The 144179-nt window shown below is 38.2% G+C and overlaps 1 protein-coding gene and 1 long non-coding RNA gene across 2 annotated transcripts; both read left to right on the forward strand.

The window, feature by feature from the left end:
* Positions 1-15082: 15082 nt before the first annotated feature.
* LOC145999471 (uncharacterized) lies at positions 15083-19121 on the forward strand. The gene is made up of 2 exons (XR_014443393.1): positions 15083-15174; positions 18726-19121. It is a non-coding gene; the product is annotated as an uncharacterized LOC145999471 (long non-coding RNA).
* A 22380-nt stretch (positions 19122-41501) lies between these two features.
* LOC145999472 (chymotrypsin-C-like) lies at positions 41502-119047 on the forward strand. Its single transcript, XM_083136440.1, has 6 exons — positions 41502-41629; positions 95420-95577; positions 98519-98625; positions 106903-107048; positions 107936-108234; positions 118754-119047. Exons 1-6 carry the CDS (start codon positions 41539-41541, stop codon positions 118916-118918), a joined length of 966 nt encoding a protein of 321 aa, XP_082992566.1. The 5' UTR covers positions 41502-41538; the 3' UTR covers positions 118919-119047.
* Positions 119048-144179: the final 25132 nt, after the last annotated feature.

A 144179-nucleotide genomic window follows, 5' to 3' on the forward strand; every position in this document is an offset into this window, starting at 1 on the left:
GCTCTCTCGACATATGGGAGCCTCGAAAACTAATTCTGGGGCATTTTTATCACCGACTCTGATGGGTTATCATCAGGGATGGACGATATCGCAATATATCGTTTTAATGATACGATATTTTTCCGTATCGTAATATCGGCGATATATATTCTCCACGATATATATCGCCAAATATCGTGACGATATATCGCCGACACTATATATATATATATATATATATATATATATATATATATATATATATATTGCCAAAATATCGCCGACACGATATATATCACCAAAATATCGTGACGATCTCCTGGACGCTACTTTTTCAATATCGGGATATATCGTCTGAACGACGTATCGCACAACACTAGTTAACATCTCAAATACTCAGCTCCCATTATGGGGGGATTCAAGAGCTTTGTCTTCCTTCTCAAATTAACTTAGAGATTGATTGACTGATTGATTTATTTGCTTTATTTTACTTCGCTTTTTGTGCCACTTACGACTAATTCGTATCAATCCATAGGATTATTCTTTATTTTTTATTTTGACTTTTTCTAAGCTTCATTTTACCTAAGTTCATTCACTTGTTTACACCAGCTGTCCATAACTCTCGGTATTTGAATTATGCACAGTCGAGTGTTAAGCAGACTTCCACTTCGTGATATATTGAGGCTGCAAGGTTTACAACAGGTAAACAAGGAGTAAGCAGCTTACAATAATAGGTAGGAAAAAAACTCACTGATCAGCGTATAGGAAGTCTTGAGTAAGAGATGTTGAGAGGAGGAAACAGACTGGCAGGGAACTCACTTTGCGATTAGATTGAAAACCGAGACAAGCACCTTTGGGGAGAGATTGGAAGGAGGAGTTATCCTGACCTAGGTCAAGAAGCGACGAAGCCTAGAGAGGGCTCAGTTTTATTTTACTCTAAGTTACTAAATTCATCATCATTCTTCTAAGTCTAGTAACTTTAGATAAGAGGATTTTAAAAGTTCAAAGTGTTACCGACATACCCCAAAAAATTAACTCATTCATTCATTTACTCAACATCCTTCAATGTTAATCTTCTCTTTGACTGTACTGAGTTGCAAAAGAGAGGACAGACAAAGTTTTACCTTGGTTAAAATATTGAAGTAATATTGGTTGATAGCTTAGCCTTGAAAACTGTATTGTTATTAGTTTTCTGTTTTTGCAACGTAGTGTTCAGCTGTAAAATAAAAATGGTTGTTATTTCTTATGATAATCTAAACATTAATTATAATAATATGCTTGATACATGCCTGGTTATAGATGTTGTAGAATGTATTTAGACACACTTACTGTAGTTTCTGAAACTCTCTCCCCAAGTGAAGTACTGAATCAATCTTTCATGTAACTTGGAATATAGTATTGAAATTTGACAATAAGTTAAGTAACACAACTATGTTTAAGCACTTCTATTATAAGATTCAAGTCTGCAGATATGTTATGATTAGGTCTTGGAAGTTGAGGAAATATCCTTTTCTTTCCTAGTGTCCGAAGAGGAGGCCCAACATAATATATGTTCATTTTGGGTCATTGTAGGCCAGAAAAAGGTGGGTTTTATTTGTCCTTTTTTGCCTTTTTCGGCATTTTTTGGCTTATTGGTCCTTTTTTAGCCTTTTTTAGGTCTTAATGGCTTTTTTTGCAACTTCACCTCCTTTCGACTGCGTTTTTACTGCTCATTCTCAATTCGAATCATCATCAGATCATCACCATCATCTCTTAAACATCCTTTCTGTAGTAAAGAAATATATATATATATATATATATATATATATATATATATATATATATATATATATATATATATATATATATATATATATATATTTGAACCATCCCTGAAACGAGAGAAAAACATTTTTGGACGACTGAAGTAGGTACGGTACAAGGTCCTTTAACCGTAACTTGTCTGGAAGGTTGCGCTGTAAGTGGCAACTTTCTCTTGTTTTGAAGCTTTCAGCACGGTGTATACGACCATATACATTAAATATGTAATTAAAACTGGTTATTAATTAATTTGGATCACATTTATACGTCCTTTTTTCCGTTTTTATTTCCTTTTTTATATTTGTAGGTCTTTTTATAGGTGTTTATTTCGTAATTTATAAGTTTTCAACTTCCGAGCCCTAGTTATGATAAAGAACGTATACTCCTGCAAGCTACAATGTAAGTGTGCTTCCGAAAAAAAACTTTCTTTGAAATAAAAACACCTTGCTTGAAAATCAGATAAAAATTGCCTCTTGTAAAATCTGCAATGGCGCAAGGAAAATGTACTTAGGTCGACGATTGTTAGCTTTTCCTTAACAGGTTGAGAGCAACAGGTGTTGAAGACAGGCAAGCATACAATATGTTGCTGATTATAATGACATGCTAGCTTTTCATCTTCTTTGTATCAAGGTTCGGTAATGAGCAGATGGATTTGTAAAGTTTGGTTGACGTGAAAGCTCAAATAAACTTACATGTCAACACTCGAGTGGAGAATCTCAGAATAATAGATTCAAAATAACTGACGATGATTACTAGCCAGAAATTTCTTTTTGAGGCAACTAGGATAAGTGTAATGCAAATATGCAGATTTGTAAACATTGTATTTATTTATTACCGAGTTTACAGCTACTGCTGCTTTCTCCCATAACAATTGATTTGATGTAACAAGTTTCATATTAATAATTATAACATGCACAATAACAAAGTCAAGCAAAATTATAAAATTAACTACTGGTTAATATATCAAATATCTTTGATGTGTGGATGTAATAATGTAAACAACATTTAAAAATTTAAATCTGTGATTCATTGAATTCCTTAAAAAGATAGTAAAATATATTATACTTTTATACTTGGTGCATGCAAGTTTAATCGCAACTGTATGTGACTATAGTTCAAATCACAAACCCTGACACCTTCTGTAAACAAAACCACCTGCATGCAGAAAGCATTGCAAACTCATAGAAGTAAAATAATCCACACGAAAATCCAGCGTTGTTACAGGATTCATTACGTAAGGTAAAACAATGGCAAATTTGTAGTATGGGATACGCTGCCGCAAATGACGTCTCACTTTAAACCCAATGCTCTTTCTTTTTTTTTACTTATTGCTTCACCTTTATGGATAACTCTTTGCACCAGTAATCATTTCCGATAAATTTGGCTTCTTTCTTTGAATATATTTTACTTGCATTTTTTAGACAAAATTATATAACATGGTAATGTATATTTCTAAGGTTTGATATAGATAGGAGTGTATTTGAAATTTGTTTGTACATTTTATGTAAATTGTATCTTATGTAAATAAAATATATAATGGGCATAAACAGCCATATGCATTGCTGTAAGTCCAATAAATATATTGATGATGATCAAAACAAGACAAAAAGTTCGTAAATTTATTGCGGTTGGAAACTTTGACAAGCATCCTAATAACGATTTTTGTTCCGCCAAATATAGTGCACTTCGTAAAATAACTTGGTGACATGGCAAGGCAAGATAAGTGTGAACATTTTGTAGTAATATAACTTTCAATGAGCTTAGAGATTTGTGTACATAATGATATTTTATAACATTTGTTATTTTCTAAAAATAATCATGTGAACAGCAAGGAAGTAGTGCAATTTAGTAATATTGCCTGACTTAGCCTTAGAAAAATAACATGCCGAGTTCTATGCGTGAGGGAAAGTCTCCGTTTATTCCGAGCTTGTTTTCAAAACACCAGCAAGGACAGCCTTTGAAAAGGGGTGAGAAACAGATTCTACTCAATATTTTTGTAACGTTCTGTCAGTAGTATCCTGAGAAACCAGTAAATGAAGTGGTTAAGTTGGTATCCCAGTGCAGTGGTGTGTCAGTGTCTGCAGTTTTAAGGGTTATGAAAGAGAGAATGGCCGGGAGAGTAACAATGTATGCGGCTGCATATTCGTCTGATGTTTTGAGAACGGGTTCTCACATTCAGAGGCTCTTATATAAAACGAATAAGTGCGGCGAACTATGAGTGTAACAGCAGATGATTGCGGTCATGGATCAGCTGACGCGGAGTGATACATCGAATCGGTGAGACCGTTTGTTTACAGAAGGTCTCAGGAATGGTGATTTAGACCTTAGTGCCTTTCCAAGTTTTCTTTTTCATAGAGTAGAGAATATCTAGAACATGAAGAAAATTTGTTTTGAACCTTTTTCAGTTTGTCCATCTCAACAAGTATGAAATTTTTTTGAGTGTGTACTTACAACTTGTCTAATTAACCTCCCCGTGGCGATGGCGCACTGGTAACGTCGATGTCTTGTAATCAACAGCTCTGGGTTCGAAATTCCATGTATAATCAAAGTGCCTCGTGCTCAATGGCCGGTGGAGACACGTAGTGGTTCGCCGGCCCCTGTGGCGGAGTGGTTAGTACATCGCGCTACGACGCCAGGGGTCCCGGGTTCGAATCCTGGCCTTGGCATGGATATTTGTGAGTGTCCATTCATCAATTTCATCATATCATCACTCATCCCCATCTTCGTAAATTAGCCAAAAGTGGCACAAAAGGAGAAGTAAAATAAAGAAAATCATATCACATGTAGTGGTTCGGATCCCACTTTAAATTGAAGGCCCAGTCATGATTAACCGACTGTCAACATGTCCAGTTCTATCACGCGATAGTAAACGTAGTGCATTTCTTGATCCATCTGAATGTAATTAATAAATTTACAAGAGGTTGTATATGAGTTCACCCGAACGTATTGCGTTTTGCATTGCCTTGTTTTGAAATTTGTGGTTTGATGAAAAGATTTCCATTGCTCTTGATCAGTCTGGGATGGTTGCCGAATCTTTCATTGCCGAGTATGAATTACACCAACAAGGGGATAGTAAAATAGCGTAATGATCTGCTAAGTACTTGTATTCTTTCTGATATATTGGTTCATAAAAAATTGCATCTACTGTTTATTTTGTTCGAGCATTCGGTTAGTTTCTATATAAGGATTTTATAGTTGGAAAGGCAGTGCTGTATCTAAATTAAATAGCAAGGTTAAACTAAATCTATCAGTATTTATTTAACATAGAAGAAGATACTTTTCTGATCATTTTCAATTTCGGATGGATTTAAATATGTGTATTTACCAGTGAATAGTATAAATCAGTAACCTACATATTTTAAATTAAATTGTAAAAGTAACTCTTCCATCTGTTCCACTGTTTCAGATGTCTGGATTCAACAAAAATATTTTGAGCGTAAATATGAAATATATTACAATTTTTCATTGGCTTTTGTTTTGCGCAAATCACTGTAAAGAGTAGTTTTATACAATCTGTGATATAAATGCAGACTGTAACGGCCGTGTCAGTGATGACGCATTTATGTTGAACTGGTGGTTGACGACCAACTTGTGTGTGAAACTCTTGGCATGATAGAACAAAATGAAATTATCTAGAATGTAGGCGGGTATTTTATATTTTTTTATATTTTTATTTACGTACTTATAGTTTCAGATACAGTACTGAAAGATGATTTTATACTGTAGCAACAAGAAAAAATTAAAATAACAACAGCAAAACAAGACAATTCAAGATGGCAGAAAAAAAATGTTACATGTATATTCTTACTGATTGTCGGAAACTGTGTTCTGACAAGAAAATATCAACATTTACAGGCAAGTTATTATACAGTGGGGGAGCTCTCTCGAGAGAGACCCTTGTAGCGGGAATGTGAAAGAGCTTTACGTTGCGGGTTAGCCGTGCGGGTACTCGTAGATGAAATTGGTTGACAAGGAATTCAGTTTTAATTTTGCCATTAATGATTTTAAGCAAAAATGTCATGTCTGCTAGTTCGTGACAAGTGTGTGGTGAGTGGATGTTCAAAGTAGACATAATATCTGTTTGATGGAGGTGTCTGAGAGAAGGAATTCTATGGCGAGCAATTGCGAGGAAAAAGCTGAGGACAGAATCAAACCTGGGAAGATTAGTTTTAGAAGCCATAGTCCAGATGGGGGAGCAGTGTTCAAGAATGGGAGAGATAAAGGATTTGAAAAATATGCTAATGGCTGATTGGTTTTGCATTTCAGGGAACCTATACAGAATGCCAAAGAGACGCATAGCCCGTTTAACAGTATATGTAATATGACCATTGATGTTTAGCTTTTCGTCGATGATAACACCAAGATCTTTTTGAGAGGAAGCCTTTTTGATGGGACGGTTTTCGAGAGTATAAAAAGAGAGCACTTTGTTCCTTTTTAAGGAAATGGTGAAGCAGGAGCATTTTAGAGGATTCAATTCAAGTTTCGACTGGCGACATCACAAAAGTAGTTCTGTAACAGCTTGTTGTAGGATTAGTGAATCGCGTTCAGATGAAATTTCTTTGAAGAGTTTACACAGTCGTCGGCACAGAGAAGTACATTTATGGGAAGAGAAGACAGTCTGTCGGGCAGATCATCCATGTAAAGAAGAAATAAAAGTGAGCCTAAGACACTCCCCTGGGGGACACTAGACAAGACGGGTAGAAAGCTGGAAGAGGAGCCAAAGAGTATAACACGCTGCTCTCGTGCATGCAGATAGGCTTTTAGCAAAGATAGAAGTTTGCCATGGATGCGAAATCTGGATTGTAATTTATAAAGAAGGAGATTATGGTTGATTTTATCGAAGGCTTTTGAAATGTCCAAATATATAACATCAAGCTGGGAATTGTTTCAGATATAATGATTTAAAGGAGAGAAAAAAAACAGTTATGGACCCCTCGGTAAAGGGATTTCAGTCCTCATAGACACATAATTATTTTAGTTACAGTAAAAGTTTGGCCTTATATAATATCTCAAATAGTCGAAATGTTAAACATTTCGTGTACTTTATCCAGTAAGCCTTAGTCAAAAATACAATACCAGTGTTACATACATAAAAAATAAGCAAGTTTTGATATTCTAGTGGCACATAATAAGTATAAAATATCCTTTAAAATATTCTGACAGATAGTTGTGGGTTATCTGAGATCGAAATTTTCAGGCCCTCTCTCCTACAGAAATAGGCTCTAGAATTCACTAAGCCTCAAAATAATATTGGGTACATAAGATAAAAAGCAGATGGAGAGTGGTGCTGATCGCATCATCTCCAAAACAGCAAAAACAAAAGTATATGGAGCTCTACCTGATATATTTAGGAAACTTTACCTAGTATAACAGTAACAAAATACTCAGAAAACTCTAAAATAAACAAACTTTCCTACGTAGAAGGCGTAACCTGCCCTAAATTAATATAGAAATACAAAACCGAAAATGGCATAGTGGAAATCAATAAACCATAATAATAATATTAAAGTAAAGTAAAGTAAAGTGCTCCCCTGTGCATAGCACTACGCCATGAAGGCGTATAGGGGGTGTGGGGGTAATAATAATAATAATAATAATATATTCTGTGGCTTAAATTGTAGCTGAAAGTACTTTTTCTTTATTGTTTTTGAAAATATTTAAATAAATACTAAACTCTAAGTTAAAAATTTGTAAATGTATATGTGATACAAAACAAAATAAATAAAAATTAATACAAACCCTGCAAAAGAATCAGTAAAAAAGTTGAAAACATCTCTTTGTGCATCCAAAATATAATAAAAAATCCTTCCTGACTGGATTAAATTGTGTTATTTGAGTAATAATAAGCCTAAACTTGTAAAATAAACAGACAAAACTCGACAAAACATACCTTGTGTATCGAAAATGTAACTAAAGGTCTCTCCTGAACAGATTGAATTGTGTTATTTGAGTAAAAATAAACCTAAACCTGTAAAATAAACAGACAAAACTCGACAAAACATACTTTGTATGTCGAAAATGTAACTAAAAGTCTTACCTGAACGGATTGAATTGTGTTATTTGAGTAAAAATAAGCCTAAACTTGTAAAATAAACACACAAAACTCGACAAAACATACTTTGTGTATCGAAAATATAACTAAAATTCTTTCCTGAATAGAATGAATTGTGTTATTTGAGTACAAATAGGTATAAACTTGTAAAATAATAAGTTAAAAGTTTAAAAATATCTTTGCGAGTCTAAAATATAATAAAAAATGTTGCCTAAATAAATGAAATTGTGTTATTTGAGTAAAAATAATAAGTTGAAATTTCAAAAAAAATATCTCTGTGCGTCTAAAACAAACTAAAAATGTTTCCTGAATAGATGAAATTGCGTTATTTTGGTAAAAATAAACATAAACTTGTAAAATAATAAGTTAAAATTTGAAAAATATCTCTGCGAGTATAAAATTTACTAAAAAATGTTGCCTGAACAGATGAAATTGTGTTATTTGAGTAAAAAAAACATAAATTTGTAAAATAATAAGTTAAAAGTTTAAAAAATTCTTTGTAAGTCTAAAATATAATAAAAAATGTTTCCTGAATAGATGAAATTGCGTTATTTTGGTAAAAATAAGCATAAACTTGTAAAATAATAAGTTAAAATTTTAGAAAATACCTCTGTGAGTCTAAAACATCATAAAAATGTTTCCTGAAAGATGAAATTGCGTTACTTTGGTAATAATAAGCATAAACTTGTAAAATAATAAGTTAAAACTTTAAAAAAATACCTCTGTGAGTCTAAAAGATCATAAAAATGTTTCCTAAATAGATCAAATTGCGTTATTTTGGTAAAAATAAGCATAATCTTGTAAAATATTTGACAAAGTCAAAGTTTGGTAAAAAATAAACTCAATATTATGTTAAAAACACGCAGTAACTTAAATTTACTAACTAAATCTATAATCAAAAGGTCCTAGGTTCGTTACCCCGTGATAAAAGCAAATAGTGAAAACTTTAGGCCCCGTCCCAGATAGCTCTCCCTTCTTCCCCTTGACTGCGCATTCCCAGACATCCTTTGTTGTCTGGTTCAATCCCTCCCCTGCCCTACGGCGTTGCATACCTTTCTCCTATTCTTGAGTTCTAGTTGACTTTGGAAAAACAGGTTCTGATTTGTCAATGGGGTTCTTTCTTTGTTCTGGCGTTCTGACTTCATTTGACCTTGACCGCACATCCCCCAAATTCCTTTCTCCTCTATCGGAGTTCATCGTCTACTGTCTAGCGTGTCGAACCACCTTCTTTCATAACATAATAACATTATTACATAGTACACTGTAATTATTACAGTTACATATCGGGGGTTCGAGTACCGGGACCGTCCTAAATCATAATTGGACCTGTACCTACACCCATTAACACAATTCATAGCGATTCATAAACCGTAAAAACTTATTTTCAATATTATAAACATTAATTATTATCGTTTTATACATTACATACTTTCCAGTAATGAATATAAAATCATATGCATAACGTTTAGTGACACTAATTACCTTCTATATACATACTTTTCATAAAATATATAATTATATATTCACAAAAGTTAAAAATATGCAAATACATAAATGTAAATTATTCTAATGATATGCAAATGTATTCTAAATTATGCAAATTAGTTCTTAATTATATGCAAATAAATTCTAAGTACATGCAAACAAATAAACACCCGTGCACTAATTGCCACTGGCGGGGTCAACCACTACTTACACACACACACACACACACACACACACACACATATATATATATATATATAAGTAGTGGTGTATATATACACACACCCACACTGTACATATACTTATGTAGGCCTATATGGCATATTAATAGTTTGTTAGCTTTTAATGGTTTGATAGAAAAAAATCGTAAGTTTTGGGCCCCGCCGAACTGATCAACCTAGCTACGTCCCTGCCTAAACCAAAACTTCAGCAAAGAAACTGATGATATTTGTAAGTGAGTTTATTTATTTAATGTTTATAGCATGATGAAAGAACTCATTTGTAATATGCATACTCAGTAGTCGTCATGTCCAGGGACGTCGGAACTTATTTCGGAGTGAGGGGGGGCAAGTTCTTAAATCCACCAACCAAATTTTTACAATCTATTTTCCTACTTTACCTAGTATACATATTATATATATATATATATATATATATATATATATATATATATATACACATACATACATACATACATACATACATACATATTAAAAAAGGTAAAGTGTTCCCCTGTGCTTAGCACAACGCCATGAAGGCATATAGAGGGTATGGGGGTAACGCCCAACACTTTCTTGATCCGGTTGTGAGTGGGGGTGATGTGATCAGCATCACGCCCCTGACCGCCTTTACCCCCCAGGGTTTCACCCTAGGTACCCATGTCATTCGACGCTGGGTGGACGCCGGGACCGCTGTGTGTGTCTGTATTTGTTCCGGCATAGCTCTCGAACGCCTGGAGCAATATCAACCAAACTTGGTACACGTATCACTTTCAATCTCGAAAAAATACTATAGGGGTAAGACACCCCTGGCACCCCTAGGGGAGGGAGTGGGAAGGGGGACACATGAAAAAATAATCGAAGACGACAGATATTAATGTGGAATCCATAGTTTTCGGGGTCGATAAGATGAATAGTGACTCTCCGAATGCCCTTCAACTCCAAGTTCATTTTACACTATTGTTAGAATTCATTATTTTCCTGTCTAATAGAAGATTGGGATAAATAAATACCCAGGAAACGCCGGGCAATCAGCTAGTTATTAAATAAATGGAGAGACGTTGCTACTCGATCCACCGTATCAGTGAATATCTAACACAATTCAGTGGCGACTCTTGGCATTTTTGGAGTGTAGGAAGTTATGGTAAACAGATAGAGGAAAGTTTTCGAAAATGCGTTCAATTACACAGTGACATGTATCGCCTGTACCTTGGATTAGCCATTGGATTTGTAATGTTAGCTGCAGGTCCTCTCTGGCTGCCATATGTGGATTAAGAACAGCTTTGCCAATACCAACCTCCTGATAAGAAAAGGTGCTGTTTCAACTCATAAATTACGCTAAATGTGATAAAATTTTGCTAGAGTTTATTACTATTATACAATTATTATTAATTTCTTATTATCATTTTCTGATGACTGTAGTAGTTTTAAGTTCAATTTTATTTTGCTATTTTGGAGTTGTGAACTGCGTTATTGATTATTTATTGTAGTTAAGTAACATTAGGAATTTCGACCATTCAAACAAAAATGGGTTTAGCATAGTGCTTGAAAAAAGTTGAAGAAAATTCCATGACTGGTAACGGCGTCTGTTTGTTTTATTTGTGACCTCCAACTTTCTACTGATTTCCTTTTATGAAATGTTCCTCCCTTGTTATATCGGAGAGGATAAAGAAAAGATGAAAACAAGAGAATGGATCAGGGCCTGTAAAAGCTTTTCCCTTTGTCGGCATACTTCCTTTTGTTTGAAACGAGTCCGCTAGAAAAGTACAAACAAGATCTGGAGATTTTCTTAAAAATACATATTTCCTCAAAATATCTTCATTAGAATTCAATTTCTCTGTTTCCCAAGGACGCCCGTCTTTGAGGTGATGCTGGATTTTCCATTATGCCAAACACAGAGTGCTAGGTGCCAACGAAGTTTAAATTTTGCTACTTTTAGAACCACTATGCTAGAGTTGGCATCACTGTTGAGGAACCCACGGACCCTTCTTCGCGGACCGTTTAACTGGGCAACACCCCGCGTACCCCGGCCCTCCCTTGCACTACCCTGCACACATCTGCCTGTAGGATGACGAGAAAGGTTCCTCAGCGGCAGGCAAAGATCTGGAACGAGCGGGTGATAGCTAGCACATTGACTCTTGACAGTCGAGTAGTGAACCTTGATTGCGCTCACAATTTTATAACGCTCATTAAACTCTTAAAAAGTAGAAAAATGGAAATAAGTATAAATGAAACTGTAGGAAGTTCCTCCCTTCCTACATGTAGGAATCGCCACTGACACAATTGTCGTTCATTATTTTTCTTATATTTTGTACATTTACTGTACTGAAAATCATAGTTATTGTATTTTGTTCTTAATTTTTAAGCAATCGTTCAAGAAAAGACTTTACCAGCAAGTGCTAAATTTTACTCATAAAGATTATATTCTGTGACCACAAATAAAACTATAAATTTTGGAAGCTGTGGATCCATTTATTCTTTGGATTAAATGGTAGAATATAAAAATATAATCTGGTTTCTTTATTATACACTATTTTTTTCAATGTAATGCAGATTTTACTGTGGTTATTACTTTATTTCTGTTATTAACAATGAGAATAACATTTAATTAGATATTTGTAAGATTTCGGGGGGCTTCAGCTCCCATTGCCCTCCTCTGGCTAAGTGCCTGGACACCCATGGTCACTTACTGAAAGGGCTGGACTCTCCAATGTACCTTGCATGTATCCTTGTTTACGTCTTCGGCATATTCTTATTGAATGCGACGATTTTACTTTCGTGAGACAAACTTTAAATCTTCCCAATTCGCGATTAAAATTACCACCTGAGCGCTAGTGTCGCTTCCGATATGGCCGCTCTATGTAGGCTAAATCTTTGTTGTTTACATTCAGTTAGTAGTAAGTATAGCGTGTGGTCATGGCCCATGGAAGAAACGTTGAAGTTACGCGATATTTTCAAACATTGCGAAAACGTTGTGAACACCAGGAATTATAACGATGGCGAAGCTGTGCTGATAACCAAAATTAACACAGAAAACGCAGACGAAACTAATGTATACACACTTCACAGCAGTGCACCTCATGTTGTAACTGTGGTTCTCGGAAATTATTGAAAATAGAGCAGTTGAAATTGACCTGTACTTGTAAAGCTGGGGCAGGAGAAAATTGCGAACATATCCTTGCAGTTCTTTCTCGAAAGAGGAAGACTGGTTTAATAATAATCAAGATTTCATGAGCAAGCTATCCTCACTGAAAAAGGACATCATACTGAATGAAACAGCAGCATTAGCATGTACATTTTCCTTTTCTGGTTGCATTTGACATTAATTCATTCTCAAACTATTTTCAACTTCTAACTTATTCGACTTGCACCTGTTCCAAATTTCACACATACATAATACATAGATGCATTGTGTTAGACGCTTCATGACTTTTTTGGAAAGAAAGTGTTATTTATAAACTGCAATTTAAAACTTTACTCTCATGGTAATATCACAGACTAAGAAGTCTGTGGTAATATGTATTTATTTCTCGAAAAATAAAGTGAGCAGACTCGTGCATTCTTCGTAATTTCCTTGCCGAATTTCAATGATATCCCCCCTGCCAGTCTTCTGTCAATCATTTATGTTTTCCATGATTTATTTAAAAATTATATTTTGTTGATTCCACGGGGTTGAAACACATGAAAACTTTTCATTTGTTCTGACCCATAAAACGATTTAGAGCAAAACAAAATTGAACAGTAGACCTTACTCTTTCGCATATTCCCCATGCTTTAAACGACTTCAACATAACGTATCCTACATAGAGTAGTTCCTGAAAATCCCACCAAGTGGCATATCGGATAATTTAAATTGCGAATTGTTTATGGTCCATGTTGGGAGATGACGACAGTCCTTTAACAAATGATTTTAGTTTTTAAGAAGAGTGAGCCTATTACACTGTTTCTGAGGAAGATTTCAATCTCTCTTTACCTTTCTAATGATTGATTGATTGATTTGGTGTTTTAAGTCCACTTTATGCACAGTAAGGCTAATCGGGACTGGGCCTACAGTTTATAGTGGAATCCGAACCACTATGAGCCTCCACCGGGAATCGAACCCCGGACAAGGCGACGACGCTACCACTGCGCCATCGGAGAGGCTCCTTATGGACTTTAAACTTTTCTCAAGGAACTCTTCACACCATGGGCGCCCGCAAGGGTGAGCCAGGGGAGCAGTTACCCCTCTCCTCCATAAGATTTCTGGAAAGAGTTAACGTAATTCGAATGGTGAAATTGAAGATATATTTTATAACAAAATGTATTGTTTTTTGTGACTTACAGGCCGTAAGTTATAGCAATTATTATTATTATTATTATTATTAGTAGTAGTAGTAGTACTTGAAGGGCTCAGGTGTAAAACATGCTAAGTGACATCTTGGTCATTTCTGACTTCACTAAGAAAAAAGGTTATTAGAAGCTTTACTGTAGATAAATTGTTTTCGTTTTGTGTTTACCAATTTCAGAAGGCTTCACTGAGTCCAATGCAAATCGTATGACATGGCAATTTCACTAGAGAATTGAAGGATGACACATTTTACTTTGTAAATCAAAAATAATCAAAATTTCACTTACCATGTTTTACACCCGTGCCCTTCATTTGAAATAGGGTCACATTTAAGCTTACAGTCTATTTTAAACAGCTTTTTGTCCTACTTGAATTAATGTTAAGTAAACAGTTATGCAAATTGTATGTAGATGTACAGAATATGGAAATTACAAAATTACAAATGTATGTAAGCGGCCCCGGCCCCACCCAGCGTCGAATAACATGGGTACCTGGGGGAAACCCTGGGGATTAAAGGCGGTCAGGGGCGTGATGCTGATCACATCACCCGCACTCACGACCGGATCAAGAAAGTGTGGAGCGTTACCCCCACACCCCCTATACGCCTTCGTGGCGGGGTGCTATGCACAGAGTAGCACTTTACCTTTACCTTTTTTAACGAATGTATGTAATTTTAAAAAAAAACATAAGTAGCAGTAGTAGTTAATAGCAATGTAATAATAATAGCAATAATAATAATAAAAGTAATAATAACAACAACTATAATAATAATAGTAATAATAATTAAAGTTTCTGTGACTCCCCACCTGCGGGCGCTCTTGCTTCACACCCCTTTTTTTACTTTAATTTGGTAATTCGTGCTTTTTTCTTAAGTCTCCTTTATGCACAGTAAGGCTAATCGGGACTGGACCTACAGTTTAAAGTTTGACCCGTTGATTACAAGGCAATGGCGCTACCACGTCTCCATCGTGAGTCCCTTTTCTTAACTTTAAATAAAATGTCCTTTAGATAAGAGGATATTACGCATACACTTTGAAGAGTGTAAAATGTCCATACGTGCCGACGCACTCAAAAATTTTAACTCATTCATTCATACCGGGCAACAATTAGGATAATGAGAAATAATGTTCGTAACATCAACAATGATATTATCTCTGACATAAGCTGCGTGGTAACAAAAATGACAGCGTGAATAATAGTAAATTCAAATTTATAGTGTACAAGATGATTGTAACTATTATGTTTTTGGCAATATTGTTCTTGCACTTCACAGGAATCCAAACAGTTCCCTATGGAGGAGGTGAAGAAGAAGAGTGCGTAAATATACTAACATATAATAGAGTATGGCTTCTAATGTTACAGCTTTTATGTAAATAACACACATTTTGTTCCACTTCGATGGCCTGGCGCTTTCGACTCACAATCTATACTCTGTCTCGGGAATCTCTGGAGCGAGAGAATAGCCCCGTTTAGTTCGCTGCACTTTTTGGCACTAGGTGTAAATGTATTTTATTATAAAACATAAACTAAACGTAACGTTTCAACCTTCTAGCAAGGTCTTCTTCAGACTCTGCACCAAGTACAAATGTAACAAGGTACAAAACAGGACGATATATATACACAAACATTACTCCCCTTCAGACTATTAGAAAGTAGTTCTGGAACAATCTAGCAGGTGGCTTTCCCTTGTCAACTGTACTTTCACTTGAAAGAGAATGTCGCTGGACTCTTTATCTCACGCTCTATTTCCTTCATTCTCCTTCCTTCTTCTCTCCTCTTTCTCTCTTGTCATTTCCACTCTTTCTAACACCTTCTTCCATTCTTTGTTTATCTTCAGTCCCCCATTCCAGTTCATTGTGTCTTCTTCACCTTCCTTCTCTATTTCCTTATAATAAAATAAATTTCTGCCTTGGTCAGCATATTGAGTTTTTCATATCATGGAAACAAGGCTTACTGCTGTTATAACTAGGTGTAGTGCAGGTGTATCCCTGCGTCAGGCTTGTGCAAGAAAATAACGTTCAACCAAGTAGACGGATAGCGGTGTTCAAGTTCAGAAGATTCAAAAAACGCCTCCCAGCGAATGCACAATATAGAGAATATCTCCAATTTCGTTAATATTTGGTATAGCTACTAACTAAATTTGGCCTCCTAATCACGAATCTGTTGTTAAAATGCAGGGGTCACGTCTGGAAATCGTGAAAAAAGGTGATGTAAGTTGATTTTTTTTTAAAGCTGTATCGCATTGTTTTACGAACAAAATTTTAACTAAGCTTGCCTAACCTAACCTAACCTTACCGGAAATGGTTCGTCGGGGCTATCCGTCAATGGTTCGTGGGGCAACCCGTGCATAATGTACTGATCAGGCCAAAATTAGTTAATATTCCAAATATTAACGAAGTTCTTACCCTAACCTTACCGGAAAAAGTTTCGTGGGATATCAGTTAAATCTTTTCCCAATCAGCAAATATTGTAACAAAATATAAGTTTTGTAGCACTAGCTTCCTCACTGCGCAAGACGCCATTTGTCTAGAAGAACGCTCGAACACCGTTGCCAAACCTACCTCTAATCAAAGTCACTCCTTTGTTCCGCCATGCTTCAACGATTAATGATCTTCAAGTAACGAAGCAACAACTAATGCTCTACAAGTAACGAAGGAACAGAATGGCAACGCCGTAGACAGCGCAACGAATGCCGATCATCACTTGTTCATATCATCAAACATGGTTGTTATGTTTATGTATGGAGAATGACTGCGGTAATGAAGAACGTAATTTTGCAGCATATATAGACGTAAGTGTACAATTTTTACACGTGACCCCCAAATCTTAACTCCAGATACGTTACCAGGACTGCATATTTCGTGAGTATAAGAAGTAGGGAAGGAATTGGAGACATTCTCTATATTGTACATTCTTACCAACGCCTGTCTGCTGCTTTAAACGTTCATTTGATTAGCTAGCATGCACCACGTGACCATACACCACAGAATACACCACCCCAGAGCGTGTGCAAACGGTGCAGACTCTAAATACATTACTTGACACCAAACCAATGAAGTAGACCAGTTGGTGTTGCACTTTGTAACGAACTAGACGCTTCAGTGCAAAGAGAGTCAAAATCAGTGACGACGCCAGAGATGGGCAGGGGGGGCAAGCGCCCCCAGTCAGACACTTCGCCCCCCCTCGTCCGCCCCCCCAACTTAAGTTAATTAAATATCGAATGGTAAGAGTTCATTTATAAGAGTATTCCGATTTTCACCGCGTCTAAGTAATGCATTCTGCATGACATCACTTTTCCTGCTTATAATACCAACTTGACTAACAAACATTAATTTGTTTTAGTATATACGAGATGTGTGTGTGACTTTCAATCAAGATTCGAGCGCCGACCTGGCCATAGGCGATTTCTCATTCATTTATGTCCTGTAATCGTTACGATTAACCTAAGTTTTAACCAGTTTTATGACCTAGAAAATGCGTTGTATTTGGATGATTTTAAAACATGAACATTCTGAGGACCACAAAACATCATCTGTAGTACGGGCAAGTTATTCTAATCGTGGATCGTTAGTGACAACGCTAATTAGTAAAATACATTCAAAGGTGATTCAAGATTTGGTTGGTTGGTTGATTTGGTGTTTTAAATTCACATTATGCACAGTAAGGTTAATTGGGACTGGACCTACAGTTTGAAGTGCCTCCATCGGGTATCGAACCCGGGACCAAAGGTGATCCAAGAATACCGACACTACATGTCAGTTGTTGTGAATGCATCGCGGATTCTCACTATTCAGGGTTTTGCTTTTCGAGATGATGAGTCTGATGCAGACCTTAACAAAGGTAATTTCTTCGATACTCTTGAAGTTAATTTCAAAATGAGGGTATATTATTCGGAAATGTATTGAACTTGAATATTAAAATGAAAATGGCACTCAAAACAAATTAATCTGCGTTATGTCCACACTTATTCTCAGCAAATAAACCAGGAAGTGGAAGAAGCGAAAGTATTCACACTGATGTCAGATGAAACAAAAGACATTGCGAGAAAGGAACAGGACAGATATTTGTATCGCGGGAAAGTAAAGGAACGCTTTTTAGGATTTGCCACTCTTCAATCATTAGATGCAGGTTCGCTCTTTCTCGTACATATCAAAATCCAAGAACTTCTTCCCAAGAACTCCATAGGTGCCTGTAATTGTGCAGCACAAACATACGTTGGAGTGGTGGAGTGAGAGAGAGGTGAACCAGGGTCAGAATATTTCTTGAATTATCAGATAACTGTAATCTTTTTCAAATTTTTATTCCTGTGATAACATTTCCCTGAAAGATGAAACGCAGATTTTGCCCAAAACTCTTCCGCGATACGAAGATGGAACAAAAGTACTCCACTTAATGGATTTCTTCGAAATCCTAGGAAAGTATAAATTGGAATTTTACAACGTTCACACTCTGGTTGCATTCTCTGTAACAATTCCAGTTTCCAATGTAGCATGTGAAAGAACCGTTTCGTGTTTGAAACTTTTGAAAAGCTTTGCTCGAAACAGGAAGCTGAATGTCAGCTGCCTCATTTGGCTGTCCTTGCTATTGAGAAGGAATGTCAAGTTCTGGACGTACCGAAGGTGGCCAATGTGTGACGATATATCTCCGACATGATATATATCGTCAAAATACCGTGACGATATATCGTCGACACAATATATCGCCTGGATCATATTTTTTCAATATTGCGATATATCGTCTGGACGATATGTCGTCCAAAACTAGTCTCGAGGCCTGAGTTGCCCCTTGCATGTGAAGCCTGTTATTCTGTGAGAATATAAGCTTGATTCATGAATGCTAAAGTTTTTCCTGTGTTTTTTTCCAGTGCCGAAGAGGAAGCTGTTGAATAGTTCAACAGAGGCCGCGAGATTCTAGGAACAGAGATCAACCGGGATGGCCTGGCGTGTGTGGAGAAGCAGCGGTGTAGGGTGTGAAAGGACAATCTGTGGCGGTGTAATTCACCAACAAGAAATCTTATGGACATGGCTTTAGTTAATCCCACCGCAAATAATAAGTAGTCAACATTACCGTCCAGTAAGAAGTATGGTGCATCACAAAATATGCTGTGATTTATATAAACGCACACAAGATACAGTGCTGGTCAAATGTAAAACAGAATTTATTTTCATTTATTAACTTAATTTCCACGCTGACTTATATAAATTATTCAGTGTGTCTGTACACCTTTACAGTTTATTGATTATTAAAATATTCTATTGAATTCTCAGTGGATACTAATTTGGACTGTATGATTTTTTCGAGAAAGAAAGAGAAAGAAAGGGGCTTGGAAATTTGGGAGAATAGGCAGTGGACTTAATTAACGAAGACAGTCCTTATCTGTACTGATTCGATCAGTGTGCTCCAGAGTCTGGAATCGCTGATTTACAGACATCCTGTAGTGCACCGCATCCTTTGACGGCTCATGTTACTTCAGTTATTTACTGTGCATTGGCCTGTATTGAAATAGAGTACAGCAACTTGGAATTTTGCATGTGATAATAATATGAAAATCATGATTGAAATTGTACAGAAAAAAATTTTATTTCATTTTCGTAATTTAAATTCAGACTTCTTAGACTGAATTACGAATATTATAATTTATTAGAAAAACTTAATATTTCTTACCTCTTGGAAAGAAGACATGCTAACGATTACAATTTTATTTGCAAATTAATAGATCGAAAACTTGATATTCCCTGCTTATTATCTAAAATTATTACTCGTCACTACGCACTCAGAAATAACTGCTCTGCAATTTCTGTCAATTACCATTTTAGAAATAATATATATTCTAATTATCTTATATCACAATATGATAATAATCTGCTGGAGTCTAATGATTTTTTATTATTAAAATAGCTTGTGTATTTTTATTATTAACGTGTGTTTTAGTTTAAGTGGTTGTATTGTAATTTTTAATTTTAAAAATTTGTTTATCATGTAGTATACTTATTTAATTTTTGTTGTGTATATTGTCTATCTATTGTAAGAAACTGCTGAAAAGGCTTGCATGCTGTTTTTCAGCAGTTGAATCGAATACTTAAATAAATAAACAAACATCCTTATCTGCTAGTGTTCAAGTCTTCTGGGACTTATTCAGGGTTGCTCAGACCCGTAGCGATTGGCAGGCTAATCCTATCAAAGCCTATCTTTTTTTTAAAGGAAAAAGACGACAAAATCAGAATGTGCGACGGAGAAATTTACTTGCAGAGCTAAGGGGGAAAGGAAAACATACGTGTTCCATTGAAAATTTCCAAGTGATGAAGTGACCTGAAGATAGATACTTTGGAGGTCACCACGTGAAAATAGATGTCGCCATTCAACTCTGTACATTTCGTTCCCTGTTCAAGCTAATAATAGTAAAAGGCTATTCGAGATCGTCATTGCACCAGCAGACGTTAAATAATTTCTCAATGTTGTCAAAGATATTGCAAAATTGGTCAATTTTCATAGGATAATTGGCCATTTTTCCTTCTTCGAAAGCAAGAAAAGTTAAATTCTATTTTTTTTTCCTTCTGAGATATCAGTCGAGTTTAAAAAAATTGTAAATTTCACTTCGAATATTGTGTAAAACATAGCTTATAACGATGTTATTTTTTTCATGCAGAGTTGAATAATTTCAAAATACAAGTTTTTCTACTGAGAACCCACTATTATTTATTTTAATTTGTTTTTTTTACTGTTTTATTTTTTTACATCTAGGCTTGTATTATTATATTAAAATCAGGAGTGAAAACTACGAATTTTTAAATAAAGGTAAGTAATTGCTGCCACAACAATTTTAAGCAATCCCATTGGCTGACGTTACGTGACGTCATTAGTGTGAGGTTAGGTTAGGTTAGGCTAGATAGAAGAAGAAGAAGAAGTATTGTGGTACTAATTGCAACCTTAAATACAGTGCGTTCGTTTAGGCTCTGGGCCGAGATAGCGCGTGAACAGGGCGCAGATGCCGACATTTTCGTCCCGTAACGTCTCGCTTATTTACGCATATATCTTTAGCATGTAGACATTTATATTTAGATCGCATAAAGAGCACTAACCTGTGTTATATAAGAGTTGCTCAAAGTTGTTCACGCTCTATCTCGGCACAGAGACAAAACAAACGCACTGTATAACCTACATTTTTTAAATAAGTTTATATTTGTTTGCTCATTTCAAAAATTGTAGGACGTAAATATCAAAATATGGAAGGGGGAAGGGGAATGGTGCCAAACCACAATCTTGCCTAGGGCGTAAAAATATATAACAACGGGGCTGGGGTCCCCAGAGGAACGAAGCAGCCGATGCCACCACCAACTACATTCACAGATCAACAATTGGCAAAACTATAGTGAATATTATAGACTAAATACCTTTAGTATAATTATTTTCCAGTCGCAAATATTATTTAAACAACACTTCTGTAGGATTTTTTTTCTAGAGGGGCTGGAATTGTAAAGGTGGATAGTACATACCTGATTTCTTAGGGGATGGTATTACCAATAAGATATTTAGAACTTTCTACTCTCAAAAATGGCATAGGGGGACATTTTAAGGGGCTTTGCACTTACCACTCTGGTTTCTCCCTAGTTCTTCATTGCCTTTATTTGAAAATATTTATTTACTTAAAATTTCGGAGGGGAACGAGACAAGAACCATTCGAAACTTGTCGAGAGGATAGCGAAAACGAGAATGACTTTTTATAAATCGAGACGAGACGGAACTTGGTGTCCGAGACTATAATGTATACGAATACAGAAAAAAAAACTTACCATACGACTTATTCAGATTATTTCTAATACCATATATATTGTAATTGTAAAAGTTAATCCGTTAGTGACAACTGTAATAATGTACAGACGGGATCAAATGAAATGTACTTCCCTTTTCCTACCAACTCGGAAGCGAGTTGGAAACTCTTCATTGCTCCTGTATAGATAAGAAAGTGGGGGAGGGCAGTAGCAGACAAGGCCAGCACGCAAACTTGTTTCCAGCAAGCTTTCTGTTGGAGTCTTGGCAGTTTATGGAAGGATTTTGTGTTCCTACCCCCCCCCCGCCCCTCTCTCTCCTTGTGTTTGTGTGTGTATGCGTGTGTGTGTGTGTGTGCGCGCCAACACCTGTTTCATTTTAAGTTTGACGTATTTTATTGCATTGTGACTGGGTATGAACCAGGTTAGCAATGCATACATAATGAAGGATCAAAAATACAAAAATTCATGGCATGAGTAGTTAGTAGTAGTAAAGGTAAGGCAAAGTTCGTCGTCCGTATAGAACCGTACCATGAAGGCACATTTAGGGGATGTGGCAGTAGGGCGCCGCATATTCTCGAGTTCGGCCATTTTGGAGGTCAATGATCAGCATCACGCTCCAGCCGTTTTTACTCCCCAGGGATGTAGTTGAAACGAGAAAATAAAAATGTTGTTCATTTCGCGTATGTGACAGTATTCTTTGGATATTGTCTTGAAAGTGTCTGTTAACATCCTAACCCGCAATTTTGTTTAAGGATAAAACTGGCTGAAGGCCGCGAGTGTTCCTGAGAAGTAATGAGCATATCACATAATGCGCAATAGTTTGGCTCGCGTTTTTCGAAAATAATAATAATAATAATAAAAACAAAATATACAAATCAATTCTACGAATGCTTACGTCATTGTGACCATGGAGTGCATTTTGCACACTAACGAGGATCTGGCGTCTAGACATAAGGTCAGTATAATGGTCTGTGGGGTTTGGACTGTGTCCTATCCATCTACGTTTGTAGTTGTCCTTTCACAACTTTCATCTTAACACACCTTTCATTATCCAAAAGTGGAAGAAAAGCGAAATAAAATAAATAAATCGGTTATTGTGTCCCTGCGTTTTTTCAATTTATCACCATGACCGAAAATTAATGTTTCGCTGATGTAATGCATCACTATAATCATGTGAATTATTTTCCGTCATCATCGTGTGCTTAATCATTCCTTAAAGCATAGACTCTAACGCTGTTGTCCTTAGTGTAATTGATCTTATTGTGTGGAAGTTTTGATGTAGGCAAAATAATGGTTAAGAATAAATCACAGTTGATTGTTCGAAATTTAAAAAATAATAATTCCGAGGTGACGCATATTAACTGTTCTTAGTTCGATGTCAAAGAACGATGTTTCCTATACATTAAAAAGGATTCCGGCCTCCGTGGTAGAGTGGTTAGCACAGGTTGCTTAATGACCGGCCTTGGCATTGTGTTCATTCGGTGTCTCATTGTGAGTGTCGCTTCATTAATTTCATCATTTCATCTACCATCCTCATCGTCGCGTTTAGCCAAAAGTGGCACCAGAAGCGAATTAAAATAAAACAAATCAATCAATCAATAGAACATAGGGTCTCCGGTTTCATAGAGCAGTATACAAAGCACTCGGTCATGGAGGCCCTCAAAATTGAAATAATATTTGCAACAGAAAACCTGATATTAGAGTATTTTAAGAGTTTAGGCATATTAAAAATTCACGTCAACCAACAACAATTTCACCTGTATTGTGTGATATATGGTTCTGCCCTAACAATTGATTGATTGATTTGCTTTAATTTCACTTCGCTTTTTGTGCCACTTTTGGCTAATTTGCAAAGATGGGGAAGTCATGATATAATGAAATTGATGAATGGACACTCAGAAACATCCATGCTCAGGCCGGGATTCAAACCCGGGACACCTGGTCTTGTGTATTGGACCGGTGGCCATCCACCATCGTGAGGAAATTGGGGAGCTACAAATGAGTAGCGTGACACGGTCACGGAAACCTACAACGACTGAAGGCTTGTCTTGCTGACCACACGTCACCCCATAATTCCCACCTCGGCAGGTGGAAGTGAGGTCGGCAGTCGGTAGGTAAGACCTGGTCCTCACGGACTGTTGCGCCACGGGTTGTTTTTATTATTACAATTTTCAAATAAAGCTTTATCGTTATATATTACCGTATTTCATCGCATAATCGTCGCACCCTGTTTTTCAATTCAAAGAGAGAGAGAGGCGAGGGGGGGGGGGGTGGTAGGAACACAAAATCCTTCCACAAACTGCCAAGACTCCAACAGAAAGCTTGCTGGAAACAAGTTTGCGTGCTGGCCTTGTCTGCTACTGCCCTCCCCCACTTTCTTATCTATACAGGAGCAATGAAGAGTTTCCAACTCGCTTCCGAGTTGGTAGGAAAAGGGAAGTACATTTCATTTGATCCCGTCTGTACACCGTGATTACGTAATGTTTAGGATGAAATCCATGTTTCGAAAATAATTTGAACTCCCTTGGAAAATTTTCTCATGTTTTCCCATGTAGGAACTACTCAAAACACTAATGTACGCAGGGGGAGTTAATGGGGCTGCAGCCCCTACCGAAATCACAAGTCTAAAATTAAACCAGGAACGAAATCAAGAAGAACCGAAATTGTCAATGCAAATTCCTCTAAAATGGACCCCCGGTTACCATTTTTGTCTTTCAAAACCTTTTACATCGAAGGTTAAGAATAATAATTACGAAATATTGTATGTTGTATCACACTTGCCCAGAATGCAGTTATCTCGTGACATCCACCTATACAATCCCAAATAATAATAATAATCCGTACAACAGTGACTGAAAATAATCTAGTATGTCCATAAATGATCGTGTGTCCATGTCGTTACACACACACTCATTTTATTAAATGAAATTTTATTAGCAGTGGCGTAGCAACATATCGCGAGGCCCTGGGCGAGATTAGAATGCGAGGCCCCCATCCGTTCTTCAAATTTGAAATCTCAATATGAATCGATACAAAATCTTCTGGGATACGTCAGCAAATTATCATATTCAAATAATAATAAATTGCTGAAGAAAATAATTTTTAATAATTTCACTCACCCTAAAAATATATTTTTTGTTTTCCGGGAGCTGGAATATGAAGCTGTAGGAAGGAATGAAGAACTGCTTATGTTATCCATTGCCTTCTTGAGTTGCAAGCAACCCAAGCATTTAAATGCCTCGCACTTGCTTCATGGTAATAATAATCCTTTGCGCAACAGCCCTGAAGGGCCTTGGCTTACCTACAGACTGCCGGTCTCCCTCCCACGCTTTCCTTCATCACCTCTAAGCGTGGAGATCTGCAACCAGTATTGGAATGGTCGGGGGGTCAGCCCGACGTATCCCCAGCCGTTATAGTAGGTTTCCGGGACCGGATTACGCTTACTCATTCGTTAGTTGGTGATTAAAATCGGGAGTTCAAAGTCGAGAGAAAGAAGAAAAGATAAGAGAAATTGCTTTTAATTCTAGAAAAGAAGAAATGGGTAAAAATGTTCAAGCAAGTTATCGTGAATATTTGCGTAAATGTTTCACATGAGAAATATGACAATAATTTTTATTTTTTCCAAGCCACCTTAGGCTTAGAGCCCTTAGGACCTGTATGTTACGCCTCTGATTGGCGTATTGTAACGTTTAACTAGAATTTAAAGCCAGATAAAAACAAAATGTTTAAATTTTATTGCCTACAAAAATTAGTATTTTCCATCTTTTATCCCCTCACTTGGATTTAATATATTATTTGTATCAACTCCATGACACCTGAGGCCCGGGGCGGTCGCCCACTTCCCCCACCCCTTGCTACGCCACTGTTTATTAGTAAGGCGTACCGTTGTGTACCGCCACATGCACACAGTACAGAAAAAGCACTTTGTGTGTATGTGTGGGTGTATGTATACGTGCATGTCCCCCGCGAAAAAAAATACATACGCCTGTAATAAGACCACCACATCTGCAGAAAGTCTGTCAGTCGAACACATCACAGTAAAAGTTGCGTGTAAACCGCATATTACGACCGCATGTCATGTAAAGACCGCCACTCTTCTTCACTTCCAATTAGTTAACACAACGTCGTATAGATGGCAGAGTTGTGATCCAGACTGAGAAAGTACCATTTGGAAAGTATATTGGTAGTGCCTGTGGCCAATTCTGGAACTAAAACTCTGGAATGAGAAATTGTTGAGACAATGATACTGCTAATATGACCCCAGCCGGGGTCCCACACCTGATTTAAATTATACTTGATTACTAGTTCATAAGACAGCTTGTGGCCTCTCCGATGGCGCAGTGGTAGCTAGCTTCGTCGCCTTGTAATCAAGGGGTCCCGGGTTCGATTCCCGGTGGAGGCACATAGTGGTTCGGATCGCACTTTAAACTGTAGGTCCAGTCCCGATTAGCCTTACTGTCCATAAAGTGGACTTAAAACTCCAACTCGATCAAACTCGATAAGACAGCTATGCCTCTGTTGAAAAATAACTAATTATACTAATTAGTCGCGCACACAAAAGTGGGTTCCATTATGCTGGTTGAATCTACAGAAAAATTGAGAATGGAAATTTGATTGAATATATGATCTAGTATTATAATTAATATGTTGATGAGATTCATATGTATATTATTTAGATGGAGCAATTACTATTATTAGTAGTAGTAATAGTAGTAGTAATAGTAGTAGTAACAGGTAAAAGGATGATGTTAGAATGGAGACATCCATTATCTAGCTTATTTCTAGTGAAGCTCATTAAAAATTGTATAAAACAGCTGTCCTACCAAAGAAATCAATATCGAGAACAATTTTAAGTTGATTGATTGGTTGCTTCAAGTCCACGTTATGCACAGAATGGCTAATCGAGACTGGACCCACAGTTTAAAGTGTAATCCGAACCACTATGTGCCTCCACCGGGTATCGAACCCGGGATCTCTTGATTACAAGTCAATGACGCTACCACTGCGCCATCGGGGAGACCCTTAACAATTTTAAGTGTATTATTTATTGAATATAGGGGGGCAGGAGGACAGGGGGCATTCCCCCCAGCCTTGGATTTATATCAATTCTAGGGGAGCAAGGGGGGGGGGGGCAAACATTGACGGCCAAGGGCACCTGCAGTGGGTACAGATGTTAAATTGCCTCCCTCGATTTCATATTTTATGTAAATAAAAATACAATTCCTACAATTTTCTTGCTAGCTTCGCTCGCAATGTATGCTCCTCTTAGTCTTAACAAGTTCAAAGGCCATAGCTAGGGGCGGCGGGTGTCGAGCCTGGGCGCCGAACGATCATAATAAAAAAGCTGTAAATGAGATAATGCCATAGCAGCCAGTGAAATTTTTTACGCCCTATGAAATCAATAATGTTTTCAGTTTGCAAAAGAAAAAATCTTATTTTCTACGCTCGCAACTTATGGTTGTTTTCTGTAATGCATTGTAAATTACCAGATAGTTAAATATTAAGACTTCTCTTAATAGATTTTGTCTTAAATGCATGAACAAATGTTCTGATGACAAGGAGCTTGCACATTTGAGAGACAATTTATTAGGAGTATAAATTTTGCTGTCGGTTTATTATGAGGTGGATGAATTGATTATGTAATGTATTTAAATAATATATGTTGTTTACATATGTATTAAAGAAGCTTTGAATACATATACAATTTAGTGTTAGCATGTTGCATCATATATTTTCTAATTTCCACGTTGCATATGTGTTAAACTTATAGGTGTACATGGAAATTATATGTTATATGTAAAAAGGAGAATTATATCGTTTGAAAACAAATGACTTCTACCCCTTTCTTGCGTAACTTACGAGGATAATAGCGTATTTGATACTACTACTACTACTACTACTACTAATAATAATAATAATATGACATTATTATCGTCCTTATTGTTAATATTATTATATGACATTATCATTGTTGTTATTATTATTAACTATTATTATTATTATTATTATTGGTACGTTTAACCTGGTACTTGCCCCCCCTGACGAAACAGTTGTTGTTGTTGATTTGGTGTTTTAAGTCCACTTTATGCAAAGTAAGGCTAATCGGGACTGGACCTACAGTTTAAAGTGGGATCCGAACCACTTGTGCCTCCACCGGGTATCGAACCCGGGATCTCTTGATTGCAAGGCGACGACGCTACCACTGCGCCATCGAGGAGGCCCTCCCCTGACAAAAAATCGTGGTTGTGCAACAGATGAACTTTCACTCACACTGTCAACGCAAATCTGTATATTTGGCCTCCCGGTGGAGTAGTGGTAACATCATGGCATTGTAATCAAGGTATCACCCCCACCTTCGGGCGTGATCAAGAAAGTGTGGGGCTCTAACTCTAACTCCACACCCCCTGTACGCCTTAATGGCGTGGTGCAAAAGCACAGGGGAGCACTTTACTCTTTTTTACTTTACGTCCGCCTGTCTGCCTGTCACGTAGCTCCAACAATAAAATATCAACACTTGCTATATTTTTTAATGCTTTTATATCTCAAAAACTATCCTAACTATAAATACGAAATTTGGTGCATTGGAATAACTGTGAATTTTGTACGTACAAGACGTGATCTTCACCTTTCCGATCGGCCCGTCCATTTGCCTGTTCTAGGCAACAAACAAGACCAATGGATATCTATCGACTTTTCGAAAACTACTGAAGATAGAAACATAAATCTGGATGTTTGTTAGTGTCCATTCATCAATTTCATCATATCATCACTCATCCCCATTGGCACAAAAAGCGAAGTAAAATAAAGCAAATCACTACTACTTTGTCTAATACTAATCTGATAGTGTGTCTATCTGTGACAAACAATCAAAAGTCGACTATAGTTATAAATCGATATTAAATAATATCTTAGCTAGTATCGATTATGTCTATTCAAGAAACTTTAAATTTTCCAAACATGAAATTTTATATAATGATTTCGGATTCAAATGCTATTTAACTTCGATACAGATTATCCTCATATGAATTCGTTAGAAATATATAACAAATAAACAAGGGGATGTGCCAATGAGAATATCACAGTCACGTAATAAGAGCAGTTTCTTCTTTGACATAAGTTTCTGTGACTCAATTCTCTATTTCCTTAAGGAATTCACGTATGTGACATTTGAAGTGTAGAACATCTGCTGGTATGATTTCCACCTTTGCTCTGATTAATGGCTCCTGTCACGAAACTTGGTTGAAGATAGATTCGCAAAATATGATTCAAAATATGGTCGAAAAAAATTTATACTTTCCTGTTTTGGTAGAAGAGGAGAAGACTAAATCGAAAGCTTTCGAGTCACGAGAATTGACCATTATGAAGCATAGCAAATTAGTTTGAGAGCAAAACCACATAAACATTAATTTGTTATTACTTAATGTTAAACCCGGAGACAATAATGTACATCTATTATGTTTCTTAAGTCGTGCAGACTGCATTGCAATGACCGTGACCGTATGATTTGTGAATGAATGATACAATCTTATACAATATATAACGGTGTGCATTACGTAAAATAAATGAAGATCTTAATAGAAACATTAAAAAGAACTTATGTTTCTTTATATGTAGATAAGCCTTCTGTGTTTACAATTAAGACTCTTCAAATATGAAGATTGTCATAATAAAAATAAAAATTGTCCATTAAGAAAACAATAGATATCTTAATTGCATCATCAAAACATACATACGTCCTGTTTATTTATTTTTTCACTCTTTAATTCCATTTCGCGTTTCTTCGTGCGTGAAGGTCGAAACTTTGTCAGAAAGCAAACATTATTCGTGCAATTGCATGAACTAACTACTAATCATGATTGGATATTCTCTTAAGAAGTTATCAGTATTAGCACGATTGGCTGCTAAAGTCTGTCCCATTCTTGTACTAACGTTACAGGAACGTTTATTCTAGTTTTTTGGACTTTTAACCACTGTTATTTTTTAAAAGAGATTTACCTACGTTTCGGAGGCTGAATCTGCCTCCGTCTGCAGGGTAGCGTGTAGTCTGTTAGGTCACATAAATGGTTGCCTAGGAGGATTATTCTTGGTGGCCTAGGCTCCACCGCGTCTGTCGGTCACAAGGACCTCTATATACAAAATAATTGCCAGGTAAGATTATGAGTGGCCCAGGCTCCACTTGTCAGATGACCACGTCAAGGTCGCGATCAAGGCTTCGTGTGGCACCGTTAGGTTTCCACCTTGATCTCCGGAAACTGGACCGCCCCGGATTGCATGTTGACGTAAAGCGGGGTTGGTGTGCAATGTGTATGAATAGTCTATAGAGACTATGCGTGAGATCTTATGTGTGTGGAGGGATAGTGTCCGAATTTTGTACTCTGGCCCCGTTGTTGTTAGTGATTATTGTAGTTTGTATTTTGTACAATTAGTTCACCAACCCCGCTTTACGTCAACATGCAATCCGGGGCGGTCCAGTTTCCGGAGATCAAGGTGGAAACCTAACGGTGACACACGAAGCCTTGATCGCGACCTTGACGTGGTCATCTGACAAGTGGAGCCTGGGCCACTCATAATCTTACCAGGCAATATTTTGTATATAGAGGTCCTTGTGACCGACAGACGCGGTGGAGCCTAGGCCACCAAGAATAATCCTCCTAGGTAACCATTTATGTGACCTAACGACTACACGCTACCCTGCAGACGGAAGCAGATTCAGCCTCCGAAACGTAGGTAAATCTCTTTTAAAAAATAACAGTGGTTAAAAGTCCAAAAAACTAGAATGAATAAATCACCACTGATTAGCTACAAAGAAGAAAGGAACTTTTACTGTTCACGCCATCTTTAACAGGTGTAGTTGCAAGACATGCTACTTTTGATCAACTGCTCTGCTCTCGACTCTCGATATATTAGCCCTGTTTATACTCTGTCCGGGAATCTTTGGAGCAAGCGAATGAAAACAAGCCCTCTGCACATGTAGGACTCAAGAGGGCTCGACCAATAAACGCTTGGAGGGAAAACGCGGCTGCACCTACCAGATTTTTGGAGCAGTGCACACTGCTTTGCTCCTTCCACTACCTTCTTCCCCTTCTGTACCGTTATGCGCGGCCTTGCTCCACAAATTACCGAAACATGGTGTAGTTCGCGCAACACACAGTTTCTATTGAGTTTTGTTCTAAGTATACTTTTATGCACAGAGAGGCTAATTGGGACTGGACCTACAGTTTACAGTAGGAATTTTTGAGGGGGTCAGGCCATTGATAATAGTTGAACAATAGAAATAATAAAGCATTAATATTATTGCTACGGTTACAAATGTTATCATACAATAATAAATATTATAAACTAATAAAAATAAGCAAACTTTATTCGAAATTATTATTATTATAAATGGGGAGATTTTAATACTCCATCTACCAGGCGAGCAGCACTTTCTATTATTTTTAATACATTTCAAACTGTTAATGCACTGAAATTCACACTTATTGTATTTTGTTAATAACATTTACGCGTCTCGGTCAAGAAAGGCTTTAAAAGTTAAGAAAAAATACTCATAAAAATTATGTTGTGTGACCTCTCTCCTAAAACTATATTTTTTGGAATTTTGAAAATTGAGGAACTATCTGTTCTTTGGATTAAATGGTAGAATATGAAAATATAACGTTGTTCCCGCATTTTTCAATATTTTCCATCTTATGCATTTTTAACTTTGGTTATTCTGTTTATATACTAACAAAATGAACTTTCTTTTAGTAACTATAAAAATAACAAACTTTCTGCTTTTTTGTAACTTGAAATGAACGAACCCGTCGCCCATGCTGATTGCAATACATCTCCAAATAAAGATAAACTGTTATTTTTTTAAAGATGTATTCAGTTCAAATTGAATTGAAATAAAATTGTAACTATATCGTGTAACTTATATTGATAGTTGTCGCCGGGTTTGTGGTGAGAATGTGTTAGCACACCCCTCGTGTTAACATCCACTTCGGCGCCTTCCAAGACACCTAAATGTCAATCTCACATGCATGTAGGACACCCTGGACTTCATTTAGCACACTAACGAGGCTCTGGTGCTTGGACATGCATCCAGGATAATCTTGTGTGGGCCTTAATCCATTTCATTTATCATTTATCATTTTCAAAGGTAAAGTAAAACATCCCTTCCTTCCGCACCCTCTACTTTCATGCTAATGATTAGAGAAAATAATGGAATGTATGATAGTATGTACGATTATTTTAATCAGTGGCCGAATTGGAAATGAATTACTGCCGGTGTGCTTGTATGCACAGGCCTGTATTTTGTTACATTCCCGCCCCCCTCTATTTTTGATGTGATTTCTTAAATAATATATCGATTCTCCTTCTCTCTCTCTTTTATCACCACTGAGATAGAAATGAGCGAGTACATTGTTGGTCATTTCCGTAGTTACTTGTGTGATCAGCTTCAATAAATAAGTTCGAATATTAAAAATGTACTCGGTATGCTTTTTGGCATCTTAATTTACTACCGGTATGCCATACCGGCTCAATTCGATCACTGGTTTTTTTAATACATATTGCAGTAAAGCGATCTCCTACATTTTCGTGGCTGTAGATATCCAAAGTGCAATTCAGTCTCGATTGCTTCTGTATAGTAACACAAATATTTTAAAATTTTGTCAAAAATAATCTTATTTTAATGTATTAATTTTACATTTTTATTTTTCATATATTAGTTTCTCATATACAGGGTGCATCGGCGTTCATAGCTTATTTTGGCTTGCGTAGTACAATGACGTAATGTATGAATGCTTGCCATCTCGTGCAGCATTCGTGTACTAATGAGGTGCCATTTCGATTGTTAGAGTGAGATGGATCGGTGGAGTGTACAGCATCGTGCCTTTGTTGTGGAAAGTTATTTCAAGAATAATGACTCTGTAATTGCTACCCAGCGTCTATTTAGGCAACATTTCAACGTGGGACGTCACGGGAAAGTTCCAGATAGACGGACCATTCTGAGGTGGGTTAGTGCATTTCGATTAACGGCCGCTGCGTGTAATCGTAAACCAGGAAGAAGTGGAAGAACTGTGCGGACACCAGAAGCCGTGGAAAATGTTCGTGCTGCAATATTGCGTAGCCCAAAAAAATCTGCTCGCCGACATTCGCAAAATTTGCAAATGTCAGATCGCTCATTCAGGAGAATATTGCATGAAGATCTCCATTTTCACCCATATAAGCTGCAGATTGTGCAGGAAATTAAGCCTCGCGATTGGGTTTCACGAGAAACATTCTGCTTAACGATGCGTGATCTCCTTCGCCAAAATCCCGAAATGTTGGACACCATCATGATGTCAGATGAAGCTCATTTCGAGTTATGTGGTTCAGTGAATAAACAGAATTTGCGTTATTGGAGTGATGTAAACCCGCATGAACTGCACATCAAGCCATTGCATAGTTCTCGTGTCACAGTGTGGTGTTTAATTGCTTCGTTTGGGATTATTGGCCCTTATTTTTTCGAGAATGACATCGGTCAGGCTGTAACTGTCACGAGTGACCGCTACCTAATTATGCTGCAAGACTTCGTTCTTCCTCAACTAGGGATGTTGAATGTGGATATGGAACAATTATGGTTTCAACAAGACGGTGCAACCTCGCATACAGCCAGAATTTGCATGGCTTTTTTGCGACAGACATTCCCAGGAAGAGTAATTTCCCGTTTCGGTGACATCTCCTGGCCGCCACGGTCACCCGATCTGTCATGTGCCGACTTTTACCTTTGGGGGTACCTGAAGCAAGAAGTTTTCCAAACACGTTGTGCCACCATTCCTGAGTTGAAGGACCGCATAAGAACTGCCGTCGGCAATATCCCAGGGAATATGTTACGACGAGTTATGGAAAGCTTCCAACGTCGCCCGGATGAATGTATTGTGCAGAGGGGGCATCATTTGAGAGGGGTTATATTCAAACATTAATCCACCCAATTGGACAATGACTTACACTTTATCAAATGGCATACCTTTAACTATTAATTGACATAATAACTAATAAATAAAATGCATTTACTTCCTCATGGTGTGCTATTAATATCCTACTATGAACGCTGCCGCACCCTGTATATTAGTAACGTAACGAAATTACTTATATAATTGTTTTTGGACCTCCCCGATGGCGCAGTGGTAGCGTCGTCGCCTTGTAATCAAGGGATTCCGGGTTCGATACCCGGAGGAGGCACATAGTGGTTCGGATCCCACTTTAAACTGTAGGTCCAGTCCCGATTAGCCTTACTGTGCATAAAGTGGACTTAAAACACCAAATCAAAATTATATAATTGTTTCTTCTACATATAATATGTCAAGTAAGTCAACTTTTGTCAAAGTTTGTTTTAAGTCAACTTTATGCCAATATAGACAAATCGCGACTGGACATACAGGCAGTGCTGTAGTTCCAAAATGTTCACAGGATATACGCTAAGTCTCGTGTTACAATAAGTAGGGACCATCTTTCCATTAACTTTGGATTATGTTTCCATTAAAATGGATAAAATCAATTAACTTTATAAACAGAAAAAGGAAAAATTTTATTTTGTTCCGTTCCACCCGTCTTTTAAAACTGAAATACAAAAGATCTCAATTGTAGGGTTTAAGGAAAAGAGCCTTTACAAGTTCGCCATCAATTGTTGCAGGAAAGAGAGACATTAACATTGTTGAGACTCAAAATCTCGTATAATGTTAAGTTAAACTTCTATACTGGTTTTGATAAAAAGGTTTTATTTAGTCAAGAGCTGCACAAAGATATCAACCAAGCTAGCGAAAGTTCCGTTAAAATTAACTGTACAGCTTTTAACAATTTTCTTATGTCATTCAATTGATGGTGATAGAATGCTGATATGCATCTTTATTCACACCCTCTCCCCTTCTCAATATTATGTTACCGATCACGTGAAACCAAAAGTATATTTGACCATAATAAGCTACTGGAGTTATGATCAATTTACATAAATATACGAAAGTAGAAGGTAGTTGCACTGTAGCAGGGCCCGGATTTTGATGAGCTGATAATATCTAAAAAATGATCTATAAAATGACCTAAAAATATCAATAAAATAACCTCAAAATATTAATAAAATGACCTAAAAGTGTCTTAAAACTTTTGTATTTATTTCAGGTTATAATAGTACTGCATTCTGTAACGTTAGAAGTGAAATTTCAAGGTGTGTGTGAATTTTAACTATAATAATCTGTAAAAATCTTGACTTATTCAAAATTATTGCAGGCTCCTCCCCGATAGCGTAGTGGTAGCGTCGTTGCCTTCTAATCAAGAGGTCTCGGGTTCGATACCCGAGGCACATAGTGATTCGGATTCCACTTTAAACAGTAGGTCCAGTCCCGATTAGCCTTACTGTGCATAAAGTGGACTTAAAACAGCAAATCAATCGATCAAATCAAAATTATTGCAGTAGGTAAGGTCGAGCGGCATGTTGCTTTGTTCCTACAATCACGTGCGATAGATTTTTGTTTTCGCTGTTACAGACATCAAAGTCAAACATTTCAATTTCTGGCTAAAAATGATTGAGTGAAACTTAATGCATTTACATTACTTTTTTTGCAAATACGCAAGAAAAAGACCAAAAAATAAGAACAATGCGAAAAATAACGTAAAACTTGAAAAAATGACAAATAATGACGTAAAACTTGAAAAAAAATTACAAATAATGACGTAAAACTTGAAAAAAAATTACAAATAATGACGTAAAACTCGAAAAAAATTACAAATAATGACGTAAAACTTGAAAAAAAATTACAAATAATGACGTAAAACTTGAAAAAAAATTTACAAATAATGACGTAAAACTTGAAAAAATTACAAAAATTACGTAAAACTTGAAAAAATGACCTAAAACTTAAAACAGAAAATATGACGAAAAATGCACAATAAAATTAACATTTTTATAATCAGAGGTTCATTTTCAGGATTTTAATACTTATGAGCAATGCATACTGTATAAGGAAAAAAAGATGACGTCATCAAAATTCGGGACCTGCTAATAACTAATGTTAACAAGACGGTACATGACGTATACCGCCGTATGCCTTCGACAACAGCCTTGCTTACAGGTGAAAGGGGGATCTGAACCAGAGTGCAATTTGCTTCTGGGTTCGAACCCGGGACCCATTGGATACAAGGTGACAGCAATATCACTATACCTTGTAGGGGGGCTATAACTTTGAGAAACACTGACATTTCATCTTTAATGCGTATAAGGCAAAAAGAAATGCCTCATGATAGTTATAAAATATTAAAAATAAATCATTCAAGCATAAGTATAATCTTAATTGCACTTTTTTATAATTTTGTTACTTTACGTCTTGCTTGCTATTGCTTTTGGACAATCTTGACATTGATGATGAATGGTGGTTAGATTTAATTGAGGAATTGGCTTTTTATTTTAATTGTAAAGGTCGATATTATATAGTTGTGTTGTAGGGAATAGGATACACGATAAAATACAGTATTTAGTAATTGCCATTTTACGCTTCGGTTTAAATGTTGTTAAAAGTCGAATAAGGTTATATACAGGGTCATTTTAAGGGGCGTTTCATTTATCACTTTGGTTTTCCATAGTTCTTTACCAGGCACATATCTAGAAATACATTTAGGGGGAGAGGGGGGTCCGACTTAATAATAATAATAATAATTAGAATATTTATATTTAATTATATTAAAATAATATCAATTAGATATGTAAATTTAATATTGTATTGTTATTTTTACACGAATAGGTAAACAGATTGTGAAGGAATAGAGATATTACAGCACATATTTATTTTCTAGCTTACATGCACATAGTTAAGATCGCTTCAATTTGTATAAAAGGACCTGCTTTGGCAAGGATATTAATATCAAATAGATAAAGAATTGAATATTTATTGATTAATAAAAAATTAGTTACATCCAATTGACGAAAAGAAAAGTTCCTGTTTAATATTTTATTGATATTATAGTAAGTAGTAGTGTGCATAAATCTTTGGATTTGTCCTTCAAAGCCATACAATCCCAATTCCTTGCCTGCAAAACTAAGTAAATAACCATAAATTATAGCAAATGCTAAGCAAGTATATTTTGATTATTTATTTTTAGTACTTGGTAAGTCTTTTAGGGAGGGGGGCCGGACCTCTTGGACCCCCTGCAAATACTTCCTTGTTCTTTACTGTTTTCACTTAACATTTTAAATTACTGAAAATTTCAGAGGGGGTTGTAGCCATATTAGCTCCCTCTACATACGCCAATGCTAAATTCTTGGGATCCAGTTCTTCCTTCCTGCACCTGTGTCGAGAAAATCTACATCTTTGTACCTGACCACTGTCCGGAACTGATTTCTTCCCCAGTCTTCATTCTTTACAACGCTGAAAATTGTTTGTATCGTCGAACAATGGTACGATTAGCCTACAATGCATGAATATGCAACAATTCTCTGCAACAATGACGAGCGAAAGCAAATTCTCGCTTGATAGAAAAAAGCAGGACCTAACGAAAATTGAATTTCATTGTGATCCATCCCGTTTCAAATCGTGCCTTTAACTTTCGACGCCGGGATCTGCCTCTTGGAGCAGCCTTGGCCTTGAATTTTAAGCAAGAGGAAACAAACTGGGGCGAGGAATCAGGCCTAACAGAGATCTCGTTGTTTTTCGAGCAGCCAAGAGACACTTTTCTTCTTTTTCTTTTTGTCATTGTTTCGGTCGGCTCCCACCGCTACACGCTCGGCTGATCGCACGATACATAATAGCCGTGGAGGATCTCCTCCTAGCAGCGTGAGGTCGATCGGAGCTGTTTGTTTTGTTCTCGACTCTTTTCCAATAAAAATTTACACTACTAACCCACTTCCTCGCCAATCGCAGAAGACAGGCTTCAGAGTTGCCATCCGACATGTTCAACAGGGACCCAGGAGTTGGCACTGGAAGGAAACGCACTCTTTCTGGCTTGCAATGCGGAAGTTGCCACGCCGAGAACTTCGGCAGCTGTGAAGCATGTTGAAGTTCAAGAATTATTTATTCATTCATTGATTATTTACTTAATATTTCAATAAATAGACACTTGATAGTCGATAAATAATACGTAGGCATGTAAACTTTGGCTTGGCGTCAGTAGCAACGACTGGGTGATAAAACTGGAGGGAGTGGCAACGTTATTTTACTTTTTCTTGTCAGACAAGGCTTAGCATTAAGAGGCAAGAGGGGATTTATAAAATTGGTCACCTAGGCTATCCTTTGTTTTGGATCCTGCCCAGGGCCGGATCTCTGCCGCCCCCATACCGTTTATCAATAATGAAAAAAAACATTATGTTCTGTATTACTATTTTTACTATTAACGGCATGCATTATTAATTAAAACATAGTTAGATACAAAAAATGTAACAAAGAAATATGACATAAATTACATTTTAACATTTACCTTGTGAGTCTACCCGTGATTTTGAATTCCCCTTCAGCTTAAGGTTCGTCACATGTGTTTTGTGTTGAGGTGAATTTTCATGTTGCTGCACACTTTTTGAGGCATTTTTTTCAATCGTTAAACCCAGAAGTAAAAGATATTTTCGTTTTTCGGTCACCAAACAACAAACATAGAATGCAGAAAACACAGCCCTTGGATTCTGAATAAACCAGCCAATGTCTCGTTTGTTTTTCTCCATTAGTCAAATTTCGGATAAAGATATGATTAGAAAGGTACCTATCTTTATCAGGGTATGTTCTCTTAGATTTACTGAGATCTATTTCCAAGTTCTGTTTTACCCCATGGACAGCTACGTAGTCACGAATTTGTTCATCAATTTTCCACAATGCTGGATCTGTACTTGGCACTAGATTGTGTTTTTCAGTAACACTTACGCTAACACTGCCACTAGTTTCAAGTTTACCAGAGTTCGCCATTGCAACTGAAGAATCATTAGGGGATCCGTCACTGATGACTGATGCCGAAGCCTGAGATTCAATGGATGAATGAGGAGCATCTGTAGAATTGACAGAACACACGCTGGGCTCATCAACGGCACTTTCCTCACTTTTTTCCTGATTATATTTCTGTATAAAGAAGAACTGATTTTCGGAACCTTCTTCAGAAATGCTTCCTGCTTTTCATCTTTCTCCGCTTTTCTCTTTATGTATTGTGACCCACTGAGTCTCACTCTTTGATCACTCATAATGAGCGTAATGACGTTTTAAACTTCCCCAACAAACGCACGTCGGACACTGACACACGTGAGACGCGGCACACCACCTACTTCTTGAATACTATTCTCGAGCAACTAACAGTAGAATAGTACAATGCGAAACTCCTTTAATAATGCTTGCGCCGACAGTTTAATTCTCAACAATTCAACGCGAATCACATGCTTTTGATATGCGGCCAATTCCGGCAGTAACAAGGAACGGCGTTCCTCGAACGCAGCCAAGCCGGTGTTGTCTTTCAAAAGCAAGCGGAAGGCTCCACGTTCTTGCCGCAATCGCCGACCCGGCTCAGCACAATACTGTACATTGGAAGCAACAAAGTCGGTAATTAAAACAACAAATTAGTAAACTAGTTCCGAGCCCTGCTAGCCTATCTCTCTTAAGAAATATTATTCGTTAACTTATATTTACAATACAACTACATTAAGTAATTCCATTGGTGTGTCCGGAGAAAAAAAATGGAGACAATCCCAGAATTAGGTATTACTTATCAATTTAAAACAAACAATGGTGCCGTCCCTACCAAAGTGCAGCTCTAGGCCCGGGCCTATGAGGCCTATTGGGAAATCCGGGTCTGATTCCTGCCGACATTATTATTATTATTATTATTATTATTATTATTATTATTATTATTATTATTAACAGTTTCGTTATCATAGTACTTCCATGTTTTTAAAATATACTAGACACATCTGATTAAAAAATATTAATTTAACTTCGATAAAACAATGCACTTAGATTTAGTAAGAGAACACTCGCCTAAAACTGTTTCCTTCTGGCTTTCATGGAAGCAAATTGATGAATGAGAGACTCAAAGTCAATTTCTTGCAGATGTTAGCATTCGCTGTGAAGGATGTAAAAAGTAGAAAGTCTGTTATGCGACGACGAATTTCTGAGAGCAGTTTTAATTATTTTTAGAACACTGAACGACCGCCCTCCATTTACATGTTATGGTAAAATACTCACAAAAAATATCAAAGAAATGTGAAAAATTTGGGAAAAGCGCTGTTAAATGTTTTTCACGAATAACTCTTAAATAGCACCAGCCGAATTCACTCCATGCTTTGCTTCAGTCAAATGTAAATCCTTTAAAAAATCTTGAAAGTAGATGGTCCTTGTCAGTTCTGACTCCCCAGCGTCTCATTTCTGGGCGGTCCCTAGGTTGTAGCCTAGGATAAATCCTATAGAGAGACCACAAGGAAAAGAACCTTTGACGAAAAGTCTCCTCGTACCTGCGGGTCTGCGCAGGTTGTCTTGCTTGTTGTTCCACTCTATTTACGTATAGTATAGCCTAGTGGTAAATCCCCAGTTAAGAGGCCAAACTGCGGAAGCAAAAAGTGGCAAAAAGTGGAGGACAACTGCTCCCACCTACGTCTGCCTAATAGTCGCCAGTGCTTGACATTTACTATGCAAATGATACAAGTACTTGATTTATTATAGCCAACCTCCGTGGCGGAGTGTTTAGCACAGCGCGCTACGACGTCAGGGGTCCCGGGTTCGAATCCAGGGCTACAAATGAGTGTTTTTTGTGAGTGTCCAGAGGTTTTAAAGCTGAACTTGTAAATGTACCTATAAGAATGTAATTATATATTCAATTTTGTAATTTTGTATCTCCAATGTTGGCATAGTGATATACCCGCTTGTCATATCATGTTTATCACTCAAATAATAATAAAATAATTTATTATTATTATTTGCAGTATAGTTGCACTGAAACTTACAAATTACGTTTTACTAACTGTATTAAACAGCTTCTTGCCCTGCGTACATACTACATAGAATGATGCTAATTTATAAATACACAGAATATTGGAAATTATCAAATAAAGAAAAATACGAATATTTATTATTTAAAATCGTAAGAAGAAATGTATGTACAGTCACGGACACTGCTGGGTTGTAACAATTCCATTGAAAGTCAATGTATTCATTACAACCCAGAAGTGTCCGTGACTGTACAAGCAGTGTCTTTACTAGCTTATAGGAGCGAGGCAATGATGTAAATGTATTTTTTTCTCTTATGTAATACTGAACCTTAATTTCAAATTCGAGATCTATGTACTACAATGTAATCAGGCCAGGGGGGACTCGGGTGCTCAAGCCCCACATAAATCCTACAAATGTTTCGTTGGTTTATAAATCTGCCATTTTTTACAATTGTTACGTAGCTGCAGCGCGGCTGCTGATAAGGAGTGAGCCCCCACCCCCACCCACGAAATAAAATTCATGCTACGGGTCTGAATGCAATAACCTTTACCGGTGAATTTTGAAATTGTTCGTTGTTTAGAGACTTCGGATACGGGTTGGTACTACTGCATCGCCTTTCCCCCTTTGCCTGGCAAGCGGTAGGTGGCGGACCGAGGCCTGTTGGAAGGAAAGTAAACGCAGGAATCGTTTCACACCTCAACAGAAGGAACATCAGAGTGACTGACAGCTCACGCGTTTCTCACAATGCTGCGAGCTGTGCCGGCGAGCTGCTGTTGAAAGTGAAGCCTTGTGATAGTCCGGTGTCGTGTAACAGTGTTCGTTGCGAATATCACACAATGCCTTTTGATGGCTTGGAACCGTTAGGCTGATGTGCGTTGATGACAGTGAATTGTTGCAGAAATTATGATTGTCTTCATCAATTGACATTGAGGAATACAAGAAGTGCAGTGCTATAAAAAATAAGTGTTGTGTTCGTTAACTATCGTCCTGCAAATCGTGTTCAATGTGTGCTGCAAGGAACCAGTGTACGTGGATGTTGACGTATCTATTGCTTCTGCTCGAAGTTTTGGTGTTGTTGCATGAAGTTGTGTCAGGTAAGTTTCATTTCAGTCTGTTTTGATTAAGGTAGGTGAACCAAAGGTGGCCATAGTTAAGCTTGTAGGGTCAGAGGCCCAATTTACGTATTTTTTGCTCTAAATTTAGTTTAAATTCCCATAATTACGAATATACACCCTCCCTAGATCGAAACTTCTCGATAAAAGCTGGATTGGGAGACTCGTGATCTTGGTATCAAAGGTTCTGGATTCGATTCTCAGCATAGATGTTACTTCACCAATTTCATCCAATTAATAATCTATCTTCATCGTCGCAATTAGTCTCAATAGACAGAATGGCGACGGAAAAAGAAAAATACGAAACGCGTAAAATTTCAATGTTTAGTGTTCTCGTTAAATGGGCCGGGGGATAACATTCAGTCTACAATACGTAGTTCTACTAATTGGCATTGTATACTTATCAGAAATCAATTGACAGATTCCACATCAAATCAGGTAAGTGTTGTTTATTGGTTTATTTTACTTCCCAAATCTGCCACTTTCGGCTAATATAAAAGATGAGGATGAGTAATGGTGACGAAATTGATGAAGGGACACTCACAAAGAACACCCATGGCCGGACCGGGATTCGAACACGGGAACTCTGGAGTGGTAGCGCGACTTGATAACCACTCCGCCACGAAGGCCGACAGGTAGGTGTTGTATCTTGATCTCTGGGATATTGACAATTTTTGATGAGCGGGTGCGTCTCCTATGTATTTTTAACCACTACAAGTCTTTGGTACGAAGATACAATTTGTCCTATTGTTAGCTCTTATTTACGAAATACTATTTTTCCATTTCCATGTATACTGGGAACAAATAAATCTATCAATTTCATTATTTGGTCTTATGTTTTAAGATAAAGAATCAATAATCTGAACAAATTAATCACTCGCGAACACTTTCTGACCAAATATTCCACTTTCGAAGTTGAATAGTAAAAAACACGCCATCCTCCAAATCGTTCTTGTTCAATTTCGGTTATTTTGAGTATCCATGTGCCTTCTATATCCCACAAAAGTTGGTGATGGCGTTTTTCCCCATGTGGAAGAAAATAATATTGAAATGTGTGTGTGTGTAGGCTACCAGAATGTTTGCTTGTCTGTGTCTCGTGTTGCATGCTAATCGGGACTGGATCTACAATTTAAAGTGGGATCCGAACCAATGTGCAATGTGTCTCCTACCGGGTATCGAAACCAGGACCCTTGACAACTAGGCGACAACGTTACCACTACGCCATCGGGAGGCCCCAAAATTGATTTGTGTTGGATAATATTTGACAAGTAACTTCCGAGTGAATACAAGACCATAAATCCGCTGGAGGCACATAGTGGTTCGGATCCCACTTTAAACGGTAGGTCCAGTCCCGATTGGTCTGTCTGCATAAAGTGGACTTTAAAAAACAAACTCAATCAATGAAGACCATAGGATATTCAAAAACCTATTTCAAGGGAACTGTCAAGAACGAAGAAATTGCATTCGCTTTGGAGTTTTTCTTGTGTAAACGCAAAAATAATATTCATCTGTGATTTGGCACACCCTCAAAACACCCTGAAACATTTTACAACACTCTAAGTGCTTATCTAATTACATATATCCTGACAACCCTAAAACCTTTTCACGACAAGTCCATATTTTTTACAGTAATAAGGGTGTCCGGAATGGCACTGATGGTTTTTAAATGTGTGTGGTTTTAATATGGGCAGAAATAGGGAAGAAAGAAAACATACATTTTGAAGGAAAACTCAAAAAGTCTTGTTCAGCAAATTTTCATAGTTGTACGACTACCGATGACGGCGCTAGTATCGCCGAATAGAAAAATGGCGTCGGTACTCGAAAAGGCGCAATGCGTGTGGTGGTTTGCAGAGACAAAAAGTGTTGTTCAAGTGCACTTTAACACTTAATGAAGTTATAGTTATAGGCCCTTTCTTTTTCATTGAGAAAACCATAACAGGAAATGTGTTCCTAGACATGCTCCAAATCTTTGCAATTCCCCAATTACAACATTTGCAACCTCAAGTGATTTTCCAATTGGATGGTGCCCCGCCACATTGGAGCCTACAAGTGAGGGAGTATCTTGATACGGAATTTCTGGAACGTTGGATAGGTCGTGATGGGCCAATTAGGTGGCCACCACGCTCCCCTGATGTAATCCCTATGGACTTTTTCCTGTGGGGGTATGTGAAAGACATTGTGTATTCCGGTGAAAAGGTTCGTAACCTTGATGAACTGATGACCCGTATTCGAAATACGATTGCTTCTGTCACACCTCGGATGTTACAGAATACGTGGACAGAGATTGAATTGAGGCTGGATATTCCCCGAGTCACAAATGGAGCTCACGTGGAGTTATACTGAGTTACAATGACTTGTAAGTAATAACAATAAAACATTTTGAGTTTTCCTTCAAAATGCATGTTTTCTTTCTTCCCTTTCTCTAACCATATTAAAACCACACACTTTTAAAAACCGTCAGTCCCATTCCGGACACCCAAGGGTAATACATTACTTATTGTTACTTTAACTCCAAATTTACCTTTTCATTCTTATTCAAACGTTGTAACGCCTCTGTAATTCCTCGCTTTGTCAAGTTTAGGGATGTTTGCATGGATCAACATGGAGAAAATGTAGTGAGTATGGGATGCCTATGTAAATTATCCTAGTGGGGGTGCTTTATGAGAAATCGTGACGATGGTGATGAATTGAAATAGTTAAAGGAGAAAATACAAAGACCAGTGCATTCTTTGCCTAAGATTTGAACACAGACCTGTGAATCTTAAGCAGAGTACTTTCTATAGTAATGCTCAGTGTGTTATGTTCTACTGGATAGTTTGTTATAAATACACCAAAATTTATCGTCACAAGACTTTCTTGCGTGTTTTGTACTAAATTAAAGAAAGACAAACATATTTGTTGTCAGCTTCTGTAGTTTAGTGGTTAATATACAGTGCCTTTTTCGGTGAAGCTGCCCGTGGAGCGGCGGCTATCTCACCGGTTAGTGAGAGCACGTCTGCCAGCAAACTGGATGCACTATATGCGTAACTGGAACTTGTAGCTATGTAATGAAATAAGCCCACACAAATACATTGACAGTTACAATTAAAATGAGCACATATCTTGTTACAAGAGGTGTTGAAAATTATATTCTCCTGCATCCAAACATTTACGGTATATTTATAGGAACTTTTCCTCTAACACGTATCAGTTCCTCTTCCGAAATTGCTTCAATTTCTCTCTTCATACAGAAGGTTGTTTCACGTTGATGGTAACGATTTCGATCTCCAGGGAGCAGCACGTAGGCACAGCACAGAGCAGCCAGCGCCAGTAGGACGACAGTACTGTGTGTTGACTTGCAAAGACGAAAGACGATGGTTGGTGTGTGAGTGAGTGTTTATATGGCACCAAAAATTCCAGTCTTTTGGGAGGGGTACATCTGTGCCCTTTCCGACGTTGGTTATAGTTATAGCCAGATAATTAAAGAGTACCACATGAAAGCATTCCATGTGTCAAAGAAGGGCATCAATGCAGTGTTGAATCGCCATAGAGCTTGCACCGTACCTGTTGCTGGAACCAGTCAAAGTGGGCCTCGGACATATCGGAAGCCCAAGCGTTCCTCCGATGTTGTGCGGAAAGTGAGATCCTTGGTGCGATGTAAAAACCCTGCAACGCAAAGAGTGATTGCACAGGAAGTACAATGTTCCCTGCAACTGTAAATTGCATCATAGGCCAAGATTTACAACTTGTGCGGAAGCACAAGGCTCAAGTTCATAAGTTGCGTGCCACACATGTCCAGGAGAGGAAGGCCAACAGTCGGAAGCTCTAAGAACGCCATCTGGCAGGGGACCGCTGGAAGTATGTGGTGTCCCTAGATGAAGCATGGGTGTATCTGTCGGGATGTGGTAAAAAATAGGGCCATCTACTATCGTCCACATGATGCAAGAGATCGATCTGAGTGGGTACGTGAATGTGCTGAAAGTTTTCCAAGCGGGTTCATGGTTGTTGGTCGTTACTGCCATAACGGCAAACTTCCACTGCGCAGAGTGGAAAAAAAGGCTAAAATAAATGCAGCCTATTACCAGACGAATATTTTGGAGCCACTTTACAGACATGATATTCCTTCTCTCTATGACAGCGACACATCTCGTGTTGTCATCCACCAGGACAAGGCTTCCAGTCATACGGCAAAGTTAACGCAGGCATACATGGATCGGATGGCACGTGAAACGGGCATTCATGCAATCCCCTTTACAGACATCCCTGTGAAATCCTCCGATGCCTCTTCCATGGATTTTTGTGGGTTTCCGTTGTTGAAACGAGCCTTGGGAAGCAGACGGACCCGCACAATTGAGGGTCTTTGGAAAGCTTGTCAGGAGGAATATGATCGTTTGTACCAATGTGTTCTTCAACGAAGTCTCCTCCAATGGAAACTCCGCTGCAGGCCATTGCTGCAAGACAGGGGTATCACGTGGAGCACCACCGCTCCTGGAGTCACGGTTTTTCTTAAGGTGAGGTGGGTTCTAACTTTGTTACCATGGACGTGAAACGACCTTCTGTATTTTCTTTCGATTCTTCGAATGCATGGCTTCAGCTTGGTATCTCGCCGCGCAGCAGTCATGAACATGTTTGTTTCTTGTGCAAGGCGACGGAGTGAATTTTGAGGAGTATGTTCCAATCGTGTTCCAATGTCGTCTAGTTTCTCCTCAGTAAGCACACTCCGTTTTACCCTTCGCATCTTATCAAGAACTGACCCTGGACACCAGCTAACTGGATACTAAAGCACTGACGCGTTCAGTGCCAAATCAGCGTACAGCTGTGGGTCTAAATGCCAGCATACGCGCTCTCACTGCCCAGAGCGCTAGCCGCCGCTGCACGGGCGACTTGACCGTGAAAGGCACTGTAGCTCGCTACAAAACCCTTGGCCTTAGGCTTGAATTTTGTTTGTCCCTCTACTTGCCACCTCGACCCTGGGTGAGAACGCCCCTGAGCTTCATGAACGACGTTCGATTTCTCGGTTTCATTTTTAATATAAAATTGCAATCTCACCTTCGCCATCTTAACTTTTCTTGTCTCAGGATGTTGAACCTTTTACGCGTTACAAGTTTTTGGGTGCTGATAGAACGGTACAGTTCTGCCCGTACCGTTCACTTACCAGGTCGAAGCTCGATTATGGCTGTGTCTATTCGTCTGCCCGTCCTTCTCGATTTCGCACAATGGACATTGTTCATCATGCTGTTATTCGTTTGTGTTCCGGTGCATTTCGTACCAGTTCAGTTGTCAGTTTGTATGTTCATTCATGTATACCCTGTCCCGTCTGTCTCTGTAGCAAAACCGCACATAGAGACAGAGAAGGAGGGGAGATCGAGTTCGCAGAGCGAAGCAGTACAGCTCACCGCTCACGAGAAGATCCCCAAATGAGGGGAGAGGGCGTGCAGAGGGACAGGGGAAGACCGGTCTATTTGCAGATTTTAGGGGTAGCAGGAAGTCTTCCGCTGCGGTCATTGTCGTTGTGGAAGTGCTTGTGCGTGGGTGTTTAATTATGATTTCTTTGGGATTTTTCGTGGTTTTCGTGGTGTTGTAAGAGTTATGGTAGTTAGACATTATTTAGCCGTGTTGTGTCGGAATCGTTCGAATAAAAGAAATGATCAACAGTGTCGATATGAAACAATCATCCCGAGAATTTTCATGTCAAACCTAGACCGACATTGTTGACATTTGTAGCTTTGCACATTGTAAGTGCAAATAAACGTTCTCCGCTTTCGTAATTCTTTTTATCTTTTTTTCTTTGCCATTTGCTTAGAAGGCCAGTACTGTAACAGCCAATTCCGTCGTTGAAAATATCTTAAACATTGTAGTTAGTACAATCGGCAGGCTCATCATTTAAAAAAATTAAAAAATCGGTGTACTCTGTCGAGAAATCAACACCAGATTGACGATGATCATACCTTTACCGCTAATGTGGATACCCCCTGACCGTGCGCGGAAAGTGATTTGAGCGTAGATGTGAATCAGCGCTTGTTTCTGACCCAGGGTGCACTCCCCCAACCCTAATAGTGGAGTCGCCTGCCGCTACGTCACTTGCCTTCCGTCAGGGATCTTCTCCTGAGCGGTGGGCTGTACACGCTGCTCGAAGGGTGGTAACTCAGTCGCTTCCCCCTCCACGCAATACCGTTGCCTCTTGCGTGTTGATTGGTGGAGCCGTCTCGCGTCACTACTTGCGCAGAGTCATGGTTTCGTTCGCTTACTCCAGAGATAGACTGGACAGGGTATATCTACGAAGAGAGCGACTTATTCTGAACCACCACCTCCTTCTACGCTCGATGCTTTAGCATCCGTCACACCACAGAGTCCCAGACGACAGTATTTAATGAATTCAGCATTCCATGTCATCGCGATTACCCTAGAAAGGTGGAAAACCTATTCTAAATAACAAAAAATGCAAATATAAAATTAAAATTAATAACTCGAACCTGCTTAAAGTATTATTGATTTGCATTTAATCGAATTGTTACGTGTTTTTATTTATTTTTTTATTTGATTTGCTTTATTTTACTTCGCTTTCTGTGTCACTTTTGGCTAATTAGCGAAGATGGGGATGAGTGACGATGTGATGAAATTGATGAATGGACACTCACAAATATCCATGCCCAGGTCAGGATTCGAACCCGGGACCCCTAGCGTCGTAACACAATGTGCTAACCACTCCGCCACAGGGGCCAGCGTTACGTGTTTTTAAATAGGTAAGATAATATTTTACGTGAATTGGATAGATTTAGGACAATTGTGTTTCATGAGCGATGCACAGTAAGTCACACCAGATATTTTCTACACTGGTGGATCACCATCCTAAGCAGAGACAAGATGACTATTCTCTGTGAGAGGACTGTGTCTGTGCCAAGAGCGGGAATTGAAAGAGAAAAGCATTGCATATGGTTTACGAGGAGAAACCGATTTCTTCAATTCTCATGCGAAAACATCGCAAGTGATACAGCTTCAGAAATTATTCCCCACGCAGAGATGAGATAGAGTCATCGTGTGATTGCACCTGTTATCCAGACATCATGGAATTATTTACTGCTACTTTCTCTTATACCTTATCGCCGGCCTCCAGGGCAGTTTGGTTAGCACGAAGCGCTACAATGCCAGGGTTCCCGGGTTCGAATCCCGGCCTTGGTGTTCTCTGTGAGTGTCACTTCATCAATTCATCATATCATCACTGATCCTCATCTTCGCGATTAGCCAAAAGTGGGAGAAATACGAAGTAAATTAAATCAAAGCATTAAATCAACCAAACAAGCATATGGGACAAAATACGATGCGTTGTGATCAATTTTCCATCGCCTAAAATGTGTACTTTCACTCAGAGGTTATTACACATGATTTCTGACCCAAAATCCTCAGCAGGGAAAAGAAGGTTAAAAGAAATAAGTTAACCTATTTATTCGGTGAACAAGAAATACATTCGAATCTACAAGAACTGACTTAAAAAGGATTACCGGGTCTAAAATTACAAAGAGTTTTATTGATTCGGATTCATAAGTGATAAAAATATGAAATTCTTACCTCTGTGGACAACACTATCCTCTCAGTGAGCATCTCGGTCCAAGGACTGGACATCCACGGAGAAGACAAAATGTTTTATTTTTCAAGTAAGGTAAACAGTAATTTCCAGATAAGTTATGTACATTATGTTTTATCACTAAAATCATAACTATTAATAATAATTTGCAAAATTTTTCCATCTTGAGAAGCTTGTCCACGGATGTGATATGAACAAGGTTGGAATATCAGAACTGAATCCCAAAAATCTCATGCAAGGGGCAAGACAAGCACCTCCTTGAAATCAGAATGGCTTTCATTCCCTCCAGTGTTATGATGTGAAGTTAACAGTGCCGCTGTTTGTAAATTTTATGGGAACTTTTTACCAGTGTCCACGGAGTGAAGTTTCCCATGGGACATTATATTTTAATATTCTACTCAATATTGTAATATTTTTTTACATTATTTGTTTATATTCATAAGGGGTTCTTACGTTGCCAATTAATTAATTGCAATAACTTGTAATCTGAGGGCAATCAATCGCAACTTAACTTGTCTAAAGGAAAGGATGTTCAAATAATACATATTCATAAATTTGAAATGCAGACAGTCCACAGAGGGAAAAATCTACATATTCTGTATAAAATTCTGAACAGAGAAAACATTATTTCTGAAAGAAATAAAGCTGAAGGATCTTGTAACTAATCACTAAATTAATTCCTACTGAAAAACATGTTTACATAATTTTAAAACATTTTTTATAACAGCCCGACAAAGCTTCTTAGAATGACCCACATGAAAGAAGTTCTTCCTGTTGTCAGTAATCTGAGGGCAATATGTTCATTCTGCGTTTTCGTAGGGCCTCATATGTCAGTTGCCAGGGACTCGACTGAGCCAGCACGACCCTGCCTTTCAGTAGACATTAACATTTATATGCAAGCACATATTGAGTATGGGTTATTCTCTTGCCTCTTCTCCATATACGCAGATGATATCCGTGTGCCATTGCGGTGGACGACCCTCTCAGAAAGAGGACTCAAGCTCGTTAAACTCAACATTTACTACGTCACGGGTTGATTAATCTCAATAGCTAATTGAATGGCCCTATCTGCGGTCGGATTTTTTCATCTCGTTTGTTAGTGACGGCAATTATGAAACGAAGGTTTGCAATCTGCTGAGGGTCTTTTAACAACTGTATCAAGGTTAATGGTGTTTATTCTGAGTGAATTCAGCTCACTATTCTTGGATATTTCTCTATGTGGGCGGTGAAGAAAAAAAATTAAAATGTCATTAATTGGGTTTAAAGTAGGGGCTGGAACTCAGGGCAAGAAATGTCGATAGCTTTTCTGTTAGCATTGCTCTGGATTTGATTCGCAGATGTTAACCGTTACCGAAGTAATATCCAACCGTTATGTTCCTATGGCGGAAGTTGCCTGTTGAATAATAAAAATAACATCGTCGTCCGATTATGACTTGCAATCTGTGTTTCAATAGTTAGAGGTTGGGGAGGAACTAGGGAATACCCCTATATTTTCTATCTCAGACTCTGTCTTTATTAAATATGCATCTGCATTTTTCTTATTCTTGGTGAGTTTTGTGCCATTTTGTCGAATCGCGACGATGTGCATGTGTGGTGATTGATTGATTGAATTTGAGACCTAACTTAATAACGTACACATTTTTCGTATGAAGTCAGAACACGAAGTTGGTCTAGCGTAGTGCAATAAAGGAGAGCCCTGTGCCACCTCAGCCCTTCAGACAGCGAATTTTGGATTCTGACCCAGGTATAGGAAGTGGTATCTCCTATAGGTGGACACGTCGTTAAGGCTCGGCTGAACCTTTGGCATGCAAATGGGCGACTTTTTTCAAATTTTCCTCTCCATTCGAAATACTTCTTGGATATTACAAAATATGAAACATTACATCAGCTTAGAATTCCTTCTAGAGCATTGTCGTGAATTTTTATGTAGTTTTCTCTCATTGTTGTCTAGATATTATCAATAGTTTAATAGACTTATGTAATCACAAAACTATTGATAATATCTAGACAACAGTGAAAGAAAACTACACGAAAATTCATGTCAATGCTCTAGAAGGAATTTTAAGCTGATGTAATGTTTCATATTTTGAAATATCCAAGAAGTTTTTCGAATGGAGAGGAAAATTTGAACAAATTCGCCCATTTGCATGCCAAAGCTCCAGCCGAGCCTTAAGGTGTCCGAGCAACCACGATATGAAGGAGAAGGCTTAGTACTTACATTCCATAATGTTTTTAAGTTTGAACTTGCACTCACTCACATAATTATAAAGGGTGATTCAAAAAGGACTTTACCATTTTGAAAGCATATAGAAATTTATTCAGATAACTTACAGAGTCGGTTGAGGTGCCATTACAAAGCAAAACACATCAATGTCATACAACATTCATGTTGGGTCGATGTGCCTACCATTTGTAATGCGGCATACATCCCACCTGAAGTCGATTTCATTCCAGAATTTCACCACTAAGTCAGGCGTCACTTCTGCAGCGGCGGCGTTAATTCGAAGTCTCAGCTCAGCAACATCAGCAGGTAAAGGTGGTACAAAAACCCCATCTTTAATGAAACCACACACAAAAAAAAAATCTAGCGGGGTCAAATCTGGGGAGTGAGGTGGCCATGCAACCAGTCTCAACGAAGGTTTGGTGCCAAGAGTAAATTGTACGCCTACTAGGAGGCGCCTTACGATACTCCGTACGAAACTTACGTTGCACTGCAGTTGATGATTGCATCTCGTGAAACCAAAACACACAGCGAGCACGTTTCGCACCAGTAAAAGTAGTCATTTTCAAGAACAATGCTGACAGCGCTACTGGTGGGTGAGTTACGTGCTAATGGACTACATGAGTCAAAACTTGATGTGTTTTGCTTTGCAATGGCACCTCAACCGACTCTGTAAGTTATCTGAATAAATTTCTATATGCTTTCAAAGTTGTAAAGTCCTTTTTGAATCACCCTGTATTTAGTTCATGAACTTTCTCTTTCATACTACGTGGAGAAGTGATTTAATAGTGAATCGTTGTTCCTTTTGGTTATCTTGAAATGCGAGAGACTCGTTTAGTTTACTATTTGTTCGGTTAAATCAGTGTCCACCAAACTGGCCAATTGAGAGGAGACAATGTTATTTTCAGCGAGTTTATCTAAAAAAAAAACTATATTTATGTAGTCTTATGTAGTCTTTCACATTTTGAAAATAAAATCACATCAACTGAAACAGTGTTGTATCTATACATTCGTAAAAAATTGCGAAATAAGTAGACCTCTAACTCTTGTATCTTCCATTGTGTGTACCTACAGGTTCGTATGCATTAAACAAGTTAGTTTAACGTGCATAGTGCATATTATTATTATTAGTTGTAATCATGGGCGTATTTAAGGGGTGTTCAACGGGTCAAACCCCTCCCCCTTTTGACTTGGTAAAATTACCAGATTACCTGTTCTATCCGCTTGTTCATAAAAATTTCTTCGGACTTTTTATATTCTCTTAAATTGGAGACGTATAAGACGGGATACGGATGGAAAGGAAATTACGTAATTCCACACACCAGATGGGACTGCAGACCAAATGTCTGCAAGTTCCTGACAGATTCGGAAATATATATATATATATATATATATATATATATATATATATATATTCCTTCGAGTCTTCTTAAAGGAATTTGGTTTTTAAAATCGCAGTGCAAGAAAACCAGGGAAACACCGTAACATTCTCAAGTTGTTTGACACAAGATGAACAGAAAAGTATCAATACTAAATAGCGTGACTTTTGGAATTGTATTCACTAATTGTAGAGACTTTATAGAATTTACTAGTAGAAGATAAATATTTCAGCAAGCTTTTCAGTTTCTTCACTGTGTAACCTGTGGGGAGTTTGAAATATCTCCACTTGTTCATGCAGTGAAAGATTATGTTGGGCACCTCAAAAGGTGGACTGTTCAGTACTGTGAACATGTCAGTACTAATAGAGATATTAAAAAGTTCCGAGAACTTTAATGAAATTTATTCCAAAGCAGAGAAACTACTTAGAGACTATGATGAAGAAATATAGAGACCTAGAACATCCAGCCGTCAAATCTGAGGGAGCAGTACACCAGCTGAGAGCACACAAGAATATTACAAAGTAATCCTTCGTTGTACATTTTTGGACCATTTTGTAGTAGAATTGAACTCACGTTTCTCTGAACAGTCAACACATTGCAAAATCGAGTTGAGTTGGTGGGTTGGGTTGAGTTGAGTTGGAGTTTTAAGTCCACTATATGCACAGTAAGGCTAATCGGAACTGGACCTACAGTTTAAAGTGGGATCCGAACCACTATGTGCCTCCACCGGGTATCGAACCCGGGACCCCTTTATTACAAGGTGACGACGCTAAACCTGCGCCATCGTGGAGGCCCTCATTGCAAAATTGCAACTTATTCCAAAAATTTGAATGGCTATCCCGCATTCATTGGAACAGTGTGTCAAAATGTATGATGGCCTGGTTGATAGATTGGATTTTGATAGCCTGGTCATTCCTAGGCCTGGAATGATATAATTTATCCTGGTGTCCCGAATAGTTTCTTCGGGATGCACAAATGTCTTGGAATCGGGTAAGATAGAAGAATTGATTAAGTCTATACTTTCCAGAGCTTTATTTATATTTAAATTCGTAGTATTAAAATTCTCATTTTACTAAACAATTTAACTGTACATTGAACCGCTTCCTCTCGATAATAATAATAATAATATCGTTTTTATTAGAGCGGGCGTGTTTTAGCCTCGAGGGCCGCTCTTACAACAGACCCTTGTCTGGGTGATTAATGCAAAGTAAAGTAAAATTAATGTACAAATGGAATATATGAACATACCCTGATTACATGTAAGCTGGATGAACACTGAATATAAAAATATAAATTGAATAGAAATAAGAAAGAAAAAAGGATTATATGTAGAAACTAATGGGCATAGATATTTAATGTTCGTCGCTTTCGTCCCTAGTACATATACATGTATGAGGTCAGCTGTAACAATGAATGAAACGGCAATAGCAATAATTATAATAATGATAATAATAAATTGAAAAGGCAAAGGGAAATTATGAAATTTAGAATGCTAATAATTATAACAAGTTACACGAACCGAGTAGCCAATTATTACAATGTATATATATTTATAACAGAAAAGTTGCTCGTGATTATGTGCTTAGCTGCCTTGCTAGTAGATGATATTTAGTTTCTTTTTAAACTGTTTATGACACTGGATGGATGTTAAAGAGGTTGGAAGGGAATTCCATTCTTAGTTGGCAGATACGGTGCACGATCTTCCGTAGGTTGTTGTATTATGAACTGAGACTGACAATAAGTTTTTCCGTCGCTTTATATGTTGATGCCTGCTCGAATTTGTATTCAGTTTCTATAAAAGATATCCAGGCTGCTTCCTGCTTAGTACGTTATACGTAAACGTCGGATTTTAGGTTTTTAACCTATTTTTTCCTTTACAGGTATGTAAGAAATAACAAGTTACGTCAGCGTTTCGTAAAAAAACTCAACAACTGATGAAGTTGTATAGTGCCTAAAAAACCTATTTTGCTTGTTAGAACCTATTTTAGGTTTATGCGCCTAAATGAAGTATTTCTTTTAGGTTTTTATATATTTTTAAAGGTTTTACAGGATTGTTATGTCACACAGAGGCATTTGCTTTGTTTAGTCACGAAAACATTCAATGATGAACTTATTTAAAACGTATTCTCTGTCGATTTCCCTTCCTCCAAGTCCATGGTGATTTATCAAAGCTCTAAACAAAGCAAAATGTCTGTTGCCACAGTTACCTGTACAATCCAAAGTGGTCTGATTTGTGTGGTCTTGCTCACTTTCGCGTCACTTCGGAGCTTTGTGGCATTCACGCCTTGCAAACTAACATTTCAGCATTGAAGTATGCACCACTGTTTCTCTTGAAAGATCATTTTCAGCATATAAGATGAACCTCAAAGACACAATTGCGGAGTTTGACTGTGGATAACATGACAAAAAATTGTTGCCTAATTATACGGCGAAGAGTGGATTTTAATAACAAATTTCCAATGGTAAGTTCTGCCATCGCCGTAGGGTTATGCAACACACATTACGTTATGCAAAATAGTTCGTATTTCAGGATATAGGTGTCCCATTTTCATTGCCGGTGACTATACCTAATCAGCATTTTCAGGAATTTTGAACTATTTCAAGTTTTTTTTAACATACTTCAAAATTTTTGAAGCCTAACTTAAGTTTTTTAGGATATTTAGAACCTATTTTAGGGTTTTTCGAATCTATTTTAGGATTTTAATAGCCCATTTTGGGAACCTAAAAGCACACTTTTTAGAATCTAAAAATCCGATGTCTAGTTATGTGTTAAAGTTATTTAGCGAAATTCTTTGTGTTAAGCCAATTCAAACGGTCTAAGTATTTTGAAATGTGGTCCCTTTTTTGAGCTTGTAAATGAATCTCATGCATGCATTCTATAGTTTTGTAGCTTATTAGATATGGAGCTGCTGCATTCAAATTCAAATTCAAATTCTTTATTTGCGTGGAAGAGGTTCAGCGTGAGGCTGTTCTGCCACCTAACCCGTGTCATCGATTACATTTAAATTTACATTTCTTATACATATGTTATTACAGTATTAATACAGTGTACAATAAACTGTATGATTTAGTTACAAAATCTATTGATAAAGTAATTGTAATAAATGTATGAATAAAATGATACAAAAATTGTGAAAAGACAACAACATAAAAATAAAATAAAATATTAATTTAAAAAAAAATATGTAGACAAAATACATAACATAAACATATAAGTTATATCATAGTATTTGAACACAATCTCTGCTTTGCGAAAAGAAAATTATTTACTTCATTTCGGAAAGATTTTATTTTAGATATGCTTAGGTAGATATGGTCTTAGGTAGGGCACTCCATATTTTTGCAGCAAAATATGAAAACGACGACTGATATGCCTGTGTGTTGCAGAGTGGAAGGTTAAATTTGAAATTATTTCTTGTATGGTGGCTGTGAATACTGGTGCGAGGGATCAACATGTCTGCCAGATACGACGGCTTGCCAGATGTAATAATTTTATGTATAAGGCAATATGTATGCAGTAGTCGCCTACGGTACATATTGAGGATATTCTTATTATTTATTGAAGGTAAAATATGTTCACACCTCGGGATGCAAAATATGAACCGCATGCACGCAACTATGGCTCCATAGATTAACCGTGATAATACTAGGCTTTCGCACATTTTCTCTTAACCTCAGTGTCTACAATATTCTTTAAGTAGTACATGCAAAGCTGGAAGAGATTTTACAAGAGTTATGGAGTTACAAGAAGATGCTGCAAAGATATCTGACTTCACGATAGCTAGTAGTAGCAGGCAGATGGATTCCCGGCTGCTAGTAGCGCTGAATTTCAGTTAACATTCTCTGTCATTATATAGTAAGCTGCTTCCTGTAAACAGTCAGTGCTTGGGTACCTATCTGTTCAGTCCGCAATTGTCAAATAAAGTTTCGTCATTGTGAGATAGCAGCTCATTATGGCACCGGAAAGGAATTGCAAGATTAATGATGTACTTCGAAGTGGATTTCTGTTTTTTTAAGAAGTGTAAAGAATATGATAATGGATATATACATGTACAGCACATCCCCCCCCACCTCTCCTCGCTCCCCAACAAGCTTCAGGTCAGTAGTGTCCCGGATTTTTACTAATGAAATACAGCAACCCTAACCATACCAAACGTTGACCCCCCCCCTTTACGTCAACTATATATACGCCCATGGTTGTAATAATAGTATTAATAAGTATATCGAATCATTAATCCAATAACCAAGAATAATCGTTTATTTTTCCACACAATCACCCTGCTTTTAATTTGGTTCTTTGTATTTGCACTGACGCGATGATCAATTCCTTTAAGGACCTATTTTTCGATAGAAACGATATAGAGTTTGAACTCCATAATTGTTTAAAGTGGTCGGACAAGATTAAGCGTGTTCTTCGGAGTTGTTCTGTAGATTACGTCTTCCACAGCAACAGTTAACCAGAATCTATATGATATTTGTACAATAAAAGCTTCTAAAATTAATAATACTCACATTCAAGCACTACATAAAATCCAAAGAAGTTCGATTTACTCGTACCTCTATCCCCAAAGGTAGAAATACAAGCCTTAAGACATTGCGAGGATAATCACCCCTCTAACTGAAAAGGGAGGAAAAGAGACTCTGCACTACACTGCTCGCATTTCCAACTGCCGGCTGTGAAAGAACGAATCAGCGAGCAGTTGAATTCTCTTCGACTGACATCGGCCATTTTCGAGTCACAAGGCACCGAAAACTTCTGGCGGGACGAAACAAACGAGCGTCAGATAACCGGATGTTGCCAAACGTACTGTTTACGAGAGTGTTGACCAGCGCCGTTATTAGATGAAAGTACAATAGTACAATTAATACACAAAACACCCAATCACTGTACCAGAAACTAATAGAAAAACTGACAGCAGACGTACGCTTGGCAACGTTGCAACGGGAGAGCGATGCTACCCCTACAGCTACAGACGATTGGTGGACAGATGGATCTATGTAGCAAAAAGTAGGTAGGCCGCCAGTTGGGCCCGCAATCAGTATAGAGTGATGAAAACTTGCCCCAGTGTGAGGTGAGGATATTCTAAAGTCACTCCAAAACATGAGTTGCCATACCTTTTTTCCCGTTGTTCGTTGTAATAAAAAATTAAAATAATCCATTTGTTTGTTTTGAATGCAATGAATGGTTAGGTTTCTCATAGTGACGACCTTCCAAGAAAATCTCCAATTTTTCAGCCTGTTTGTAAATATGAACATTTTTAAAATAAAGACTATTTGAGTTGGGTATTATTCGAGTTAAAATATAATGCGAATAACCTGAATACACAGAGATAAAAACTTTCATCTATTGTTCTTCTCTAAGAACAGCAGTAGCTTATATCCCAGCCAACGTCTGTCGGTGTTTAATATTCATAATTTTTTTTTTGCATGTAGATTTAGATTTAATTTGCATGTATTTAGAATTCAGAGTCGGGTACCTCACCGAACCTACAGTTGCACTCTTTTACATGAACAATAGTTACATGGTTCTTTTAAGGAGACAACTATGCTCTACGGGTTAGCTCTTTTAAGGTGTCCAAGACGGAAGAGATGGTTATTATTGTATATTGTTATGGCGGAGCAACATATTGCGGGGCCTGGGCGAGATCATAATGCAAAACCCCGATCCGTTGTTTAAAAATTACCTCTTAAAGTGCATAGATACAAAATCTTCAGGCATAAGTAAGCAAAGGTATTATGTAATTTAAATACCGTATTTCTTCGAATTCCAGGCGCATCTTTTTCTCGGGTCTTTGATCTTGAAAATTTAGGTGAACCTTGGAATCGATGGCGTATTGATCAGAGTACGTTTGCATAAGCAGGGGTCAAGAAGGCCTGAAAATTTTCACCTGCTGCCTGAATTTTCAAATTCAGTGCTAAAAAATGTGTCTTTTTTTTAAAAAAAATATTTCTACTTCGCTTATGGAAATTTCAATAACTTTTTTTATTTTAAATAACGAGCACAGTATGTGTTTTTTAATGTTTGTGTGTTTTCTGTATCACGTGTAACATTACATCATAATAATAAACATGACATTATATTTTTTCACTGTTGCTAGCAGAATTTTAAATGTGGCGATATGGTAGAGTCGGCCATATATTAGAATTTTTGCATAGTTACCCCCACACCCAGTATACGCGTTCATGGCGTGGTGCTAAGCACAGCGGAACACTTCACCTTTTTTTAACCTTTACATAGTATTGTTAACATTTTTACTAAAAGGAGTTTCAAAATAACGAGTTGATATGACAATTATACCAGTATGTTATTTAGTGAATTCTAAACAATTTGAGGTCGTAAGCACGACTTTCAGGCAATATTGATATGTTCGATACCCGAGACCTCCGGATCAAAGCGAGATGAGTCGACCACCCAACACGCTCGGATACCGTGACCGGCATAAAACTGTTAAAACTTAATGTAAATACATACTTTTCAATAATTGTTATCTAAAAAAGAAATGACCAGACACAAAAGACATAAAAAGACTGAAAAATTTTCTAGACGTTTTTCATGTTACATTTCTTTTGCATGAGGAATATAATAGCTGCTTAAAAACTGCTATACAGAGTTACAGCCTATAAATGAGATGTACGAGTAGTAACCTAATACATGTACCAAATAGTACTTCAATCAGGACATGCATCAGAAATCAGGCCAGTTTGTGTCGCCATCTTCACTAGAACAATCAAAGTATAAACAATATTCAGTTCTTGTGATACTTGTTATTTTCTTCTGCTACAATTTTGAAGTTCACAAACATAAGAAAAACTATATTAGTCCTTTAGACCCTCAATATATTACAAGAGTCAAATGAAAATCTTAGAAGCCCAATAAAAATGATATGGCAGACTGTATATAACTCAAATTTACATGAGGTATCAAGTATTATTTACAAAACGACTAATTAAGTTAGCTTCAAGACACCATCTTTGTTAAGAAACAAAAACAAATGAAGGTTTTTCATTTGACTCTACCTTGTATACATCTGTTTATTCTCCTTTCATCTATGCCTTTTTTCGTGTTCGTATTCTCTCTCTCTCTCTCTCTCTCTCTCTCTCTCTCTCTCTCTGTGAGTGTGTGTGTGTGTCTTCCTTATTCTTCCTTTCACATTTTTGTAATAAACCCCATTCTTTTCATATTCCTGCATGATTGCCTTCGATAAGACCATAAAAAATCTTAATTACCTTCAAAATTAAAGAAATATATATAGTGTCATTCAGCAATATTGCGCGACACATTCCAATATTTCGTATTGCGCTTTGTTGAAACTGTTGCTTCAATATTGCTAATCTGTCTGTTCATAAAGTGTGAACGTTTTGCAACTATATTCAACTGAATATGTATCCGAAAGCAGGTTGAATAAAACATGGTGTTACCTAAGGTTAGGCACACGTCGTATTTACGGGCCGTATAGTGTATATATAAGGCAAGCAACTTGTTAAAACAATTCCACCCTTTACGTATAAATTGAGGCCAAAAATACAGGCTGGATTGGGACTCAAACATGGGTGTCTGACATACCGTCATTTTCCTACCATTAGCATCGCTCGGTAGCTCAGTTGGTAGAAGCAATTGCGCAGTTCTAGTCGAGCCTGTACTTCTTGCTTCAATTTATAAGTAAAACCGTCTTCGCCTTGCAAGCAAGGAATCCCGATTTCGATACACGCTGGTTCTGTACTATTTGAAATTGTAGGACCAGTCTCGATTAGCCTATTTGTGCATAAAGTGAACTTTAAAAAATAAAACTCAATCTAGGTAAAAAGTAGAATCGTTTGTTTCAGCAAGTTGATTACACACACACACACATACGGATATGTTGTTGAAGTAATACTGTCAACACATGTGCTTTACAGCCGACTTCCGTGGGGGAGGGGTTAGCACAACTGGGCCATAGGTGCTCTTTGTGAGTGTTCTATCATCAATTTCATCATATCATCACTCATCTCATCGTCGCCACTAGCCAAAGACAGCAGAATAGCGACACTAAATAAAAAAATAAAAATTTATATGGCCCGTAAGTATATCATCACACACACACTGTTATGTTATTGAAGTAATCCATTCAAAATATATGCTTTACACAACTAGCATTTAAAAAATTGTCTTCATGGTAAATGTCCTGATACCACAAGATACTACGAGACAAATCGAAAAGTCTTTTCCCCTATTTTTTTCAGTCGAAATATTAGTGTGATTGAGAAACCGAGATATACATTCAATGCAATAGGGCTTTCTTGGAACGACCCACCACCGTTAACTCTCGGCTGCTCCGCGGCACGGCACTGCTGTCAATTTGCAAAGATATAGAACTCAACACGTCCACGTCGTATGAGCAGCGAAGTGTTATTCGTTTTCTATGGAGCTAGGTACGAACGCCCATCGAAAACCATAGGGAAATTCAGCCGACGTATGGGGACAAGTGTCTCGCTTTGAGAAGTGTGCGGTGGTGGTGTTGACATCAGGAAAAAGCGCCAAGTGATTATCGATGTGGACAATGTGGTTATCCTCCACGATAACGACAGTCCTCATGTGGCAAACATGACCATCGACTTCAGTCATTCAAATGGGAGATTCTGGAGCATGCACAGTATAGTCCAGACGTCGCCCCCAGTGATTTCCACTTGTTCGGTCCACTGAAGAAGTTCCTGGCAGGACAGAGGTTAATTTGCGACGACGAAGCGAAGACTGCTGCCCGGCGGTGGTTCCACTATAAACCGGCCGAATTCTACAACAGCGGCACCTCCAAACTGCTGGAGCGATGGGACAAATGCCTGAGCCACTGTGGTGACTATGTGGAAAAATTATGCAAGGTACATAGAACAATTCCTATATTTTGATTTCCCTGCATGTTTATTATTTCGGCTTAAAAAAACAGGGGCAAAAACTTTTCGATTTGCCCTCGTATAAAATATAGACTGAAGAACAAGCTTAAAAAGAAATCTTAGTCACCCTAATATCCTTGGTAAAGAAATTTGATCGGTTCAAAATAATGCTGCACAGACCTAAACTTTGCACACGATAGAATTTTCAAGCATTTCCAGCATTTGCCTTTCCAGTAATCCCATGTGAATCAACTTCACATTCTAAAGCGAGTATGTGCAGGGTGTGAGATACCTGTCACCAGGAACTCACATGAATGCTTGCCCCGTGTGAATTTAGGGGTGAAAGGATCAGCCACTTTCCTTTTCGCCTTCCGATGTAATAACCCTCTGTGGAACGTCTTAAATCCGCTTCGCTGGTAATTAAATTGTATTCACTCGACAGCCTCATTGTTACCGTGATTACAATCGCAGGCATGTATGCGTGTTCGCCGGCTTTCGCTATCTACAGCAAGAGATTCACAGGCTTTATTTCCCACTAGCTCGTGATACTCTATCCCGCGGGTGTCCAGGGACACTGTTATTTTTCTGATTTTTTTCCTTACCTAACTGTAAGCATGTTATCTGTATCTTGCACGAAGTATAAGCCTGGGCAGTCACTTTTTTTTTTTTTTTTTTTTTTTTTTAAGTATCCGACTCGATTTAAGAGTATTTGAAAGTAAAATCCTTAGGAAAATATTTGGACCTAAAAGGGTTGTTAAAGGTCCATGAGCCGATACATTCTAATATATTATATACGTATCCGCTGCAGGACCGGAACCTTTTCTCTCGCATAATTGCTTGGGACACTTAAAAGATGAAATCTATGTATTCAAGTTGCGCATTAAAACTGATCCGGAAGAAACGTTCCTGTGCATCGCATTTAAACTGATTCGAAGAAGGTTCCTGGACCGTATTTAAATTCATACGGAAAAAAGGTTCCTGGACCGTATTTATAATCATACGGCATAAAGGTTCTTGGACCTTATTTATATTGATCCGGAATAAAGGTTCCTGGACCTAATTGAAATACTTTAAAGATAAAAAGGTTTTTTACGGTCCAGAATCCATATATACTTGCTATTTCTTCTGCTGGACCGGAATTGAACTTATTTACAATTCGTGGACCTTTAACCCCACCCAACCCTGGGATTCTGTTACAGGACTGAAACCTTTTTTCTTGCAAAATTAAAAAAATCGGTACAAGATGCGCATTGTATCATTTCAATACGGAACTTGGACCATATTTAAACAGGTCCGGAAAAAAGATTCCTGTATCGCATATAAATTGATCCGGAAAAGAGGTTCCTGGACCATATTTAAATACTTTACAGATAAAAAGGGTTTTTTACGGTCCAGAACCCATATAATGCTTTTTGATTTTCTCTACTACATCGGAATTGAATTGATTTAAAATTCCTGGTCCTTTAACAACCCTGCCTAAAAGGGATGAGGAGACAGGTGAGTGGAGAAGGTTACATAATTTAGAAGTACATAAATTGTATTCATGTCCAGATATTATTAGAATGATCAAATCAAGAAGTGGGCAGGCCATGTGGCACGAATGTGAGAGGAAAGAAGAGTTTACAGGATTCTTGTTGGGAAACCTGATGGTATGAGACCAGTAGGAAGACCAAAACGAAGATGGAAGGATAATGTTGAGATGAACTTAAAGGAAATCGGTAAGCATGAAAAAGATTGGATTGGCCTGCACAGGATAGGGACAGATGGAAGGCTTGTGTTGCTTCAGCCATAGACCTTCGGCTTATTAGTGGAGGGGGGTGGGATGGTAATATATTTGTCTTCCGTAGGATTTTTGTGGTACAATAATGGGAGTTAGTTTTTCTGAAAGGTATTGGCACAAGGAAAACGACTATGGATGTTGCCAGTCCCAAAAATTGTGCGGGGGGGATTCAAAATGGCCGACAACTCGTTTCACCGAAACAGCAATATCTTCATCATTTATACGACTACAACAAATTTTCAAAGCTTTAAATACTTCTTGATGCAGTTTCTACAATTACTAAAATATTGCGAATAATATAAATGAACCTGTTAGCCTCTTACGGATTGCTTAATATAGCTCTTCTGGTTTCCGTTGAAGGGTTACTTTCTGTTACAGAGTATAAAAAATATTTTAGAATGAAACAAAATATTCATTGTGTAGCTTTCATTGTGTTATTTTATTTAATTATGCCATCATCATAAATTTTAGATACAAGGACAGAAAAACTCCATGGCATCATATTGATGTATTTGTTTGTTACCGAAAACACAATGAAATGAATTAAATATTATAATAATCTGTTTCAGAAGATCATTACTACAAAGTGTTTGAAAACATCCAAATAAAAATAATGTAAAATAATAATTACACTTATTAATCAGTTTCACTGTCTTCATCTGAACTATTATCCCCATTCCGGTTAAAACAGTTATTTACATCATCGTCGGGGTCCACACATTCACACATGTCAGTGCATGGAAAGCCATGACGTCTGCATTTACATACAAGTGTTGAACATCTACTCTTTTTCCATGAACATTTCACTAGCTCCAGAATGGCCTGTGGGGCAGGTTGCATCGTGTTCATCTGGGGTACAAATGTACCGTTTTGTCTTTCCCATCCATAACCATCATCTGGCTGTGGAATCTTCGGATTCGCAACAACATCATTCCGCCATCATACCATGGCTTGATAATTTGCTCTCAATATAGCATAGCGAAGAGCTGACTGTGTTGGTGGCATTTTCTCTGATTCGGCAATTTTCTTTTGAAACAAGGTAAACCGGACAGCTCCAACATCCGATTTTGTAGAGTTTGGCATGTAAAGTTTGCAAACAAAACGTTCTAACGCATCAAAAATACCATTAGATGGTGTTACATCCAATCCCAAGTTTGCAAAAGCTTGCAAAATATTTGTATCACATTGCTGAAATGCTTTCCAACATGAAAGTTTACCTTTACCAGCGAAAGCTACTGTGGTATCGCTTCCAGTGAAGGCATGAAACCCAGGCAATGCATTCACTTTTTCTTCGCCTAAAGCATTGTAGATTGGTTTTAGAGCAATCTGTCTTTTCTTCTTACCACTCCCTACAATACACGATGTTCTAGAACATAGCATGGGGTATCGCCGAAGAGCCAATATAACAACATCTGTATCTGGTGAGTGAATATCAATAGTAGAGGCTCCTCGTAAGGTTGCATTAGCAGCGTGTAATATCAATTTTGTATCAGCTTCCTCGTGTGAGCTTCGTAGGTGCTGTACTGTGATGTGAGTAGCTGCAACTTCTTCTCGCCATGCCACAATGACATGTAGTTTCAGTTCTTTAAACCGACTGATAATTTTATTTGCCAAGTAGGCAGTTAACTCTTCTTTAGTCTGCACACTAATAGACAGCAATGTTTTCATGGTAATGTTCTTTATTCTGTATTGTCAATGATATGATATGCGACTGATGCACTTCCTCCGAGACGTTTTTGGCGAGTTGCATTCTTCAATGAAACCGGATTATTGTATCTATCAAAAACAACTTTCACCTCGTCATAGGAGTATAGTATGTGTGGAATCTTTTAACGAAATTATTGGACAAATCTTCACAAGTATAGATATAATGAGGCTTATCAAGGCTCTGCAAAAATGCCATACCATCTACAATTGCAACACACATGTGGTTGGGCGGCTCTGGATCTTCAGGTGCTTGGTCACCAATTTGAGATTCTAGAATTGCAAGAAGGTCGCTCTTGCTATTTGGTGAAAGCAGGTTACCTTCAGGTGTGAAGAGTGCACGTGGAACAGCCGAGAGCTCATAATTAGATATAGCGTCTCTGAGATCTGCAGTTGGTTACATTATTTTGTATGCGAGTTTCAACAAACTTGTCATAAGCTCCCTGACCAATGACATTTCTGTCACAAACATATTTCTTAATGTTTCTTTAAATACATTGCCTTGGTTCTGTAGCACCTCAGCAAAGTTATTCACATTACGTTCATGTAGATGTAAAAAGGCCTTTGTGTCTTGATGATGTCCACTACGCTGTTTGGAAACAATGCCTGCCGTTGCTTTGCATTCTGCAGCAAGAATAGCCATAGCAGGTGCAATTAAGAAGAATCTTGTTCTGGCTGATGGTATTCGTGTTATACCAATTAATTCTCCACTCACTTTCATGGTACGGTTCATATGTTCTAGAGCATGATCTGCCCCTATAGCACAGAAAGGTATGATGTTTCTGTTCACAACCCGATTGCCTCTTGAAAACTCATGGAACAATTCTGGATTTGTTTCTGGAAGAGCTTGCATCTCTGCCAAACATAGTGGAATCATGTCATGTGCAAAGAAGTACTTGACTAATACATCAAGGGAGGATAAATGAAGTTGCCAATCACCAGTTCTGACAGACTTTATCAATAAACACAAGTCTATCACCATTTCGATATACAGCAACATTGCCTTTGCATTTGGAACAATTTCAATTTTTCATCAAACACTTCCATTTTTGCATATAAAGGGTCTTTCATTAAGAGTGATACTTTTTAAATTTTTTTAAAAAAATAAACCACTCAACGTATCAAAGTAAATTGTGCTTTATTTTGAAGCTTAGACATTGCAGTTATGTTCTGAACAAAATATCGTTCAAATGTCCACCACGGCTTTGAACACACTGACGCACACGAAGCTCCAATTGTTAATCACTCTGGCCAACATTAGTGGCGTTATGTCTGCGATAGCCTGACGAATGTTCGCCTCCAATGCTCCAAAGTTAGTGGCTTGTCAGCATAGACCTGGGCTTTGATGTAGCCCCAAAGAAAAAAATCCATGGGTGTTAAATCACACGACCGTGGCGGCCAATTCACACATCCACGTCTTGAGATGATCCGGTCGCCAAACTTCTCCCTCAGAAAATCGAGCGTAGCATCAGCTGTGTGGCACGTAGCGCCATCCTGCTGGAACCACATGTTTTCAATATCTATGGTGTCAAGTTCTGGCCACAGAAAGTCGCGTAACATGGATCTGTAGCAGTTGCCATTGACGGTAACGGTTCTTCTCTCATCATCTCGAGAGAAATAAGGTCCAATGACGCCGCCACGCCATAAACCGCACCACACAGTGAGTTTTTCGGAATGCAATGGCACCTCATGGACCACTTGTGGATTCTTCTCGATCCAATAACAACAATTTTGTGTATTGACGAATCCACTAAGACAACAATGCGCCTCGTCTGAGAAGATGATTTTTCCACTGAAATCAGGATCAGTGGAGCCATCGTGTGCGTCGGTGTGTTCAAAGCCGTGGTGGACATTTGAACGGTATTTTGTTCAGAACATAACTGCAATGTCTAAGCTTCAAAATAAAGCACAATTTACTTTGATACGTTGAGTGGTTTATTTCTCTTTCAAATTTTAAAAAGTATCACTCTTAATGAAAGACCCTTTATATATCTTTTGATTCAAGAACTTGCTTTAAATGGCTGCATTGCTTTCTTTATGTACTATTTTTTCCAGTACTACTGCTAAATGCGTGTTGTAGGTTTGTAAATGATCTTTGAATGTCATCTTTCAAGGTTGGGTTCTGTGCATAAAATTCTTCCATGTACTGTGAAAATCGTGCCTGGACACTTATCAAATGTGCTTCAATTCCTCTTCTCACGTGTTTTCCAAGAAGAATTGAACTTGTTGTTGTAGATCCATACAAGCCACTCTGAATCCAGGCCATATCCAATCCACTATTCTCTGCAAAAGCACTAATACACCTCAGTGCTGTCATTACTATGTACAGTTCACCTGGTCTGAGCACAATATGATGAAGGTCACTTCTGATTATTTGTAGCTGTTTTGCTGGTATATACAGACCCATATTCATTGTAATTACTGTTTTCCTACCATTCCCCATTACTGCATAATTAATGCTCTGAGCCTGAAGTAAAACGGTAAGCAGTGTACTCCATTCTGTTGATGGTGCGTGAATCAGTGGTGCAACATGTACTCTGGTTTGTGGTAGTACATTACTCATGTGGGAATTGTATGCGGACCACTTAAAAATTAGGTTAACTGTGCAATCACGACTGACACTATTAATGTCTTCTTCACTAGCAATATATTCTATTGAAGCATGTAATGTCTTTGCTATGAGCCATGACTTTATTTCCTTAACACCTAGATTGTCTTTCATTGATGAAAAATTAGTATATGTTGGAGATTTCGGGGTTTGTTTGGTTGGCATACTGCATTCTTTCAATAATGTCACGCTGTCTGGAATTTCTGTTAGAGCTCTATTGTTTGATGATTTGATCAAGTGAATAGCTGGTGAATTATCATCTGATTCTTTCTGTTGATAAATGGCAAGGGCAGTTGCATGTGTGGTATTCTTCCATTTAGTGTATCCTCCATGCAATCCACGTTGTCCACTGCGAAGAAAATATATCTGTCCTTGATGATATCTGCCGGCACATACACTCCCTGGTTATTTCTGATATCATCTATTATCGTGTCAGCTATTTGTGCTTCACATCGTCGAAGTCGATCATATCCAATTGACAGACCATAGCCATGCAAAACCTCAATGACCTTCTTGTTCCTTACAGATTGGTGAACTGACAATCCTACAGCTACTTGCTGAGGCATTACACGTGTAGACTGATTATTTGTAGTTGTTGTACATTTCACTTGTCTCTCATTATATGTCATGGATATTGCAGTTTGTGATATGCTCATGAGATCCTTGTTAACACTTGATTACTTACGTTCTGAAGACATATGTTCAACAGTACCACAAATAAGCCATCTGAAAAAAGAATACACTTCTCGTGGCACATGTTCTTCTGTTGCTTCTAATGATCCTGTGAATTCCCACTTCTTAGTGTTCATTATAAACTTACTAAGATAACTAGCAGCATCATACAAACTCCTCATAGTCAAGTCCAAATCTTCATCATCATTCTGTGATGTCATAGCAATATCTCGTGCATGCTTCATACTAACAGTTTCAGGTTGATTTCTTTGTGATAAACGGTGAAATTCAGTATCTGTAACATTTTTCTGCAGCAATTTCTTAATTTCTTTCCTTGTTATAGATGGATAAGCGACAATATTCATAACACGAATGTTTTCATAAGTGGTTTGCACATCAGTCATACTCAAGGAACCAGTCTTTAAACACTCTTGAATCATACAGATGAATTCAATCTCTGATACAGCTTCAGGGGCTGTAGAGATATTGGGTGCACTGGTATCCGGACATCGTAGTACATGTGTCACATTATTTGCCCAGAACGGCAAATGGTATCTAATGTCGATAGCGTGACCATCTTCAGGGTTGATTGCTGTATTGAGCTTTATCTGGAGGGCTTCATTTCCACTTTTAGCAATAGCATCACTCAGGCATTTTTGAGCATGATCAACCGACAGCTTCCTGAGGGAATTTGAATGTGTCTGACCACCATTACAGAAGAAGCTTTCATCTTTGTTGAATGGAATGCAATGCGAACGTCTTAGTCTTCGTGTGCTGCTTTCCGTCACAGTTGGTGTTTGCTGATTTTGCCTTTCATAGCGCTTTTTCATACGCTACAATTTTCCCTTGTGAGTGACATTTTGATAACAACTTCGGTGCCATGATGCCCTGTTGTCTGCCAGCATGGCAGCAGTCATTCCACGTAGACGAATATTAGATGATACATACTTCACGTTTTCGTATTCAGCATTCTCTTGCACACTTTGTAAAACCTTTTCATGTGTGGTGGGGTTTGTGATTAGTCCTTCGGTTAATTTCTGTTGACATATTATACACAGTGCATAATTGATTTCCATTTTAGCCTCGTTTCTGGTTCACTGAGATCCATCTGAAAAAGAAAGTTTTTTTGTATTTAATTATGCATAACATGAGCTTGTTAAAGCTTTTTTTTAAATAAATATGTAGCGTTACCGCTAGTTTTTACACAATTCACATTATTCCTAATAATCATAATTGTATAAACTGCATCAAGAAGTATTTAAAGCTTTGAAAATTTGTTGTAGTCGTATAAATGATGAAGATATTGCTGTTTTGGTGAAACGAGTTGTCGGTCATTTTGAATCCCCCCACCCCCTGCACAATTTTTGGGACTGGCAACATCCATATTCGTTTTCCTTGTGCAAATACCTTTCAGAAAAACTAACTCCCATTATTGTACCACAAAAATCCCACGGGAAACTACATGCTCCTCCACTATATAGAGAGTTAGTAAGTTATGGAATGCCCAGACACAATTTTGGCTTACAATGAATTTCTTATGTCCAACGATGAAAGAAATGTGTGTTTTGTTGTGCTAACGTAATTTCAAGCAGCTGCGGTAGCTCAGTTGGTTTTCGGAGTGGTTAGTGTAACTCGCTACGACGCCATGGGGGTTCCGGATTCGAATACCGGTTCGGACATAGATGTTCGTATGTTTTTTGGCCCCGAATGATAAAGTTGAGAATTGAGAATTGATCTTTGGATTGTATCGGGAAAGATGAGAAAAAAAAAAATAGTAGACCAGGAATTTTTCTAGTCCTTTCCATTTTTTGCGTTCCTCTGAGGCTCACCCAGCCTTTTTGTATCAATGGGTACATGGGGGCAATCCTGAGGGGTAAAGGCGGTCGCGCCGTGATGCTGATTACATCATCCCATCCAAACCGGTCGAGATCAAGAATATGTGGAGCCCTATACCTCCACATCACCCCACATGCCTTCATGGCAAACGCACAGGAGCATTTTTACCTTATTTTAACTTTACCTAATGTAATTACAACACTTTTACGATATTTCTAAATGTAACCATGCGTTTGACACAAATATATTTCAAAATCCGGCGGAAATTCTCGCTCGACACTTATTTACGTCATCATCATCATTATTATGTAATTTTGTTGAATCGCTTGATTAGTACTCAATAGTTGCAAATATTCCTCGACTTCTTAAATTATAAATATTGTTCATCTACAGAAAATAATGACCATTACAAACCTTCATTCACTTGGTTAGGAATTTTCATCACAATTTCCATGGTATCATATATTTGAGTCATGTCTTGAAGCTCGAATATCTTATTTTTCCAAATTATTAGTTACATAGCCAGGGCTTATATTTCTAATATTTTCACTTGCGAAACTTCATTTTTCCTAAGGTTATGCGATTTAATATACCCCCTCCCCTTAAAATGACACCAAAACCCTTTCTCTTATATAAAACGGATTGTGTTTTGTACATGTTTCTCCCTGAGGTACTAAAAATCCTGTCAAAGGTTTTCCTAATTAAATCTGACTGAAAAGTGTCTTATCTAAGTAGATTTATTTAAATATTTCATCAACTTTATATCAAATAATTTGAAATCAGTGTAGTCTTATTTTCAAGAAGAATAACTACTAATTTCATGTTTTTCAAACAATGCAATATTTGTGTGTATTTATGTGTGTAATATTCCGTGTACTTGATGTACTACTTGGTAAAATATATGACAATTATGGTGCGGAATTTGGATTCTGTCTTCTTATTGGCTCGCTCTGGATCCTGTTGTTCTTATTGGCTGTATCTTTGTTTTTACGGAGGAGCAAATTCCAGGCGTGACTGACCTGGAGTTCGACGTCCCTGTTGAGATTGTCGCTTTCCGTGATATGGTTATGGCTTCGTTTACTCGTCGGCCCCAGTACCCGGCACATTTGGCTATTATTTTGATGTTAGCAAATAAAACCCTGTGTCCCTCTCTGTGATGCTGTGTTCTGCGACAGGGACGGCGCCAGGGGTGGGCACGGGTGGGCAAGCGCCCACCCAAAAATTTCTGTGCCCACCCGATTGCCCACCCAATCAAATTCAATAAGTACATATTCTTGGAGATATATGAATAATTCGATAAATAACTGTATTCTGGTGTTCATAACATGTATATTTTATTTGTAAATATTATCTATGCTTGAAATATTCACATATTATCAAACCATAAAAAGCCAATTTTGTCATTAGAAAGTGAAAGTAAATACTAGAGCTATTGAAACAAATACTGTGATTAAATTAATACTTCCATGAATAAAAGCAGTTAGTAGCTTAGGAGGCTCAAAATTATGCAGGGTATGATCAAGATGAGATCAGAATTTAGATTGAACTTGAGAACTGCAGCTCCGGGCCTCCACATATTTATATAAATCCCGGTCTGGGTATGGTTAAAATAATCTCTAAATAAACAAATAAAATCATCATCTTAGTTTTACTTCCTCCGGCAACACAATACATTATTTTGACTAATTAGCTCGGCATTAAAATTCCAGAAGTGTCCTTTTTTTTTATTTCATTACAATTTTTATATACTTGTTATCTTCAAATATCAATATGGTATGCGAAATATCAACTTTATATTCATTCTACTAATAAGAAGGATTCACAATAATCACTACAATACTGCAGTGAATAAATTTTAATAAACTAGTTATGTATGGAAAAAGCTACAGAATTATTAAATTGCTAATGAGTGACTTATTCTATTTAGAAATCCTCGTCCCACACATAAATTTTGCCATATGAATCAGCCGAAAATGTCAACAGAATCTGTAGATGCAGCTGAAGTAAAGAAAAAAAAGTTATGTCACGAAGTATCCAGAAGACGATTTTATTAGTTTGTTTTTAAATCCACTTTTATGCTCAGAAAGGCTAATCGGGACTAAACATACAGTTTAACGTGGAACCAGTGTGCATTGTGCTTCCACCAGAGGAGGGGGAGTCGAACACAGGACCTCTTCATTATAATGCGACAGCGTTATGCCTTTGGGGGAAAATATACAGAAAGAACTCGCACCAAACGTGGCATTTTATCACCACAGAAGATGTGTCCATTTTAGTAGGGTGATTGCCTGAGACAAATATTTGAGACTTTCGGAAAACAACATCATTGTTCACGAAATTAGCTGCCTTGATCCACTAATGAAACGCTGTGCAATTGAAACTACCATCTCAACTTTCTAAGAGGTATGAACTAATGCAACTCCATTTTTGGAAGAGTAAGTTGTGGTTGATTTGTTATATTTAACCTTTAAACAACCGAGCCGGTTTTCGAAAGTAACCCCTCTTTCGCCGCGGCCTTTGCGCGCGATTTTTAAATTTTTACACTTATTTCAGAAAAACGTTACATCTCTGAGACTATTTGAGCAATCTACTTCGGATAACTTTCGTTTGAAAACAAAATCATCGGAGCACGCGACCGTGCACAATTCAGAAAGCCCAAGTGAGAAAAATTGGGTTGGGAGGGGCCAAGTCCCCAAATTTCAATGAAAAAAAATTTGCTGTTCGCTCCCTCTTCTCCCGTTATTTTGGAAAATGGGCGCAAACTTTTGCATTGTTTTCAAAGAATAGACTTTCTGCAACAAAGGGAACTTAACTTCTTTCAAGTCTCTAGTCATACAGGCTGAAATATGACGCAATATGTATAATCCTGCATTTTGGCAAAAATGGCTAATTTCCATATTAGAGAATAAATTAGTATATCTCGGAGACTATTTGAGCAATCTACTTCGGATAACTTTTGTTTGAAAGCAAAAACATCAGAGCACGCGACCGTGTACAATTCAGAAAGCCCAAGTGAGAAAAACGGGGTTGGGAGGGGCCAAGTCACCAAATTTCAATGAAAAAATCTGGCGTTCGCCCCCTTTTCTCCCATTATTTTGGGAAAAGGGCGCAAACTTTTGCATTGTTTTCAAAGAGTAGACCTCTTGCAACAAAGTGGAACTTGTTTCAAGTCCCTAGTTCTCATACAGGCTGAAATATGACGCAATATGTACAATTTGCATTTTGGCTAAAAATAGCTAATTTGCATATTAGAGAAAGGGGGAGGGGGTTTGTTTTCTTCCACATGACATTTCAAAGTCTTTTCTCAACATCTGTCAGCGTTTACAACCTCACATACAAGTATGAAGGTCCTAAAAGCACGTGAATGTTGTAATCGGCACCATGAGTCATATATGACCCATTGGCTGTTTTCGCCTATACTTTCTATGGGTCATATATGACCCATTGGCTGTTTAAAGGTTAAAGTCATTTTTCTGCTAATTTTGATAATGACGACGATAAGGTTCAATGGTGATTAGATTTAAAGTTACGAAGGGGCGAAAACAAACACAAGCTGACACTCAAAATACACACCCTCATAAATTATTACTTTGACAGTGGTTCCAAGCGCCAGGGACTCGTTGCCTGAAAGAATCAAGTTTCCAGGGTGTGCTGCACAGCATAGAGGTTGACATTCTAGTGTGTTCGAATTACCCAAATCATTATGAAAAATAGATGAATTATTACTGGCACGGTGATCAACTTCGATGAATTCCTTGTGTCCTAAATCATTTTGTTACCTCAAAAAATATGTTCATGTAACAAACCATACGTGTATTGCTTCTCCCGCATTAGTAACATGACAGTTCAGAAAATGAATAGCAACTTAGCTAATAATCTCTTCAATTCTGAACAGATTTTTCGATCTTACTTGTTTGTGAGGGATATTCTGTCAAAATAGCCTTTCATTAGCCTAGGAATACTTCATGGACAATGAACAAAGAATTTGATTTCCGTGTGTTTTTTAAATCATTTCCAATAAGACGTTCATTTTAATCCAAACATTTAGTGGCGGTGATTAGGAGGAGCGGGAAGTGGGGGATGCAGTACCCCCCGGCACATTTTGCCACTTTTTGCTCCCGCACTATGGACTCTTTATGCTAAGCCTTTTCTACCAAGAAAAAGTATATTGTCCTTGCCCCTCAAATGTTGGCACCCAATCGCCGTTACTACAAACATTCAGATAGATTTTTCAGTTGTACAAACCTTGTAAGCTAAGGAAAGTGACCCCCAAGGAGTAAGAAAACTCTTTCAGTGAAAAACGCCTACGATGAAAATACTATGCTCAGGAACATGCATTTAAATTACGAGAAACTTCACGATTATCTACCGTCGCACTTTCTATCATTGTCGCCGAATACATAAAATCAAGTATGTGCCTTGTATTTGCAACACAAGCTTAAACCTAATTCACATTTATTTCACTGTATTAAAACATGCATGAAATAATGTGATTAGAATGTATGGCTGGGGTATGGCTGCGCATGGGTAAAAACACTTCCTCGAAATAATTGTGTCCATCAGAGACAAAACGAAAGTAAATGGAACAAGATGGGAGAATAGATTAGAAAAGAATAAAGAGGAAAACAAGGAAAGGAAAAAGAAGTAAGAGGAAAATCGGTAGTGTAATAGAGAGGTGATACATACGTCTTACATACACATACGTATATACTATATATGGTCTTACATTTATACTGCCCACCCTAATCTATCAATAAGGAGCTTCTGCCCACCCGGTCGAAAATTTCTGGCGCCGCCCCTGTTCTGCGAGTCCTGACTTTTCAGGTTGGAATAATCTGATGCGCTGATGTTCATTGCGTCGTTGTTCAAGGTGTCCCGTACTCGCAAGGAATATGGTATACTCGTGGAATCCGTAGCTCCAGGTTATCCTTGACTGAGCGGTTACTACGTGTCGTGCGAGAATTCTACTTAATTTTCCAATTTTCAATTGTCATACAATAGTATAACGTTAAGAAAAGTTTAATTTATCCAGTTGTGGATGCTTGTTAATCGGGATCATGTTCCTTTTGAGTTTAGTCCTTAAGCTCTGTTAGGACTATCTTTGAATTCCATATTCAGTAAAAATGGTTACAAAGGAAAGTCGAGACTCTTTCTATTCTGAAATATAGGATATTTGCTGGCATTACTCTTCCATTTACTATATATGGAAGGAGCAGAGGATGATTGTGCTTGAGATGGCAGATGCCTGAACGAAAACTACAGAAGCTACATATGTTCCTTCGGTTCTAATGTTATATTATGCATGTAGAAACTTGCAACCTGTAGGCTGAACAGGCCCATTGAGTGAAGATTTACGACGGCGAGGAAAAACGTGAGGATGATCTACATGTAGGAATGCTCCCCGGGGGGAGGCTGCTTCAGTCCGTGGCAAATTCACTTTCTACATATTCGTCGAAAGCTCCTTTGAGGGGCAATTTCTCCGCCTCTTGTCCCCGCACGATTTTTCCCTCAGCCACTCCTCAGTGAAAATCTCCACCAAACAAAGTCTTCGCCGGGCTTTCTATTTTCGAGTAACGGATTCCCATTACGTATGCAAAATAGGTTCAGGTAGTTCAAGCCACTTTATGAATTACTTTTCTTTTTTCCCCGTATGTCTTCAGTTTTGTGCGTTGTCACGCGAACGCATCTCATTATTGTGGGTCAAGAGCGAGAAAGCATCTTGAGCCGGGTGGATAATTTCTCCAACAGTGTTTGCAAATGACTCATTCGCTAATTGCGAGAAAATTTTTCTTTCTGCAAATTCTACCTCTTTAATGGAAGGTTTGCAAAAGTCATGCTGCTGCAGTTTACATCAAACAGAAAGGACTCAGACCTTGTCCTGCTTCCCTCTTAAATATACTCCAAGTGATCTTAGCTTTTCTTTTTAATCTTAATGCACAATTGGGGTTAATTTCTAATGCCTGTTTCGTTTTTCCAGTAATTTTTCATCGATTTTATATCTCAAAGATAATGACCTGATGGATTACCTATTACTACCTCTCTAGATTAATCACGATGATGGATGAATGATTAACTAATGAAACAGATGATGGGATTTACACACATACTTTACCGGATTCGAACTTAGGACCTCCTCTTAAACGTTTTAGTGAACAAAATGCATAAAATCTATTTGATACACCAGAAACGCATCGATTGATGCACTGAAGTTGTTTCTTTCCCTTTGCCTTTGCCAAGATTTAGGTTTACAGTTTGATGTATCTTTGTATATCGCTTGGGAAGATAATGTCAAAGTGGATCAAATGATGCAAGTGACTATTTCTTTCTAGGTCCAACTGTACTTTAATTCATTAACTGACGCGTTTTTGATGCATCTTCCTGTATCTTTATCGATGATGCATTTGGTCTGAGTTACAGAAGTTTTGTTTTAGCTTATGCATTTACTTCTCTGTATTTATAAACTTAAAAATATGCAATAAACTCAGAAATATGTAACATAACATTGTACTTCGCAGGCATGTGTATTGTTTGCTTCATCACATATAAATACAAATAATGTACCGTATTTGCCGGCGTATAAGACTTTTTTTCTTTTAAAATATGTCCGGCAAATATGATAATTAAATAATAATCCGGAAAGTATTCATTACACAAGAATGCTACAATAATTGATCACAAAATAACCTTTGATGCAGAATTTAAAAGGCTTTCAATCACTTGCAGACCTCCATGGCAGAGTGGTTAGCACACCGCTCTACGACTCCACAAGCCCGGATTGAAATATGGGTCTGGGCATGGGCGTTCTCTGTAAATGTCTCTTCATCAATTCCATCATATCATCACTCGGAGTAAGCGAAGTAGCTGCTCGTAAAGTAAACCAACTGAATGAATGAATGAATCAATCTTTCAATCACTTCATTTAAGGTACAACATAAATGTATTGTTATTTCTCAAACAACTGCCATAACAGGAAAAACTAGAAAATCCAAACAGCGACAGTTGCGGAGAGGACTAAAATAACATAAAGATAATCCTGCCATGTCTTCAGTACAATGAAAATAAGGAGTCGGAGCCCAACAAGGGCTGACATTCAAACACAAACACAACCCTCAAGGACACTGACTTGACTTAAACAAAATATTCATTTGCGGGAGTAGAGTAGATAAGAAAAATAGTCTATTCAAGACAACATTCGAAACCATTCGATTTCCATTGATTTCTCAGAAACTATTAACGATAGAAATATAAAATTCGGTGAACACAAACATCTACCTAACATTTACCGAAGGTAATACAAAATATCTTTCTCTGATTGTCTGCCTGTCTATGACAATCAACAATCGATAGATATATCCGTATGTTTAACCTTAGATATTACAGAACTAAATGAAACTACAAACATGAATTTTGGTGTCAACTGAATTCTAGAAACTTTCCCCGATTTATCCATCCAATTGTCAGTTCATTTCACGAATAGCACCATCGGTATTTCTTGATTATTTGGAAACTACTACAGATACATATGTACAGTTTCATGAACAAAAATAACACCAGGCGCTGGTATAGTTAGATATTTATTATGCCGATCGCTCTGTCCACCTGACGATATTGGATGTAAAAAATTGGCAATAATCGGCAATGCAGCAACCTATCTATGTCCGTATAGATACAAAAATAATGGACGCAGTTTGACGTACTGCAGCCCAAGGATGGTGCGGTTTTAGTTAAAAATGTAATTGTTACTATTTGTGTACTGTAATGAACGTATCCTAACCAATGGATAAGTTCATTTCTTAAGGAGGTTGGGATGTGTCACTGAGAACAACCTCAACATGAGGAAATTTGCATCATGCTGGGTTCCCGATATTGTCACCATTTTTCCATCGCAAGCCACTTGATAAGCAGTGCTAAAGAATAGGGGGGAACCCCGAACCTCCACCAGCATACATTCAAGGGTATGCACTTAGTGCACTGGTGCCTTTAACATAAACCAGGGAGTCATATCCGCGGATTTTTTTTGGTTCCCCCTTTTTCATTTTTTTTTCATTTCATAATTCAGTACAATACAAAGATACCACAAGACAATACAATATACTGGATCGGATATTGGGATAACCAGAACAATATACTGACTATTGTAAGTAGTAGAGTTGATAGTGGATGAGTAAAGTACGAAATGAGGGTATATCAAATGTTGGATAGTGATCTAGGAGAAAAAAATGATTAAAGAAGAAATCGAGTTAGCTAATGAAAGAAGTAAGAAACTGTATCTACTGGAAGCCAGCAAAAAAGAGAAAAAGAATATAGAAAATAATAATATAATAATAATAATAATAATAATAAATGCAAAGAATCTAAATGGGAATAATCATCAGTAAGATTAAAGATGGTTATTATTGGTTATTGTTGATTATTAGATCTTCCTGGAATCATGAGGATAGAAGTCCTGGGGAGTCGCAGGAAGTTTGGTTATTTCAGTCGTGGAATGTGTAGAGGGTGCATGTGAACAAGTGGTAAAGGATTATAATTTAGTGAAATTAGATATGTTAGTTGTATGTTATCACATGAGATGGTGGTTATTGAAGTTAGCTAAAAATTAAATGCTAGGTTACGTATAGTATTAAGTTAGTAAGAGTAATGAATGATTAGTGTTATTGTCACCATTGTGCAACCATCAGATACGTTGCTACAGGCTTCATGCAAGTTTTGATGACATTCTCATGCATTTTTGCCACGGCCCACCTGGATTTTGATCCACATCGCTGTTCTACCTTTTAAAACATGTTTTATGGCACTACACAAAATGGTGTTCATTTCAAATTCGTATACATCCACAACAGCACTCGCTGCACCGACCACTTTTGGCACACCACACATCGACATGGTCCTCAACTAACAATACTCAACGACTGATAGCACGTGTACGGTGTTATCACCTCTTCCTGACAGTGTTGCCTCTTTAAAATTTATAAGCACATTCATGATTGCATTATCACATGACATTTTCTTCAGTTTTACGAACATCCCTTCACTAGTAGCATAGGCGTAGCAAGGGGTGGCCGAAGTGGGCCACCGCCCAGATTTTGTGGGCGATAAGAACATTCTGTTTTAATCTGGTAATAAATTCTAATTAAACGTTACAATTTGAATAAATACGTAAAATAATTAATATTTTAAACAAACCTGGAGGTAGCAGTCTGATTTTAGTATTTTGGATTTTAAATTGCCTCCAAAAGGTAAACAAAATGAATCAACTCAAAGAAACGAAAAACCTTACATTAAAGACACTATGAAGAAAACACTATATTAATTCTAATAGTAATACATAAACAATATTTTTATTATTATTTAAAATTGATAATATTTTGCTGACATATGCCTGAAGATTTTGTATCGATTCACATTGACATATAAAATTTCAAGTGGATGGAGTAATCACATTATAATCTTGCACAGGGTCTCGCGAAAAATTGCTACGCCAATGATTAGAAGTCCCACGAATAGAAAAGTAACAAACATACCCATGGACATCAGCAGGTTTTTTTATAGAAGGAGAGGGCACCAACAAGGTACATATTCTACCATAATAGTGTTGCCCTCGAAAAAAGCAATCCTTTAGCTTGAAGTTGTATTGTTCCTGCAACGCCATTATATTGATTAACATTAATTACTGTGACTGAAATTAATTTATGTGTGCGAAATGTGTAATTTTAGGTTAATACTAGTTTACCAGGGGGCGTGTCCCCTTTTCTCCCCCCTTCTTTCCGGACGTGCATGAACATATCCTTATTTTGAGGGCATTAGTTCAATTTCGAACTGTTTTGCATCAGCAACGCAGAAAATTCTGGTTGAATATTTAGAAGCAAAACAAAATCCTTTTATTGTCTAAAATCCAGATCATCACATTTGACAACCATGTGGACATAAAAGAATCTCTCTTTAGCACACTCGTGCCAATTTCCATGTCATGATGTAACTGCTACGTTCAACAAGTTGATACGTGTCTCGTCTTAAAGTCAAGTCGTAAAAGTTCACATAAAAACAAAGCGTGAGAAAGAAGTGGTTGTTTACTTTGTCAAACTGGTAATTTCTCCCGCATGAATAAATTTAGTCTAGCCTTTATATAAGCTTGCACGGACATGCTTCATATGTGAAGCGAGAGAAAAATACAACAGTTATGTAAACGTGGATATCATTTACATCTTGCTGTTGGAATGTTCATGCATTGTTGAAGAAGAAACAAAGATGATTTTCGGTGAGAATACCACCCACAAGTTTGAATTTGAGGAAAGAATAAGAACTCTCATACAACAGAAAATAATATCGGAACGTATGCAGTGGTTTTATGGCATACAACATGTAACGCGTGTGTTCAGGATACATGGCATTTGCATTTTTCAACAATATTGTTTTTCCAGACGATATACTGTGCCCGGAAGTTTACCAAATTAAGGCGAGGTTCTCAGCATAACGCTTAAGAAAAGCAGACTTTCACCACTTAGTTACAGGATGAGCATTTTGATGGACAATTTGAACCAAATGTTGGACGACATCTCGTACTAGAAGAAGTCAAGGTTACGTGCTTATGTCCCCGAAAGAGCACATTTTGGCTATTTGTTCTAAATGGTCCTGTCATTTAAGTCTGTCTGCATCTTAACAAACAAACATCCTTTCTCCTCTTAACGGAAGGAAGTTCCCGTGACACTTGGAAACAAACGCCCATTTGAGAGTCAGGCGGATGTAATAAGAGCATACTCCGACCTACGGTGTGGTCCGGTGATTCCGTGAGTAGGGAAGAATTAACTCTTGTGGCCTACAATTTCTGTCCCCAATGTTTCTTTCCAAATCACCTGTAATGGGACACGGCCTTAACTTTTTCATCCAAGTGGCTCCGAGAATACTTGGAAGATTAGGGACTTTCCTCCGAAGGCACGACAACGGGCGATTAGGCACTTGACCATGAAGTACGAGTGGTATTCAGTTTCCTCCCGAAGACTCCAGCGTAATGAGTAGTTTCCGCCATTACTTTAATAGCTAAAGCTTCTGTCTTCCTTCGCTTCGAGGCTGCAGATTCAACTGCCCATTACTTATACCGTTCGTAATTCGCTGTTATGTATGTTATCTGAATCAATCGTATAGCTTTGATAAATTAAGCACTTAGACATTAAAGTACTGAATGGGACCATTTTCATTCACTCGTACTCTACGGAATCTCTTACGCTAGAGCGTTTACAATGTAGCAGGCGTGTCGCCTGATAATGTTTGCACGAGCACGCGAACACTCATGTAAAATACTTTAAATTACGTATACATTAAAGGTACACACTCGTATTTGTTCGCAAAAGTACTTTGTTTGATGTTCGAGTATATACACACTATTTACTATAAGCTATAACGCGACTTCTTTGACTTTTGATAACTTTTCTAGGTAGTTGGTAACACTGGCTCTCTCGGTGTTCATCGGACGCGTTGAACACAATTTCTGTGCGTTTTGCAGCTAAGAGGCTGGTGGCCACTATACCTCAAAGTTGTTTACTTCGTGGTCCGAACCGCAACACATTTTTTACATTCGACACCAGGGTGCAGCACATACAAAGGTCCTTACCTCCATGGATCTCCCTTTTACGCCACGTAGTATCCAACTTTATTTAAAGTCACTAAATCTGGATAATTTCAAATTCCAGCTGGTGCTGAAATTCACTGAATAGCGACGAGTGACTTTTTTTTGGCAAATTTAGGTGTTCTTTAGAAACTAGTCTGCTTCAGTTACATAATATCTTATCAGGTTTTCATGTGCGTCTGAAGGGCCATTCAGACCTGTGCTAATTTTTTTTATGCATTTTGCACTTTGACATCCACACGGTAACCGACTTTCTTCGTACATGGAAATTATCTCTCACAAACTTAAATTGCAAAGGAAATGGCCGACCACGCTTGCATCAATTCAACACGCACTTATCTAGTAACGGTGAAACATACACTATACCTAGAAATAGTAAATGGCATTATCACCTAATTAACCGTTAGTGAAAAATTATCAACTGATATTAGTTGATAATTTTTAGTATACTCTACGTCAGGGATCGCCAAACAGTCGATCGCGAGCTACCACTAGCTCGCGGGGTCATTTCCAGTAGTTCGTGAGGGGTTTAGCTAGAACAGATTATAGATAAAAGGGCAATAAGCATCTGGACAACTCGTTCCAATATCTGTGACCCAAACCTAACAAATATTGTGGATGAAAGTGAGTGTCGTCCTTCTAATTAGAGTTTACGAGCTGTATCTTTGCGGGCAAACCCTGCCCAAGACCGGCTGCGCAGTAGCAAGGGGGAGGAGCTACCGGCTGCGCGTCATAATCCTTGCGTTCTATCCTTGCTCTCGACCACCCAAAGGGCGAGTAGGTGGCAACTACATAAAAGTATCTCTCTCACACACTGCGCGGAGTAGCCAAGGCCACCCGCAAAGATACAGCTCGTCAACTCTAACATGGTGAGAAGCAAGAAGATAATGATTAGGCACATTTTTTAAAATTTTACTGTGTTTGTGAGAAAAGTATTTACGTGTTTCGAACTCTCTTTAAGAAATGACAGAATGTTACAGATAAATTAAAAATAATAAAATCATGTGATTTTTTTTTTTGTTATTTAGCGTCGCATTTCTGTAATATTTGGCTAACGGCAACGATCGCTGAGGATGAGCGATGATATGATGACATTGATGAAGGGACGCTCAAAAATAAAAACACTTTTCATGCCGGGATTCGAACTCGGGGCCCTGGCGTCTTATTGCTGTAAAAAATATTATACAGTAAAACCCCGTTAATCCGGACTATTGACCGGTTTAACGAAAGTCAGGATTAACTTAAATAACCTAAACGAACAGTAGAAAGTGCATTAAAACTCCGTTTATAGCAGCAAAACACGTTTATTATGGTGTATTTATGGGTATAGGCCTAACTACACTATACAGTACAGAACAAAGTCTGTGAGGAAACAGAATTTCATCAGTGGTTGACTGCCTTTTCTTTGGGAAGTTCTCTTGTTGACTTCTAGCCACATTTAAAATTCTGCTTTTTTTGCCTGTCCGGATTAAGCGATGTCCGGCTTGTCGGGGTCCGAATTAACGAGGTTTTACTGTATTCTTTTTATGAAGACGAAAATATAAATTTCAGAAAATTAGAGATACATTTTCGCTGTGTATAAAATTTTCATTTTGAAGTTAGAAGTTGAAATAAACAATGCATTAAATTTATCTCAATTGAAATATAACTAACTAGTCTTTCAATATGCATATAAACGCAATGCATTAAATTTGATAATTAAATCTCTGATTCAATATCAAAATCTTATTGCGAACACACGAATGTGAACGGCACGCGACGTCACTGCAATGGAGTAATCATTTTAATGTGACACTAATTGTGAACACATATGTAAAATATCCGTCCTCGCAGTTTCAACCCACAATCATCTATTTCATTCTCATATATCACTACATTGGTAAGATGGACTAAACAACATTTTAAAATGGAGATGATGACTATGTTCACATACGTTTCAATTTCACTGAGTGTCTCACTTCACGATCTATATTTGAGGGCCCCCACTATCACAGACAGATTACGGTTATACGTGTACTACTGGGCTTCGAGCGTACACCCCTCGTTTTGCTTGTTCGAGCGTTATTCGCTCGAGAGAAGAGGCTCTCGATTACCTAGAGTTGATTTTACTTCGCTTTTCTGCAACTTTTAACTAATCGCGAAGATGAGGATGATCGATGATTGAGGAAAATGATGATGGAATACTCACGAAGTACACCAATGTCTAGACCGGGATTCAATAACCACTCCGTCATAAGGTCGGCGAGTTTGTAATTCTAAGAAAAAGACAGTTTCGTGTTACATCTCTAAGGGCCCGGATCTTGATGACATTTCATCTTTTAGCTGGTGCAACGTAGACATTGCTAACTACTACAGAAATCCTGAACACCCTTCTCAGGTTGAAGAAATGTAATTTTTTGGTAATCTTTTACCATTTTTAAAATTTTGCGTCATTTTTAGGTCATTTATTGAATTTTTGAGTCATTTTTAGATCATTTTTTTAAAATTTTGTATCATTGCATGCTGAAACATAAGAAGTTCAACAATTTCTGTTCTATATTCAGTAGAATGTTATCTTGTGGTAGTTATTGTGTGTTTAACTACCAGCGCAACAAAGCAACATGCACCTTTAATGCAGTGAAATTATTTTTTCTCTCCAAATGTTTTTCAATTAATACTTGTGCTTTGACTGGATAGAAAGTATGGATACCTATTTTTTTGTGTAATACTCTGATATTTGTGAATTCTTCCCAATGTTATTGATTGTGATCTATAAAGTAAGTGTACAATATAAATATATATTCTATTTTCAATAAGCAGATTGAGTTTTGTATGAATTTTTGGGTCATTTTTCAAAGATTTTAGGTCATCAACATCCGGGCCAAGTAATATTTAGTTTATCATTTCATGCACTTGTGTTTAGGAATCATTAACCGCTGCAAAAAACTTAACACCTTGTTTATAATTTGCAACTTTCATTGCGTGCTGTAAGTGGTAGAGAAACCATAGGGGTGCGCCCCCTCATTGACCCATCCCCTCCTAGCCACCCTTCAGAAAACAAGTAAAACTAGTTAATGAGTGCTCTTTAACCTGGAAACTCATTTTAAATGGTATTTATATGTGCACATTAAACGTGACGCACCCCCAGTAACACGTTTAAATTCAAATTCTTTATTTGCCTGGGTGAGGTTCAGCCTGAGGCTGTTCTGCCACCTAACCCGTGTCATGGTTTACATTTCAATTTACATTTCTTATACATGTGTGGTTACAATGAGTTTGTGACACTTGCCCGTAGTTACATTTGCACGGAGCTGAATTTAGTGACTGTTGCACGGAGAGGTCAATGTCCATGACCGTTTAATTTGCGACGATCACGCTTGCACGGAAGTGCAAAATAAACTCGTTCCTCGCCAGAAACCTTGGAAACTCAATCTCCAAAATCTATACAGAAGAAGTTGGACCGGTCCATCGTGAAATCCTCCACCCTCGATTTCGCTAGGGAATTATTTTTCTTTACGAAGATTGTGTGTTGCAAATTCTGGAAAACAAAATTCTGGAAGGGGAAACAAATATTTACGAGTGTACAGTCGTTTAAATTGGAGACACAGCCGTTTAAAGTTGCGAGATGGAAGTCTATTGCGGCCATGTCAGTTTCGTAGCAGCCACCCGCACCCGTACCGATGGATATATAACAGTCGCTTTTTCAGGGCTAAAAAAAAAATCATTATAATTGCCCCCCGATTCCGGGCTCCGCCCCTGGGGTAATTGACCTACCTCCCCCTACCGCTACCACGGCCCCGCCTCCGCTCTGGCTACCCGCCTTTTTCTATATAGTCCCTTTAAAGGCATGTTAGAACCTGCCCAACACTAAATTTTCTACTTCACGATGACCAACGTGGACCTCAGGACAGAGTACTTGTGTTTGGCAGCGCCAAAGAAAGGGAAGCCTTAACGTCGTCTTTTTTTTTTTTGTTGATGGAACATTCAAAAGTTCCAGTAAGCAGTTCGGAGTTCGGACAACTCTTCTGCATCCATGCTGATCTGGGAAGTTAGTGAACACTTTCCGAGAAGACGCTGAATACCATGGTCACACTTACGATAGGATAACTCTCAATCAGGACGGCAAAAGAAGAAAGAAATCTGCAATTAGGTCTAATAAGATTATAAGTGACGCCTTGAGGAAACTTGAAGAGAACGGAAGTGTGAAAAAATTTCTTAAAGCAATTGCTTATATTCAGAAATTGGAGTAATCGCCTGGATAGTGTAAATTTGTAAATAATGTACATACAAATGAACTGTTTCTATTTGAACAAAAATGAACTGAAAAAGAAAGACGATGCTTTCCACTGGAACCAGAAAATCCGAGATCCCACCTTCTCAGCGCCGTCTTACTTTCCGTGCAAGTGTCACATCCAAAATAGTGATTCAGCCAAGGTCGATTGATCTGGGGCAGGATTCGTGCAAGTGTCACTCCGTACAACTGTCACTGCAAGTGTCCCCGAACCCTGTTACAATATTAATACAGTGTACGTATAATAAAATGTACGATTTAGTTACAGAATGCTACTGTTGATCAAGTAATTGTAATAAATGTTGTAGGAACAAAATGATACAAAAATTGTGAAAGACAACATAAAAATAAAAGCAAAATAAAAAAAAGATGTAGACAAAATGCATAACATAAACATACAAGTTACATCATAGTATTTGAGCACATTCTAAAGTGGGTTCGTGGGGTGGGGTCATAACCTCTCTTTGGTCCAGTTTTTTTTCTCCTTGAATTGTTTATTTTATGGACCGTCAAAAGGCATGAAAAATGGGGGCTGACTACTATAAAAATAATGCGTAACTCGCCCCCTTTCGAAAATCATGAACACGCTACTGCTCATCCCCAAAAATATTTTCTTCCAATTTGTCTCCCTGGTAAATTTTATTCTACTTCTCAAAAGGCAGTCGAATATCAACCTCACTTCTACGTAGTATATCCTGGACTGCATTATGCAGGTCAACGAGGCTATAGCGTCTGGACCTGCAGCCAGGAAAATCCTTTATGGGAATTGTGTTGTGCAGAAAGCTTATTTTTAGTTAATAACTGAATTTAAGTTTAATTAGTGCTTATTCGGGAATAATAACCAAAGTAAGAATTGCGTTAGATTGAAAAAAAAGTGAGCGTAAATTACACAACCCAGATTTTGTTTTCATATTCTACCACTAAAATGAAATACAATGGTTCCACAGTAGCTGTGCAGAAGTGAATAACAAAGTAGAATTACTGTGCATTTCAGTACACTAACTGTATACAATGTAAAAAAGTAATAAAGTAATAAAGGGAATGAGTTGTACTGAATTTCCACTCATCTGGTGAATCGAGTGGAGAAGCCTCTCCAAGGATATAATTAGTATTATTACTAATATTGTTATTATGGAATGAAATTGGTTCATTTTAACAGTTTTTAATAGTTATTATTGCATATTAATAATTTTAACCATGATAAAATCTACCACTATTATTATTTACCAGAAACATAACTATATAAACACATGCAAAACTTTATATATTTGTGTAGATATCAGACAGCAAAAATGTTCACTAAACTGTCGCGAAGAAATTAAGTACGTCAATTTGGACTATTCAATTTGATCGTATTCACGAGAACTCCGTGCATCCTAATCTTGCACTAAAGACAGTTTAATAATAAATGATTTTTAAGTACCGTGCCGGTACTTAATAAACATTTATTATTTAAAAACTTCACATAATGATCGCATCCCACTTTTAGCAAAAAAGAAAACAACATTGGTTTCAAATCTGCGATGATTATACGGTGATATATAGGAACTGTAACTCATTTACTCTTAAAAGTGACTTTCCGAAGACCATTAAATTATTATTTTTAATAGAAAGACTGAAGGGGCAATAAAAATATGTATATTTATATTGCCTTAAAATTCTACTTGGTAGATCTATAGTCCACCGACATTGTTTTACAGCTCTGGTTGTTGCTGAGGTACGGATGATGGACAAGGACGGACAGACAGACGTGACTGGTTCATTGTGATACATTTTTAAGTTTTGCTGATAAGTAGTATAAAATCAGTTTTGTGTCCATGGGGGACAAAGTTACCCCAAAACATTCTTCTACTTCTTTTTTCTTTTTTTTTCACTACGCCGTCTGCCCTGTAAGAAAACTTTCCATTTGAATAATACCGGGGCACTGAGTGATCCTTGCGACTGCTTATGTAGCCTAAGTAATTTTTATCATTATTTATTTTTGTTTCTTTTCGTATATACAGTAAAACTTCTAACGGACACCTCTATCTAAATTACGGACATTTTGAAATTCCCCGGCAGAAATACATGGGGTTTAATTTAAATATTACTTCTCAATAACGGACATTCTTAATAACGGACGCGGACACTGAAAACTACCTCCCCAACGCAAATAAAACTTCTTAATAACGGCAGCCTGAAAGAAAAGGTCGCCATTCCTGAAATTCCACACAACAATGGCCAGTATTTCGAACTAGCGCGCATTTTCTCATGTTACACCGAACGTATTTCTTTTTAAAAGTGTAGACAGTATTCTTTGTGGTTATCTTGAGAAGTGTGTCTCACTTCTGCTACAATAGCCAGTATTTCGAACTAGCGCGCATTTCCTCATGTTACACCGAACGTATTTCTTTTTAAAAGTGTAGACAGTATTCTTTGTGGTTATCTTGAGAAGTGTGTCTCACTTCTGCTACAATGGCCAGTATTTCGAACTAGCGCGCATTTCCTCATGTTACACCAAACGTATTTCTTGTTAAAAGTGTAGACAGTATTATTTGTGGTTATCTTGAGAAGTGTGTCTCACTTCTGCTACAATAGCCAGTATTTCGAACTAGCGCGCATTTTCTCATGTTACACCGAACGTATTTCTTTTTAAAAGTGCAGACAGTATTCTTTGTGGTTATCTTGAGAAGTGTGTGTCACTTCTGCTACGATGTCGCAGAAACGCAAACGACTGACTTTAAAGGAAAAAGTTGAAGTCATCAACATTATGTTCGTAAAGTACGTACTGTTATATGCTTATCCTATTGTGTAACATCATACACTTTTTCTGTATAGCGGATTCTTCTTAATAACGGACATTTATTTTTTTCCCCCGGCCTGTCCGTTATTGAGAAGTTTTACTGTATTATTAGTTTCATCACCTATCGCTTGTTAGCAATAAAGTTTAATTTATATTTAATATTTCTATATAGCTATTCATCATTCCATTTATCGGATGAACAACAACTTATTATTGTATGATTGAAAATAAATGACATGACAAAAAAAGCGCGTGACATGGCGCAGATGCCGGCATTTTCGTCCCGTAACGTCGCGCTTATTTACGCACATATCTTTATCTTGTAGTCAATTGTATTTATATTGCATAACGAGTAGTAACCAGTGTTATAAGGATTGCTCAAAGTTGTTCACGCGCTATCTCGGCCCACAGCCAAAACGAAAGCACTCTTATTTGCATAAGCGAAAATAAGTAAATGTAATAAAAATGTTTAAACTCAAAGATACAAATGTATTATGTAACAACAACAACCTATTATTGTATGAGTGATAGGAAATAAAACAATAAGCATTTGTAAATTCAAAGGCACTAATAAAGAATGTAAGAACTTCTCTAAATAACGATATACATTTATAAATGAAAAAAACAACAAAAAACGGCTGCGGTCACAAAATACCTCGCACACCTATTCATATAAAAAAACATGGCGGGCCCGCCGAAGGGTTAACGTTTAGTAGTACGTATAACTGGGATGGGGATTCTAGTGTACAAGAACATTATTGTTATTATTGCCTTTAGAAATACCGTTCGGGCTACATGCCTATATATTCCAACTATGGTAGGGATATAATCAGATAAAAGACGCTACGTTGCAAACGTTTTCCCTCAAGATTGCTGCCAGCCTCAGCAAGTGTGCCCATTAGCCAGCCATTCACGAGCCACTGAAAATATGGTTCAGTAGCGTTTCGTCCAAGTTGCAGTTCGTCCGAAAGCGAAATTCGTAGAAAAATGCTACAGTTCGTCCGCGACGGTTTAATGAGTTACGTTTCGTCCGAGCTTGGATCCAGAAATTTTAGTCATGGCAGATGGCAGCACTTTCTTACTAGCTGACGACTGTGAAGGTGAGAGGTTATTAATATTTGCAAGTTCCAGAGGCAAAGAAATATTAAAACAAACAAAAAAAAAAAAATCTTGGATGGAATATTTAAGAGAGTTAGCAAGCATTTTACTCAGTTGTCCACAGTTCACGTAGATTTAGGAAGAGACAAATGTTACGCCTGCAGTTTTTGCGTTGCTTCCTGACAAGAAAAAGGTTACCTACATTCGCCTATTTGAAGTTATTCTTTAAGTAGTACCGGAATGGACTCCTGAAACAGTGAACATTGATTTCGAGGCAGGAGCTATTGAAGCAATCAAACACATCTTTCCAAGAGCTAAAGTACTAGGTTGTTTTTTTCCATTTTTCACAAAGTCTGTGGAGGAAGGTACAGAACATTGGGCTTACGAGTATGTACAAATCCAATCAGAAAGTTCGAAACTCCATCAGGATGTGTGCTGCCTTAGCATTCTTAAAGCCGACGGAAGTGGGGGAAGGATATAACTTAAAATATCCATGGATTATCAGTGTGGGTCCATGGGTCACTTATGACCCCCTGTCGTGCATGCCGAGTGCGAGGCTATACGGCAGGCCCACCTCTATTTTCATAGAGGTGCCAATTAATTAAAAAAGGCACGCAGTCCTGGCTGGGGCTAACAATGGACCTTATCGCACTGTAAACCTAAGCAATGAACAATATGTTTTAAGGCTTCATTAAACACTATTAGGATGGTAGCCCTCGGACGAAACGCTACTCGGTCAGGTAACCGTAAGCTGCCTGTTCCTGGAATTCGGACGAAACGCAACTCGGACGAAACGCTACGCCACGTGAAAATATATCCATGATGACTATTAATACCTCGCGATCCCACTACATCAAACAAAACGTCATTTTGCAGAAATGCTATTTAATATAACAAAGCTTTCAAGTTGTTCAAATGTTCAAAAAGGGTGTTTACCTTTGACACAATTGGATTGTTGTGCGAGGTCTTTCAACGGCGTAGTGGGGGGAGTGCTCATTGGCTTCGTCGCTCAACGCCATTTCAGTTAAAATGGAGCAGTTCCCTGGCCTCCTCGCTCCCCGGATCTGACGATGTGTGATTATTTGCTCTGGGGCTACCTCAAATCAAAAGTGTATGTTGAAAGACCTCACACAATTGGTGATCTCAAGTTAGCTATTCGCAACGAAATAGCGGCAATTCCGAATTAAATGCTCGTGAGGGCGACGTCCAACTTAAAGACAACGCTACATGAATGTGTAAGGAATGGAGGTCATCATTTATCATCATGTATCAGACACGATTTTCAAAACAAAGAAAAATTATTGTAAACACTGAAAATGGCAATTATTTTTGTAGCAATTTTGATTATTAAACCTTGCATTACATTAATTGTTTTCTTTATAAGCACATTTCAAAACCGGCAGCTTTTTCTGCCGGTCCCTGTATAATAATTATGTGTCTTCAGGCAGGGTGTAATGTACACAGGGACCATTACATATTATTATAATATATTAACGTCAATTATAATCCCAATTAATGTAATTTTATGGATTCGGGTTTTAAGAATATATTTATGGTGTACACAATTGCAATTTATAATCATTATCTGTCTTTCTGAAATATATTCAAATTTTAATTTCTTAGTTTTATCTTATATGTCTTACAGACAGCCAATGCTGTGCTATTGTCCGAAGCATAACAAGCATGAGTGTGTGACTCGAGATGAAGAATTTGTGGAACCCTACATACACGCCCAATATAAAGGGTGTCCGAATTGAAACGTCCTAATCGCAACTGTCTGTAACTCCACATGTATCTGATGTATCCAAATGAATTATATATCAATGAATACACATAGTCATAAGGTTTCCGTGAGCAAAGTAGTAATTAGTACATTTAGTACATTTAGTATATTTCTACATTCGCCCCACAAAATGGACGGAGAATGTCGAGCCGATACTCAATTTTCCGCCAGGTTGCCTGTAGCATGTGTAGTGTGACTGTCCCAGTGGCAACTGTAATCGTTTCACGAAGCTGTCCCATACTGTCACTTTGGTTGAATACACCATGTCCTTGACATACCCCCACAGTATTAGTTACTAACTTGAGATTTAAAGACACATTATTACTTCGAATTCTTTCACCACCTGGGATACAAGGAAACAGCGTCATCTTTCTTTCTTGTAACTATTTCAAATTTTCACTGTTATACTACCATCTACCACTTGGCATACGAAACAAAATGGTCGCATATTTCATATATATTTTATTTTAATTAAAGCATTCCAATCCAGACACCCTGTATATTATATTAGTTGTGTTCTACCAGTAATTGAAAAGCCACAACGTAAATAGTAAATAGAAGTGCAAATTTTTATATTTTCCTAAAGACACCTCTTGAAATCAGTAACGTAAAATTGGACCATTTGCGCATTGTACCTCCAGTTATGGATTGTCCCAAGCGTATGTATACTATACCAGTATCATATGGATAGGTTAGGTTTGTTTCCATTTTATTTTTAATTTTTTCATTCAATTAAATAACATTATAAAACAATATAGTATAAACAGAGAATTTTACAGGAAACGAATACATATGAGGTACTATGACCATAATTTTGGTGCTCGTGATTTTTTTAAAAAAATTCCTATTTCCTGTTCAATAAGCCATAAAGTACTGTGTGCTCTTTCCTAAAGGAAGCTACTTAATAGGCTAAAATACAGGGTATCTATAAAAGAATTCCTGGGTTTTGAAGCTAAATATTTTATTAAAAACTGAAACTCAGGCAAAAGTAAATACATATTTTTGAAGGTAATGTTATCAAGTTTTGTTTACAATTTAGTAAATTCCAATGTGTGCCTGCCCCGTTTGTAGCACGGCACACATCAAAACGATAATCGACTTCTTGCAACGTCCTGGCCAGCACGTCTGGGGTGATGGTTGCCACAGATGCGATATTACTTTGCCTTAGATGGTTAACATCTTGAATTTTCTCCGCATAAACCATGTTCTTCACATGTCCCCATAGGAAAAAGTGTAAGGGAATAAGGTCCGGACTTCTTGGAGGCCATGGAATAGGCCCTTTTCTTCCAATCCACACTTCCAGTTTCTTTAAACGCCTTAAGCCATGAAGAATGGTTTTGTCCGAAGGCGTAACACCACCATACTCGCGTCGAAAGTTCCGCTGTAGTAATAACAGATCCAGTTTCTCCAAGTCATATCACACACTGCGCCTTCGGTTGTGGCGTCGTCGTTGCACTGAACTGCACTTACTGGGTTCGGCTCGGCCACTTCAAGGTCAACGCTGCGCAGCGTTGCCAACCTTTGTTGGAATAAACTCCAAACGGCGTGAATAAAACTTGATGAGCTACTGATTTCAAAGTAATTAACTAACCTGAGTTATCTAATACCGTTTGCACACTAGGATTGTTTAAAACCCAGGAGTTCTTTTATAGATACCTTAGGCTATATATCATCTGCTACAATTGTGACCCATCTCACATGAATTTAATATCCAGTATCTTTTAGGAAACTAAATACATCGATTTGATCTGAGATGCAGGTCATGTTGTCAAGTTTCTTCCAAAACCTTGCCGCGTAGTAAACAGCTTCCGTTTGCATATTCTCCACCATTCAACGAGCTGTCCCACAAAACTCTTTGGAACAGTTCCGACTCTAAGTAAAACCTTTGATACAGATTGTTAGGAATTCTCTCTTAGGGAGATCCAATAAAATTGTCACGCATTTGGCGTTTGGCTTGTAAAATAGTTCAGTAGTTCTATAAACTCCGAGGGAGTGGTCAGTAGCGAATAAAAATTCTGCGACATATCCTTGTACGTGTATCTGAAACAATGTTTGTAGCCAAAGCTCGTTGATGTATGCATTAGTTACGTTTCCACAAACATTCCACTCTCACACATTTTGTATTCTTCCAGTGTGTTTTTCACCTATACGCTGTTCCTACGTAGTTCCGAAAAAGGCTGACTAACGAGACTTTCCTCAGTTGCTTCATATTTTCTTCTCCCCTAGCCTTTTAGGTTAATCGCGACGATGAGAATGAATGGTGGTTATATGAAATACATTAAGAAACCAAAACAAATACGAATGCCCTGTCCGCAATTTCGGTCGAGAATCTTCAAAATAAGACTGAGAGTCAAGAATATAATGGGCTTGATAAATTAATATATTTAGTTTCTGTTACTTCGCTTTTCTGCCACATTTGGCCAATCGCGAAGACGAGGGCGAGTTATAATTCATTGGTCGAGACGATGCTTGTGCAGAGACTCGTTTTCGTTTGCTTGCTCCACAGACTCCTTGGACAGAATATACACTCTCTTGTCGCACTAAATGCAGAATGGCGTTGAATTAATCCCCTTCACGGTTTTTTGCACCACGTGATGGCAGTCAGTTTTAATTAGAGAGTATAGTATAAGTTGATATATTCCAATACAATTTAAGTCACCGGACGCCCAGTGATGTTCATTCCAAAAACACCAGCCAAGTAACTAGTAAGATGCCGAAGCTCCCTTCGCTATGATTACAGCATTTACTCTTCGAGGCAGGCTTTGCACTAAGTTCTGGTATATAATAATAATAATAATCCGTGGCTTGACAGCCCTGGAAGGACCTTGACCTATCTCCCGACTGCCAGTCTCCCTCCCAAAATTTTCCTACAGGTGTGGAGATCTTCAACTAGTAAATGGGGTGACGTGGGGTCAACACGTAGAACCCTGAGTCATTGTAGGAGATTTCCAAGACCAGATTACGCTACTCACTCGTAGCTCCCCAATTTCCTCACGATGGTGGGTTGCTACCGGTCCTATACACAGGTCGAAAATCCAGAGACTGAACCCAGGCGGACCCGAACCCATGCCGTCCAGCAGTCTGAGACTGCCACGGAGGAGGAATTCCTGGTATATTGCGGGTGATTTTTTTCCCCCATTCGGTCCTGTAGCCTTGTGAATAGTTTATGTGTGGTTTTCGACCGAGTGGGTCTGGACGCAACCAACGCTCCAGTTCATCCCAAATATGTTCTATGGGGTTCCAGTTGGGGCTTTGAGCGGGCCAGCTAAATCTACCTGATTGTCCTCAAACCACGATGCAATGGACCCTGCTTTATGGGCATGGGCATTATCGTGCTGATAGAGAAAAGGGCCCATTCCAAACTGTTGCCACAGTGTGGACGGCATGCTATTGTGTAAAATGCCCTCATGTACACTATTGTTCATGTGCCATTGACCAAAACTAATTGCCCGAGCCCAAACCAGGAGAAACATACACTACCGCCACTTTCACTTGTATGTCCAGAGACTTTTGGCTATGTAGTGTAGTTTTGCTTCATGATAACGTCGTAACGTTTATAAATATGTACATTATATTGAATTTCGTTGTTTCAGATTGTGGCGTGAGCAGGTTCTTCAACCACCGCCAGCCCCGATGGGTCCCTGGGAGCAGCCGTAGGAGTCACATGCTGCTGCTGGACCCCACCAGGATGCCTGGGAAGGGCCGCATCGTCAACGGGAAGGAGACCCCGAGAGGGGCCTGGCCATGGCAGGTGGGTACTTGCTATTTACTTTCATGTGATTTCCAAAGAACAACGTGCTTCTTTTTGTATTTCAACACAGGCACTGTAATTGAAAGCAAATGGAAAGTTATTACTTACACTTATTGTATCTTTTGACACAACTTGTTACTAAAACAACAATATTAGGGGGGACGAGGGGCAGTTTCCCCCCATTTTTCACTACTTTTGTCCCCCGCACTATCCTAAAGCTTATATGCAAAGGGAAATATACTGTACTTGCCTGCCCCCCCCCCCCGGTTTTGGAACCCAATCGCCGCCACTGGTTAAACGTTATTGTTATTTACTTCCCTTAGGACGATGCAGTCATCCATTGTCCACCTCCGCAAAGAGTCCTACGGTGCCAAGGGGCCCTTGTTCGAATCCCTGCCTGGGCGAGGGTGTTCTTTGTGAGTGTCCCTTAGTTAAATTCATCATATCATCACTCATCCTCATCCTCGTGATTAGGTAAAAGTTGCAGAAGAGCGACGCTAAATAAAAATAAAAAACTAAGTAACATCTTACTTTTCTTTGTAACAGTAACCTTACGTTTCAAATATTTAAGACAGTCATCTAAGTTGATAGCAAATTGAAAGTTATTACCTTTTAAAATAGGTAATTGTTACGAAAGTAACAATAGTAAAAGTTATTATCGTTTACGTTACTCACTAATTAATTTAAATCAATTCGCTGTGAATAATTAATTTAAAACCTACGCTTCCCCTCTTCTCATTTCTGTGCAGTCATCTGGAAAATATTTTCGAAAAAAAAGTGGAGCTTCTGACCTACGTGGCGGAGTGGTTAGCACAGGGCGCTACGTCGCCAGGGATCACAGTTCGAATCCCAACTTGGGCTTGGGTGTATTTTGTGAGTGTCTCTTCAATAGTTTCATCATCTTTTCACTCATCCTCATCGTCGAGATTAGCAAAAGTGGCAAAGGAGCGATGTAATAATCTAGTTCAATCAATCAATCAGTTGGAAAATAAGAAGAATAGAATGTATTTTTGTGTTGCTCATATTTAGGAGTATGTGATACTTGCGCGGACAGATTTTATTCGCTTTTTGCACGGAATGATCAGTGACTTTGGAAACCCCAGGCTGGACTTGCCAACTCTAATGAGAATAATATTCCGTGAGATTTCTTTACAGCCTGCAAATCCTTTAGATTAAAATATTCTGGAAGACTTATTTCCCTAATATCAGCTGCCACCTGTTAGTAGTTTTGCTACTGCGCATACAAAATTGAATTAACTTAATCAAAACAACCTATCACCCAAAATTTGTAAGCAAACAAAACAACGTCAATATACTTAATACAGACTCATCTGAAGCCGTAATTCTAATTAAAAAATCTTAAAAGTGAGATCCCATAAATTTATTTATACCAAAAACTAAATTAAAAACTGAGTATTTTAAACACTTAATCCCACTGTAACATAATGAACTTAGTTCGAACTAAAAAAAAAAAAAAAAAAAAAAAAAAATTGGTGGAAGGAAATAAAGAAGCCTCGAGACTTTTGACGCAACAATACCTTTATTTTCGGTCCCGGGTTCGATCCCCGGCCGGTTCAAATCCGGGAACTTTTCTAACGATGGAAGCGGCCCCGGCGCCCACCCAGCGTCGAATAACATGGGTACCTGGGGGAAACCCTGGGGGGTAAAGGCCGTCAGGGGCGTGATGCTGATCACATCAACCCCACTCACGACCGGATCAAGAAAGTGTGGGGCGTTACCCCCACACCCCCTATACGCCTTCATGGCGTGGTGCTAAGCACAGGGGAGCACTTTACTTTTTTTTTTTTGCAACTCATGTAGATTCTTTGGCGCAACAATGTGTTTGATCTATCTATTTCTTCCCCTCTAATTTACTTAAACAATGACCAGTGGCAACGATTAGGGGGGCGTCGGGGTCTAGTTACCCCCACAATTTTTGCCACTTTTACCACTGCACTATGCTAAACCTTATCTACAAAGGAAATTAAACTGTTCTTGCCCCCTCAGTTTTGGAACCCAATCGTCGCCACTGACAATGACTCATTTTTCACGTTCTCCATGATATTGTGATGTTTAATTGTTTGGTTTGCTGTAAAAAAAACTCGGCAAATGCATACCAAAAGAAAGAAAATATAACGTTAATAAATATACAATATACTAACTCGCGTCATTCCTGGAGATAACAAAGTTTGTCCGGGAGACCAACAGAGCGAGTTCGATTCCGGGAGACTCCCGGCACTTCCGGTGGGGGAGGAGTGCCAAACCTGGGGTAGAGGGCAACTGCGACTAGAGAGGTGCAGAACGAGAGGTGTGCGGAGATACTTATTTACATTTAATCAGTGGAGAAGCGTGGCACTGGAAGGTAGGCACAGGCGTGCGAACGGGTATGGTGGAGGGAATGTGATCACGGCTGTGATTTTTTTGCAATGTTTTGCATGTTCAAATATAGCGCTTACTAACTAAAATATACCATATTGCCTCAAACTCATCCTAATTATTAGACATTGTAACAGGACTGCCTGTGCATCAGTTGTTCAATAGATGCAAATCGTACACCCAACGGCAAAAGAAACAGTAGGCGAATAGTCCACCATTATTTTCATTCGATCTGTATTACACAATGTGATGACAATGAATTGAAATAATGACGTCAATAACCAGAGGGCAATGCCTGCTTCGAAACATCATAGTTTCATTCCTCAAAACAACATAGAATATAGAAAAAAAATAATGAAAATAGCGTTGGACAATTTGCCTACCATTATCTTTGCCGTTGACTGTACACATAGTGGATACTGGCGATGCAAACATGACCATTCCGTGTTCGCCTTGATGGGTCAATTTTTTTGTCTGGTGTGCTTAGTTGGCACAATTTCTACGATACAATACTGACCTGTCATATTTTTATTTGAACTTCATTTCCTTTTTTCTTTCCCGGCAGGTGTCACTAGAGTTGATGCACCCGAAATTCGGCTTCATCGGTCACTGGTGCGGCGGCGTCCTCATCCACCCCCAGTGGGTTCTCACGGCAGCCCACTGCTTCCGCAAGTAAGTTAGAATCTTTTATATTCACAAATAAGTGCATAATGAGAAGTAATAAATATTTTCACGTCCGTCCTTACCATTTGCGTCAAATTTTCAAAAACATTGGTTAAGTTCAGCTCAAACACACGTTTTAAAAAAATAGCAATAAATAATATATGTCAGGCGATTACCTTCATTTATATGAATAATCATAATAAATTTTATAATATCGATATGATCAAATATTAGTATAAATAAGATAAATTTAAAGTTTCAGTCTGAGTTTGAATTGTTGTTTTAAGTCTACTTTGTGCACAGATAGGCTAATCGGGAATGAACCTACAGTTTAAAGTGCAATCCGAAACACTGTGCAATGTGCCTCGAACTCGAGGCCCCTTGATTACAAGGTGTCGACGTCGTAAAAGTTGGTGTCAGTGACTATTGAAGTAATTCTAGATATAGTGTTTGAAACACGTGAACCTGAAATATAGTATTTTCATTGTCGGAGAATGCAGTTGATTCATGGTGATAATGTGATATTCTTGGTCATCTTCTTCGTCCACAAGCTTCCAGAAGATACTGGAGAAGGTTCTTCAGCAACTAGAAGCCGATCCACTTTTAATCTTGAACAAGAAGAAATCATTTTTTAGTAATATGTTATGTGATTCACAGTCCATTAACGTCGTTATATTGCGAATATAGCTGTGACTATATAATTCGTTGGTACGTCTTACTGCTATGCAAATCAAAACCTGATTTCAGTTATCTTAATGTAATAGGCCCAGTTATTGTTGTTGCAACAAATTCGTTACCGGTTGATTTTTCAGCTCTGGCAACTTCATTCGCGAAATACTTTAATCCTTCTTGTAGTTCAGTGGCATGCACGGTTTTGTTCGGCAAATTATTTATTCTATGACTAATTTCCACCTTACATCCTACGTGAATAGATGCTGTGCGAATGTTGTCAGTAGTTTCAAGTTTTTAAACTCTCATTGGCTACAACAATGAGAATAAACATCATAATGGGCAAATTACTTGGTGATAGTTATGCATGTTAATCCACAATTAACGTTGTTTGGACCTGTAATTAGCTCGTTTATTAAAATAAAACTATTAAACGTTACCATCGAATGTGAAGCTTTATGTTACATGTTTATTGTAGAATTATTTCTTTTGTAATCTTTGTTATTTTGGGGTTCATGATTTTTAAATAAAAAATAATGTGATGAAAACTTTTATCTGAAATAAAAATAAAACAGACTGCTTGTTTTCACAGTTAAGTTGCTATATTAAAGAATGTAACATTGATAACATCCATTGTATAACTGATTATTTTTTGTTTTACAAAAAAATTAATCATTGTTATAACTGTATCTTTAATCAAACTAAAAATAAATGTCTGATGAAGGAAGCGTGTGTTCTCCTGAAACGTCACAACAAAAGAACTGCTTTTCTATACTTGTAATAACTGTAGACTACAAGAGAAATAATTCTACAATGCAAGTAATGCGTACATAAAAGAAAAATTACATGTCTATTTCCTTGCCCTTCTAAAGGCACGTTTACCACACTAAAAGAGTCTTTATTTTTAATATTTAGTGGAAGTGTTGGTGTTTTCCCATACCTCTCCCTTCGTGTTATTTAAAGGAGATGCTCCAATATGTCTTGCTTGGAACTACAATCTGCGAAGGTAACTTTCTTAGTGCCACTTTTACCGTCCTAACCTTGTACGTACCTTACCTTTTACTAACCTAACCTTGGATGGTCTATGAAGTACAAGACAGTAAATACAATAAATTTTAGGTCGTATGGTATTCATTTTTGGACAATACTGAATGATTTACCTAAATATCTGATTAATTCGTAAACTCTTGTTTGCAGACGACTTAAAAGTTCTATAAAAGAATAACAAGTGCTGACGATTGTGTCTCCCTATCACGACATAAATAGGTTGAGTGCGTGTTGCTCATGTAAAAAGCTTTCCCTAAATGTTAAGAAATGCTTTTCTGTTACCTACACCAAGCAAAAAACAGCTATATATTACTAGTATAAAATAAATAACGGAAAAGGCAAGAGATCTAGGAATATCTTCTGATTCTAAATAAACTTTCGCTTATCATCTAGAGCAGTAGTTCCCCAAGAGTGTGCCGCGAAATGTTCCAATATTTTAACTGAAATTCAATCAATGATATGATTGTTCCAAATATGTGCTTATTTAGCACTTTTTACACATAAAATATCTTTGAATTTTAAATATATGGGAAGCAACCTAACAACACTAACTGAGCGTTGCAAGTGTTAAGTAGGCCTACATTGTGACTTGGGCGCCGCGAAAAAATCTTGAAACACTAAGGGAGCCGTAAAACGAAAACGTTTAGGAACCCCTGATCTAGTGAAAATAATAAGCGAAGCCTACAAGCTTGTTGGATTTATTATTCGCATGGACAGGGGTTTCAGAAACATACAAACACCAAAAATAATATATTATTCTCTAGTGCGTACAAACTAGAATTTGGCTCTGTCGTAATATGGAACACTGAAGCTCAAAAACATACCAAACATGTACAGTAAAAATTTTTGCTGTGCATGAAATACGTATAAACTGGCGAGTACCCTAGATTAGAAACATATACTAATTCTACATGGACAGACTTGACCACAGAAGGACGGCTCGAGACCTTATTGCCAATTTGGAAAATGTTTAATGGCAAACTCCTCTCTCCTCTGTGGATTTCAATATTTACAATACGAATTCCGAATATTAAAACGCGACCTAAGCTAGTAGTACCGGATCTACAAACTTTAGATTTCCTGCAAAATTTTACCAAAGAAAATTACCACCTCCACTGGAGGTAATTTTGCACACGAGAATCTTTCACTGTTATGTACATACTCAATAGAAGCAATGATAACTGTTCGAAATCTCCCGATCTACCATTGCCTTGTATGTACAGAACATGTATGTGTGTATTCGTGTATAAGTTTATGTTTCTGTGTGTACACGTGCATTCCGTGAGAAATTTCTTCTACGAAATGCCATTTAAGTGCATCCTCTTGGAGTTACATGTGTGCGAAATACTTTGTCGGCAAGAAACAATATGCGGAAAATAGTAGGAATGCGAGTAATGCACGACTTCGAATAACTGCGTGCGATTGTTAGTATTCGCAATTTCCTACGCGTTTCTGCAGCACAATTTTGCTTTAAAACTTGTTCGCGATGTAATTAGCAAGTTCGGTTAAACGTGACGGCAGTAGTCGTGGGAGACAGTTTCTCTCAGGCAATAAATATACGGTTTCACCCGGAAATAATTGCAAGACTAATGATTTTTGTGCCAGATTGTGTCGAATGGTATAGTGAATAATATATTAAAAATCCGCCATCCAAATGTTTGGGGAAAATCCGCCATATTGGAAAATAGCGGCAAAAATTCAACTTAAAAATTAAGGTATTACGTTCTCACCAATATCATAATCGCGCTACGTCGCCAAAGGTACCTGATTCGAATCCTGGCCTGGGCGTGTATGTTTGTGAGTGTCCATTTATCAATTTCATCATATCATCACTCATTCCCATTAGCCACAAGTGGCACAAAAGCGAAATAAAATAAAGCAAATCAATCAACCAATATTATAAGAAATGTAACACCTAAATTTAGGGAAACACGTTACTCTGCATTAAGCTACATATCTCCTCAACCCCTGATTCTAAAGTCACGAAAACCTATCTCTAGAGGAAATCATAAACTATGAATTTGGTTCAGTGAATGTAGGACATAAATTACATAGTTTCTTACATATTTGCTGTTTTTGTGTCAGAAACCAACTTTTACGATAATTCTATGCTATGTGTGTAGAAAATAAATAGTTGCCAGTACTAAAAAGTCAGACTATACACATGCATGGCACATTTTAAAAAGAGCGCAATTTGTTGTTTTAAAAGAGAGAGAATGAGAATCAATGTGTTATAAAATCACAAGAGTAATGGATTATATCAAAAGACAGGTCTGTGCATATGAGCATACCAGCAGTAATTTATTTCCAATTCGGCCACTGCCTTTCCGATATAATATTTCCGATTACGTGAAACCAGAAGTATTTGTTAGTCATAAGCTTACTGGAGTAATGCCTAAATTACATGAATAAATATAAACGAAACGAAACAAAAGTAGAAGGAATATTCTAATGAGTAAGGTTCACCTATCCACAAGAGTTTCCAGCCAGTGACCTGCAGAATGTGTTCGTTGCTCCCTTCTTGATACTTGGCAGGAAGAGTGGGACGAGGCAACGAAGAACAAGCTTCGCGTCATGAAGACCACATGGCTTTCCTCTTACGCCCTCCCGTCGTGAAGAGGTAATTGTAACTCCCTTCGTATTGGACACAGCCGTCTCATTCATGCTGCAAGGGCTGAACTCTCCAATGTGTCGTGTCTGTAACATTATTTTAAGCTTTCGGCATATTTTTATTGAGTGCTTTTGTTTCCTGGTCGTAGTGAACGGCACGCCATACCGGCACTTCTTCGTGATTATTTATGATCATATCACATTATTTTGAGTAGTTCTCATGATGAACAAACCAACTTGAAGAGTAACGGAACATTTCTCCCCAGAGAAAGAAACACTGTTCTATTGAATGTGCCGATTTTAGATTCCTGAGAGCTTCAGACAAACTTTTAATCTTCTTTACTGTTTATTTTTTGTGTTGGGAGGCAATGACAGTGTTTTAGCAAATGTTTTTTGTTTCTTTTTAATATATTGTGTTTGTCCTGTGCGGGTCGCTTTACAACCTTGCACTTTTAAACTTTTTCAAGGAGTTCTTTACACCCCTTTTTAACTTTCAGGCAAGTTTAGATCAGAGTATACGAGGAAATATCTTCTTAAGGGTGCAAAATGGCCACACGTGCCGACGTACTAAAACAAAAACTCATTCATTCATTCTAAAATAATGCAAGGGAAAAGTCCAAAAGTTTCCAAACAAGCAGCTACTTTCGGGTTTCACTTACTGGACACCACATTGAACACCGTCGTCTACTGACGTCAGGATAAATGTTCTCGATGTTACGTTAAATGCATGTTAGGTTTAGAGCTCTTTGCATAAATAATGCCTTTTTGGTCCAGCTCCCAAAAAACTGCAATGCATTTATGCTAAAATAACTAACTAAACCAAACAAACCTAACAACAACGAAGGCACTCCACGTTGACGTCAATAGACGACGGTGTTGAGTATGGTGTGTGATAAGTGCCTTGCCGTCGATCGACATAACAAGCAATCCATTGAAACGAGTAACTTACCCATTTGGACAATTAATATCAACACTGCTGTCCACGTTAATAGCCCCGTCTAGTTCGCTGCACTTTTTGACACTAGGTGTAGTGCAGGTGTATCTCGGTGTCAACCAAGTAGACGATAAACGGTGTTCAAGTTCGGAAAATTCAACAAATGCCTGTCTGCTGCTTTCAACGTTCATTTGATGAGTTAGCACGCACCACGTGACCACACATCACGTACATTACACCTCACCAGTACGTAGTGCAAACGGCGCAGACACCAAATACACTACCTGACACGAAATCAACGAAGTAGACTAGACGGTGTTGCTCCGTGTAACCAAATAGACGCGCGAGTGCAGAGAGCCAAACGGTGCTGTGAACTAGATGGGTCTAACGACTGTCTGCAAACTTCTGTTACTCATTCCGGAGGATAGTTAGCTTGCTATAACTAGACATCGGATCTTAGATTTTTAACCAATTTTACCTTTACAGGTATGTAAGAAATAATAAGTTGTGTCAGCATTTCGTTAAAAGACGCAACAACTGATGAAGTTTTACAGGGCCTAAAAAAATGTTTGTTATTTATAGAACCTATTTTAGGTTTATGCGCATAAATGAAGCCTTTTTTAGGTTTTTATATATTTTTTAAGGTTTTATAGGATTGTTATGTCACACAGAAGCATTTGCTTTTTTTGGTCACGAAAAATTTAAATGAGGAACTTGTTTCAAAGGTACTCTCTGTCGATTTTCCTTCCTCCAAGTCCATGGTGATTTATCAAAGCTCTAAACAAAGCAAAATGTCTGGTGCCACTGTTACCTGTACAATCCAAAGTGGTCTGATCTGTGTGGTCTTGCTCACTTTCGCGTCACTTCGGAGCTTTGTGGCATTCACGCCTTGCAAACTAACATTTCACCATTGAAGTTAGGACCATTGACTGTGCTTTGTTGAAAGATTGTTTTCAGCATATAAGATTGTCCTCACAGACAAAATTGCGGAGCTTGACTGTGGATAACATGAAAAGAGATTGTTGCCTAACTAGCTAATAGCAAATTTCCAATGATAAGTTCTGCCATCACCGTAGGATTAGGCAACACACACAACGTTATGTATTTCAGGAGATAGGTGTCCCATTTTCATTGCCGATGACTATACCTAATCAGTATTTTTCAGGAATTTTGAACTATTTTTAGTTTTTTTGAAGCTACTTCAGGATTTTTCGAACCTAATTTAAGATTTTTAGGACCTATTTTAGGATTTTTAGAACCTCTTTTAGGATTTTTAGAGCCTATTTTAAGAACCTTAAAGCACGCTTTTTAGAACGTAAAAATCCGAGGTCTAGCTATAACATAACCGCTACTTTTATTTCAGAAGGTCGCATGAAATCAAGACATTTCGATTTTTACTCTTCCATTTATCACTGGAAATGGGATTCTGTGTCCGTGTCACTTAACGTCTGTCGTTAGCAGCGACCGAGTAATTTATGCTGCTGTAACGAATGCACCAGTCGGCAGCTGTTGCATGCAATTAGCATTCGGCGCAGGATGCGTGTTTACTTTCTCCTTTGCCACCTGGAAGCCGAAGTCTTCTTTTCCCTTTGAAGAAACCGGTCGACAACCATTACCTGGCGGCGGCTCACTGAATCTTCTTGTCATCTCCGGCGATAAGAGTTGGAAGAATGTCACTTGGGTCCCTTCTCCGCGGACAGGCGAAAGTTCTGATATCAAAAGTTTCAGACACATTGAAAGGGAAGCTGTTTGAACAAGGTTTCGCTTCTGGAGGTAGTTTTGTCTTGTTAAGACCATGAGTATGGGCGTATGCAGTTCAGAACATAGACTGTAAAAGGTGGGAAAGTCAAATGTTGATTCAGGTCCTTTGTATACAAAAAAAAATGTCACTTGCTCGTCATTCAAAAGTAGCGAATTGTATCCGCCCTTTTCGGTAGAAAAGGTTGCCTGCAACAAATGACACTCGGTACCAAACATCTGTGCTGAATACACTGCTCCTGAAGGAATTCCCAGAAATTCACCCTTAATGATGCAATAATATTACACGAGTTTACAAGCCCTTATAATTGAAGGTTGAATACAGTGGTGCCAACCACGTAAAGGGGGCCATGGGGTCCGAGCACACCCAATAATTTGTCGTTTATTTTTATTATTATTATTATTGTTAGTAGTAGTAGCAGCAGCAGCAGCAGCAGTAGTAGTAGTTGTTGTATAGTAGTAGTAGTAGTAGTACAGTGGAACCTTGATAACTCAAAACTCAACATCTCAAATTCCTTGATAAGTCTAATTTTTTGTATCCCCTTGAATTGTCCATAGCACTCAATACTAATTTTAGCTCAACAACTCGAATAAAACCTTGAAAAGACGAATTTTTGCACAGTTTATGGGAAGCCGTTCGAGCTCAATAACTCGAAGGTAGAGTATGAAAAGCCTCTGTGAGTCGAAGTTAAATTCTAATCACCTCTATAACTTGAAGTTTTAGTCGCACGGACCTCAATAAGCCGAAGTGTAGGGTGCGTACGTACAATGTCAGGTGATCAACAATACTATACATACGTTATAGGCATACGTAATGCCGACGTTCAGAAGAGTGAGTAAACTTTAGACCTCTATAACTCGAAGTCGGCGATTTTGGCCCTCAATAACTCGAACCTTGGTAAGTCGAAAGCCTTGATACCTCGAATTTTCTTTCTTTTTCCCCTTAAGTTCGAGTTATCAAGGTTCCACTGTAGTATCGTGATTCGCAGTGCTTATTAAAACCAGTCTACATTGAAATTGCATACACACACACACGGAGGTCGGAGAGTCTAGCATATTACGAAAAGGAAATCAATAAAAAGGCCCAATGGCAATAGAGAGTGTTTGCAACCCAAATAATCCTTAGAAAACATTATTTCTCCTGTAAATTTTATTAATTGGAGTTACGTCCCTCTGGTTCTCACGCGACGATATGTTTCTATCAGATAAGATTCTAAAAAGAGATGACATGCTGTGGAAATAACACAATGCTATTCTTTACTTTGCAGCGACCTCTTCAACTTGCCTTACGGTCCTCTCTGGACTGTAGTGCTTGGAGAGTGGGACAGAACCAAGGAGGAGAGGTCAGAACTTCGACTTCCGGTACACAAAATATTTCTTCACGAACGATTTAGAAATTTTCAAAACGATATAGGTACGTATTTTTTTCTTGATGGTTTTTCACATTCCTTTTCGCCGACCCCGTAGCGGAGAGGTTAGCACATCGCGCTACAACGCCAGGGGTCCCGGGTTCGAATCCTGGCCTGGGCATGGATGTTTGTGTCTATTCATCAATTTCATCATATCATCACTCATCCGCATCTTCGCAAATTAGCCAAAAGTGGCACAAGAAGCGAAGTAAAATAAAGCAAATCAAACTAAACAAACATGCCTTTTCTTTAATTGAAACCTAAATGTGATGTTTTACAAGAAAACATAATGTTTATTAAGGAAAGTGACTAATCGTGACAATGAGGATGAGTGATGGTATGATGAAACTGATGAAGGGACATTCATAGAGAACACCCATGCCTAAGCCGAAACTCCTGGCGTCGTAGCACGCTGTGCGAAATATATTTTGAAGATGAATGAAATAAATAAAAACACATTCATAGAGTACAAGGGTTCTCTTACAGTTCTTCTTAATTTATGATTCAGTAAAATTTAACCGCCTGTAATGAATTCTTCTCATTACTTTATGTATACAGGGTGACTGAAAAATTCCGATAAACTTCAGGAAGTGATTCCTGACAGGAGAAGGAAGGAAAAAGTATATGTGAACATATGTCCGAAAATGCACAACCTGTCGTCGTGCCGGGAGTCCCTCGTAAGAGCACTAGTTGCCTAACAGGGGGAAAGAAATGCATGCGATGGGCCATTTTCACAAACGAACCAGGTTTCCAGTTTCTCAAAATGGCCATGTACTTTCATATAAATGTTTATGTTCTTTGTCCTGTCAGGAATCACTCTTGAAGTTTTATCACCCTGTATAGAGATAGAGATGTTGAAAGTTGCTGCTACTGATGGCTAATTTCCTTTCAGCCCTCATGAAGCTCTTCGAGGAGGTGAACACGACGGGCGACTACGTGAGGCAGGTGTGTCTGCCGGAGACCCCCGCCACGGAGACGGAGTCCTTCAGGAAGAGGCCCTGCGTGGCCACCGGCTGGGGCCATTCCTCCCTGGACGGGCCGCTCTCTGACAAGTTGCTGGAGATCCAGGTCCCCGTGCAAGACAATTCCATCTGCATGCACAAGTACGGGGTCAAGGAGTATGGCAACGTCAAGATCAAGATGAGCCACATCTGCGCTGGACACTTGGACGGAAGCTCAGGCACATGCGTGGTAAGCTGCTGTTTATATGACTGCAAATAAAATGTGGGTGCATCTACATTTAGGCTATTCCTCCCTTATATTATATCATCTTCTTCCTCTTCTTCTTCCTCTTCCTCTTCTTCCTCTTCTTCCTCTTCCTCTTCTTCCTCTTGCAGGTCTGGATAACCAAAGCCCTTTCTGCGACTACAAAACTTGATCACTCCATCGGCGATATGGTCTTACTAAATTTATTTTCCCTTTTAGCCTGTAATTTAATAATTTTCGAGACAAGCGTCTATCTGGCATCCTCCGAACAAGTTGATTCCACTTTAAGTGATATTTTTAAAATTTCTTCCACCATTGCTACGACCTTTCATTTATTTCGGATTTCATAACTTCTAATTTTGTCTGGTAGGGTTACTCCACTTAAAGACCGCAAAAATATCATTTGTGAACAATTTATTCTTGTTTTATCATGTTGACGAAGAGTCCAATATTCACTAACGTTTTGAAATTATGTTATGGTAATTTGAATATATTTTCTTATTTGTTTTCCAAAATTTCATTTCAAAATTCCATTTAATATATTTTATTAAATTTTTCTCAACACATTTTTGATGTTCGAACTGTGAAATATGGCTTCCCAAATTTACAAAGTCTGTTACCTTTCTCTAAACACTAAAATCTCCCTACCTAAGTTAAGGCTCGGCTGGACATTTGGCGGACACCCGCGAAATCATTTTCAATTTTCCTCTCCGTACGATAAAAACCGCTATAATATTCCAAAATGTGAAAATTTACACATGCTTTGAATACTTTCTAGAGTAGTGAATCTTTCAATAGTTTCGCGGATTCGTAATCCTGTTAAATTACTGCTAATATGTAAAGCAAACCACAGGAATATTCACGTAAGTACTCTAAAACAAATTCTAAGCATATGTAATTCTTTTTGAGATTTTGGAATATCACCGCAGTTTTACATCAGCCAAGCCTTAAAAGCTTAGTGCTCAGCGCATGTAACTACCAGAGAGATTACAAAACACAACCCTATACTCACTGTCGGCCTACAGTTTAAAGTGGGATGCGAACCACTGTGCCATGTGCCTCCACCGTACTCTACGTGGAAGTGAGGATACATTTACGTTCCTTCGCAACGCCGTTATTAACAAAATTCCCATATCGAGTAATCGTATCGGTTAGAAATTTCATAGCAATATGTTGACAACGCAGTATACAAACCTCTTTGAACCCTTAAACAGAGCCTAGAAACTCCGAAACGCTCTCATTCATGAATATTTCTTGCCATGACATCTTACCATGATGTCATTATCAACAAAACAGAATAATCTCACGAAATAAACGGGTCTTGGCAACTTCACTAAAGCAGAGAACACATTACATTGAATCACATATTTGTATTTCCCTGTAGTAGTACGTACAAGGCAAGTAGACAGGTAGTTGTTCTCGCCACTTTCTAAAAGAAAGGTAGAACAGGCTTTATTTTCTGTATTACTTTTACATTTACTTCGTTTAGATTATTCTCTGGTTCATTTGTATTGAAATTTTTAGCTTTGAATGTTAAAGTTTGAAATGGCTATTTTACTAGCAAGTATAGTATGTGCTTTTCTTTCGTGCTTGCATGCATTTACGTAGTTCGACTTTTGAGGTCTCTAACGAATTTCACACGGCCATGAGATTTTCGGTCGGTACTTTGAAAAAGGATTGTAATTTTGGAATAACTCCACACTGTTTTTTATGGTTTACGTAATCACACTTGTAATCCACTATTTTTTTTCGGGAACCTCCTGTCGACCAATGTAGGCGACTCTAATTTCTTTGGATTCAATATCTTTAAGTGTAACGACAGGCAATAACACAATAGTATTGTTTTTAATATTATTTAAATTGATATCGTTAAAAATTTTGTAACAACTCTTCTTGACGAAGTGGGATATGGTTTCTGTCAACATGCAGATTTGTGAAAATAGGATACTTTTGAAATGGTGATTCAGTTGCATACTTGATTTCCACATGAAACATTCTGATGGTGTCTGGTTAGTGTGACCATAATATTTTGACCCAAAAACGGGACATCCTAAGGGAATCCTGAAAAATCGGCTACGCCTAATTATAACATTATTATTATTAAAGTATGGGTCACATAAATTATGTATCATAAACAATAAATGAAATATGATCTACCGTTGTCGAAAGGTATTAATTATTGTAATCTCGGTATAGTGTTCCTGGTCGCTTCTGCTCAACCTTTGATGTTAGTCCTACGCTGAAGTTGAGGAATGCCAGAAGTATCTGCCAGAAGAACCAATCTTCTTCAGAACCACAAATATTTTTCGCTAACCGTTCATAAAACTCCCCACATATCTGACACAACACACAATTCGTCTTTGATTTTGTGCCAAGATGCAGGAAGGAATTGAAACTGTTGTCGCATGTCCGTATTGAAACTACATGTACGCTTCTTGGCCATGCTTATTCATTCGCAAATCAATATAACTCGCGACGCATCTGACGTAAACAGTGAACTGCTGCCTGCTCGAAGGTGAAGGTGCACATGTACAAAACATAAAAAGAAAACGAAAATAAGGGTGGTTATTTGTTATTGCTTCTATTATAGACCATATAAAATAGGCCTACACTCTACAGATTCAAATTACTTATGGGTCTAATGTAATTGGCAAATTTCAAATACTTACTCACCATCATTCATACTTCTGGGATGATTTTTCTTTCTTGAGTATGTTTAATTCGTCCTTTATTGCCAGTCCAAACTCTTCACAGGTCATGTCCACATTGGATTTCACTTTCATTACTTGTTCGAGTGTTGACACCAGGAGTGTACTTTTTCCTCGTCAATAAGTTTTAATAATACTGAAGAGTCTTTCACAATCAACATTTGTACCAGGCAGAGTAAAGAAGAATGTTATAAGAGGCACAATCACTTTTAAATTTGACCCAGCCTGTACTGACCTCCACTTACCCATCGTTGTATCTTTTCTTTCTCCCCAATTTTCTAGATGTTTTTCAATGGCTTTTGAAATTGAACAGTAAGTGTCAAAAATATCATTATCATTAAATTCCAATGAATTTGAAATATGTTTTGCTGGTTGATGGAATATGAAAATGACTTGAAATTGTTCATTGGAAATTCTTGAGTCAAGGAGTAAATACCTCAGTTTGTTGACATCTTGACGTTTTCCGTTCTGTGGATTTTAACGCATATTTACCCGTAAAATAATGAATGAAATTAAATAGCAAGGAAAAGAGTATATTTGGGGATTTTTGCAAAGTGAAAAGAGTATAGAGTATATGAACCTCTAAAAGAGTATAATACTCTTAAAAAGAGTATGTCTGGTCACCCTATATAAAGTGCTTGAAATGCAGTCCAGTTGTTTTGTTACGGTGTTGCCATGACGCTGGTTTAACAATTCCTTCAACATTTGTTTAGCCGTACGATCCTTCCGGCATTCAACCAGTTCGCATGTTATTCCAAGAACTTACGGGCCTCCCCGATGGCGCAGTGGTAGCGTCGTTGCCTTGTAATCAAGGGGTCCCGGGTTCGATACCCGGTGGAGGCACATAGTGGTTCGGATCCCACTTTAAACTGTAGGTCCAGTCCCGATTAGCGTTACTGTGCATAAAGTGGACTTAAAACAACAAATCAATGCAATCCAATCCAAGAACTTACGTACAATTTCTACCAAATGGCGCTGATGCCAGACCTGTCTGCAGGGGTGTCCATCCCCCCTCCAGGCCCATGACGCACTACCCCCCAAAAGGTAAAACATTCCCACCCCCCTGTTTATGCCGAATTAATTTCTCAAATTATTTTTGTCGGACAAAATTTGCGGAAAATATAATACCAGAGATGCAACCTCGAATTTTTGTCTGGGAGGGGGGGGGCAAGTACCAGGATAAACGTACGAATAATAATAATAATAACATTAATAATGGCTTTATTATTATTATTATTATTATTACTACTAGTAAGTAGTATCAAAGACGTTATTATCCTCATAAATTTCGCAAAAAGGGGTGTAGAAGTCTGTACTAAAGCATTTGTTTGGAACAAACGATTTGAAATATTTTTTCAACACCGTCAATTTCACATTAGCTAGTAACGAAAATCAAGCGCACAAACCATTTTTTTATCGCAGAAAATGAATTCCGAAGATACATGTGTAACTTTCATGTACAACATACTTTTGACACATATGCAACAAGGAGCGACAAATAAGAAAATACATATGCAACAAGCTAACACTAAATTGTGTACGTATTCAAACCTTATTCAATACAAATATACAACACACATTATTTAAACCCATGACATTACAGAAAACAAGTAGATTGTGGGCGAAGCGAACAAGAAAATTTTTAGATCCAATTTTTGCAATTGAAAACAATATTGATTTAATAGGACGCAAATAATTTCACTGGACGCCATGGCATTTTCTGTTTTACAACCTTTTTTCATTTAGATCATTCGGCGCCCATGGCCGACTCCCGCCGCCCCTAGCTACAGCTCTGAACTTGACGAAAACGAGAAAGGCAGATAATGCGAGCGAAGCAAGTAACAAATTTTACAAAATGTAGTTTTATTTGAATAACATTTGGAATCCAAGGGGGTAATTGCTCCGCTGTGCCCCACCTGCAGATGCCCTTGTCCGTCAATGTTTGTCCCCCCTTGCCCCCCTAGAATTGACTCTACGTACTACGTTCAATACGTTTATCTGTGTTCAGGCTGTGCGTGAAAAAAATTGCAATTTTACGGCAGACATGTTTATTCTTTTAATAACAAACATTACAAACATGGCCGCGGTGGCTCAGACAGTCTCGTTCGGGACGCGGTAGCGAGCAGACGTGTGCGTGACTACTCCCGCTGCGAGTTCCGTGAGTCAGCTTCCTTACGCGACTAGCGTTCGTCTTGGTGAAAATTCAGTGAGTAAAATGGTTCTGAAACGCGTAAATACGTTGAAATTGAACTTTCAAACAGTAACACGGAAACCCACTACATTGGATCTTCACCGATGGATCAGCGAGACCTTAAAAGTTACTCCAGAGCAGGTACTAAGTATTGAAATCGACATGTATCATAAGTGTGTATATTTAAAACTGTTATCGAAAGTACTGTGTGAGCAATTGTTATTCAAGTCTGGTGGTATCTACAAATATTCTGATGTGGATGGTGATTACGAAATAGAAGTGACTTGGGCAGATCGCGATTATGTGACGGTGAGAATACATGTTGTGCCAATCGAATTTAGTGACGACCAAATACGAACAGTGTTAGCACAATTCAGGACGATAATCTCACCACTGGTAGACGAGAAGTATTCCGATCAGCATATATATCAAGTCCGGACAGGTAGAAAAATTGCGAAGATGACCTTGACAAAGGCCATCCCGTCATACATTACGATAAGTGGATCACGCTATTGGGTTACCTATAATGGACAGGAAAAAACGTGCGCCATTTGCGATTCCCCATCACACTACGCCAATAGCTGTAACGAGCGTCGCCCTAGGGACACCAGAGCAACCGCGACGGTATCCAGTTTCGCGACAGCCCAAAGGACGAATCTGGTTAGGACTACCGTCAGCCAAGTACCAGTTAGTGACCGAGGACCGAAGTATCAACCCTCTGTCCTCTTACTCCCCAGTGCCGAGAATAGCGACACCAACGAAACCCCCCCGACAAAGTCTCTCCAGACCGCCAATGAGTCAAATGAAAAAGATGACCTTGTGCAACCAGGTATGCAGTGTTCTACAGGGACAAAGGAAGGAATAGAAAATGAAGATGCGTCATCCACATCCCCAACCCCTATTGAACAACCTTTGGAGGTTTCCCCCAATTTGACAGGCAAAATGTTCGCTGAGAGTGAATTTCCATCAGTCAATACACGACGATCCCGGTCCAGATCAACAACGAGAGGAGGCAACCCCCCATCCGACCATATGACACTGAGGCCAAAAAAGAAGAAAAAGGGTGAAATGGTAAGTAGATCAACAGTTGTAAGCAATGATTCCTCAAGTGCCAATAATATTGGAAATACTCCTACCTCTGACTTAGATGCCCAAAACCCAGCAATATTAGGGGCAGTAATGGAAGAACAAAGTGACATGGAGGTGACCCCCGACCCATCTCGTGACTGAGAAAGTGATGTTCTCCCCTAGGGTAGCAAGTGGAAAAGTGTGGAATATGAAACGATTTTCAGTGTGAACATACAACATGTTAACGAGAGTAGTCTATCTGTTTTTCCCCCTCATGATAATCATAGTTATGAATACAACTGTTAGAGTAGCGACTGTGAACATAAATAAGTTAAGTTCCACGACGAAACAACGCGCTTTAGGGGATTTTCTAGTACAATCCTCAGTGGATGTTGCTCTTCTGCAGGAAGTGTGTGTGACTCAGCTTGAATTACCAGCCCAGTATATGTCATATCTAAACCCCACGTGTCAATCACAAGGAACGGCTTTAGTAGTCAAACAAGGCTTGCCGATTTCACACGTTATTCAGCATCCATCTGGCCGTATTATAGGTACAAAATTAGCAAACATTTGGTTATTCAACATATATGCTCCGTCTGGAAATACAAATCGTCAATTGAGAAATGAGTTTTTTGGTACTGATGTAGCAGCAGAATTGCAAGGGGGAAAAGAGCATATAATATGTGCAGGTGACTTTAATTGTGTTTTATATCCACAGGATCAACGGCCTGGTTTCTCCACGTCTAATACTTTACAAAAAATAGTTCACGGTTTTAATTTTGTGGATGTTTGGATTGCTAAGCATAATCGAAAATTAGGGTATACATATTTCCGAGACAACTGTGCATCACGTTTAGATCGTTTCTATGTCACTCCCCAATTAAGTCAAAATGTGACATCAATACAACTCACTCCCACGTGTTTTTCCGACCATTTAGCTTTAATTATGGGGATAAATTTGGATATCCCTCAGGTTCCGAAAGGGTACGGATATTGGAAATTGAATACTTCTATTCTCCTAGAGCCAAATTTTAAAAATGCGTTTCATGAACAGTGGAAAAAATGGGAAATTGATCTAGAGAAAAAGACAGATATTATAGGTTGGTGGGAAAAAGTTTTAAAACCTGGCATTAAAAAATTTTGTATTCAATTTTGCCAAGAACGATCCAAAGATTGGAATCTCAAATATAACTTCTATTACAGTGTGTTGCGGGAGCTTACTAAAGACGCAACGAATGGTAAACCAGTGCAAACAGAGATAAAGCAAATCCAAGCCACACTATTACGTATGCATTCTCAGAAACGTAATGGTGTCAAAGTTAGGAGCAGACTCCCCCATTTAGATCGCCATGAAACCGTATCTCTCGCTCATGTTATACAAGAGAGAAAAAACGCGAAGAGACAACAAATTGGTACAGTTCAAATGGACGATGGACGTGAGTATACAAAACTTTCAGACATTAAGAAAGTAATTTATGACCATTATAGTAATCTCTATTCGAACAAAAGAACTTATGGTAATGCAAATGCTGACGAATTTTTTGGAAATATTCCAACAGTGTTTCATGATACTAATAGAGATGGTTTAGACAATATCTTAACTATGGAAGAAGTACATAAAGCAGTAATGGGGGGGAAACCTTTCTCCTCCCCTGGAATTGATGGACTTCCCACTGCTCTCTTTCAAACTTTTTGGAATTTGATGGGGAAAACAATAACAAAATGGGTAAATGCAGTTTTTAGGAATCACATTACTGGTAAAACATCAAATACTGGTGTTATTGTATTAGTGCCTAAAATAGCGCAACCAAAGAAAGTGTTTCATTATCGTCCCATAACTCTACTGTGTGCAGATTACAAAATATTTTCTCGGTGTATGATGCAACGGCTGACTCCTTATGCTGAACAATTAGTTGGCAAGATGCAATATTGTTACGGTGAACACAAAAATATATATGGTGTGTTGCAAACACTCCGTGAAGTAATTGCGAGTTCAAACTCCAACTCTGCTAATGCCAATCACGCAATTTTAGCTGTAGATTTCCAACATGCTTTCGACTCTGTTAATCATGAACATATGTTCAATGTTTTTGGTAAACTTGGCCTAGGAGGTAATTTTCTAAATGCCTTACAAGGTTTGTACAAACACGCCGAATCCAAAATTCAAATCAATGGATTCTTAACGAATCCCTTCCCAGTGTGTGCAGGGGTTCGACAGGGAGATCCTCTCTCTATGTTGATTTTTTGTGTCTCGCTCATGCCTTTGTTAATATCTTTAGAAAAGGAAATATCTGGTATTACAATTAACAATCAAAATATTAAAGTATTGTCATATGCTGATGATGTCACTATTTTAGTTCAGTCTCAGACTGACAAAAAAATTATATATCAACAAATGGAGAAATACAAACTGATTTCAGGTTTAACGATAAATTATGAAAAAACTCGTATGATGTATTTAAATTCTACAAATCAAAACAGATCTCAAGAAAATTTTCAAGTGGTTCCAAAACTTAAAATACTGGGAATAATATTTACTAGGTCAATTAGACAGATGCAGGAATTAAATTATAATCTGGTAATAGGAGCTATTAAAGCTGTTTTATGTAAACATAAACTTAGGAATTTAAGCTTAATATCACGTGCAGCTTTTGTAAATATGTTCGCGCTCTCCAAGGTCTGGTTCCTGGCGAAGGTTCTTCCACCAAGAAAACTAGACCTTGCGAAACTGAAGAGTGCTGTGAATTGGTTTATGTGGTCTGGACATATCCTTCGGGTTAGTCATGAAACAATGTGTCTACCTGTTGAATGTGGCGGATTAAAGTTGGTTCATGTGGCAACTAAAAGTCAAGTACTGATGATTCAGGCTAACATTGCAGCAATGGTAAATCACTCCGATGGTCTGACAGGTACGATTCTAAAGCAATGTTTGAACACTATTGTGTTAGAATATCCAATTGATGTAAGCACTATTCCCAAACAGTATCAATACTTGGTGGATTCTATTGTAGAAATATGCTATACTTTGTTATTATCGGACAACTTTCAAATACCCACTGTAAAAAACATATACAAAATTAAACGTAAGACTATGCACCATAAATGTAAAATAATGTTGAAGAACCCTCGTGTTCTTTGGAACAGAGTTTGGATAAATGTACATGCAACACATTTATCAACAAAGATACGGTCTGCATGGTATTGTATTGTTCACCAAATCTTGATAACTGGAACGCAACTTCATCGATTCCGATTAGCGGAGAATCCGCAGTGTAAATGGTGTAATGTAGATGAAAGTATAGAACACTTAATCAGTGAGTGCAAAATTAGAAAATCAACGTGGGAATATATCACGAAAATGATTAGTATAATATGCAGAACAAGCCAGAGGCAAATTACGATTGATCACCTTTTGTGTCCAAGTTTTACATATTACCCGAAAACAAAGTTAAATAGTGTGCAATGGATATTAGGGAATTATGCTTGGTTTATTACTACCTATAAGAAACAGGATTTTCGTGAGAAATTTGAAATATATATGCATCAAGAATATCAGCATATTTCTTCATATGCTATGCATACTACGTATGCAAATTTTTTAACTGTTATGCATACTATGTAAATAAAACCTAAAAAGTCTGTGTTTGTATTCTGAAAATGTAAAAAGGAAATAAAGGAAATAAAATAAAAAAAAAGTCGGTAACGCGTCTGACTACTATGCTGAAGGTCCCGGGTTCGATCCCCGGCCGGTTCAAATCCGGGAACTTTTCTAACGATGGAAGCGACCCCGGCGCCCACACAGCGTCGAATAACATGGGTACCTGGGGGAAACCCTGCGGGGTAAAGGCGGTCAGGGGCGTGATGCTGATCACATCACCCCCACTCACGACCGGATCAAGAAAGTGTGGGGCGTTACACCCACACCCCCTATACGCCTTCATGGCGTGGTGCTATGCACAGGGGAGCACATTTACCTTTTTTACAAACATGATCCTAAATGTTGCATCATCACTGCTTAGACTGTTTACTCGTGCCCAATACAAAATTATACTTACAATATTTTCTTCAATTGATTCAATGTGACTTAGATGAAGGAACCAGAAAATCACAGTTGTACAGGGTTATTAAAGGTCCAGGAACCATAAATTCTAATGGGTTCCGCAACAGGACCGGAACCTTTTTCTCGTACAATTTAAATTCGGTCCAAGTCGCGTATTGTTTCATTTCAATACGAAACTTGGACCAGATTTAAATTGATCCAGAATAGAGGTTCCTGGACCGTATTTAAATTGATCCGGAAAAAGGTTCCTGGACCGAATTGAAATACTTTACAGATAAGAAGGTTCCCTACGGTCCAGAATCCATCTACGCTTGCTAATTTTGTCTCATGGGCCCGAATTGAATTTATTTCAGATTCCTGGACTTTTAACAACTCTGATTGGTAACTTATGTGCCTTTTACCGAACCACGCTGGCATTGGTAGTGGTATCTTTTGAATGCTGCTGACTATTGAATATTTTGTCTTTCCTTTTCCCAGGGCGACTCAGGTGGTCCTCTTCAATGCAACCTGAAGGACGGCCGCTGGTACCTTGCAGGGATCACCTCCTTCGGCTCCGGCTGTTCTCGACCAGGGTTCCCGGACGTTTACACTCGCCTGACGTACTACGTCCCGTGGATACGGGGGAAGATGCGGAAGTACTGAAGAAACGGAGTGTCGATACCAAATTCAATGAAATCTCACTTATCACACAAGCCTCAAACAACTTCCCCCGCCATTCCACTTCTGGCATCAGCCGAAATGCTTTCATGTTAAGCTTGGGGTGGGGGGGGCTATAAAATTTGGGTGGCCCTTAGACTATGCTTTGTTTTGGGTCCTGCCGACATTATTAGTAACAGATTTGTTACTAATCGCATGGTCTGTAAACTAAAACATAGACACATCTGATTAAAAATTATTAATTAAACTTCGATAAAACAATATACTTGAATTTAACGCAAGGAACTCCTTCCTTCTACCTTCCATCATGAAATAAGTAAGTAAAGGACTTGGTATGTTGTTTTATTTTGCTATTATCACAATACGCATTAAGAAATTTTAATACACTAGTCAATGGTCTTTGTTATTACTGCCCTTCAGCGTCTCATTTTTGTGCTGCCCCTCTGTACTTGCGGTTCCTAGGCTATAGCCTAGGATAGCCTAGTGGCAATTCCCGCAGGTTTAGGCTAAATGCCTTCGTTGTTAGGTTAAAGTGTATTTTTGCTAAGAGGCCTAAACCTAACTACAAAGCCATTCCGCGCTGACGTTAGAAGGCGAAGAGCAGGGAAGTTGTTTAAAGTTTGTGCAATAAGTGAGACTCAAATCAATGCTGCAAGATGGTTTCTGTGAAGCCCTGAAACAGCGTCAAGAAAGATATCTGTAATAGTTTCCGAAGAGACTCAGTGATGTACAAGCAAAACGTTCAGGCTGGATTGTGAATTGTGAACCATGACAAAACATGAAAATAGCTTACCAGTACCTTATTATGAACGTCGTTTTGCTCAGAAGACTATGATGTCGGGTGTTCTTGAACTGCCATGCGTGGCAGGTGTAGTGGCATTAAATCTGTGATGAGCATCGTAAAATATTTAAAGACACTTAATATATTCTGTCATGACAATAAATATTATTTTTATAACCGAGCTTCTAATTTACGTAAGTAATGAATACATGAGTGCATCTGACTGGGTACCATCTGCAAAAATGGCTGCTTTTGACCAACTTTCCCCTTTTGTAACTGTGTTATCCATGGAATATCAAACTCAAAAAGTTATTTTACAGGCACTCCTCACTGGGTACTCTTTATGCTCTTTATCACATTTTTATAATGTCCCCCAACAGAGAAATTGGGGCTCAGAATTTGAAAAAAATTAATACCAGCATTTTCAAAAAGCTATAACTAAAAGAGTAAACCAGTAACAGAACTAAAATATTTTCTGCTAAAACTATGGATGTACGTACATTCACCCGCAATACAAATTGGACGTTATGTGGGTTGCCTAACTGTACGGTGATAAATGGATCTAAATAGGAAATTTTCAATGGCAAATTCTGCCACCGCCGTATAGTTAGGCAACACACACAACGCATTGGAGCGAAGCTATTATTTCAGGATATAGGTGTCTCATTTGTATTGCTGGTGACTGTACATCTTTCTTATAAAAATAATTATAGCTTTAATATTACGGTATTTTCATAATTGGAAATACTAAACGTTGTGATTTTTTAGTCGCGGATTTTTTAGTTGCTAAAATCTTAAAAATATTTTTTTGTTCTAAATATAGAGGAAATATGTAGCTAAAAGTCAAAAATATTTTCATTCAAAATGACTGACTGTTTCGCACTTGTTCCTCCATTCATATTGGGGGTTAGGCGTATAGCTGACAACTCTGCACTGTAAAAAAGCCATGTCAAGAATCAGCAATATAAGGCCATGGATGTTCCCAAGGTAAAATATTCCGGAGGTAAAATAGTCCCCCGTTCGGATCTCCGGGTGGGGACTACTTTGGGAGGTCCCTGGACTAAGGATAAGATCTACGTTAGGAAGAAGGATATTAAATTAGGCACTTTGAATGTTCTGAGCCTTTACCGGCCTGGGGCATTTCAGTGTACAGTTAATGAGATAGTTAAGTATAAATTAGATGTAGTAGCTGTACAGGAAGTTAGGTGGCCAGTAGAAGGGAATTGTAAAACTAAAAATTATACTTTTTTCTATGGTGGTACTGAAAATCATAATTTTGGAACAGGCTTTTTCATAAATAATAGAATTATCTCTGCTCTTAAAACAGCAGAATTTATTAATGATAGGATAACATATGCAGTTTTACAGGGTAGGTGGTAAAAAATTATTTTAATAAACATACATGCACCAACGGAAGATAAAGATGATAATACTAAAGATGATTTTTATACAGAGTTAGAACAAGTCTTTGATAAATTTTCTCAGTATGATATGAAAATTCTGTTAGGTGACTGTAATGCACAGATTGGCAAAGAAGAGACATTTAAACCCACGATTGGTAAAGAAAGTCTTCATGAATTAAGTAATGATAATGGTATAAGATTGATTACTTTTGCAACCTCAAAGAATTTAATTGTGAAAAGTACCACTTTTAAACATAAAGATATCCATAAATATACCTGGTCTTCTCCAGATGGTAAAACTCATAATCAGATACATCATATTCTCATTGATAAGAGAAGGCATACTAGTATAATTGACGTTCGTACACATAGAGGTGCTGACTGTGCCAGTGACCATTATTTAGTAGTTGCTAAATTAAGAGAACGACTCTCAATGATAAATCATAAGCAACAAAATCTAAAAGTTCTAAAATTTGATACAGGAAAGTTTACTGATGAAAGAATTAAGAAAGATTACCAAATTAAACTGTCAAATAGATTTGATGTTTTGCAGGATTTAAATGATGATGAAAATATAAATGAAACAGACGTAAATAAGAATTGGGAGCACATACGTAATGCAATAGAATCAGCAGCTAAAGAAAGTATAGGATACCATAAACCGAGAAAAAGTAAGCCATGGTTTGATAATGAATGTCATAATCTAATAGAAATAAGAAATCAGGCTAGACTTAAGTGGTTAAATAACTCTGATGATACACATCTAAACAATTATAATAGAATAAAGCGAGAAGTTAACAGCACGTTTAGAAGTAAAAAAAGAGATTACTTGAAAAGCAAAATTAACGAAATTGAAACAAACAGCAAAAATAAAAATATCAGAGATTTATATAAGGGTGTAAATGAGTTTAGAAAGGGGTGGCAACCTAAAGTAAACTTGATAAAAGATAAATACGGTGATTTTCTAGCTGACCCAAGCGATATTCTAAATAGATGGAAGAACTACTTTAATGACATTTTAAATGTCCATGTAGGAGATAAATCAGAAGTAAATGAAGTCCACACAGCACAACCTTTAGTTCAAGAACCTAACTTGACTGAAGTTAAAGATGCTATTAAAAGGCTAAAGAATAACAAAGCACCTGGCATTGATTTAATACCAGCTGAGTTAATTAAATATGGTGGAAATTCATTAATATGTCAAATTCATAAATTAATTTGTTTAATATGGAATAAAGAAGAAATCCCTCAACAGTGGAAAGAATCCATAATTGTTCCTGTGTTTAAAAAAGGTGATAAAATGAACTGCAATAATTACCGTGGAATTTCTCTACTCTCAACAACATATAAAATATTATCTAACATTCTTTTAACAAGACTTACCCCATATGCTAATGAAATTATAGGTGATTATCAATGTGGATTTAAACGCAACAGATCAACTACAGATCAAATTTTTCACATCAGACAGACACTTGAAAAAAAGTGGGAATATAATCAAAATGTCCATCAGCTATTCATTGATTTCAAAAAAGCATATGATTCGGTCAAAAGAGAAAAATTATATAATATATTAGTAGAGTTTGGAATACCTAAGAAGCTTGTTAGTATGATAAAAGTATGCACCAGTGAAACAGAAAGTAAAATTCGTGTGGGTATTAATATGTCTGACAAATTTACAATTCATGATGGGTTAAAACAAGGAGATGCATTATCTCCATTGCTCTTTAATTTTGCCTTAGAATATGCTGTTAGGAAGGTAAAAGAAACTAAAGGAGGACTAAAATTAAATGGTGTGACTCAGTTGTTAGCACATGCAGATGATGTAGACTTACTGGGGGATGATGTGAATACAATTAAGAATAATGCTAAAATATTTTTCAAAACTGTTAAAGAGATAGGTTTCGAAGTTAACAAAGAGAAAACTAAATATATGCTTACAGGCCGAAACCAAGTGTTAGGTAATAATCAAAATCTAATTATTGATAACAACTCGTTTGAACCAGTTTCCAAATTCAAATACTTAGGAGTAATATTAACAAATGAAAATTATATTAAAGAGGAAATAAAAAGTATACTTAATTCAGGAAATGCATGTTACTTCTCTCTTCATAAACTTTTGTCTTCTCGTTTAATATCTAAGAAACTAAAAGTTAAAATATACAAAACAGTAATTTTGCCTGTAGTATTATATGGATGTGAAACTTGGTCCCTTACATTGAAAGAGGAACATAAATTACGAGTATTTGAAAATAAAATCCTTAGGAAAATCTTTGGACCTAAAAGGGATGAGGAGACAGGTGAGTGGAGAAGGTTACATAATTTAGAACTACATAATTTGTATTCATGTCCAGATATTATTAGAATAATTAAATCAAGAAGACTTAGGTGGGCAGGCCATGTAGCACGAATGGGAGAGGAAAGAGGAGTTTACAGGATTCTTGTTGGGAAGCCTGATGGTAAGAGACCTGTAGGAAGGCCAAGACGATGATGGAGGGATAATGTTGAGATGGACCTAAGGGAAATCGGTAGGGATGGAAAAGAGTATATAGATCTTGCTCAAGATAGGGACAGATGGAAGGCCTGTGTTGCTGCAGCCATGAACCTTCGGGTTTAAGAAGGCTAGAGAGTTAGTTAGTTAGTTAGTTTCGCACTTGTTCACACTTTTTTTGCACAGTTTCTTCGTAACACTTTAGGAGGTAGTGTTTACGTAATGTGGTTTCATCGGGTGGCGCAAATTGTATGTTTTGTGACAGGTTCTTTCTTTTTAGAACCCGATAATTAATTTTCTTTTCCATGATGTCCACTACCACATTCGTAACTTGGCGGGGGCAAGGAAGAGCACATGCCCCCTCAAAATTTTCGGGTTTATTAAAATTTACAACTTAGGGGAGGAAAGTAATAAAGATAAAAAATAAACTTGTAATTTCAGAAACGTCACAGTTATTTAGCAAGTAATCCTGGACGCTGTTTTTATGGGATGGGTAACTTTTCGAGTCTCTTCCCCCAAAGTGAAGCCCAAGGTTTGATTGTACCCCCTCAAAATTAGGCCCCAAGTTTGATTCTGTTCCCCTCAAAATTAGGCCCGGTTTAATTCTGCCCCCTCAAAGTAAGGCCCAGTTTAATTCTGTCCCCTCAAAATTAGTCCCAGTTTGATTCTGCCCCCTCAAAATTAGGCCCAGTTTAAATCTACCCCCTCAAAATTATGCCCAGTTTGATTCTGTCACCTCAAAATTAGTCCCAGTTTGATTCTGTTCCCCTCAAAATTAGGCCCAGTTTGATTCTGTCCCTCAAAATTAGTCCCAGGTTGATTCTGTTCCCCTCAAAATTAGGCCCGGTTTAATTCTGTCCCCTCAAAATTAGTCCCAGTTTGATTCTGCCCCCTCAAAATTAGGCCCAGTTTAAATCTACCCCCTCAAAATTATGCCCAGTTTGATTCTGTCACCTCAAAATTAGTCCCAGTTTGATTCTGTTCCCCTCAAAATTAGGCCCGGTTTAATTCTGTCCCCTCAAAATTAGTCCCAGTTTGATTCTGTTCCCCTCAAAATTAGGCCCAGTTTAAATCTACCCCCTCAAAATTATGCCCAGTTTGATTCTGTCACCTCAAAATTAGTCCCAGTTTGATTCTGCCCCCTCAAAATTAGGCCCAGTTTGATTCTGTCCCTCAAAATTAGTCCCAGGTTGATTCTGCCCCCTCAAAAGTTTGCCCAGTTTGATTCTGCACCCTCAAAATTAGGCCCAATTTGATTCTGCCCCCTCAAAATGAGTCCCAGTTTGATTCTGTTCCCCTCAAAATTAGACCCAGTTTATTTCTGCCCCCTCAAAATTAGTCCCAGTTTGATTCTGCCCCCTCAAAATTAGGTCCCAAGTTACGCCCATGTCCACTGCAACAAATGTTCTACTTAAATCTTAATAATACTGCTAACACTTAGAACGTTCGTCATTTGAACATACTGACTGTCCTACTAGAACCTATTGTGAACGCACATGTAAAGCTACCGCAAAGTTTGTTTCCTGACAAATGTTGGGTGACTTGGGAACGTTCTTCCACACGAATTGCCTGTCACAAAACAACACATGCACCACTTCGTTAACGTTGAAGGACTAAAGAGAACCGCCGCCACAAACGTGGGTGGGGATAAATAGCGGGCGAGTTGTTTTCGTTCAATGACACTCAACCTTCAGCCAATGGGCACAGCTGTAATTCTGCTCGTCTACTCCATGTGGAGCCCTTGAGCCAATTGGCGCAGCTGTCGTTCTGCTCGTCTACTCCACGTGGAGTCTCAGTCACATGACTGCGGATACGCTGTTGCCGTACTTTACAGTTTCAATATGAAGAACGTGGAAAGGTGGTTGTGCGCGGAGGTACAAGATGGCGTAGAGTAGATGTGTGGCAACACTGTGCGGTGAATTTGATTGTTGCAGCTGGTGGGCGCGCTCTGTCGACTTCACAGCCAGCCGATCGTTAACGTAGCTAGCGCGTCGACTATACGCATTAACTTCAAAATATAGAGTGTTCAACTTAAAACAGGACCCATCCTAGAAACATCATGAGAATAAATGTATGGGGTGAAGGGGTGATCGTTCCAAGTAGTACACCAAATTGTCAACTTCACTTACATAGTACACCTTGGACTGCGTTTTGTAGACTAACGAGGCTCTGGCGTGTGGACCAATTAGGGTTCTAAATCGTCCTGGTTTGTCCGGGATTGACCAGGAATCGTTTTCCTTGTCCCGGAAGAATTTTTTATATTTCTGGGACGCAAAAAGTCCCGGAATTACAGTAATTAGTAAACGAGATTTTTCAAATGATTTTTTTCTTCTTGCGGTAGGTGATCCTCATGCGCAGCATGTTGCAACACTGTGTACATTCTCCGCTTGATTTTATCAACAACGAAGCGTTGTCAGCGTCATCGCACAAACGTGAAACGAAGAAGCAAGAGAACGCGACTGGTCGGGCTTGTTACTACGCGGTGTGTGAGTGCCAAGTACTGGACTATTATTATTGTGATTTGCGAACTATTTCTCTTGTGTACAAGTGTTTTTTTTTCTCGTCGAGGATGTCTCTAAGGCCGGTATCAGATTCGAGTCCATCGCCCAAGAAAAAGACACTTAAAAGGTGTTGTATTTTTAAGGACAACTGGCTAAAAGAAAAATAGGAATGGAGTAAATGGATTCGGAAAGTGAACGATTATACTTCTGAGTGTAGGTTATGCATCCAAAGCTAGGGTGACCAGACATACTCTTTTTAAGAGTATTATACTCTTTTAGAGGTTCATATACTCTATACTCTTTTCAATTTGCAAAAATCCCCAAATATACTCTTTTCCTTGCTATTTAATTTCGTTCATTATTTTACGCGTAAAAATGACTTAAAATCCACAGAACGGAAAACGTCAAAATGTCAACAAACTGAAGTATTTACTCCTTGACTCAAGAATTTCCGGCATGAGTTTACAATACCGGACCACTCTCCAATTTCTATAAAATTTCGCCTACTTACTAATGTCGGTGTCCTGATGACGTATCTGTAGTTCATATTTGGCGGTCACGCGTTAAAATTGTACATTTACGTGTAGAACTTGTAAAATAACCTTGCGATTTACCACGGTCATTGTCCATACAGAGCAATTCGGAACCATCTTTCTTTCGCAATTCGTTAATGGTCTTCCTCTACGCACAACAATCTTGCTACCTTCAATATTAACGTCAGACGAGGAATGCCTACGAGGTTAGGTTAGGTTCCATTAGCATAAATACAAAGAAAAATTAATATTTTGGCTAAGAGAACTATGCCTTGTCTGGCCTAACATGAAAAAGCACTCTTCCGTGACGTCAGAACACTATGTTGCTAAATGCTAAAGTGTTGTGCGATAAGTGACACCCATTCGGGGAAAGTGGCGTGTTCCGTGGAGCTACTGTTCTTATGGCAGGGTTACGTTACGTTAAGAATACATAGTTTATTTAGCTTTTTCTCGATTTCCATACTCGACCGCCAATTATTACATGCAGATTCGTGATTAGGAGTTCACAATTAGTGAGTAGGCGAAATTTCATAGAAATTGGAGAGTGGTCCGGTATTGTAAACTCATTCAAAATAGATATTATGTAGTCACAAAATATAGTTATATTGTGCAAAATTAGTGTAAAATAAAAAGGAAGTTTTAATTTTGCATAATTTCCTGGAAAATTAGACTGTCATGAAGTCGCGCGGGATTTCTGCGCACTCCGTAAAATAACGAAAATGCATGCGCACCTTCAACCTATCGACTATACTCTTTTTGGTCAACAAATATCTGGTCACCCTATCCAAAGCTTCAGTATAAAGTATGAAGGAAAACGTGCTATACAGGTACATTGTGCTTCAAAAAAACACAAAGACAATTTAGCTAGTACTAAACAGAGTAATATTTTATCCAGATTTTTTGTTAAAAAAGAAACCAAAGAAGAGAATGTTTTAACAGTGACATAAATAGTTATCAGCATATCATGGTGTCTTTCACGGCATAAGCTGTAATGCACAAGATTGCGGAAATAAACTGCTACCGAAACTCACATCAGATTCAGAAATTGCAAGCAAACTAAAAGTTCAAGCATTATTGAGAATGTTTTGGGGCCCCATTCACAAGAATGTCTCGTTCAAAATTTAAAAACCGAGAACGGTTATTTTAGCATTAGTTCGGATCACTCAAATGTAGGAAATAAAAAATTATTTCCTCTAACTGTTCAATATTTCAATCCTAAAACTGGGGTGAATCATGGGGTTCTAGATTTTTACCAAGATTCAAATGAAAGTAGTGAAGCTATTTGTAATCGCATCACAACCATTTTAAACAACAATGACTTGGATATAACCCATATTTCTACATATTGGGCTGACAATGCCTCCGTAAATTATGGGAAACATGTTTCAGTTTATCAGAAGTTACTGTTACATAACAAAAACATTAAAAAGCAAACTGAAAGTGCCACATTTTAAATAATTGCGTAAAGTCTGCCGTAAAAGCAGTTAGGTATATTAATATCGAAGCATTTGTCATTAAAGTGTATAATGAATTTTCCTCATCTGCCAAACGAAACGAGGAGCTAAAACAATTATTTGACTTTGTTGATGTAGAATATAAAACAGTTCTAAGACACGTGCCTACACGTTGGCTTTCATTTTATCCTGCTATTGAACGCCTTCTGTTAAACTGGAAAGCTCTTAAGCCTTTTCCCAAGGAAAAGGAAAGTGCAGTAACATGCTGTGGACAGTATTCAGTGGAAGTGAGGATGATGATTCCATTCATTTGTGTACATTATGGTACATTATGCAAACAAGATAAATTTTATGGCAGTGAAGCAAAAAGGATGCTAAATAATATGAAAAATGAAGACAAAAGGAAGTTCGAAACAAGTGCAAATGCTTTTTTTTTTAAAAAGCGCTAATGTACATTTCAAAGTGGTATAATTTTGAAGATTCAATTTTTAAGAAAATTGCTGTTTTGTCTTTACACAACCCATCCACATGGGAAGAAATTGAGGAGTCGATTAACTGTCTGCAGATCATCATAAATTTAGATCAGCTGTACGAAGATTTCTGTGTTCTGAGAAGTACAATAGGCTCACTCAATAAAGAAACTGTGGAAGAAAAGTTGATATCTTTCTTTGAAAAAGCTCCAGAATGCAAAGAACTTCTAAAATTAGTATCATTTGTGTTGTCAGTGCCTGTTGGAAATGCATTTTGTGAGCGAGTGTTTAGTGTAATGGGCTATATGTATACGGACACGAGAAACAGATTAAGTGAGAATCAACTAAAAGCTGAAATACAGGTAAAAATAAACTACAGGTAAAAATAAACTACAACATGACCTGCATGGAGTTCTACGATTATGTGAAGGGTAGGCTTGACTTAGTGAAAAGAGCCAAATCTCAAGATAAATACAGGTTTAAAGTATCAACTGTGATGGCTGCCTCTGCCACATCCAGTACGAGTGATACAACATGCAACTGAAGCATGTCCCTGCATTGTTTGTAAGTATCAGTGTCAGATTATTAAAATAGCTTAAAAATGCATTCGGACTTTTTTTTAATACTCCTAAGATTTGGGGGGAGGGGTTGTCCTTGTCCCGGAATTGTTCAGCTCAGAGTTGGGAACCCTAGGACCAACGGTCAGTATAATCCTCGTAGGGCTGAGTGTGTGTTGTCCTGTGTTTTGTCCTTATGTGTGCTGAGTGCCCTTTTATAGACCAGCTTTTAACCTAATACTTTTTTGTTATTTGGTTTATTTTACATCGCTTTTCTTCCACTTTTGGCTAATCGCGAAGATGGTAATGAGTGATGATTTGATGAAATTGCTGAATGGACACTCACAAAGAAAACCCATGTCCAGGCCGGGATTCGAACCCGGGACCCCTGGCGTTGTAGCGCGTTGTGCTAACCACTTCGCAACGGAAGCAGGCAACTTTTAACCCAGGTAAGAATATTTTAGTCGCTCGACGTTACAGTTGTATTCTATTACAGGAATGCTTTATAGCAGATACTGGAAGTGCCCGCCGTTTTCATCCAAAAAATGTAATCTCATTGCATGGTTGCCAGGTGCATGTAAGTAACACTATTTCTATGAACAATTTTCCATGTTTATTTTTTATTGTTTTCAGTAATTGAATGATGTACAGTTTCGAAACACACTCTTGTGGCATTGAAACACCAGCAGTGTTGCCAATGCACAGTCTTAATTTCTAAAAACAACGATTTTCCTAGTTCCCCCTTAAAGACGCCTCATCCGATTGGCTATCGGTAGAAATTAACATTTCTTTTTTTACTGCCATACATGCCGAGCTAGTCCACCTAACCAAACTGAAAATTACCGACGGCATGTCCGTACATGTGTGTTATGTGCCATTTTTCATGCTTTCTAAAAAAAAATCATTTACATTTCCCGTTACATCTGGCAACACTGCGTGAACACTAATGAAGTCCATTCATTGGGCCCCGGTTTAAAAATATATGAGTGAACAGGGCTTCAATTTGGTATAAGGATTATATGTGTACCACTTCCGGTTCAAAAGTTGTGCTATCCCCAACTCCGGGTTTCGGTGTAAATGGAACACCCTGCAGTTATATTTTAGTTATGGTAAGAGTTAGACCACGTATAATGTGACAGATGCTAAATAGCTTAAATGCTGACGCACCCAAAATTTCAAATTCAATCAATAAATGTAAATATACATGCAGCAAGGCTATGAACTGCCTGACAACACCTTAGTAGGTTTTAGCGTCCACGGTTGTTTCAAAGAACAGGAGCCCATTATTCGTCGAGTTGGCATGGCACATCAGACTCCAATTTCCCAGGAAGCAGAGGAGACTCGACAAAGAGGGACAGGTTGTCAGTGCTCTGTGTACGGTTATTTTGACTACGGACATACCCACTGAGATGAAACTATGTTTCGTGTGTGAAAAACGCCTGATCTAAAGTGGAAATGTCCCAGGAATGAAGTTCTTGAACCATTGGCAACTTCTCGTGTTCAGGTCTGGACTGGCCCACCGGGACATTTCACCAAAATCCCGGTACGCTTTCTCAGTGCCCTTCCGAAAGCACACATTCGGCGCCTTTTTCCCCCCAACTGCTCAAAATTGGGCGCCCTTTTGAGGAAAATTTACACCGCCCTCTTGGCAGTCCCAGTCCGGTCCTGCCCGTGTTCAAGGGCAGCTTCCCCCAACAGACTCGTTACAGTGGTTTCTGCTCTCCCCACTATACTCTGTCCCAGCTAACTGTAGGCAAACGAAAACAAGTCTCTGCGCAAATAGTGACGCGAGATGGCTCCACCAATGAACACGTGAGAGGAACGGGATTGCGTGGAGGGGGTAAAGCGACTGCAGTTACCAGCCTTCCCAGCAGCTTGTATGTACTGCTTCGCTCTGGCCACACGATTTCCTTCGCTGATAAAGGTAAAATTAAGAATTTTTATTTATTTATTTATTTATTGAACTCAACAGGTACATACCTAATTACAGAGCCCATATGAAGGATACATAATGAATACAATTTCATATATTTCTGTAATATAGAGATAGAAATTATATATAAAAATATATATGCATATAAATACATTTAAAATTATATATATATATATATATACACACACACACACATACACACACACTTTATCACATTTCATTAGGAAAATATGTGTTTATGCTTAGGCCATTTTGTTAATAGTGGTTTTAATGAGGTCCCTTAGGTTCATAGAAAAGATGTCAATTGTGTTATTCTTGATTAGCAATTTATTGTAACTGGTGCACATTCTCCACAATGGAAAGTTCTTTTTAATTTACGATCTAGCATTCTTTATAAGAAAAACTTTATTCTTGAGTCTAGTTTTCGACGACGGGATTCGAAAATTTATCTGGCAGAATAGATGTTAAGCACCTACTTCGTGATTTAACAACTTCCACAAGAATACTATTTCCTGTAACGATCTTCTATGACACAGCTTTGTAAACCGACTTTCATATATTACGTTGTCGTAGTGTTCAAATGTAAGGTCAACTTTCTACAATTTGTATTTTAAACTATGCGAAATAAGACTACGTAGATTGCATTGCAGTCTGTGGACGGCACTCCAAAGCAGCAACAACAAAATGTTTACCTGAAAATCCGCTCCCTAGTGATTTTCCCTTAACGATTCATTCTCATAGTCGCCATTAGACAACAGTGGCAGAAAAGCAACATAGTTTTAGTTCTTAAACTTGCAAGCAAAAATCAATGCAAATAATCCAACATTTTCTCAATATGGAGTTTAAAAATAGTTTCTCTGTATCAGTGGCAACGTAATACTAAGCTTGAAAATTGACCGTCGAGAGAAAAGGTCTTAATTATGGATGATTGGAGCAAGAACATTGGGTCCGTGGTTTAATGAAGCCAATCTCAAATTGCACGTGCGTGCTCTGAGTAACCGACATTTAACGTGCCCCGCTTGTGGGCACCAAGGAACCAGTCACGGCGGGTGGCCTAACGGTGACCCCGAGGGAATCGCATCGTGACTACCAACAGGCAACTGGATGAAGGCACTTGCTTACAAATTTATGGTTAACCCATTTTTCTGCAGTGAAAGTAAAGCAGTTTCACCAACCATGGATCTGCGATTCAAGAAACGAAACCCAGGATCACATCAAATGACTTCATTCAGGTTTAACATGAGGATTAACCATAGCTTACCCTATGTTGAGTATACATGTTTATTATTTATTAATTATAATAATTACAAAAATTACCTTCATTAATAAAAAAAATATTAACAAATTATTGCATGAGTGTCAAACACACATTTTACCATTCGCAAAAGCTCACAAAATACACTATAATTTTTATTAATGCTTTTTTTTCTTTATAGAGGAGCATTTGTTTATTAATTATAATTATTTCAAAAATTACAACAATTACCAACCAACTGTATACTGTTACTGGTATGAGTGTCTGAAATAATACACATAGTGCCTTTTGTCTTCTATTTACATTACGTTTATGTTGTTATGAACAAAAGTAATACAGAAATATTGAGAACACCATGAGAAACAATGACATCTATTTTCAAATCTTTATAGTTTTTTTACAATTGAAAAATCTTAAAAATAGAGGTGATGGGAGTGGCAGCCTCCCCCCTCTCGGGTAAGCTAAGGTTAACCTCAAACAATTGGAAAGTGGTATTTTTATTGTTGATTGCATTACGTACGTTGAAACTTTAATCTTTCTGTACCAGAGCTCATTGGTGGATTTAGCAGGAGGGGCACAGATCCCTAAAAGAATGCTTACGTATCATGAAAGGTATTGATAACATTATATTCAACAACAAACAAAAATGTTCGATAATCCTTTACAGGTACACACAGAACACAAAACGTGTCAATTTACACATATACTTTGACTCCAATAACACATTAACGTGCATAAACTGCAAATCATGCACTTTTTGGTGTGTCAAAATGCACACAGAAATGCATAACAGGGCACTTTTATCAGCCGAAGTTCCGTGTGATGCACTAAAAATGCATTAATTAGAGAGATAAGACAAGATCTTTTCAAAGATAACAAAATGACACATTTAACTCTGTCAATTGATGCATTGAAAGTGCATTTTTTCTTTGAAATGATCTTGTCTGATCTTCCCAAATGATTCATTTTAATGCATCACAAGGAATACCAGCTGATAAAAGTGTCCTTTTATGCATTTCTGTGTGAATTTTGACACGCCAAAAAGTGCATCCTTTACAGTTAATGCTCGTTAATGTGTTATTGGAGTAAACATGTATCAACAAAGTTTAGCCCAACTACATTAATCATGACGAGATTTACAAGACAAGATTGTTTCTCTCATTATTTGCTTGATTTTGTCTAAATCTAAGATTGTATTCACTTGGCTTTGAAACTTCTATAAGCTTCAACGTAATACGTGTTCACTGTATTCCTTCATATCTGTTTCCAATTTTCCATCTTCTTTGATTTTTCAAATACCGTAACATTATCAGCAAGGAGTTTATTGCAAATAGTGTTAGATCTGATTGCACTAATTAATGAATCAAAACAATGGATAGAATCTCGCCATAATCACGTTGCTTTCCACCTTTCTCAATATGCTCACAAAATCTTATATTTGTTCGTCATACTCTTGTACACATTTTCTAAGCTTCAATCTTTGCACTATTTAGTTACTAGATTGATTATAATAAGACCTTAAACTTTGTGCAATATTTTGGCAGAACATTTCAGGAGGCAATGTTGGTGCAAATAATTTACGCAGAGCAAACCAATTTCTCGTTTGTCTTGTATGTAGACAGTAGTTGTTTTACGAATCCGTAGATTCTTCTTGGAATAAAGATCATTACAAGAATTTACAGCAGCAAATATTTAAAACTTACATTCTTATTTCAATATATATGAACTTCTCACATTCAAACAACTTTACACATAACTGAATGTGGATAATCAATTACAACGTACCAGAATTCAAACACTTACCATCACCGACTTATCATCAGGGGACGGATTTATATGTAGTAAAAATGTGCTAAATATGCTAAATATGTGTACAAATATTTAGTTATTTTCACCAAAACATTGAGTTATATATGGACTTAAAATTGTAAAAAAATACTTTTCTAATAATATAAGACACTACGCAAGCTACATCTACACTTGCATTGACATTAATTGTAATACAACCCAAAATGTATTTTCATTTTCTGTTTCCAAACAATGAATAACATAATTTTGTTGTATTAGTATAGGAACGTGAATTCCTTCTGTTGTCTCTTAAGATGGATTTATATTGAATAAAACTGCGTTCATTATCGCAAGAAGTAATGGGAGTGTATTTGAAATGTGTCAGTTATTCGCAAGACATTCACCAACTCTCTCGGTCATACTGAGACATGTAGATATGTACTTATTGCGCGAATATGGAGTATATGTTGAGAAATGTTCTGGAATATGGAAACAAAATGTAAAAATGACGAAAATATGTTTAATATGGCGCAAAACCAAATATATGTACAAATATGGAATATAAAAACTGAATTTCTTGAATCTACATGCCATGATTCACAAGGATAATACAAAATACAACTGATTTCAGCTTCGTGCATAAATATGTACGTACAAACATATAAATCCGTTTCCTGGTTATCATCCAAAAATTCTACGAATTACTTAGATAATATTTCATTTTTGAAACAACACCAATTTTATAAGTGTGTCGAATAACAGCTACAGAATAAGATAGACTTACCATTACCACATGAGTTACCCGAGGCTGCGCTACATTGATTCGATTCTTGTCTATCATTATATGTATTTGTTCTTCGGGGTTGGAATTTTCTTCTGTACATCACAATATTTGTTAATTTTGACGATTAACTTAATTTTTTAACCACTCTTTAGAACATCTTCCATTTTTTTAGTTGCTTTGCTGAGCCTGGATTCATCTTCACTTTATCACCTGCAAATAGGAGAACTACCAACTGGTACAGGTGCCCTACAACGCCGTCAACGTCTCTACCATCTGTGGGGGCCTCTTTTGTTTACAGTTGGAGAGGGACTTGTACCGCTTGTACCTTACGGTCATACGCCGAAGAACCAACTATGCGTCCTACGTACATGCACAACAAACAACTTTATCTACTCGACTATCGTGTTTCTTGGGTCGCAAGGATCGTTGGTAATCTATCTCTGCAAACTTGCTGAGGAAAGTCTACGACCCAAGAACACCCAAAAAACGTAGCATACAATGACAACACACACATAGAACAACTTTATCTACTGGACTATCGTGTTTCTTGAGTCACAAGGCTCGGGGCCACCCTATCTCTGCACACTTGCTGAGGAAGATCTACGACCCAAGAACACCTAAAAAACGTAGCATACAATGACAACACACACATAGAACAACTTTATCTACTGGACTATCGTGTTTCTTGAGTCACAAGGCTCTAGGCCACCCTATCTCTGCACACTTACTGAGGAAGGTCTACGACCCAAGAACACCTAAAAAACGTAGCATACAATGACAACACACACATAGAACAACTTTATCTACTGGACTATCGTGTTTCTTGAGTCACAAGGCTCGGGGCCACCCTATCTCTGCACACTTACTGAGGAAGATCTACGACCCAAGAACACCTAAAAAACGTAGCATACAATGACAACACACACATCGAACAACTTTATCTACTGGACTATCGTGTTTCTTGAGTCACAAGGCTCTAGGCCAAGCTATATCTGCACACTTACTGAGGAAGGTCTACGACCCAAGAACACCTAAAAAACGTAGCATACAATGACAACACACACATAGAACAACTTTATCTACTGGACTATCGTGTTTCTTGAGTCACAAGGCTCGGGGCCACCCTATCTCTGCACACTTACTGAGGAAGATCTACGACCCAAGAACACCTAAAAAACGTAGCATACAATGACAACACACACATAGAACAACTTTATCTACTGGACTATCGTGTTTCTTGAGTCACAAGGCTCTAGGCCAAGCTATCTCTGCACACTTGCTGAGGAAGGTATACGACCCAAGAACACCTAAAAAACGTAGCATACAATGACAACACACACATAGAACAACTTTATCTACTGGACTATCGTGTTTCTTGAGTCACAAGGCTCTAGGCCAAGCTATATCTGCACACTTACTGAGGAAGATCTACGACCCAAGAACACCTAAAAAACGTAGCATACAATGACAACACACACATAGAACAACTTTATCTACTGGACTATCGTGTTTCTTGAGTCACAAGGCTCTAGGCCAAGCTATCTCTGCACACTTGCTGAGGAAGATCTACGACCCAAGAACACCTAAAAAACGTAGCATACAATGACAACACACACATAGAACAACTTTATCTACTAGACTATCGTGTTTCTTGAGTCACAAGGCTCTAGGCCAAGCTATATCTGCACACTTACTGAGGAAGGTCTACGACCCAAGAACACCTAAAAAACGTAGCATACAATGACAACACACACATAGAACAACTTTATCTACTGGACTATCGTGTTTCTTGAGTCACAAGGCTCTAGGCCAAGCTATATCTGCACACTTACTGAGGAAGGTCTACGACCCAAGAACACCTAAAAAACGTAGCATACAATGACAACCCACATATAGAACAACTTTATCTACTGGACTATCGTGTTTCTTGAGTCACAAGGCTCTAGGCCAAGCTATCTCTGCACACTTACTGAGGAAGGTCTACGACCCAAGAACACCTAAAAAACGTAGCATACAATGACAACACACACATCGAACAACTTTATCTACTGGACTATCGTGTTTCTTGAGTCACAAGGCTCGGAGCCACCCTATCTCTGCACACTTACTGAGGAAGATCTACGACCCAAGAACACCTAAAAAACGTAGCATACAATGACAACACACACATAGAACAACTTTATCTACTGGACTATCGTGTTTCTTGAGTCACAAGGCTCTAGGCCAAGCTATCTCTGCACACTTACTGAGGAAGGTCTACGACCCAAGAACACCTAAAAAACGTAGCATACAATGACAACACACACATAGAACAACTTTATCTACTGGACTATCGTGTTTCTTGAGTCACAAGGCTCGGGGCCACCCTATCTCTGCACACTTACTGAGGAAGATCTACGACCCAAGAACACCTAAAAAACGTAGCATACAATGACAACACACACATAGAACAACTTTATCTACTGGACTATCGTGTTTCTTGAGTCACAAGGCTCTAGGCCAAGCTATCTCTGCACACTTGCTGAGGAAGGTATACGACCCAAGAACACCTAAAAAACGTAGCATACAATGACAACACACACATAGAACAACTTTATCTACTGGACTATCGTGTTTCTTGAGTCACAAGGCTCTAGGCCAAGCTATATCTGCACACTTACTGAGGAAGATCTACGACCCAAGAACACCTAAAAAACGTAGCATACAATGACAACACACACATAGAACAACTTTATCTACTGGACTATCGTGTTTCTTGAGTCACAAGGCTCTAGGCCAAGCTATATCTGCACACTTACTGAGGAAGGTCTACGACCCAAGAACACCTAAAAAACGTAGCATACAATGACAACACACATATAGAACAACTTTATCTACTGGACTATCGTGTTTCTTGAGTCACAAGGCTCTAGGCCAAGCTATCTCTGCACACTTACTGAGGAAGGTCTACGACCCAAGAACACCTAAAAAACGTAGCATACAATGACAACACACACATAGAACAACTTTATCTACTGGACTATCGTGTTTCTTGAGTCACAAGGCTCGGGGCCACCCTATCTCTGCACACTTACTGAGGAAGATCTACGACCCAAGAACACCTAAAAAACGTGGCATACAATGACAACACACACATAGAACAACTTTATCTACTGGACTATCGTGTTTCTTGAGTCACAAGGCTCTAGGCCAAGCTATATCTGCACACTTACTGAGGAAGGTCTACGACCCAAGAACACCTAAAAAACGTAGCATACAATGACAACACACACATAGAACAACTTTATCTACTGGACTATCGTGTTTCTTGAGTCACAAGGCTCGGGGCCACCCTATCTCTGCACACTTACTGAGGAAGATCTACGACCCAAGAACACCTAAAAAACGTAGCATACAATGACAACACACACATAGAACAACTTTATCTACTGGACTATCGTGTTTCTTGAGTCACAAGGCTCTAGGCCACCCTATCTCTGCACACTTACTGAGGAAGGTCTACGACCCAAGAACACCTAAAAAACGTAGCATACAATGACAACACACACATAGAACAACTTTATCTACTGGACTATCGTGTTTCTTGAGTCACAAGGCTCTAGGCCAAGCTATATCTGCACACTTACTGAGGAAGATCTACGACCCAAGAACACCTAAAAAACGTAGCATACAATGACAACACACACATAGAACAACTTTATCTACTGGACTATCGTGTTTCTTGAGTCACAAGGCTCGGGGCCACCCTATCTCTGCACACTTACTGAGGAAGATCTACGACCCAAGAACACCTAAAAAACATAGCATACAATGACAACACACACATAGAACAACTTTATCTACTGGACTATCGTGTTTCTTGAGTCACAAGGCCCTAGGCCAAGCTATATCTGCACACTTACTGAGGAAGGTCTACGACCCAAGAACACCTAAAAAACGTAGCATACAATGACAACACACACATAGAACAACTTTATCTACTGGACTATCGTGTTTCTTGAGTCACAAGGCTCTAGGCCAAGCTATATCTGCACACTTACTGAGGAAGGTCTACGACCCAAGAACACCTAAAAAACGTAGCATACAATGACAACACACACATAGAACAACTTTATCTACTGGACTATCGTGTTTCTTGAGTCACAAGGCTCTAGGCCAAGCTATATCTGCACACTTACTGAGGAAGATCTACGACCCAAGAACACCTAAAAAACGTAGCATACAATGACAACACACACATAGAACAACTTTATCTACTGGACTATCGTGTTTCTTGAGTCACAAGGCTCGGGGCCACCCTATCTCTGCACACTTACTGAGGAAGATCTACGACCCAAGAACACCTAAAAAACATAGCATACAATGACAACACACACATAGAACAACTTTATCTACTGGACTATCGTGTTTCTTGAGTCACAAGGCCCTAGGCCAAGCTATATCTGCACACTTACTGAGGAAGGTCTACGACCCAAGAACACCTAAAAAACGTAGCATACAATGACAACACACACATAGAACAACTTTATCTACTGGACTATCGTGTTTCTTGAGTCACAAGGCTCTAGGCCAAGCTATATCTGCACACTTACTGAGGAAGGTCTACGACCCAAGAACACCTAAAAAACGTAGCATACAATGACAACACACACATAGAACAACTTTATCTACTGGACTATCGTGTTTCTTGAGTCACAAGGCTCTAGGCCAAGCTATCTCTGCACACTTACTGAGGAAGGTCTACGACCCAAGAACACCTAAAAAACGTAGCATACAATGACAACACACACATAGAACAACTTTATCTACTGGACTATCGTGTTTCTTGAGTCACAAGGCTCGGGGCCACCCTATCTCTGCACACTTACTGAGGAAGATCTATGACCCAAGAACACCTAAAAAACGTAGCATACAATGACAACACACACATAGAACAACTTTATCTACTGGACTATCGTGTTTCTTGAGTCACAAGGCTCTAGGCCAAGCTATCTCTGCACACTTGCTGAGGAAGGTATACGACCCAAGAACACCTAAAAAACGTAGCATACAATGACAACACACACATAGAACAACTTTATCTACTGGACTATCGTGTTTCTTGAGTCACAAGGCTCTAGGCCAAGCTATATCTGCACACTTACTGAGGAAGGTCTACGACCCAAGAACACCTAAAAAACGTAGCATACAATGACAACACACACATAGAACAACTTTATCTACTGGACTATCGTGTTTCTTGAGTCACAAGGCTCTAGGCCAAGCTATATCTGCACACTTACTGAGGAAGATCTACGACCCAAGAACACCTAAAAAACGTAGCATACAATGACAACACACACATAGAACAACTTTATCTACTGGACTATCGTGTTTCTTGAGTCACAAGGCTCGGGGCCACCCTATCTCTGCACACTTACTGAGGAAGATCTACGACCCAAGAACACCTAAAAAACGTAGCATACAATGACAACACACACATAGAACAACTTTATCTACTGGACTATCGTGTTTCTTGAGTCACAAGGCTCTAGGCCAAGCTATATCTGCACACTTACTGAGGAAGGTCTACGACCCAAGAACACCTAAAAAACGTAGCATACAATGACAACACACACATAGAACAACTTTATCTACTGGACTATCGTGTTTCTTGAGTCACAAGGCTCTAGGCCAAGCTTTCTCTGCACACTTACTGAGGAAGGTCTACGACCCAAGAACACCTAAAAAACGTAGCATACAATGACAACACACACATAGAACAACTTTATCTACTGGACTATCGTGTTTCTTGAGTCACAAGGCTCTAGGCCAAGCTATATCTGCACACTTACTGAGGAAGGTCTACGACCCAAGAACACCTAAAAACGTAGCATACAATGACAACACACACATAGAACAACTTTATCTACTGGACTATCGTGTTTCTTGAGTCACAAAGCTCTAGGCCAAGCTATCTCTGCACACTTACTGAGGAAGGTCTACGACCCAAGAACACCTAAAAAACGTAGCATACAATGACAACACACACATAGAACAACTTTATCTACTGGACTATCGTGTTTCTTGAGTCACAAGGCTCGGGGCCACCCTATCTCTGCACACTTACTGAGGAAGATCTACGACCCAAGAACACCTAAAAAACGTAGCATACAATGACAACACACACATAGAACAACTTTATCTACGGGACTATCGTGTTTCTTGAGTCACAAGGCTCTAGGCCAAGCTATCTCTGCACACTTGCTGAGGAAGATCTACGACCCAAGAACACCTAAAAAACGTAGCATACAATGACAACACACACATAGAACAACTTTATCTACTGGACTATCGTGTTTCTTGAGTCACAAGGCTCTAGGCCAAGCTATATCTGCACACTTACTGAGGAAGGTCTACGACCCAAGAACACCTAAAAAACGTAGCATACAATGACAACACACACATAGAACAACTTTATCTACTGGACTATCGTGTTTCTTGAGTCACAAGGCTCTAGGCCAAGCTATATCTGCACACTTACTGAGGAAGGTCTACGACCCAAGAACACCTAAAAAACGTAGCATACAATTACAACACACACATAGAACAACTTTATCTACTGGACTATCGTGTTTCTTGAGTCACAAGGCTCTAGGCCAAGCTATCTCTGCACACTTACTGAGGAAGGTCTACGACCCAAGAACACCTAAAAAACGTAGCATACAATGACAACACACACATAGAACAACTTTATCTACTGGACTATCGTGTTTCTTGAGTCACAAGGCTCGGGGCCACCCTATCTCTGCACACTTACTGAGGAAGATCTACGACCCAAGAACACCTAAAAAACGTAGCATACAATGACAACACACACATAGAACAACTTTATCTACTGGACTATCGTGTTTCTTGAGTCACAAGGCTCTAGGCCAAGCTATCTCTGCACACTTGCTGAGGAAGGTATACGACCCAAGAACACCTAAAAAACGTAGCATACAATGACAACACACACATAGAACAACTTTATCTACTGGACTATCGTGTTTCTTGAGTCACAAGGCTCTAGGCCAAGCTATATCTGCACACTTACTGAGGAAGGTCTACGACCCAAGAACACCTAAAAAACGTAGCATACAATGACAACACACACATAGAACAACTTTATCTACTGGACTATCGTGTTTCTTGAGTCACAAGGCTCTAGGCCAAGCTATATCTGCACACTTACTGAGGAAGATCTACGACCCAAGAACACCTAAAAAACGTAGCATACAATGACAACACACACATAGAACAACTTTATCTACTGGACTATCGTGTTTCTTGAGTCACAAGGCTCGGGGCCACCCTATCTCTGCACACTTACTGAGGAAGATCTACGACCCAAGAACACCTAAAAACGTAGCATACAATGACAACACACACATAGAACAACTTTATCTACTGGAATATCGTGTTTCTTGAGTCACAAGGCCCTAGGCCAAGCTATATCTGCACACTTACTGAGGAAGGTCTACGACCCAAGAACACCTAAAAAACGTAGCATACAATGACAACACACACATAGAACAACTTTATCTACTGGACTATCGTGTTTCTTGAGTCACAAGGCTCTAGGCCAAGCTATCTCTGCACACTTACTGAGGAAGGTCTACGACCCAAGAACACCTAAAAAACGTAGCATACAATGACAACACACACATAGAACAACTTTATCTACTGGACTATCGTGTTTCTTGAGTCACAAGGCTCTAGGCCAAGCTATATCTGCACACTTACTGAGGAAGGTCTACGACCCAAGAACACCTAAAAACGTAGCATACAATGACAACACACACATAGAACAACTTTATCTACTGGACTATCGTGTTTCTTGAGTCACAAGGCTCGAGGCCAAGCTATCTCTGCACACTTACTGAGGAAGGTCTACGACCCAAGAACACCTAAAAAACGTAGCATACAATGACAACACACACATAGAACAACTTTATCTACTGGACTATCGTGTTTCTTGAGTCACAAGGCTCGGGGCCACCCTATCTCTGCACACTTACTGAGGAAGATCTACGACCAAAGAACACCTAAAAAACGTAGCATACAATGACAACACACACATAGAACAACTTTATCTACGGGACTATCGTGTTTCTTGAGTCACAAGGCTCTAGGCCAAGCTATCTCTGCACACTTGCTGAGGAAGATCTACGACCCAAGAACACCTAAAAAACGTAGCATACAATGACAACACACACATAGAACAACTTTATCTACTGGACTATCGTGTTTCTTGAGTCACAAGGCTCGGGGCCACCCTATCTCTGCACACTTGCTGAGGAAGATCTACGACCCAAGAACACCTAAAAAACGTAGCATACAATGACAACACACACATAGAACAACTTTATCTACTGGACTATCGTTTTTCTTGAGTCACAAGGCTCGGGGCCACCCTATCTCTGCACACTTGCTAAGGAAGATCTACGACCCAAGAACACCTAAAAAACGTAGCATACATTGACAACACACACATAGAACAACTTTATCTACTAGACTATCGTGTTTTTTGAGTCACAAGGCTCGGGGCCACCCTATTTCTGCACACTTGCGGAGGAAGGTCTACGACACAAGAACACCTAAAAAACGTAGCATACAATGACAACACACACATAGAACAACTTTATCTACTGGACTATCGTGTTTCTTGAGTCACAAGGCTCTAGGCCAAGCTATATCTGCACACTTACTGAGGAAGGTCTACGACTCAAGAACACCTAAAAAACGTAGCATACAATGACAACACACACATAGAACAACTTTATCTACTGGACTATCGTGTTTCTTGAGTCACAAGGCTCTAGGCCAAGCTATATCTGCACACTTACTGAGGAAGGTCTACGACCCAAGAACACCTAAAAAACGTAGCATACAATGACAACACACACATAGAACAACTTTATCTACTGGACTATCGTGTTTCTTGAGTCACAAGGCTCTAGGCCAAGCTATCTCTGCACACTTACTGAGGAAGGTCTACGACCCAAGAACACCTAAAAAACGTAGCATACAATGACAACACACACATAGAACAACTTTATCTACTGGACTATCGTGTTTCTTGAGTCACAAGGCTCGGGGCCACCCTATCTCTGCACACTTACTGAGGAAGATCTACGACCCAAGAACACCTAAAAAACGTAGCATACAATGACAACACACACATAGAACAACTTTATCTACTGGACTATCGTGTTTCTTGAGTCACAAGGCTCTAGGCCAAGCTATCTCTGCACACTTGCTGAGGAAGGTATACG

Source organism: Lepisma saccharinum, chromosome 15 (assembly GCF_977018435.1).
Source record: "Lepisma saccharinum chromosome 15, izLepSacc3.1, whole genome shotgun sequence".
Classification (NCBI taxonomy): Eukaryota; Metazoa; Arthropoda; class Insecta; order Zygentoma; family Lepismatidae; genus Lepisma; species Lepisma saccharinum.

Excerpts from the sequence above, each read along its gene's own strand:
- LOC145999472 (XM_083136440.1), top strand. The coding sequence starts at position 41,539 with ATGTGTGCTGCAAGGAACCAGTGTACGTGGATGTTGACGTATCTATTG. Across the intron at positions 41,630-95,419 it reads GTTGCATGAAGTTGTGTCAG|ATTGTGGCGTGAGCAGGTTC; the intron begins GTAAGTTTCATT and ends TCGTTGTTTCAG. Across the intron at positions 107,049-107,935 it reads AAATTTTCAAAACGATATAG|CCCTCATGAAGCTCTTCGAG; the intron begins GTACGTATTTTT and ends ATTTCCTTTCAG.